Raw genomic sequence first — 143,912 nt, 5'->3', positions numbered from 1 at the left:
TGTTTCAGGGCAAACCTTTTGTGGTTCATGAGTAAAGAGATAAATGTTATATTTTTGCTACCTTTAATTATGTCACATCAACATTAACATTAGGGTTATCTGAAAATACACCAAAGGATGCATGTATTTTGTACACTAGTAATCAAAGCGTTTCTGTTATATAGTGTTAATGTCTCTTAAATTAGTGTATATCACAGACAGACAAAATCCAATCTTTTACATTGTGTTTGTCTGTATTTGCAAAAATTGCAGATGGGGATATTGTCCGGATTGAGTTTGTCCATCACGCGTTTGTCGCGTTTACTTGTAATTTTAGTGTTTCTGTTACAGTATTCTAAAGCTAAAACAAAAACAAAAGTTTATCATTTTCTAAACAGTGCTCTACGTTTTTTATTTCACATAATTAATATTATTTCTACCTTTTCTTAGCCAAAAAAAGAATAATTTGGTGGGATTTATTTTTCAAGAAATTATATTGAGATTTATCACATATATTTCCTATGAATTATGCAAAGTAGTTTTTTTTTGTTCAACAACCTTATATGTGTCGTTTTCCTTTATATAAAGGCCATCAATGGCTTAATTTTTATATAAAAATGTGCATGAAAGTAAAAACATATTCCTTCACATTATTTTATAAGTGTTCGTGGGAAAGTAAAGATTATTGACGTAGCGGGCTTTATTTATTTCTCCGACCCAATTGCACATTGTTACATCATAAAATATGTAGTCACATGCGCTATTAATTTTCATATGTGTATATTTTTGTCACAGTGTAATTTACTTAATTTTGTCACATTGTAATGTACATATATTTTGTCACATTGTAATATACATTTGTTTTGTCACATTGAAATGTACCTTTATTTTGTCACATTGTAATGTACATTTATTTTTTCACATTGTTATGTCTATTAGATTGTTACCTTGTGACTACGAGCATGATCTTTATTAAATGTTTAGCAACTGACCTTGGTCATGTGGTTTCAATGGTATCATTTATCTAAAAAAAAAATGTTCTGGAAAAGCTTTGCTTTTGTCTTCAACTTTGCCTATTTTACTAGATAACCTACAAAATTAAATAGATGTTACAACGTTAAGATTTCTTTTAAGCTGCTCTGGATTTTTTTAATGAGTAGTTCTTGTTGAAAATAATTTGACTTCAGGCAAGTACATGTTATTAATTTTCTCTTTTCTCTATTTATATGAGAGTTAATGCTTAGCCATATTTGTTAGTTAAGGCTGTCGTCCCTTTATACTCATATGGGGATATATTTACACACTTATTATTAACGCTCGTTTCATTTCAACAAAAAGATTGAGACCAAGTGCCAATTAAGTAGAATGCTTATATTGTCATTCTGTATATACATGGGTTATCATAGTGTTATAAATTGTGTTTAGATTTTTGGGGTTAGTGTTTCAGTCCTTTACCTTGCAGAAAAAACAAACAAAGTTCCATAAAAAAAAATAGTATATCTACAAAAACTGCGCTTGCAAAGGAAATATCATATACATTTGCAGGTCCATCCATCTAAAAGCCTCTCCCTGTATTTGATATAATTCTAGATTCAAATTTCTGTTTTTGTTATCATTATGCTATTGAAAATAATATTTCTTTGCTTAATTTAGATTTTGTTGAATGTTTCTTATAATCATTCTGGATGCTGAAAATGTACCCGCGCGACGACGCTAATCAAAGAATCAGTTTGGCATGACCTTAGAAACAATGTACTATAGTATATGTTTTAACCATTTTTTGACAGATTACTTCCGGCCCATGATTATGTTACAAGGCATATGTATAAATAAATGTTAGGTCATCAATCAGAAAGTGTTCTATATCGTATGGAGCCCTTGAAATGACGTCAACATACATTTAATTTAGGTAGAAACCTTTATCGTTATAACGCAGCAAAAACGAATATTATTATATATATTCTTATTCTGTAACAACATAAAATTATGTAGTTATCCCAAATTAACAAAATTTTATTCCGAAATAACAAATTTGTTTTCTGTTTAATCGAAATATTATCTTACGAAAGACTTCCATTTTTTTTAGAACGATTTAAAAAACAATCGGTATTTTTTTACATCAGGAACTCCGTAATATGGCAGTGGTGATCTAATGAGCATACTATTGTCACCGTAACTGTTTTATGTATACGAAGTATTGTAATGTTAAAGATCAGTATCCTACGCGGTTGTTTTGCTTGACGAGAAAAATGGAGCTGGATTTCAGCTATTTATTTTTATACAAAATTATTTCAATTGTATCTCATTGCCGTATTGGTATGTTTAAATATTTTTATAAAGATGTTTTTGAATTTGAATTTTATCTATAATCAATATCATTATTTCCTTATCTCAATTTGCTTCATGTTGTTTTTATGTTTGTAGTACACTTTGTTTATTTCATATGTTGTAGTACTATGTTTAACTTAGTTAATAAAATCCTTCAAATGTTTTTCAGCTACAATGACTCTTTGGTATTTGTTATTATCATTTTTCCAAATAATTGAACCAACGATTTTAACAGCTTTTAAAACTGACCGACCATTGGATGAGCATAGTTTTACATACATGCAAATTGTCATTATTAATCAAGACTTTAATCATATGATGAAACAGCAACATTTCTGATAGCTAATTCCTGCCTTTAACCGCGTCTGGCCGGATTAATATAACACTGTGTTTTGAAGCAGACAGATTAGATTGAACTATCATCTGATTTGGTGTATTCATGTCCAGCTTATGACATGTCTTATATTAGTCTTAAATAAAACTTTGTTATGTTTTCTTACAAAAAAATATATGAGTTTTATTCTAATATTTAAAGATAGGAAGTATTTACTAGTTCGAGTATACCGAATTGTTATATACCTGTGTCATGTTATCTATATATAGTTATTTTATACATATTCATATACTTCTATCTGCATTTTACTGCATTATTTTACTGGCGTGTTACTGAGACTAATGAACACATTAAATTAGAAAACAATTCCTTATTTGTAAGGTACATTTCACCTATACTTAAGCGTGTTTCACCGTTTTAGTAAAATATACTGTGTTTAAAATACACTATTTTATAATCAATTTTATTAGTGTTCATTCACCAGAAACTGCCAATATATTCATTATTGTTTTCATCTAAATTCATTTGTACTGCATAATAATAAAAAGACTGAAATATCATCTGATTTTGTGTCTTCCTATTCAGGTTGCAATTCCTATCCATAGCGTAAATGGTCGTAAACCATTACAAATGTATATACCTAACTAGCCAATATAAGCAGAAATAAAAAATGCAAGTACACTACCTAAAGGTTAACTTTAAAAGCAGGTGGAGAAAACCAACATCACTGAACACTTATAACATATGCTGGGGTACCACATACTCGAACCCGATCAAGCCATAATCCAGTTGCGTCTGAGCTATAGTGAAGTAACTAAGTTTCCATCTCCAACCATCTACCATCAAGGATCACCACCATGGCAGGAGTTGATTTTACAGAAACTCAGCGGGACCTGAAGGAGCTGCGCAAACTGCAATAGCATTTCAATTAAGGTTCCATGCTAAAACTTGAATAAAACTAATTCATTTTTTTTGGCAATCCAAACAACAATCTTCGGCTAAATTGGCTTTCGTTTTTGGCATATATCCGGCCATTGACTGGTATACCACAAGGAACATATAAAACTAAATTCTGACTCTTTTACAACTGTAAAACACAGAACCGGTTCAAACCTAAGCAAATATATGTTAAATGAGACAAAGTTAAAAACAAACTGTTAGGGAGTTTGTTTATGAAGAACATTCGAAAGCTCACACCGCTAACATATCTCAAGACAATAATTTAAGTGCAGTCACAATTGCACATATAAGGTTTTCACTACTTCCGCATAATAGTTTTCGCATAAATATTGACTTTCGGCGTAACTCGAAATCACTTGAGGAATTAAAAGACACTGCAGAGTTGTCAGAAAATGCAATTGCAATTTATCAGATTGAATTCTCAGAGCAAAGCCTTGCAGAATTAATTCCAAATGCAATTAATAATGTTAATATAGCTGAAATGAAATAACAAGGTTACATTTTGGAAGAAAATATAAAGCGGAAATATGTTTATTCAAAAATATCAGAGTAATATTCATTACAAAAGCAGCCAATTAATGCATCAACTTACCTCATAACATAACAGAACACCTAATTTCAAACAAGGGTCAAGAAATTGAAAGTCAGTATTTTTTACAGGGATCAATACAATAATAACAATAACAATCAGAATGTTGAGCCTGTTGAAAGAACAAATCCCCACATCTTCTGTGAATGCTTTGCAACCCCCAAAGTTTGTTATTTTTGCGGAATTTCGTACAGATGGTTAAAGGGGGAACCGCATGGAAAGACAAAATGTCAACAAACTTCAAAATTCTACTTTAGATTACTCTTTTACAGCAAACAAAATAATCTTAATTATCAGCATAGCAAACACAATGAAAAAACCTTCAAAATTCCATCAATAGCAAATTCATCAGTAAATACTTCTTTACAAATATATTGTAGTTAAATTAAATGTTGAACAAATTAAGACACTAGTAGATTCAGTGAGTATTGTATGCCGCATTTAGAAATCCCTCTCTCACAAAAACAGTACTCATACCATACATCGTTCAATCGTATCATTTGGTAAAAACATAAAATATAGATACTGTGAAAATGACAGTAACAGGGGTTTGAACATGATTTTCACATTTTTGATGCTATTCATTTTAATTTGATCATATGAATAGATTTCGTGAAGGAACATTTGTGAACACTTTTGCAAAGTCTCAATTATAGCCCAACACCATTCATCGAATCCAAGTGATCGAATCATTGGGTTTCTCTAAGCTTGTAAAATAAGTCTAGTACGGCGAGCTCAATCTAATAATAAAAAATCAATGATTGAATGTCTAGTTCAAGTAAGACTATAAAAAAATTGCTGATAATGACATAGCACTTGTTGATATACTTTACTTTTTAGCAGAAAAGGAAATTGAATGAGCTTAACATATAATCAAAGCAAACAAACTTAAGGTAAAACAATATGTACAGTTTTAAATCCTTTTCCATGATAAAACTCATGTCGGGGATGGTATCTTCATTGGTAAATGCTTCAAAATTGATGGAACTTCAATTAGTGCTCAATTTCAAGAAAATGATAGCGATGACAATGATGGTTTTAAGAACGATGACAATGTTGACAATGAAGATAATGATGTAGGTGTAGATTAAGCTTCATTTAGTGATAGACATTGATTGTTAAAAAAAAACATAAAGCTTAAACATTCATAGTCCAAAACAGAGCTTTTTTCCCATAAGATACTTCAAAGAAAGGTTTTACTAATTTGTATACTCACAATATAGAAACAGGGGACACACAACATCAAAGGCAATGATCTACATGATATGCCCTAAAGGAAACATCAATCTCAAGCGACTTCCTCATAAACTTGCGTAAGGTTCTTAGAACCATCAACTTCAAGTATTCATTAATTTATTTTGATGATATGTTGGTGCATTCCGTTATTGTAAAAGAACACTTATAGCATTTACAGGTCTTTGACCGATTGCAAGAAGCGAATTGAAAGTTACAACTTTAAATATGTAAACTACCTACACTAAGGGTCGATTACCTGGTTATTTCTTCTCTAGTATGGGCAATGAAGTTATTTTAAGAATAACGCAGTCTGTAAAATAATTCCTAGTTCAAATAAATCAAATTCAAGTTAAACGATTCATGGAACTATGTAATTACTACCGCAATTTTATTTTTAAATTTGCAGAAAATGCTCAGCCTTTAAATGAATTGACCTTGAACTTGAAAAACATTTCATTGTGTCAAAATAATTTTATTGATAAGAGGACAAGCTAGTATCCACTCCAATCTCAGTGTTGCCAACTCTTGACAAATCATTTATTGTTTCAGCATATGCATGAAGTTATCCTATAAGTTTCGTTCTAGTTCAGGTAGGAAGCAAAATAGTTATTTCCTATGGAGGAAGAATATTAAAAATGAATGAGCAAAAATAGCTGATTTATCAAAAGGAATGTTTGGCATTAAAACAAATAACCAATTCCGTCCATACTCAGTATCATCGAAATTCACAGTAAACACCAATAATTTGGGTGTAAAACATTACCAAAAACTTAAGGATGTCAGTTGTAGGAAAAAACGTTGGCAATGTCTCTACATTTTTTTTAAATTGTTCATAAATCAGGCACATTACATTATACATTATTTATCTACAATGTACATAATGACCATAGTAAATGTGAATATATTTTCAATAATTGCAAGACGAATCGTGTTTAGCAAACTTGATTGATAGGTGCAAAGGACATTGTAGATGATAACGAAGGCTTCAAATCTTTGGTTATCTAAAAATTGTTTAAAGAACATATTGATTTGTCAAAAGATCAGTGGAATGTCCTGATTCAAAACCGATTCTAGCCAGTTTGAAAAATGACGAATTATCTGAAAATCGTGTTGGAAGTACAAAGATATTATTATGTCTGAACATTTCGCTACTAGATAATTTTCTGTACCACATCTATCACCCAAGCTAAAAGAGACATACGTAAAAAAACTCCATGGGCACAGGTAGCATAGGTCAAATTCATTATAAACATTACGCACATTTGGAAAACATATCTTGCAATCAGCGCTTAATATCATTGGCCAAAGTTGTACAAGATGTGGGATAGTATGTGACCCCTTGCTTAGAATGTCTTAGAGCCGAACCACACTACCATAACGGTCAATAATAGTGCCTCTTCACAGCACCGAGAAAATCATACTGGTAGTTGTAGACCAATTTTTAAATATGTGTGACAGTTTCCCTCTCATCTCAGGATGATTTTGAAGATGCGAAAGTATTGGAGATTATCTAGAGATAATGAGCTTCTAGTATATTTGGTCATTTCGATTTCTAAGGGATGCTACTCCATAAATCGCTTCTGGGTAGTAGTGTTTTTTTACCATGAGAATACCATGAGAAGAGCGAAACGTGCATGGAAAAATAATGAATTGGGCCTCAGTTAAAAAGTCCGAATTGATTTTAAGTATTGAAGGTGCACAGGAAAGTTAACGTTATGAACGGAATAATTTTAACATAACCACAGACGTTACAGTTAAGAAAACCTACAAATACATTGTCTTTAAGAAAAACTGGAAAAAGCAGCTGAAGTCGAACAGATTCCTTGATGATAGTCGTGTACATAATCTGGCGGCAAATTTCATTTCTATTTGGTAAAGTCCCTAATTAACTTATGTTAATATATATATGCTTAATATATTGCAAAAGATATAAAAACGTTAACATTGCCAATTTAGAGAACGATTTATATTAATTTTGAGCATCAGCCTGATGCCAAGTTGGCAGTTTAAAAAGGCCTGTGCAAAACCTGTTAATGGATCTACAATGAATTGTATGGCATAGAAATTTCAGTTCAATGGTTTTGTCATTTCTATGAGAATACATAAAAGTGACTCTCTTATTCAAAATCAATACATACACATGTATAACAAACATAGATTTTAACTGATAAACCTTTAACTACTTGCTAAATAATGCATGTGCAGAAAATATTTATTACTGATAATAATATTGTAGCCGTGTATTTAATAGCAGAAAGCGCAACAATATTAAACGATTGGTGAATGCTAAAAGATTTACTGTGGTCTATTATAGTTTCATAAGGTCGAAATACCGTGTTTTATGCTCATTTCTTTCAAATTTAACTCAGTATCCTCCATAAGAACCATTGTTTTTGACATTTATTCCTCCTTTTTGGAAGATTAAAACAATATCATTAATTGTGTTAAATCTTATTTGGGAGTAAGAGTGCATCTTTAAGTGTTAATTTTGTTAATAATTGTTAAAAGTTACAGGAGTATAATAATCGAATAATGCTTGTATATTTGGGTCTGGGAAATTATTTAAGTGACAGGCCAAGTCTTTGTGCAGACTAGACTATACTGAGTTTGTTAATGATTGGAAGAGGAATTTCAGGAATGTGAATGCTTTTACTTGTAGTTAACTATAAATATTCTTGATATATTTCTTTTTAGTAAATCTAATTTTTGAGCAGTATACTCACTTCTATGCCAGAGCCTACACTATCCTCTCTTTCTCGACTGCCGACTTTGAATAAGTAATCAAGCAATGAAAAGGAGATATAGAAACCAAACATGGAATTGGAGTTCAAGCAGTGAATTCGAGGGCATATACTTATTTTAAGAGAGACAATTATTAAACGGAGATGTTATTCTTAATCGGATACACATCACCATAGAACGCTTGGTATAAGGCCACTAGTAATTATCTATACATTAATACGTGTAGTCTTTCATACCTGTGTAATTGTTTTTTAGAACTAAGTCAATTATAACAAAGAAGAAATTATCGGAGTAAGGTACCATAATAATTTGTATTTGTTTTTCGCAAAAATGTAACAACATTAGGAATGATTATTTAAATTTGATGTACACAAGCAGTTAATAAGCCAAATATGTTTGCAAGGGAGCTAACATATTGACAATAATCTAGTTACACATACAACTACACGAACAGCAATTTTACATGTAAGCGTACATAAGCAAAGCAGATAAAACGGACATTACATATTTATTCAAAGTTTTCTTAAACGCTGCACAACCCTGTAAACACGTGTAGTGTTTTAGGGCTAAGCCAATTATACGAAAGAAGTTTTATCGGAGTATTAAAGGTACAATTATAATTTGCATTTGTTTTTCGCAAACTCCTAACAACATTAGGAATTTAAATGCATTCATTGTGCATTTATGTACACATGCAGATAATTTACAAAAAAAAAATATGTGCAAGGGAGGTACCATAATATGAACTCAGGCGCTGCCTCAACGGGCTTGAAGTGTTATTGCCGGAATCGTAGTTCTTTTTATGAAACACGTGTTCTACAATACATCGCGGCCGGCATATTTGGCCTCTCTGGCCATCAAGAACAACTAGCTGTTTTATATAGACAAGTCGAAAAACTTTTCAGTACATTTTCTTTAAAGTTAAGCACAGAGCCTTAATTTATAAATATTCATATGGCAAGGACGAAGAGGCTTTTTTGAATGTGCTTTTCAGCTGTATAATTATTTGGATATCGGGTCTACACTCCAGTTACCAGAAAACCATTTTTTTGAAGAAGTAAAAGATACAGACCATTATTTGTCCATGATTTAATGAATACTAGTATGATAATACAGGCATATCTCTATTGTTCGCCTTGCCACATACTTTGCATGATCTTGTTACACAAACAACACAAACAACATTCAACATGATAGCAAAGAAAAGCACAGCAGACGCAAAAACGGACAGTATACATTCAACCAGACTATCCAAGGGACCGCTGCATCAAGAATATTAGAAGCGATTTCGTACCTCGGATAGACTTTCAACAGTTGTATTGCACTTTTGAAATATTGCCTATGTTTAAAATTGCTCCTGACTCCTTTGTGAAACGGCTCCGTTGAGAAATGAGTTCAAGGACTGGTAATATTCCTGACAACAGGGGCATAATCTCATATTGTTAACGACCACAAGATGATGTACTATGCATACTCTTTCAATCTTTAATCATTTTAGTTTCCGAAAAGAAAGAAAACAATACATGAAAAAGAAAGGTAATATGAAAGTATAAACACTGGAGATCATCAATTTGTCTCAAAAGTACATTGTCGACTCCTCCTTGCACAAACCCTTTTTCCTACACTTACAAACACACATTGTTCAAAGTCAAGGGCGTCTTTTAACAGACGTCTCATCATTTCAATAGTTGGCATTATCGGCTGGGGAAGATGCCTTTTTAATATATTATCAAAAACATAATAAAAATTATCATTATAATTAGTATATAAAATATAACCATCCCTGACCGATACTGCCACACATGACTACTTCTACATTTCAGATCACTTCATATATTTTGCAAACCCATGAGCATGAACAGGTGACTCACTTTGTAGAATATCATGGCCCATATTTACTATCATCTTGGGTATGATATCGAATATTCATTTCAGAAATGCAAAACAAAAATTATTTTGTTGTAAAAATGTTTATTTTGGAGCCAGGATGGCAATAAAAAGCTGTATCGATTATGAATAATCTGTTCTTCAACTATAATTTCAGTTATGATATATATAATTTGAACCATTGAATTATTCATTTTTTCTGAGTTTGAGCCAAGGGCCAATAATAAATAAATCCTTGAATATGATCTTAAAACCTAAGCCCTGACTTTCCAGTGAACTAAGTATTAGCAAAGTAATGATGATGATAGGTTTTGTATATTTTTCACACACGTATCGTTTGTTTTACCTTTGCTTTGCTTCAAACTCAGACTCAAGATCCAAGTGAATATGAGCCCAGACGGCATTGGTTTATGCAAACTTTGTTAGACCAGTACTTTTTTAACATAAGGCACTATTACTATATATCGTCACCTTAGTGCAATAACTCAATAACTGCATATAGACATAGAAGCAAATATTGAGTTCTTGCACTAAGGTGACGATATAGTTTTTTAGTATATAATGTTTTTAAGTATAATTTTTATATTAAGTATATAAAGTTTCGGTATTACCAAGAGGAAATTCAAACATAAACGGGGTTGTAGAGAATCACACACATGGAAAAGTGTCAGCCCATGAAATATGGATAACTAATGAGAAAAAACATTGATCAGGTGGGGCCAATCATACCCTGAGAAGCATACTGTTGACAAACTCCACGGATCTCAGATAACGTTTGATAACAAATACCCTCGTCGGATAACCACAACGACACATTAATCGTATTATTATTACGATATTATTATTGTTAATCGTAATATTAATTATTTATCATCCATCGAAGAATGGAGTACAACGGAATGGGTCAGTGTTGTGTATCCGACGATGGAACTCTACAAATGATTTTTGAAAACGAAAACACTGAAAGTTTAACATTGCTTGTCACAATTAAAGTACATGTCCCGGGATGGAATTTATTGGGCATATACAGTCATTGCCTGACTTTAGTATTTTTTCCTATTTTAAGTGCCTCACTGTCATATGATATCAAAACTTAATGTTTACTGAATATAAAAAGGTTTTCATTGACTTTATTGGAATTTACTATTCTTTTAAGTGTCTCACTGTCATATGATATCAAAACTTAATGTTTACTGAACATAAAAAGGTTGTCATTGACTTTATTGGAAATTACTACTTTTATATCAAATCACTTCTACATATCTTTTAATTTCACCATGATTTTCTTTTATAAATAAGCTTAATTAAGTTAAGGAATTTCTTAAGATGCTTAATGAATACCAGTTCTGAGCTTAAATAAAACATAAGCAAACTGATTGTCTTAAAAGCAAATCTTCAAAAGGACGTCACTCATTAAAGAGCAATTATTTTTCGGACAAATATAGACCTCTTTCGCGGAAAGGCAAACGATGATTCCTCTGACAACAAAGGCGTCTATAACAGTTCTATGTGCCACCACTTGAAAAGCTTCCTGTCTTTATCTGCCTTTGTGTTGATTGATAACCAGGTTTAGAAGAATAAATCACACTAACTAAATTTAAATAGGATTAATAAGTCATAAAGTGCACTTTCAAATTTTGAACACAGGATTTTCTCTTCTATGAAGGCGTGTCTTGCTATTAAAATGTGCAAAGTACCTTTACACCTTGCGCAAATTATTGTTTGTAAGATCTTACTTTTCTTATGTTTAGGTCTATTACTTATTTACAAGAACAGTTCAGCTTAAGCTCACAACTTTAACACCAAAAACAAACCAAAACAAATACTTTCTATCTGTAATTACTATTTGTCATATATCTCGCGATTATTTGCATTACCAGATTGGCTTCTGACCAAGGCGCCCCGGGTTTGGATTTCGGTTTATTTATGTTTGAGTTTATGCTGTACTAGTCTGGTTACGCCTGGAAAAGCCGGTTCCCAAGACACACAAAAACACTCGAACTACTTGAAAAATAAATATAGCTTAAACTTACAATGTCGACGACCTCAAAGGATCGTATTTTTTAACATCACGACCATACTGACTGAATTTAAGTTCATTATTATCTGTCTGGTGGGTTTTGGGTTTTAGTAATCAGCCAGTGTATATTTTTATGTTTTTCAAACTGAGAAATATAGATAAATATATACATATATAGAATTAAGCGGCAATATCCCACTATGTCATATATCTCACAGCTAATGTGAAAGAAGGGGCAAGTATAGAATCTGGGATAAAAAAATAAGTGTTTTTTTTCTGCATGGTAGAAAGGAAAAATATATATATTGAATTTGAACCTGACGTTAAACACGCTCTTAATTTGGTTTGTCCTGTCCTTTTACACCAAGTAGACAATGACATACGCACGACCAAACTAAACCTACATAGGTACATGATGATAAATAACTGTATTAGTTTTTATTTTATCAGTGGCTGGTTGTCAATGTCGGAGCGTGTCTGTACATTGCGGGGACGGCGCCCACCAGTGGATGGTTTGCGCTCCGCCGAACATCACCGAGACAGAGCGGATCCTTACCGCACAACTTAATGTCAGGTGAGCTGGCAGTGCTAGTTGTCAACGCTTTTTAAGATACGTAAAGATATATAACGATATAATGTAGGGGAACGGCGCCCACCAGTGAATGTTAAGCGCTGCGCCGAACAACGCCAAAACAAAGCGGACTCTGATCTCACAACTCGATGTCAGGTATACACGATGGCAACACTTAATAAAATAATACACATAATTTCGATTAAATGTGCGAAGACCGCATCCCCCAGAATGTTAATAGATCCGTCTAAATTTTAGTAAATATCACCAAGACAGATTGGGTCCTGGCTGCACAGCCTGATGTAAGGTTAGCACAGTGTCAGCGCTATTTAGGATATATAAAGGTATACTTTGGTTTTATGCACAGAGAGTGCGTCAAACAGTGAATGTTCTGTGCTCCATCAAACAATCACCAAGACAGATCGGATATTGACCGCATTACTTGATGTCAAATGAGCATGGTGGTGGTAACGCTATCTACCATACATATAGCTAAACTTTAATGAAATTGCGGGGACAGCAGTGAACATTTTCTGCTGCCCCTTTTATCCCCAAGACAGAGCAGAAACTGTCTACACAACTTGACGTCAGGTAATAACTGGTGGAAAAGCAGTTAAACATATGCAAGCATTTCGTTGAAATTGTGTTAGTCCAACCTTAGATGTGTTGTACTCCGCCGAATCTTCTCAAGACAGAACGGATACTAACGGCACAATTTTAACTCAGGTGAGCAAAGTGACAATGAACGCTATTTAAGATCAAAGCTTTACCTTGATAGGAAGTGTAGGGACGGCGTCAATCCCTGGGTGTTCTTACTGTACGGATCATCACCAAGACAGAGCACGTGTTAAACGCACAACTTTGTATCCAGTGCCCACTGCGGAAATGCTTTTTAGAAAAACATAAAGCTGCATTTTGATAATTTGTGCCTAGACAGCATCCAACAGTCGATCTTCTGTACTCCGCCGAATCCGTGCCAACATCACAACGAGAGATTTGACCTCCAATGCATTACTTGAAAACAGATCGGCACAGTGAACACGCTTTCTTGAGGTACATAAAGCTTCACTTTCATTGCATGTGTATCGGACGGCATCCATCAATGGAAGTTCTGTGCACCACAGGACATTATTGAAACACAGCTGATATTGTCTGGCACTTGATATCAGGTGATCACGGTGCTACTTACGGTACATAAAGTTAAACTTTCATAATGCGACGGGACGGCGTCTAGCAAGTGATGTTCTGTGCTCCTTTAACATCACTAAGACAGTGCAGTTTCTGACCGCACAATTTGATGCCAGGTGAGCATTGTGGCAACGCCTTTCAAACCACGACCCAACATCAGCAAGTCAGATTGAGTCCACACTTATACGGCTTAACGCTAGTTGCGCACGGTGGGAACGAATCGTTAAGCTTTTGCCATTGAAAGGCTTCCACCGCTACTCTATGTTCTGTACTCTATAAAACTTAAATACTTCTGAAGCATTAACACTCAAAATTTGCTTAAGATCACCGTTTAAACAATATACGTTAAATCAGTTAAAAGGGAAAATTGCTATAAAATTATTCTAAATACTTTATTTAAAAAAATGACTATCAATTTTAATCAACATAATTTGTTTGTTATTTCATATATCAACTGACGTCAAAATGATCCCCGGGTAAAATCATTATTGAGCAGCACTTCAGCTTACTAGAATAGAGATATACAATACAGTTTTATAACTGTGATTAAGTATGGCGTTATTCTACCAAACTATGAACCAATAAGTACAGTACCTCCCTTAAAATGAAAGTCTAAATGATAGTATGTTATAAAGAGATGACGGAAACCCTGAGCAAATTTTGAGTAGTATAAAATTATACGCGTGTTCTAAAGCATAATGTGTTTAATATTTGGCTTCGGTACTTTGTCATTTGGTCCATTTGTTTCATGACGACAGGATGATGATCTCAGAGACTCCCTTGTAATGATTCGATGCGTAATATAAACCCAACCTATTTGACGTTCGCAGACCCTGTAGTGTTTTACGATGTCATATATCTTTGTTACAGAACTACTTCTTTAGAGATACATTTTCCGTTTCAGTATTATATCTTTTACAATGAGAACGATACTCCTCCTCCCACTTCAGCTTCTAAATTCATCTCTTACGTCACAAGGGTTGATTAATTTGGCTCGACCCATAATTCAACCAATGGCTGAGGGTAAACGTTAATATTTCAATAGTAATAAGTATATGATGAGCCCTCATCTACTAACACATAAACACATAGAAATAAACCATATATTTACTGTTCCATACGATACCATCTGTTTTTCTACAAGGCGCTGTTTAAAATGCGTCAGTTTATTTTCGTTAAAGAATAAAAGGACTAATGCATTTGTTGGCATTTTGAAAAAAACTCGTTACTTTAAAATCTCAATGTCAAGACTCACTACATTCGTGGACATATGAGTGCATCCGGAAAAAGAAGCTTAGTCTTCTTTAATCATTCCAAAGTAAATCATTACTGTTATGACTAAGACGGTATTGTAAACAACCTGATTTTTATATGGATACGTATATATGCAGTTCAACTTTATGTATACAGCAAAACATTACATGATTTTTGTTTGGTGATAATTTCCTGTAGCGTTTTTATGTCAGAATATGGCACAAACTCCAAAGACACCTAACAATCTAGTATACCTTAAATTGTAGTACTTATGGATTTGAAGATGAACCTAAAGCTGATTTAATATAAACTTAGAAAAGTGTACACTGTAATACTACAAACAATAACAAGTTAAATAAATCTGTCTGGATCATTAGAAGGTCTCCCAAACGTTAAGGTGGAACGCGACTATAAATTTTTTTTCGAGTTACTGTCTGAAAATTGGTATACGAATAGAAGAGCATATGCTTCTTACTCAATTATGCATTTTATGGAAAATATTAGTTACTGGTTGCAAGATTTTAATTGCGTGTTTAATAACAGAATGCACAAAAACATTAAATTATTGGTGAATGCTAAAATATTTACTGTGGTCTACTCTAATCTCATAATGTAAAAATACCATGTTTTATGCTCATTTCTTTCAAATCAACTCGGTATTTCTCATAAGAACCTTTGTTTTCAACAAGATTTCTGCCTGTAGAATGTAAGCTTTTTTATTTATACATATATATAGCTATATCCTACCTATATAAATATTTTGACAACAATATGCTATAATTTTAAACTGTACTATTATTGTATATAATATTATTTATGTTTTATGTCTATCAATGTTTGGATATATTAAAAATATGTCCAGCCATGGGGAAAATTAAGATATTGAGTTGAGTTGAGATGGGAGAGTAAGTGTGCATCTTTAAATAGTTAATATAAACTTATTTTGTTAAAGGTTGTTATAGCTTACATACAAACACACTCACATAACGTACAATAAAGTCACGTACGCAAGCACGCGTATAAAACGCAACCCACACGCACGCACGCGTGTACAATACGCACGGCAGTAACATTGAGTGCGGGATAAGGTAGCTATGTTGGCTTCTGTATCATGGGCATTGAATGCATCGCCGAAAGTTGGCTCATGAATTTGCTTGTACGCACGAGAAGCTTTGATTGCGTGGTAAAGTCAGGAAAACAAAATAACTCGTTATGGATTAAAACAAACAATGCATTTATTGACAATATTAATCATTTTACTGCACTAAAAACATCAACTTTAAGATCATCATTTGAGCCATTTGGAACATATATTTTATCATATTGTGTGTGTGCGTGTGTGTGTGTGTGTGCGCGCGCGTGTTCGTGTGTATGGGCGTGCGTGCATGTACGAGTATGTGGGCGTATACGTGCGTTCATGTGAGTGCATTTGTGTGAACTATAACATTGCTTAATAAGATGAGATAATAGAAACAATTCAATGTGATCATTTACAATCAGTGCAAACACAAGTATTAAACACAAATACGATTTACCACAACTAATACTATTGTTTTAATATGCCTTTAAGAATAAATACACATCGAAAACAATGGTTCTTATGAAGAATACCGAGTTTAATTTGAAATAAATATGAGACCATAGTAAATCTTTTAGCATTCACCAAAAAAAATGAATCATTTTTGTGCTTTCTACTATTAAATAAACAGTTACAATCTTGTAATCAGTGAATAATATTTTGTATGAGTTTATTATTTAGTAAGAAGTAAGGGTTTATCAGTCAAAATAAATGTTTGTTATACATGTGGAATATTGATTTGAATAAGAGTTTCACTTTAAAATTTTAGTGTGTTTTAAATTAACGCCGATTGACCCCGTTATATAATGACCACATGAGTAATTTTATTTCTGTTCAAAGAATGACCGATCATTTTTTAACGTCAAGAATTGACCATCCCCCACCCCTCCCCAAACCGTTGCGTAACAAATGATCCTCGTTGAAAATGTTCAAGAGTTATATTCACTACCAAACTTAGTCAAAAATATGGTTACCAATATTAGTGGAATTTATTAATTGTATATGTTTTTATTAAACGATAACCGATTGACTACATCAAACTAAGATTCAAAACACTGAACTCTATAGTCGCGTATTTTATAGATCTGTATACTATTACATTTTTCTCCGATAATGACATACAGAAGAAAACTTGGATGATTTTAAGGGGGGTGGGGCTGCACCCCCTCTACTGCCGGGATCCGTTTGTGGTTAATACAATGCAGATTTCTGTCGATTATCATTTTTTGGTTTGTTAGTTATATTTTGTGTATGAAATGAGTGTCACACACTGGATTTACTATGCTTTTGCTTAGTTTAGAGCCTTATAACTGCAGATCTCTACTGATACTTATTAAAGAAATTGGTAACTAATAAAGTAGTAGAACCGTTTATTGTTGTGTTATTACTGTAGATGTATATATAAAAAACAAAGCACTAATCAGCATAGTCACAGCTCATAGCATAGTGACTGGAACGATTATTGATGTGTATTATCAAAATATTATAATTCGGCAAATGAGATTGCTTAATAATTAAGAAAGCCTCTCATTAAAATAGCCGCCAGATTTAAGTCATTGATTTATAAAGCTGGTTATTCAGCGCCCGTCTTGTGTGGAATTAGATATTTTGTACAACAACAATAACAAATATCCCTAACATAAAACTGATCAGACTCTAAGATTTCTAATCTTTTCATTTAATAAACAAAAACAATTCGATTAACGGCATGCTAAACGTTTAAATACACTACGTATTGAAAAAGAAACAGGTATAGGGGTTAGACTATTTGATATTGCGCAAAAACGAAGTCGGTGAAGTAACCTTTTCTTGTTATCAGGCGATTTGTTATAAAACATTGAATACATGTATTTAAAAAAAATCAAAAATTAAACGAGCAATTTTTTCAAGAATTAAAGAAAGGCGCACTTTTTTCAGCGAAACACGACGCCGTTTTTCCCGCGAAAAATGACGTTATAGACGAATTTAGAAACAATAACGTTCAACAAGAGAAAGAAAAATATATGAGCGTGAACGTTTTCACAAGACGTACATGACGTTGAAATTTTATAGCTGTAAACGAAGAATTGATGAAACTATCGGTTATTGTAGCTGGAACGCAAAAATATGAGAGACGTCTCAAAATTGACGTCAGTGGCATATTTTGAAAACTCGTAGATTCAAAACTGTTCCGAATATTGAAAATGTAAAAACAGTCCCTAACCGGGCATATGGTCTTCTATTCGTATACCAATTATCAGACAGTAACTCGAAAAAAAAATCATAGTCGCGTTCCACCTTAATGACCTCAAACACAGTTCTACTACATTCGGGGAAATTAAATAGATCTGTCTGGATCATTAGAAGGTCTCCTAAACGTTAACAACCTCAAACACAGTTCTACTACATTCGGGGAAATTCAATAGATCTGTCTGGATCATTAGAAGGTCTCCCAAACGTTAACAACCTCAAACACAGTTCTACTACATTCAAGGAAATCACAGTTACATCTAACACATTATTGAAAGAATGGATGTTCTAAAATGTTAGAAAATGGTTCAATTGTATTGCAGGTGTGTATAGAACATACGAGCATAGACAGGACACAGCTTTTCAACAGTCGTCCACCGACCCGACAGTATGGACACACATCCTAAATACAAGTTCTACAGCGGCTGATAATGGAACTAGCTCACTCCAAACCCTTCGCCATACTTCCAGGAAACGTTCGATCGATTCAAAACTTAAATGTGAGTTTTTCTAAACGCTATCTACCAACCTGTTGATTTGAATCTTACTCGTATTCCGCACAGGGTAAAAAGTTATTATTTATATAATATAATGGGGACTGGCCAAGCTTAGTGAAATAATATTAAAGTCTGGTTATAACTATCTTGCATTGAACATTTATAACTCCTTTGCATGGACGTGTTAAAGGCTCGGACACGTTCAAATAATTTAATGTATTGCCTAAGAAATAAATTTATTTATGATACTTTCAGGCGACATAAATGGTTACGTAGTAAATTATTAGTACCGAGTTTACAATTTTGATAGTATTATTTAACCATCTCATCTTGCGGAGAACACAACGCAATAATTTCAGATAACTTATGCCAACCTGAATTACGCAGTATTTTCATAAGCTTTTTATTTTCAAGTTAATTCCCAATTGAAGGTCTTCAGTGTTCATTTTTTGATCGATTTTATTTAATTAATTGTTAACCTTTTATGGATATACGCATTTGGGCAGTCTCGTCCAACTACGAACATGTTTTTTCAGTTCTTTGTGTGTTTACGTAACATAAGTTTTGGATGTAAACAAAGAAACTGGATGAACTTATTTTGAACGATCCCTTCGTAAATGGACTTTATCATTTCCTCCTCGAGGATTCTAGTACGGTGGAAGATGCTTTTGTAGTGGACGATTCACAGTCTGCAGTGTTATCTGCAACTTTGAAAGGAAATTATCTCTATATTATCATGATGATTGGAGAAAACGGCGTGGTCAGCGCGAATGGAATAGTGGATCCCCAATGGTGTTGTGCATGTTTGCCTTGGTATCGCTATGGGCAACCCGCTTCCATCTACAAGGATTTTCTATTCCACAGCTACTTCCTCCATGAGACACAAGGAACATTAGTGTTGTGAGATTCAACGAGGTTCAGGTTTATTCCATCGAGCCCTGAAAACTAAATGTGGACCTCAGGACTGTTTTCATTACTGGCTTTAGAAAGTGCTACAACTGCCGGACCCCCCCCCCCCCAACGTTATCTGCCTGGACGGTGTACTTTTCAACGCCAGAGGACTCAATTTTTATTCCACGGCACTATTTTGGAGCTGTTATTCGGTGTTAGAGACTACATTAACTGTTTCCATTGCTCAACCCCTCCCTGCCGAATTTCTCCATACACAGAGAGACTTTTACAATTTATTTGAATTTGTTTAAGCATGGCAATACTGTTTTTGTTTTTTGTTGTTGTTAATTTACAATTTACATTTAATTTTTCAGTGCACAGTACGCACATTCATTTATAACCGATTTCCGTCAACCTTAAAAGTTTCTGATCATTCATTACATTCAATGCTTTCATAATCATAAATTACTTCCTGCCATACATATTTCTCATTCGGTGCAGGGGCCAATCTGATTTTGGTACGATCAGGATAGGGTTCGAATGTCACATTCCTTGATTAAAAACTTATCAGGAGATATTCTATGAAAATTGTTCTGACTAAATGGCGTCATTTTGCCAAAAATTCTGGCAACGTAAGTTATTGAGACAATATCGTAAGTGAACTCTTCATAAAGCAAGAAATATTGATATTGTAATTATAAAAAAAATATATATATCATGAAGATTTCACTACAACCACTCATATTTTTGTTTATATGTCATGTTATTTATTTTTATTTATTTTTTGTACGCTTCAAATGCAACTATGTTTAGAATGAGTTAGCTTGTTTGTACAATACTTACATGTATATCAATAATGACAATTATGCTTTACTTAATTCATGCTTGACATGATTTTTCATAATTATGTCACTTTCTCTATCATATTTTGGCAAACTTGTGTCGTTTGATCAGGGTCTTCTCAATGTACATTCTGATTGGTTGACTTTCATTATATCGGATGGGACAATGGCCAAATACTCTCTTATTGACTGATTTACAAGTGCAAATATTGTCGGCAAGTCAATGTCACTTGATGTGACATATAGATGAAGTTAGGGAATTTTAGACGACCACTTTGCCAAAGTCAGCTCTTCGCGATAGCCCTGGTATATATATATATATAGTTTGGCTATTAGGGCCTATTGTTATATCACTCTATTGTAGAGTATGGCTATTAGGGCCTATTGTTATATAACTCTATTGTAGAGTATGGCTATTAGGGCCTATTGTTATATAACTCTATTGTAGAGTATGGCTATTAGGGCCTATTGTTATATCACTCTATTGTAGAGTATGGCTATTAGGGCCTATTGTCATATAACTCTATTGTAGAGTTTGGCTATTGGGGCCTATTGTTATATCACTCTATTGTAGAGTTCGGCTATTGGGGCCTATTGTTCTATAACTCTATTGTAGAGTTTGGCTATTAGGGCCTATTGTTATATCGCTCTATTGTAGAGTATGGCTATTAGGGCCTATTGTTATATAACTCTATTGTAGAGTATGGCTATTGGGGCCTATTGTTATATAACTCTATTGTGGAGTATGGCTATTAGGGCCTTTTTTATATTACTCTTTTGTGGAGTATGGCTATTGGGGCCTATTGTTATATAACTCTATTGTAGAGTTCGGCTATTGGGGCCTATTGTTATATAACTCTATTGTAGAGTTCGGCTATTGGGGCCTATTGTTATATAACTCTATTGTAGAGTTCGGCTATTGGGGCCTATTGTTGTATAACTCTATTGTGGAGTATGGCTATTGGGGCCTATTATTATATAACTCTGTGTAGAGTTCGGCTATTGCGGCCTATTGTTCTATAACTCTATTGTAGAGTTCGGCTATTGTGGCCTAATGTTATAAAACTCTATTGTGGAGTATGGCTATTGGGGCCTATTATTATATAACTCTGTGTAGAGTTCGGCTATTGGGGCCTATTGTTCTATAACTCTATTGTAGAGTTCGGCTAATGGGGCCTATTGTTATATAACTCTATTGTAGAGTTGGGCTATTGGGGCCTACTGTTATATAACTCTATTGTAGAGTTCGGATATTGGGGCCTATTGTTGTTTAACTCTTTTGTGGAGTACAGCTATTCGGGGTCTTTTGTTATTTTACTCTATTGTGGAGTACGGCTATTGTAGCCTTTTGTTTTATAACTCTATTGTAAAGTGACTATTGGGGTCGATTGTTGTTTTACTCTATTGGGGAGTTTTGCAATTGGGACATATTGTTATTATAAATTACTCTATTGTTGAGTGACCTTTTGGAGCATATTGTTATATTACTCTATTGTAGACTGTGGCTATTGGAGCCTTTGTTATATTTCTTTTTTGTGGAATGTGTGTATTTGCCGATAGTTGTTTAACTTTTGTGGAGTAGAGCTATTTGGGCCTTTTTGATGTATTACTCTATAGTGGGGTACAGCTATTGACACCTAATTTTAGATTACCTCGATTGTGGAGGGCGGCTTTTTGGGCCGATTAGTATTTTACTGTTTTGTTGAGTTAAGCTATTGGGGTATTACTCTATTGCTAAGTACGGCTATCAGGACCTATTGTGATATTGCTCTATTGTGGTGTTTGGCTATTAAGATCGATTGTTGCTTTTCACTCTACTGTCGAGTCCGGCTACTGGAACGTGTTGTTGCATTACTCTATTACAGAGTACGGCTATTGGACCCTATCACGGTATTACTCTATTAATGAGTATGGAATTTCGAGCCCATTTTGTTTTAGTCTATTGTGTATTTCAGTCTTTTGGAGGCTGATTGTGGTACAACTCTAAGTTGTAGAGTTCGGCCCTGGAGCCTATTGTTGTTTGACTCTGTGTTTGAATACGGCTTATATTAACTGATGATCAATTTACCATTGATCCATATTTCGATTTCTTCAGTTTGGCTCATGTTTGGTGTGGTGGCTGGAGGGATAGTTATTATCTGCCTTATAGGACTAATCACCTACAATGTTATCAATTGGTAAGGCCACACTTTATAAAAAAAAATATGAATGATGTTTTAATATAAAATATCCAATGTAAACTACAGGGACAAGCTCAGTAGTCAAACATCCAAGTATAAACCCTTTTTAGAGGCACAAGGTAAAGGACCAAAGGCAATGAACGAGAGACACAAGACGAGCATACACCACAAACAGACCGCATACACAGTGACTTGAAGGGAATGTGCTGAATTTTGACCTTTAAAAAAATTAGTGAAATTTTACCTAAAATAACCCAAAATATATATTTTTTTCTTCAGATTCATCAAAGGGGTCACTCATACAAACTATCTAGCATAAATAACTATGAATTACGGCACTTTTACAAAGTCAGAAAATCTCGATTTGTCTAAATAGACTAAAGTGAAACAACTCCAATTTCATCGAAATGTGACAGCTAAGAACAACATGCCTACAAAGGCACCCAAACGAAAAGTTGCAACAAAAACATGCAGCCAACATGCAGATAAAACTTCAATCTTTTAATTGCAACCAATATTCTCACCTGAACATGCATCTAGTTGGAGAAATTTGATAAAGTTTCTGAAAATATCGCAAAAATATCTCAACACAGACGTGCGTTCTGTTTTGCAAATAAACCAGTCTATTTTTTTTTAAATATTGTATTTAATAATACAATCAACCTTACTAATACTTCATCAATTACCTTTCATTAATAAACGAACAAAACAGCCTTTACTCGCGAGATAATGGGTAAATTAAAAGAAAAAAAAACACATGCAGGTTTGGTTACATTACACTATTACTTCTTCCCCGAATTCGGCTACCACGTCTGCTTTATGAATAAATCAGTTGAACCAAAAAACGTCCGCCCCGTCGTATTTAAACATACTTTAGCTGTCATTTCCTTTTAAAATGATATTTTCTTGAAGTTTTATCCACAAATAAAGTCGGGGGATACAGGTATTACGGCAACCCCGTTTGCCATATTCACCACCCCGATCAAAAGGTACACGCAATATAACAATTGCAATTTTTCTTCAATTTAAAACGTTCAACATTTTTCATTTTAACACCTGGGTTTTAATTCATAAGATATAACAATTTAAACGAGCTGTAGTCATATAAACTGATAAACAGTTGCGGAATTGCCAAGAAAGATTGCGTGTAAAGAGAAAAGTTTGATCCAAATGTTTGTTAGCGATGTTTTTACTACCGTCACCGTGTTTGTTCGATATAACTACGGTACTCCTTTGATATGTACCCAATTGTTCACTAGTTGTGTACAGTTTAGCACGATTTACTACGGGTTTATACGATTAAATACACCAGTCGGTATGTTATGGTACTATACATTGCGGAAATTGGTACGGTATTTTAAGCCTTAAAAATAATTGAATGCGAGGTATGAACATGTTTTACCATTTGCACAAAAGGTGGTTGAAATGATAAATACCTCTCGATAAGGGTTAACTGTGTGGATCCTTGTTTGGTTTATACCACACGATATTGCTGAACTCAAACGCGTGTTTGCCAGCAATCATTCGAAGAAAGGTCGCAGTGAATGTCGCAGCAAGTCGTGCGTTACCCCCTTACCTCACCCTTTTTTCGCCCGTGATTTGACAGTTGTTTTGGGAGAAAACAGGCGATTACATGCGAAATAAGCAACAATAATCAGGGCAGATGTACGACTTTCCACGAGTCGGTTACGAAATCTGTGCGAAAACCGTTAACGGGGAGAATTTTAACAATTTTAAGATATCGTAAGCACTTCCAGAAATTGCGAGATAAGTCCGACTTAAAGCGACGTATTTCCACATCTTTACGACATTCCCATAACATAGGCTAATGTTCTACCTACTGTTTTAACTAGTCTTGACAGGATAGCACGTGGGATATATGTTTCTCATCGGAGGTAATTTTAAACAGTTAAAAATTCTCGAACATTATGCGAACAGCGACGACACTCAGTTCAGTTCCATATGAGATACTACTGTTTTTTGGTGTTTTGAAATTTTAAAACAATATGATCGTTGCTTAAACCCAGTCGCTATCCATCAGGTGGATTACAAATTAAGTACGACATCAATAGCCTGGCGATCGACTTTACACATCAAAGCAACCGACTGCCTCCATCAGCGATATCTCATTACACATCAGGTGGAACTAATTCCGGAAAATTATTGCAAAGCAAAGCATCCAAACACGTTAACTTAACAATTAAGTTGTAGCTTTAAATTCACTTGCAAGAACGGCGCGATGACAAACGAAGTTATTCGAAGTGGTGAAACTGGCTGTTGGAGTATCACGAAGTTACCGTTTCTTCGTTGTAAATGGTTCTGTTTAACAGTGTGACGGGTGTGTTTCGCAACGTTCTTGTTAAAATGTTAGTAAAACGACATATCAACGACCTCAGAACGACACGACACACATTGTTTACTCATCGAAATTTGTAACAATTTTCTCTAGCTTTTACTTTCTAATTCTAATGGCACATAACTCTTATGGCGGTCTTTTATGAGTGGTTTTATTATTTCATCAAAATAAGCGTATGTTTTCTTGCTTAAACATTTTCTTTTTACTTTTATATAACGACGTAGTTCAAATATTAAATATTGGCGCTTAGTTTAGTGATATTTTAGTCATGATTTCATTTTAAGTGTTTTTTTTGTTGCTGTTTTGTTTATATGTTCTGTATTTATACATATATGGAGTTTTACTTGCAAAATTATGTCTTGTAAAATATATCTTTATCATGTTTTATAAGACATTGTTAAGCTCAATACAGAGGATACAAATATTACTGTAATGTGTGAACTGAAATGCCAAAGGCCATTTTTTATGTCATGGACGAAAAGATTAATTGTACGGCATTTCTTATGGAATGAATTTAAATCACTTCTTGACATTAGAGAAAAAAGTATTTTGTAAAGAAAAATGCAACAAGTAATAAGGAAGATAATATACCAGCTTTTCAGTTTGTTCTGTTCAGAACTGACATTTTCCCATGTTGAAACAAATTAAGCAAACAAAGCGTTAGTTTATTAATTTGATCAGTTGAACGTGTGAAATATATTGTACGGTTATTAGTAATGCGTTTTAATCCGAGAAGATGTATTCGAATCGAGTGGACTTTTGCATATTCGAATTTCAAAATCAAACTGAAATCAAAATTTTCAAAAATCGAATAGTCGAGTACAACATTCTTGGGGTAAAACGCTTTACTAATAAACCTTTTATTTTATACATTACTGGTTACATCACTTAAAATATTTTCATAACAAATGTCATTTTAATGACGCCCTATTTTGTTTATGACGTCATTTTAATATCGCGCAACGATACGTTTATGAGGTGATGTTAGCAGATTCGAATACGACCGCATTGCACTGACATGGAATACAGATTACCGAATTTGCGATATGTATTTGGTGTGGATATATGGTTGGTATATAAGAAAGTGAGGTATTTCATTTTGGTCAAGTTTGGACTTATTGGTGCAATATTGAATATTAATAAACATCTGATAACCTGTGTGAGAATAAAAGGATAGTGGGCGGTTGATTGGAATGCAAATCGTGGATTTTTAACGCGAGAAGGAGAGAGGCACAAGTATTATCACTTTCGTCAATATTCAAGGCGGGACAAGTTAAAACAGTTGCATGCTAACCGGTTCTTCGCCAGGGTTTAAATGAGTGTGTCCATGTTTTTCATCACCGAGTAATACTCACCTATGCAACGCCGAAAGAAATATAGATATGTGTAATAAAATAATGGATAATACAGAGACAGGGCCAGAAGACGCAAAAATAAAATATACTAATTAATGTTTAAAGGTGCTCGGATCAACGTCATTCGGGCAAAAAACAAAAGACACTAACAGTTTAGACAGCAATCATTATAAGAATATCAATATATCGTCAATTTTGAATGTCGGGTGAATAAAAACGTAAGAACTTACTCGGGGCTTAAAACGGTTTGCGACAACCCAAACAAGATGAAAAAAATATAATAGCTGTATACGGGCATGCCACCAAAGTGTGCGCCAAACCGGCAGAGTAAAACGTGTTATGTTAACATTTATGATTTACTTTGTATAACATAACCAGTATTTATGAAGTACATGGTCAAATTCGGATGCTTGTAAAAAAAATAACGCATGCAGGAAACATCATGTTTTCTATAAACCAGTTTTTAACATGAATGCTTCTATATATAATCATTATCATATGGTATAAATGCAATGCAAACTTCAGGGACAATCTATATTCTTATCACGTTGTTCTTTAATTATGATCACGTGGTATTGACTTCATACACACGTACTAGACATTGGTAGGTTTTGCTTCTGAAACAATTCCCTTTACAGCCGGAACTGGAGCGAATTAAGTTTTATTTGATTTAGATCTGAGGAACCTGTCTGTTGTTTAATGTACCTGTATGCCTTAAAAAAGAGTCAACTGTCGAGATATCGTCATTAAACTATTCAACGTCTAGTTATTATAAGAAACATTTTACAATTAATCTGAGATACAAAATTAAGCTCATTTGGCTTCGAAAAAAAAGGTACATAGAACCCAAAAACGTGCCAATTTTCCATCAGGGAACTGATAGTTCTAGATACTGTGAAATCATTAATGTTCGTGGGGCATTAATGTTCGTGGTTTTCGTGGGTTGGGTGATCCACGAATTCAAGATCCCACGAAATATAAACCCTTTATTCACTTTTTCAATTGCCTTGTTACGTACATACTCTAGTATATTATTTACAGAGGTCGCAGTATACAGTGTTAAAACCTGTCTCACTGTATAACTTACGATCATTATTCTGTTAATATATTATAACTGCCTTTAACAAATAATGAACCAAATCAATTAAATGTGTTTTATGCAGCAAATGACAGTTATAAGCACGTGTTTAAACGTGTGCTGTTAATGAAAATCTCCAAGTTTACAAGATGTGCGTGATGAGTGTCTGTACTCGAATTTTTTATTTAATGAAATAATTAATCGATTACTAGTACATTGAAGGTTACTAAGCACCGAACGTGACAATATACGCACCTTTTCGGTGTTTTCACAGTTTGCAAAATTCTTAATTGGCATTAAATGGCTTCCCCTATCTGTACTTATGATCAGGGTACATCTTCTTTTATTACCTTTATTCCCAATTAAATCGATAAGTGACATGGGTATATGCACTAATTGGCATGTCGTACCACATTAGCGAGTGTCATAAACCGAGTGACGTAGAAAACGGAAATCACGGGCCAGCGCGTGGATATTATGCAGACGATCGCATCTTCGATTTTTTTTTTCAAAAATGAAAATCCACGAATTTAAGTACCCACGAAATTGTTTTTTTTCGGCAAACCACGAAATTTCATGCCCACGAACATTAATGATTTCACAGTATATTGATTAACATGAAGCACACACGTATAAACCATTGTTATTTTCCTCCATGTATATCTACAGTAAACTTTAGTGATTTTAAGTGAAGTTATTAAATTCATACTAACACGGTGGAGAACCCACGTGACTTATTTGGTAAAGTGCACGGCAACAAATGTCAACAAGTCTCGATTCAGGTAAGGTTTTTAAAGATAACTTTCTTAATATTTGGAGAATTTTTGTAAAATAAAGACCATTAACCCCGCATTTTAGAGCTCTATCCACGGTAATAAAGAAATTTCTCTAATATCCTAAAGTCTTCCTGAAAATCTTGACCAACTGATTTCTCAGAGTTGAAATCTAAGGCAAAGTACACGGCTTTTGACAAATCTATCGGTTTACCTCATGTAAGCCGTAAATAATTCATACAAAAATCATATTTTAAGAATGTTTTATGTATTTTATAGTTTTGAGCGTGTATTGTTTAACTTCTAGTTATTTCAAAGGTAAAAATGAACTAAAACCAAAATGATAAAGTACACGGACATTTTAGAATGATAAAGTACACGGTCATTTTAGTTTATGTTTGAAAGTAGAGTGCGGTTTACAAACTTATCGTTATATAAGCATTTTCTATTCGTGAAGTCAGAATGTATAGTGTTTAGGTTTATTTAAGCTGTATCAATACATTTTGCATTATAACGCACACCTAAATAATTAAATATTTAGCAATCATATTTAATGAGAAGTTGAAAGATAGTCTATGGAATAAAGTTCGATTACTTTTAAATATGCCGATCAATACAGAATCATACATACATTTCTTCAAAAATCAGATAGTTTTACTTATAAATTATAATCTGGACTGACGGCGAATAAAACATCTCTGTAGTTAGCGGCCCGTTTGTGGTGATTATAAATTTCATGAATGTTCCTATTTTGATGTGATATAAAACAATAAAATAGGCACATCGCAATTAGTTTATATATATTTCCACATTTAAAGCATATTGTTCATACCTTTCAGGTAACGCTGAATCTTTTATTTGGTTCAGACTGAACAAATATTATCTGATCTACATCAGTAAAACTGCGGTCGTTCGAACAATACAGACAGGAACTCATTGTAAAGATGGAGGCTCGGAGTTAGATGGGAAACAGCAAGGAGGAATGAGAGCACACTATAATATCAACTTACAGGCTAGGACTAAGACTTGAACATCTAGATTAGAGCTGAGCATGGAACATTAGAATGTTCTAGACTAAAGGCTTAAATGTGAATACAAAAAAAATGTGTTTCAAAGCTTGCTGAATTATATAAGATACATGCAGTTAAGAGTTTATAGGACATCAATGGGAAAATGACAACAATGCATCTCTAAACCTTGTGAAAATGTTTTATGCTCAATCCGTTTTCATACTTATTTTACACTGCAATTTTTTCAGTACTGCAAGACAAACGAACATTTTGAAAGAACACCATTTGGTAACAGTAGGTTTTGCTCTTTATCTTAATAAAATGTTAAACTCATCAAAACGTTATTTTAACTTGGCAACATACTTGAATGCACTTCTAACTAGACCATTGTGATCTTTCAATTTGTCCTCATTAGGTGTGTTTCGCCTTAACGTCCTGCTGAGTCCAGATTTGAACTTGAATGCTGAGCGACACTGTAGACATTTGTGACGTGTCATACCCCTGTGTCTAGTAGAAATCTGGTCAATGAGATTGGTCGTGTCACCCAATTTGAACCCACACACACCACAGGTTAGCTTTAATTGGCCGCTTTCGCGTCTTTCGTGTATCTTCAAGTCTTGCAAGGGCAGTTTTGCCACAATATTTGCAAACGTGCAACTTTGTCTCGCCGTGATTGCTGCACCTATAAAAAAAGACATGTACTGTCACAAGTTAGCGAGAAATGCTGGCAATGTCAGTACTTGAATATGATTTATAAAAACCACTATATTACTGCCACGCAATGAGTGTTTGATCGTGTAATCGGCACCATAAAACTGAACGACTCTGTCCACTGAAACATGGTAGACCACATTATTATGTGAAAAACGCAACCCCTAAAAAACGTTGAAAACACAGTCAGACGACGGCAAATCTTAACCTCTACACGAGGGAAGTCATAATAAAAGTATTACTGTTAGTATATTCATATTCTTATTTCTCGGCGAAAATAAAAGCTAAAAACTAACCTATGTCTGTGTAAACACTTTCCCGCAAAAATGATGGCAATCGACCAGAATGCCTTCTATCGTGGTCTACTAGATGTTGTTTTTTTATTTTGAAATGCCATTCCGCATTCTTTGCATAAAGTCGGAGTCTTCATATTCTGAAATGAAACTGTTTACCATGTATAATGAATACAAACACGTTTTACATATACGATACGAAAAAGAAGTGGAACATCCTTCACAAAAACTTCAAGCCCTTTATATGTTAATTGCGAATATATTGTTAAAATACGGGACTGAATTTTAGTGTGATAACACACGTTTCCATGATTCATGAAAATGAACCCATCATTTAGACGACTCCGTCGGTCTAACTGTTAAAACACGTTCATTCTTCCATTGTCACTCCATTACAATGCGTCGCTTCAAACATGGAGCTATGTTCAATAATGAATTTGAAGAATAGAAATAATAAATATATTTATAATAACTCGTTTTAGCACCAGTCAGTGAAATAATGAGTGTATACACTGAAGGTTGTAAACGACCATGTACTTTATCAAACCTAAAATGTCCGTGTACTTTATCAATTTGGTTTTAGTTCATTGTCGCCTTTGAAATAACTATAAGAAGTTCAACAATACAAGCTGAAAACTTTAAAATACATAAAATTTGCTTAATATAAGATTTGTGTATGAATTATTTACGGCTTACATGAGGTAAACCGATAGATTTGTCAAAAGCCGTGTACTTTGCCTTAGATTTCAACTCTGAGAAATCAGTTGGTCAAGATTTTCAGGAAAACTTTAGGATATTAGAGAAATTTCTTTATTACCGTGGATAGAGCTCTTAAATGCGGGGTTTATGGTCTTTATTTCACAAAAAATCTCCAAATATTAAGAAAGTTATCTTTAAAAACCTTACCTGAATCGAGACTTGTTGACATTTGTTGCCGTGCACTTTACCAAATAAGTCACGTGGGTTCTCCACCGTGACTAAGGATACTGCAATTTGTGTTCGTTTAAACTAATCTTATTACAAAGGAATGTTGTTCCCCTGATGCAGGGCTCCTATAAACACAAACAATAAAACCTGCATTTGCAAACCGTGAAGATTTCCGTGCGTGTAGGTTGTGAAATGCCTCCATTTTAAGTACATTTTCAATGCTATTGTAAATATTCCATCTGCATTATCTAGTGGATTCAGGGCGGCGTGGGGGCGCACACGCCCCACCCCGTAAAATCGTCCAAGTTTACCTTTTATTTTCAATAAAGGAGAAGAAAAGTAATAAAATACGCCCAAAATGTACCATTTCGGACTAGAAATTGTTAAAACTTTCTTGGAGGAGGACACCAAAACCCCCCTTCTAACACTTTAAACCAAATAAATTTCGTTACTGAGGGAGGGGCGCAAGTCAAAAGGATACGCCCCTAAGTAACGCACCTCTAACGTCGAATCCTAGGTCCGCCCCTGCCATTGTACTGAATAGCCATGAACATTTTGGTATTTAGAAAGTATCACATTATGTGAAACTATCCACTTTCATTCAGTCACAATATCTGCGTGTTTGTTTCTATTTTCATGAAATTATGCAATCTAAAATGTTTCTGAACTGTAATGATATTGAAATGTAGAGAAATATTTCCTTACCTTTAAGCTAGATAATTAACAAATTTACTGTTGTCGGTAAGCACAAACCTCAGAGCTCTGTGTATCCAGTATACATTGGAAAAGCTTCTGCAAAATTCCTAAATTGATATGGCAAATTTATGTCGAAGGGAAGTTACTCTGTTAAAGCTTACATGAAGTAAGCAATATAAACATTTCAGATAACTGTCTTTTAATAATTTTATTATCTTATGTTTGCGCGTTAAAGTATTTAAATAGTTTGGCATGCGTTTCAGCTAATTGTCATGTTTTTTAACATTGCAATTACTAATTTTTACTTATGCGATCGAAAATGCGATCGAAGTTAAGCGAAACGATCACACGTTCGATCAACACTTTCCATCATTTAATGTGTATCCTTAAAAACATGCAATCCACTTCCACATTATTCCCAGCTGAAGAAGAAAACAAAAGCGTCTATGAAATCATTAAAAACGTAATAAAGAATTCAACAACAGTTTTCGACTTATCCTATTATTCATACTAACAATACAGATTCAGGCAGTGATATTTCATATTACACTTACGATGTGTGCACACCGGTCCGTTGGTTTCAAGCAGTGCACATGTCCTTGGCAATTATTTGCAATAACGGGTAATTAAAGGGTTAAAACCTTATAGTTTAGTAATGGATTTGGACGATCTAAAGGAATGGTTCAAAATAAGGTGAAAAAGCATCCACTTCAACATAATAATCAGCTGAAGAAAGATATAAAAGCGTCTATGAAACCATTAAAAACGTATTGAAGTTAAGAATTCAACAATACACGCTTGTCAATACTTTCCATTCTTGTTGAATTCAAATATGCACCACTGCTTCTTAACAAATGTTTTAGAGAGAATCACTACCGTTTTTTTGCTAGTGCGTATCGCATCCACTATGTTGTCCCATATCGATATGCCAGGTAGAAAGTCCCGTTCATGGACACACAGCTTCATCCCTCTGTCCTCCAGCCTTGGTATAATTTCGTCTCGAATAAAATGTAAATCATGGTCTGAATAAGATATAAATGCATCGTATCGGTAATTTTCAGTTTCATAGTCGTTTACGAGTCGGCGGTAACCAAAATAATTTTGCTTTGTCATGTCGAACCAATACCGTATTTTCCATCTCTTTTTGTACAAAATGCCTCCAAACATAATTGCACAGGCTGACAAAACGCCAAACGCGGACAATACAATCGCAACGATATATGATTTACATTGTGAAAGCAAGTGGGGAACTTCGCGCAGAAATGCATTTGAATCTACCGAGCTTCCATTTAACCTAAAGAAAACCATCTCATCGAAACCTTGTAACATTTCTTTATGATCAAGCAACCAGTACAAAAACTTCTGATTGCTACAACTGTATTCGATTGAATTGTTTCGCAAATGCAGAGTAAAATTCATCTTGTTTCGCTTTGAATTGTCTTTAAGAAGTTGTCTTATTTTATGATTCAGTTTAGAAACTGCGTTATTTCGAAGGTTCAAATGAAGCAGATTTGTCAAAGACTTCACATGGACGTCAAACATTACAATGTTGTTACTGCTTAAATCAATTTCTTGTACATTTCTGAGATGACTAAAAATATGCTTTTGTAAGCGTGTTATGTGGTTGGTCGAAAGATTTAGTGTTTTCAAATTTGTTAGATATTCAAACGTGTCTCTTCCTTCCTGATGTGCAAACATTCCTCCTAAATAATTCTGATCAAGCTGAAGGTTTTCAAATTTGTTTGTCGACAAAAAGTCTGAACTGATAAATGAACAATAGGAACGGAAGAGTGACAGAAACTTTAGATTTGGAAATGGCCCAATCCTGCTGTTCAAAGAATTGAAAGCGTTTCTTGGAAAATCCAATACTTCAAGTGAGTTATTTGATGGAAAAATATGCATTTGTGTATTGTCAACGCTGTATGCCATGTTGCAGCCAGATAAATAAATGTTTTGAGTGATTTTGGAAAATGTGGAACAATATCTGTAACGGTTGCATGTGTTGAGAAGTACGAACAATCGGGAATATCTTTCGCAATTGACTTCAAACTGTCTTCCGTCATGAATTGACATTCCAAATCCCTGCTTCGATCGTTGTCGTTTTTAGGTTTTGGTTCCGCAAGGTATGAAATAGGTGTATGCATCTTGTTCTGGTTATTTGCATGGATATGTATCATGTTTTCCATGCAACCCAACTGAAGCAGGTATACTCCAAAAGAAAATTTGTTTTCTTGTGCATAAATTGTTTCAAGGTGCTCAGGAAGTAACAAATTCGTGTTCTGTTCTATCATTTGAATCCTGTTGTCATCAAAGGCGATTGCTTTCAGAGAAGTATTCCGTAGGTAGCATATATCTCTGTTCAAGAGTATTGTTCCAAGGCCAAATAAAGTATAAACCCGTGAGTAATTTAAAAATTGGATATTTGTAAACTGGAGCGAATATGAAACATTCATCAGGGAGCTAAATCCAAGACGTCTGTTCAAAGAAAGGTCCAGAATTTCAAGACTCTTCATGTGTTTGAAGGCATCTTTGTAAATATTTTCAATTCTGCACGAGGATATATCTAGAACACGCACGTTTACAAGCGAGTGAAACGTGGTCGGGAAAATTTCCTTTATGGAGCAGAACCCCAGAGGTCCTTTTGATGATAGAGTTAAATTTCTGACACCACTGTTTTCATAGTCTATGCCGAAATCGGTTTCAACGCCATCCATCTGCAACATCGCAAGATTACGTAAATTTGAAAAGTTTGGGTAGGCAAAGCCTTTTTTAAGCTTGCTATCCTCTCGAAAATTGCCGTAAAATTTGAGGATTCTCAGAGATGATGGAAGCACGCTTGGGTCAAACGCCGTTTTGTTGTAAATGTCGAGCACGTTTTCGCTCAAATCAAGGGTCAATATATTCCGAAAATCTTTAAAGACACCACTACGCAGAGACGAGATCTGGTTGTAATTCATATTCAAACTACTGATGTTTCGACAGTGGTTCAAATCTTCGGCATTAAAGTTACCAATGTTATTTCGTGCAATAATAAGATCCGAAACAGTTGGGTATGTAAGCGCAATGCTTTCACAAACCTGGCGAAGGGTTTACTCTTCTTCCTTTACAATCCATTTCAACCATTTATGACGGCATGCACGAACATTTTAGGCCGGGTCCACATTTAAAGAAGCTCATAGAGATATTTGCCTGTACAATAAGCAATGCAAAAACTAAAAGACTATTATTCAGTGCCATGTTGTTCAAAATGAAATGCCTGCATATGAGATGTGTGTTATCGTTCCAACTAAATCGTTATCATAAAGGCTCTCTGAGTTTCATTGGTAGAACCTTCAATTGAAAAAGGAAATAAAATGAAAAATGAATAACAACTGTGCCACTTTCTGTTCGAAATGCAATGTACCGGAAAATAATAACTCAACATGTACAATGTGTTTCAGATTAACCTGAGTTTAATAAACACGGATCTTGTATAACAATAATGACAACGAAAATATGTTATCTTCATTCAATGGCATGATGCGAACCCGGATATTTTTGTGAGTAGTAGGAGGTGGTTTACATTTGCTGTTTATATCTGCTGTCATTGACTCTCCCATGGTTTAATCTGTCATCGAATAGTAGGCTTGTAAACATGCTTTAATGCAAACTATTTTATAAGATGGCAATTGTAACACCAAACATTAGGCCCCAGTTTCTCAAAAATACTCGAAAAATTACGCCATCTTATTCAATTAATTAATCCACGAACAGCCTGGCATGGTTCGAAATCTTAATGTTTAGATTCTTGAAATAACGCGTTACCCCATAAATTATGTTGAGATAAATATTTGGTTATTATTTCACAGAATTTTATTTAAAGAGCATGAAATGTACTTTGGTGATAACTCAAAATTTATTACCGATTGGTTTACGTTTTAAAACTGATTTTCATTAGTAAGAAGCATCATTTTCTCTTCTTAATTTTTAAAAAACCTAAAACGAAATCAGAACTAAAGATCTGCAGAGATAAATTCCATTCGTTTATACACTGGATTAAGGCATACACATAAGAAAGTACTTAAGAATTTTCGAAACAAACCGGGGCCAGAGTTTAACTTCGATTACCTTATCTAACATTTCAAGTATATCGTCATCTAAAGGCTCGAAACCATATGAAATGATAATGCAGAAGTCCACGTAGTCTAGAATGCAAATAAAGTGTGCGTGCGCGTGCGCGTGGTAGTGTGACTGGTAGTTTGTGTGTGTGTGTGCGTGCGTGCGTGCGTACATGCGTGCGTGCGTGCGTGCATATTAATCAACATCTGAAGGCTTGACCATTCATATGTGCCCTTTTAAGATAAAGAATCTAAAATCCAATATTTGCAAGTTTACGAAACAAAATAAATAAACTGTCAGAGTATTTAATTTGTACCAAGTCAGTTTGTTCGACAATATGATATGTTGATCATATTGTCGAACAAACTGACTTGGTACAAATTAAATACTCTGACAGTTTATTTCAATTCTTATATTATACTGTTCAACACCCAAATCCTAGCGCTCTCATTTACACATTGATTCAAATAAAAAAAATAACCTTTTTCGTTTTTCATAGCTTTTTATTACAGTTTCGTTTAAATTAATGTTTCATATAGATACAAAACGAAAATCAGTAAAACATAACAATTTAAAAACAACAAAACAAAACAACTACAAAACGTTGTTATGCACAAGGTTATGATGGTCCTATGCCTAGAAATACCAAGACATAACACATCTAGACTAAAGGGACTTGTTCGCATATTAATATATGGTCGGACATAAAAAAAAAACGTTAATGTCAAAGGTAAACAAATGCTATTTTTATGATTAAAAAACATCAAACGTTCACATTAGAACTCTATCGTTAAAAAACATTATGACAAATAATGCTCTATTTTGCCGAAAAGCGTTGGATAAGCTAAATTTGAATGAGCAGAAAATAATGTGAAATGGGTATCGGCTTATTGCTGTTAGTTGTGTGTTCATTAAAGCTGCCCTCTAACAGATATACCATTGCAACTTTTTTATTACTTGTCTTGGAAAGAGCATTTTTTTGCGTAAATATCTGCAAACCAGTGATATAAGATTGTTGACAAAAAATCAGATCGTAGATTTTCATATTTCCGTTCGAAAATTAATGTTTTATGGCTTAAACCTTTCCTAACGGTTTAAGAAAAACGCATAAAACATCAATTTTTATACTCAAATATTAAAATCTGCGATCTGATTTATTGCCAGCAATCTTATATAACTGGTTTTCATGTATTTTTGCAAAAAATGGGCTCGTTCCAAGACAAAAAAATAAAAAAAAAGTTGTCAAAACGTTCAACCTGTGAAAGTGCAGCTTTAAAGTAAATACAATATTTGATTTAAACAAAGTTTAAAAGGAATTGTTACTGACATAAAATATGTAAACGAGTCGCTTTATACAGTCGATATATCTAGGTACAATATATTTTAATAAATCTAATAAATACTACGAGTATTGTCACTATTCACTTTAAGTACAACATCAATATCAGTAAGAACATGCACATTTGTAGTGGGCAACTTGCACAGCTACCTTAGTGCAAATCGGTGACACTAATTGATTTATAACATTACTTTGTGTTCGAATATCGGTATTCATTAAGCATCTCAAGTTATTTTCTGACTTAAGTCACTGTCCTACATTAAGGGCCAAATTCAGAACAGCCACTCTCACTCCAACCACATTACCGTAAGGGTCACTCAAGTGGAGTGGTACAAGGGGAGTGACACTTAAGTGATATGTTCGTATTCACACGCCTCACTTATATCGGAACTGTTATGTGATTACAGAGGGTTAACTCATTGAGTGTGGGTGAGAGTGGTTGTTCTGAATTCGGCCCTAAATATGTCAGTGGTCATATCATATACGAACTTAATATTTGTTTGAACTACTTTATTTCCATTGACATTATTGAAAAAAATACAAATTATACAAATATTCTATGAAAAAAAGACATGGACTTAAATTAGGAACTAACTTTAGTTATATTATAAATACCAGTTCCATTGACCATTCCCAAGCAGAAACAACAGTATTTGTTGATCCGACTTTTTTCATGTTTTGTTTATTTTGACGTTCGCGCCATGTTTATAAAAACATGTTGTTTGAGAGGTAAATCAAGTTGTGTTAACTATCATTGTCGTGAATCATCAGGGCCAAAACCAACCTCGCGGCAAGTTTGCCGGGCCAGTATTCAGTATTGATCTTATCCTTATAATTAGTCATTCCTCAGTGATTCCATTCAGCTTATTGGTCAGCTAAATATACAGGCCAATCAAAACACTTAAGTTTCTAATCTTGATTGTAAGTTCAATCCAAGTTGCTTATTGAATAGAGCCCCTGGTGCCATGTTGTTTGACAGGAAATCAAGTTGTGTAAACTACTATTGTCGTGAATCAAATTTATAAACAACGGGGACAAAATCACCCTCGCGGCAGGTTTGCCGGGCCAGTATTTAATATTTATCTTATCCCTATCCTTAGACATGCCAGTGATTCCGTTCAGTCCATTGGTCAGCTTAATATACAGACCAATCAAAGCACTTAGTTTCTAATCTTAAATTTAAGTTAAATCTAAGTTGCTTATTGAATACGGCCCCTGGACTATGCTAAAACATTTTAATGGGTAAAGTGGCGATCAGGATTGTATGGAACATTCATAGTGCGTAATCCGACAGAACATACTATGCGTTTAGTACAGTTCTACGAAGCATGTGTAATACTCATTTAATTACAATATTCCTAATTTCTCTATCGTTAATATTGTCCATACGGGTCATTTTGGCGATTTTCATACTCCTCGTCGCGTGAATAACGTCGACGTTGTGGACGTGACGTGATGTCCGGCAGTTGTTCGAACACAATCTTCTCCCTTGGATTAGGGTCAAACTAGAAGGAAAAAAACGTGTTTGAAACACAATTTTAATATCATGTAACAATGTAACTATATAGTATAGAAAAAACGGGGTTATAGTTCTGTTACAGTATTATTTTGTTCGTGAGGTAGATAGGTAATATTTCAATTGGGTGGATGTTTGCATTTTAGGATTTCACGTGGCGCTATTCGAATAAAACCTCCCAAATCAAAAAAAGGACTAAAAACTTTTTAAATATATGACTCACTTGTTAAATCATTTAAAAGACACGTTTAAACGTAAAATGGAATACTTTAATAATACACTATGTATCCAATGGCACCATTTGGTATCGCGTAGATATTACCTCAGCAGAATTGAATACGACCGTGTGTGTTCTTAGATATGTTTTACTTTTTATAATGAGATAAAAACATTTTATCATGTTTCTTGTAGACACATTCGTTCAGAAAATATACTTCGGATATATTCCTTTCGCAATTTACAAAAGTAGAGTCGCTAAATAAATACGCACATCTTCAAATGGTTGAGACTCCATGGATTGCCTCTGTCTGCTGTGACGCTTCCCACCATGGTGGCCACGGGACTCGTGGTGCCCGGTGTCACGATGCTCGTCTCCATAGCGACGCGATTCTCTGCAAGCAAAGCATCAGACCTCATTTTGGACCTGCTTTACTTAAAGTGACACTCTTATTCAAACTCAATAAATACAAATGTATAATAACAAACATAAATTTTGAGTGATAAATCTTTAACTTCTTACTAAAAAATGCATTTATGGAAAATATTGATTACTGATAACAAGATTGTAACCGAGTATTTGATAGCACAAAACCCAAAAATATTAAATGATTGGTCAATGTTAAAATATTTACAGTGATCTACTATCGTCTCATAAGGTAAAAATACCGTGTTTTCTGCGCCTTTCTTTCAAATTAAACTCGGAATCCTTCATAAGAATCATTGTTTTCGACATTTATTCATGTTTTCTGATATATCTAAACAATTGTATTAATTGTGGTAAATCTTATTTGGGAGCAATAATGCATCTTTAAAGTTTTGTTCAAGTGGCAGTGCATTTGACTACGACTGCATAATGTCAATCCCTGGATTTAAGATCTATGTCCTTGAAAAGAAAATATTTCAAAAAGTGGCAATGTTAACGGAATCTCGAACGATCATGTAGTAAAGCGTCCAATTCATAAATGCTATGTTTAAATTGTCAATATAAACAAAGTAAAGCGGAAATTAACATTACTATGTCGCTACATGTCATCTGTAAAAATATGAAAATACATTACATGTTATAAACGGTTCATGGTTGAAAGTGTCTGGCAGATATAGATTATGCCAGATGGATTTATTTTTTAAGTTTCAAATTAGAAAAAGGTTTGTAAAGTTTAAAACGATCACAAAGTTGGACGGCAATCGCCCCTAAATAAAATGTATGGTAAGTGAACTATATAAAAAGTATGGAGGGTGGAGGGGTGGTTCGCGGTTGATAAAATAAATTTGTAAAACTTCTCTGAAAAGTTTTCGCTGCTGCGCATCCAAAACAAGGCTATTTTATGACAGAGGTTATGTTGTATTTTACAATGTGCGGTTACACTAAACTAATTAAACTAATTTAAGTTGCGATATCTCCAACCTCCAAGGCAAACATACAATGATGAAAATTATAATAATAGTATGTCTCGCAAATATAAACCACTTTATAAATGGCTTATAAAGTATGATTTTCTTACCGAAAATCGCAGTGTATTTTGCAAGAAGCGAAACATAAATTGCACGGTCTTAAAACTTTTTACACTTGTAATTATATGTCTTATGTTTACGGGAAGTACCAATAGATAATTGACCCTATCTCAAATAATACGTGTACCCGGTATCCTTATGTTTAGCGATCTATAATTGGCATATACCAATAGCTCATCATTATAAGTTGTTTTCGGTAAAGCATACACCCAAAACTGTCGGTACCTTTGACCCGAGTAATCCTCTCGTTCTCGCAGACCTTCTATATCGCCACTTTGGCGCCTCCGTCGCTCCCGACGCTCCGTTCGCGGTTCCGAGTGTTCAAGACTGTGACGTCGTGGAGCTTCATGCGTTCTCGCGTGATGTGGCTCAATCTCGGATTTCACTTCGGGTTGGTTATCTGTGACGTCACGTTCTGACGTCAGCGGTTGGCGATCATCACGTTTCTTGTTTTGACGACCAAATCCGTCGGTGTCATCTACTTGTTTCTCCGTCCGTCCTCTTTTATGGTTGATGGAGTCCTCGGTGCGTGTATCGGCATTGCGAGGATCGATTGCCTTCACCTTTTCCACCTTGGCGTTATACTCGTAGCCATAATCAGCACGAGGATTAAAGTCCTCCACCGGCTGTTCTGCAGGCTGAGTGCCTGGGAATTATAAATAACGCATATGAGACATAATAACTCTTTCAAATAACGTATATATCATATAGCTAATCATAAATATCTGTATATATGGCAAAATCCTACTTTAATGTGTCTGGCAACGACAGTGATGTTAATACTTTATTCAATGAAAGGTGCATTTTCTATTCCATTAATAAGGTATATAACAGCTTACCTTCATCGCTTTTCAAATCGGATCCAAGGGTTGACCCATAGCTTTTTACTGGCTCTGCTGAAATTAAAACCATTTTCAAATAAGACCAACTCAATTTATGATAACATTGGTTATAATAGAATAAAATATTTCACTGCACCAACATATATTTATAAATCGAGATCTTCGGAAGAACACAAAATATTCCAATCGTATGTTAATAGTTTAATTAGGGCAGTTCGTCAAACCAATAGCAGTTTCATCGCTGTAAGTGCATCTTTACAATTGCTAAAGAAGTATTTTCATATTTTTCAAACGAATGATATAAAAAAGCTCCTTCCAATTTACCATCTAGCTGTTTAAGTTTGTTGCTGGAGAGGTCACGTGCCATACCGGAAGGCACGCCATGCGGGTTAAAGGTCATCGCCTGGTCCTCGAGAGTCTTGTGAGGAATGTGACTCTCCATGGAGACGCCTTGACGACGGAGATACACGCCGACCCCGATGAAAGCAATCAGGACGAATATAAACGTGATTCCATAGGCGCGGAAAGTTATTTCACTGCCTGCAAGTCGAAGAACTTCATTGGGCAGACATAATAAAAATTGGTAAACATTAACATGCAAAACATTTAGAGTTTGGATAGAAAAAAAATGCTCGATTTGTTATACCCCAATCATACTGTCACGACATTTCACACGAAATGAACGGCAATATAAACCTCACAAAAATCACCCTGGGTGACAATAATTATTATTGTCGGCGCAAAGTTTGTTTAAAACGTATGTATGAATGTTCTACGTAACGGCATCTTTCAACTGTTTAGGGCCATATATACGAGACTTTTACGACAGTCTTCGACATGTATGCAAACGATAATACTACCGAAACCAGCTAGTGGAAATTTAAGGTTTTTGTACAATATGAAAAAGAATAAACGAGTTTTGTTGAGTTATGTACGATTATGTTATGCTGTATGATATGCTAATACAATCTTTAAAAATACCAAAGAAAGACTCATTTAAAAAGTATGCGGTTTAATATAAGTTATCACGGTTCAATCTGCATTTGGAAATCAATGCCTAGAAACGATGCCACTACTTTAGACGGAAGTATATAATAATCCTTCCTAAACGTGTACTGTAGTCGAACAACTCTCGCACAGTCGTACATAAACCGACAAAGAAAGGTCAAAGTGAAACCGCGAGAACTCCTAACACTATGCCGCCAAATGTTTTATATACCGCCGTATGTTAAACCGCATTGTTGTGTTTTTTTTCGCAATGACTTGACAGTGGCTTTTCTAGAACATACGATAAAGGGCGAAAATAAACGAGTAAGTGGCGTGATTCGTAAAATAAGACACCTGTCAACTGTCAGGACATTTGCAAAATAGCCAAGAGTGGTCGCGAATTCATTCAAACGTTTGGTTCAAATGTTTGTTACTGTGTCGGATAATTAAGACGCGATTTTTCACATGTTTTTTCGATATAAGAAGGACACTGATTCAATCTCTCTACGACTTTCAGGAACATTTACAACGGTTTTATACGAGAAAGCGTGCTTTTATACGAGTAAAGGGTCGCTACGATATAGCACTATACATTGTTACATTCGTAACGATTGAATGCGAGTTTTGCACGTTTGTTCAGCATTTGCACAAAAGATGGTAAGCATTATTCAAACCTATGTGTATTTAGTAGGGATGAAAACGGATGGCAAAATTGATATTCGAATATTCGGTAATTCTTTCGATCGAATATTCGAATATCAAAATGAACGTTTAAGAATTGTAGTAAACTATTATTCACTAACGTAATAGCAGGGGCCCTGTGACACTTCTTTGTCATATCCGGTACACGCGACGGACACTTATTGTTCCACAAATTAGCCTCTGAATTTCCCCCATTTTCAGAATATATCCCAAGAAAAAGCGATATATTTTAGACAAAAAGCGAATTGTATCAATTCTATTAAGCATCAGTCACTCTATGTATACAATGAATATCTTACAACTATGCAGATCCTTGTATTTGGGAATTCCATATGATACTACTCGTAGAAAGCGCGTGTATCGAAGTGCATTTGCGGTAAATACTCTTGATAATTGTAATTATTAATTTGCAATTTCTCGGCATACTTAGTCGCAGTAAGTTGTACGTTACCCCACCGCCTCTTATTTTGTCGCCCATGATTCGGCAATGTTTTATGGATGGTGTGAACAGACGATAACATACGAAAACCGGCTCAAAATTCAGAGAATGTCCAATATAATGTATCAGTTGGTTACGAGATTTTTGCAAGAACAGTAAACGGGGAGACTTGAAAACAGTTTTTTTTTATCGTACGCCTTTTCCGAAATGGAGAGATAAGTCCGACTTAATGTGACGTATCGCGACATCCCTACGTCCTAAGCGATGTTTGAAATACACCCCGTTACTCGTGTAGACAGTCTTGACACGGCGGCAAGGATACCAGTCTCTGGACGGCGTCAGTTTTATGCAGCTCAAAATCCTCGCAGAACTTTTCGACAATATTGAAGCAACGAAGATATTACTTCACATAATTTTATTACTGTTTAATGTACGTCATATGAAGTTATCGTTTCATTGTTTAAAGCAGTGAAGACCGTGGCGTCAACTCCGTCGTTCACCAATTTCTCGAAACTTCTTAAGCTTAACAGCCTTAAGTTGCGTATTTCAGAAAGCCAAAATACATATTTTCAGCGATTTTTTATCAATGAAAAATGGTTTAATCGTGACAATCGTAACGATAATTCCTATCTAAAGTATTAAAATAAGAAGTTTGGAGAAATTGGGGCATGCTGGTGATTTTGGAATCAAGTGCAAAATCAATAGCCTGTCAATCGACTTTACACATCGAATAAACAGACTGCCTGCTTCAGCGATATCACGGTGGAGAACCCACGTGACTTATTTGGTAAAGTGCACGGCAACAAATGTCAACAAGTCTCGATTCAGGTAAGGTTTTTAAAGATAACTTTCTTAATATTTGGAGAATTTTTGTGAAATAAAGACCATAAACCCCGCATTTAAGAGCTTTATCCAGGGTAATAAAGAACTTTCTCTAATATCCTAAAGTTTTCCTAAAAATCTTGACCAACTGATTTCTCAGAGTTGAAATCTAAGGCAAAGTACACGGCTTTTGACAAAGCTATCGCTTTACTTCATGTTAGCCGTAAATAATTCATACACAAATCTTATATTAAGCAAATTTTATGTATTTTATAGTATTCAGCGTGTATTGTTGAACTTCTTCTAGTTATTTCAAAGGTAAAAATGAACTAAAACCAAATTGATAACGTACACGGACATTTTAGGATGATAAAGTACACGGTCATTTTAGTTTATGTTTGAAAGTAGAGTGCGATTTACAAACTAATAGTTATATAAGCATTTTCTATTCGTGAAGTCAGAATGTATAGTGTTTAGTTTTTATTTAAGTTGTATCGATAAATTTTGCATTATAACGCACACCTAAATAACTAAATATTTAGCAATCATACTTAATGAGGAGTTGAAAGATAGTCTATGGGATAATTTAAGAGAAAGTCTGCAATTATAAGTTCGATTACTTTTAAATATGCAGATCAATACAGAATCATACATACATTACTTCAAAAATCTGATAGTTTTACTCATAAATTATAATCTGGACTGACGGCGAATAAAACATCTCTGTAGTTAGCAGCCCGTTTGTGGTGATTATAAATTTCATGAATTTCCTATTTTGATGTGATATAAAACAATAGAATAGGCACATCACAATTAGTTTATATATATTTCCACATTTAAAGCATATTGTTCATACCTTTCAGGTAACGCTGATTTTTTTATTTGGTTCAGTCTCAACACATATTATCTGATCCACATCAGTAAAACTGCGGTCGTTCGAACAATACAGACAGGAACTCATTGTAAAGATGGAGGCTTGGAGTTAGATGGGAAACAGCAAGGAGGAATGGGAGCTGATATTACCAACTTATAGGCTAGGACTAAGACTTGAACATCTAGATAAGAGCTGCATGGAACATTAGAATGTTCTAGACTAAAGGATGAAATGTGAATACAAAATAATTGTGTTTCAAAGCTTGCTGAATTATATAAGATACATGCAGTTAAGAGTTTATAGGACATCAATGGGAAAATGACAACAACGCATCTCTAAACCTTGTGAAAATGTTTTATGCTTAATCCGTTTTCATACTTATTTTACACAGCATTTTTTCAGTACTGTAAGACAAACGAACAATTTGAAAGAGCAACATTTGGTAACAGTACGTTTTGCTCTTTATCTTAATAAAATGTTAAACTCATCAAAACGTTATTCTAACTCGGCAACATACTTGAATGCACTTTTAACTAGACCATTGTGATCTTTCAATGTGTCCTGATTAGGTGTGTTTCGCCTTAACGTGCCTGCTAAGTCCAGATTTGAACTTGAATGCTGAGCGACACTGTAGACATTTGTGACGTGTCATTCCCCTATGTCTAGTAGATATCTGGTCACTGAGATTGGTCGAGTCACCCAATTTGAACCCACACACATCTCAGGTTAGCTTCAATTGGCCGCTTTCGCGTCTTTCGTGTATCTTCAAGTCTTGCAAGAGCAGTTTTGCCACAATATTTGCAAACGTGCAACTTTGTCTCGCCGTGATTGCTGCACCTATAAAAAAGACATGCACTGTCACAAGTTAGGGAGAAATGCTGGCAATGTCAGTAATTGAATATAATTTATAAAAAACACTATATTACTGCCACGCAATGAGTGTTTGATCGTGTAATCAGCATCATAAAACTATACGACCCTGTCCACTGAAACACGGACCACATTATTATTTGAAAAACGCAACTCCTAAAAACCGTTGAAAACACAGTCAGACGACGGCAAATCTTAACCTCTACACGAGGGGAGTCATAATAAAAGAATAACTTTAGTATATTCTTATTTCTCTGCGAAATAATAAAGCTAAATACTAACCTGTGTCTGTGTAAACGATGGCAATTGACCAGAATGCCTTCTATCGTGGTCTACTAGGTGTTGTTGTTTTTATTTTGAAATGCCATTCCGCATTCTTTGCATAAAGTCGGAGTCTGCATATTCTGAAATGAAACAAATGTCACAAAATCATAAGTCTATCAAATCAGCTAGCAATCGAAGACATTGAAAGTACAAGAACACTTCTCTTTCTCAAAATTGACAAAATGAAGAGTTATTAAGCAGTTCTGTGTTACTGTTTACCGTGTATAATGAATACAAACACGTTTTACATATACGATACGAAAAAGAAGTGGAACACCCTTTACAAAAACTTCAAGCCCTTTATATGTCAATTGCGAATATATTGTTAAAATACGGGACTGATTTTTAGTGTGATAACACTTGTTTCCATGATTCATGAAAATGAGCCCATCATTTAGGCGACTCCGTCGGTCTAACTGTTAAAACGCGTTCATTCTTCCATTGCCACTCCATTACAATGCGTCTTTTCAAACATGGAGCAATGATCAATAATGAATTTGAAGAATAGAAATTATAAATAAATCTATAACAACTCGTTTTAGCACTAGTCAGTGAAATAATGAGTATATACACTGAATGTTGTAAACGACCGTGTACTTTATCAAACCTAAAATGTCCGTGTACGTTATCAATTTGGTTTTAGTTCATTTTCGCCTTTGAAATAACTACAAGAAGTTCAACAATACACGCTGAAAACTTTAAAATACATGAAAATTGCTTAAAATAACATTTGTGTATGAATTATTTACGGCTAACATGATGTAAAGCGATAGATTTGTCAAAATCCGTGTACTTTGCCTTAGATTTCAACTCTGAGAAATCAGTTGGTCAAGATTTTCAGGAAAACTTTAGAATATTAGAGAAAGTTCTTTATTACCGTTGATAGAACTCTTAAATGCGGGGTTTATGGTCTTTATTTTACGAAAAATCTCCAAATATTAAGAAAGTTATCTTTAAAAACCTTACCTGAATCGAGACTTGTTAACATTTGTTGCCGTGCACTTTACCAAATAAGTCACGTGGGTTCTCCACCGTGGATATGGCGTATAATTTTACGTATCACGTGAAACTAACGTCGAAAATAAGGGCAAATCGCAAAGCATCAATACACGCACAGTTTGCATTAGTATAACTTAAATTGTGGCTTGAAATTACGATTGCATGAACGGCGCGTTGACAAACGAAACCCTTCTAAGTGGTGAAACTGACTATTCGATGCCGCTGTTGTGGCTTTCGAATTTACCGCCTCTTCGGAGTTTTTGACATTACGACCGTGTTTTGTAAAACTGATTGACGCGCCCGTATCACTAGGTTTAAATAAAAACGATAATGTCATGATAAATCAACGACCTCCCTATGACAAGTTATAAAGTCATCGTAATTCGTAGAAAAAAAGGAACTGTCAGGGGAATTTTACGTTTAACTAAATACATACTAGGTAGCGCTAAACACAATTTCCTTTAACTTTCCAAAGTATGATTTTATAGACACGCGCACTTATGTTTTTTATGAATTCATCCAAACTGATATATTCTTAGTAAACGTATCATTTTTTCCCTTTAAAATAACAACCATATTTAACTATTTAACACTGGCGTTACTAGTGATATTTTAGTCATGAAAACATTTTTAAGTTTGTTTTGGTGTAGTTTGTTTTGGTGTGTTTTTTTTTTGGTGTAGTTTGTTTTGGTGTAGTTTGTTTTGGTGTGGTTTGTTTTGGTGTGGTTTGTTTTGGTGTAGTTTGTTTTGGTGTGGTTTGTTTTGGTGTAGTTTGTTTTGGTGTGGTTTGTTTTGGTGTGGTTTGTTTTGGTGTAGTTTGTTTTGGTGTAGTTTATTTTTGTGTAGTTTGTTTTGGTGTGGTTTGTTTTGGTGTGGTTTGTTTCGGTGTAGTTTGTTTTGGTGTAGTTTGTTTCGGTGTGTTTTGTTTTGGTGTAGTTTGTTTTGGTGTGCTTTGTTTTGGTGTAGTTTGTTTTGGTGTGGTTTGTTTTGGTGTAGTTTGTTTTGGTGTAGTTTATTTTTGTGTAGTTTGTTTTGGTGTGGTTTGTTTTGGTGTGGTTTGTTTTGGTGTAGTTTGTTTTGGTGTAGTTTGTTTCGGTGTAGTTTGTTTCGGTGTAGTTTGTTTTGGTGTAGTTTGTTTCGGTGTTGTTTGTTTTGGTGTGGTTTGTTTTGGTGTGGTTGGTTTTGGTGTAGTTTGTTTTGGTGTAGTTTGTTTTGGTGTGGTTTGTTTCGGTGTAGTTTGTTTTGGTGTAGTTTGTTTTGGTGTAGTTTGTTTTGGTGTAGTTTGTTTTGGTGTAGTTTGTTTCGGTGTTGTTTGTTTTGGTGTGGTTTGTTTTTGTGCGGTTGGTTTTGGTGTAGTTTTTTCGGTGTGGTTTGTTTTTGTGTGGTTTATTTCGGTGTAGTTTGTTTTGGTGTAGTTTGTTTCGGTGTAGTTTGTTTCGGTTTAGTTTGTTTTGGTGTAGTTTGTTTCGGTATGGTTTGTTTTGGTGTGGTTTGTTTTGGTGTAGTTTGTTTTGGTGTAGTTTGTTTTAGTGTGGTTTGTTTTGGTGTGGTTTGTTTTGGTGTAGTTTGTTTTGGTGTGGTTTGTTTTGGTGTGGTTTGTTTCGGTGTAGTTTGTTTTGGTGTAGTTTGTTTTGGTGTGGTTTGTTTTGGTGTAGTTTGTTTTGGTGTAGTTTGTTTTGGTGTGGTTTGTTTCGGTGTAGTTTGTTTTGGTGTAGTTTGTTTTGGTGTGGTTTGTTTTGGTGTAGTTTGTTTTGGTGTAGTTTGTTTTGGTGTAGTTTGTTTCGGTGTAGTTTGTTTTGGTGTGGTTTGTTTTGGTGTGGTTTGTTTTGGTGTGGTTTGTTTTGGTGTGGTTTGTTTTGGTGTAGTTTGTTTTGGTGTGGTTTGTTTTGGTGTAGTTTGTTTTGGTGTGGTTTGTTTTGGTGTGGTTTGTTTTGGTGTAGTTTGTTTTGGTGTAGTTTGTTTTGGTGTAGTTTGTTTCGGTGTAGTTTGTTTTTGTGTAGTTTGTTTTGGTGTGGTTTGTTTTGGTGTGGTTTGTTTTGGTGTAGTTTGTTTTGGTGTAGTTTGTTTTAGTGTGGTTTGTTTTGGTGTGGTTTGTTTTGGTGTAGTTTGTTTTGGTGTGGTTTGTTTTTGTGTGGTTTGTTTTGGTGTAGTTTGTTTTGGTGTAGTTTGTTACGGTGTGGTTTGTTTTGGTGTGGTTTGTTTTGGTGTGGTTTGTTTTGGTGTGGTTTGTTTCGGTGTAGTTTGTTTTGGTGTAGTTTGTTTCGGTGTAGATTGTTTTGGTGTGGTTTGTTTCGGTGTGGTTTGTTTTGGTGTGGTTTGTTTCGGTGTAGTTTGTTTTGGTGTGGTTTGTTTTGGTGAGGTTTGTTTTGGTGTAGTTTTTTTTGGTGTGGTTTGCTTTGGTGTGGTTTGTTTTGGTGTAGTTTGTTTTGGTGTAGTTTGTTTTGGTGTGGTTTGTTTTGGTGTAGTTTGTTTTGGTGTGGTTTGCTTTGGTGTGGTTTGTTTTGGTGTAGTTTGTTTTGGTGTAGTTTGTTTTGTTGTGGTTTGTTTTGGTGTGGTTTGTTTTGGTGTAGTTTGTTTAGGTGTAGTTTGTTTTAGTGTGGTTTGTTTTGGTGTGGTTTGTTTCGGTGTAGTTTGTTTTGGTGTAGTTTGTTTTGGTGTAGTTTGTTTCGGTGTAGATTGATTTGGTGTGGTTTGTTTTGGTGTGGTTTGTTTTGGTGTGGTTTGTTTCGGTGTAGTTTGTTTTGGTGTAGTTTGTTTCGGTGTAGTTTGTTTTGGTGTGGTTTGTTTCGGTGTGGTTTGTTTTGGTGTGGTTTGTTTCGGTGTAGTTTGTTTTGGTGTAGTTTGTTTTGGTGTAGTTTGTTTTGGTGTGGTTTGTTTTGGTGTGGGTTTTTTTGGTGTAGTTTGTTTTGGTGTGGTTTGTTTTGGTGTGGTTTGTTTTGGTGTAGTTTGTTTTGGTGTAGTTTGTTTTGGTGTAGTTTGTTTTGGTGTGGTTTGTTTTGGTGTGGTTTGTTTTGGTGTAGTTTGTTTTGGTGTTTGTTTTGGTGTGGTTTGTTGCGGTGTTGTTAGTTTTGGTGTAGTTTGTTTCGGTGTAGTTTGTTTTGGTGTAGTTTGTTTTGGTGTGGTTTTTTTGGTGTAGTTTGTTTTGGTGTGGTTTGTTTTGGTGTGGTTTGTTTTGGTGTGGTTTGTTTTGGTGTAGTTTGTTTTGGTGTAGTTTGTTTTGGTGTAGTTTGTTTAGGTGTGGTTTGTTTAGCTATGTTTTTATCCGTGTTGTATGGATTTTTACTTGGAAAATGCTGCCAAGGAAAAGATCTGTATTAAGTTTCTTATCAAATTGTTCAGCTAAATAGAGTGAATATCAATACTGTCATGCCTAAGCATAAATGCCAAAGGCCACTGACGAAATGGTAATCTGTTTCGCAATTTTTTGTAGAATTATTCGCGTTCACATCTTGACATTGAGGAGATTGAATTTAAATGTTGTAAATTATGAAAGAAATGCAATAAAATTAAAGTTTAGAAATAATCAGGAAAAATGAAGTTCCAGCTTGTCAATTCAATTTGGGTTCACCAGAACTGATATTTCCCCATGTTGAAACATATAATGCAAACAAAGTGTTAGTTGAAGAGTTTGAACTGTGTATGAGCTATAGAACGAGTGATTTCATTTTTGTCCAGAGTCTGATCAACTTTAACATTTTGATAACCATGTGACAAAATATGTGGGAATAGAAGTAAATTTGGCGTTTAATTGGAATGATGATCTTTTCTTTGAAGCACGGGGGGAACTGATATATTTGCATTTGAATTATATGTCTATTACATTTTGGTAATAATTCGTGATACGTTTACATCTTTAGAGCGATCAAAGGTGAAAACAGCTGATGTCAATGTATGATATATCTCTTTCTTCAAGTTTTTTGGTTGGAAAGTAAACAGATGAAAGCCATCTGGTATTAACATATCGTCATTAGTGAATGTTTCGTAAACCGCAAAGGTAAGATCAATGAAAAATATGTCAGAGCTCATTCGGGGGGTTGGGGGGGGGTCAAACTGTTTGCGATAAAGCGATGAAAAAAGAATAAATACCATAGCCGTATACGAGCATACCGCCAAAGACTGCTCCGCATCCCCTCCCAAGCCCGTGGTGAAGGCCCTGTAGGATTCCTTGGGTCGAGGAACGTAACGTCAATGGAATGGCCTGCATCACGTAGAAGCAAGTCGTTGCCCACACTGCGGCATGTGTCAAACCTGCAGAGTAAAACGTTTTGTATAACCTTTATGATACACTAAGTATAACATAGAACGTGTATCTGTGGTACCTTGTTTATTATGCAGTGTGGTATTGTTGTGTTGGTATTAGGTTATTCATGTATTTTGTATGTGTCTATTGTAGACATATAAATAACATATTAAATTTCGGATAAATGTACTTGTATCAAATAATCAAATATCTATTTTTGTTTAGTATTTTTTTCGATATTAAGTCTTGAAAATATTATTAAAACTAAATGAACAAGCCATGTCCTGTTTAAGCCCTTATTGTTCGTGAACTCGCGTTGTTTTTTTTTAATTGTGATCACGTGGTTATTGCTTAATATACACTTAATATACACGTACTAGAAATTGTTTTTGCTTCTGGAGTTTTCCCTGTATAGTAAAAACTCTTTGCCTCGAACTCATCGAGACCGCCGATAAAACTACTAGAGAACAGGGATTCGTTCATTAATAAAAATATAATTGCAACATTTGAATGTTTGGCAATAGTATAGCTGCAAAATTGTTCGATATATGTTTTAAAAACCATATGCTTCCATTTCAGATTCATTTTATTTAGATTTAATGAGCCTGACTTTTCATTGGTTTCGACTGTCGAAACAGAACCTCTTAAGTAAATTAATCGACATTTCGGGTTAATAGGAAACTTTTTAGAAGTAATCTGTGATATAAAACTGAACTCTATAGCCTTAAACAAAGTTCTTACATAGAACTCAGAATCTTGCAAATTTCAATTTCCTATCATGGAACTGATTATTCTAGTTATACTGATAAGCATAAATCACAAACGTATACAGCTTTGTTGTTTTCCTATGTTTTCCTCAGTGGAGAAATTCAGTTCTTACTGAGGATACGGCAAATATTTCCAGTAAAAGTGTCATAAATGTTTTCGTTATTCTTATTAAAACATTCGCTGTTGTTTGTCTTAAGTTTCTTGAACCAAATATGTAGCGCGACTCAGAGAATATCATTTCAACAGATTCCAAAAATAAAACGGCAGGAACACAATACTAATTAATGAAAATATAGTTGCAACATTTAAATGTTTGGCGTTAGCATAACTGCACACATATTCGATATATCTTTTTCAGAAACCATATGCGTTCAACCATGTCAATAAAAAACGTATATCTAAGTTGTCAATAATTGTTATGTCAACGTAGCTAACCTTGCACGAGCTCAAATGGCAGCACCATCCAGGGACCGATGAGACACGAAATGTAGATGAAGTGTACAATGTTTCCTACCAAACCCATGTACAGGACCTTGATGTGACCTGAAAGTAGAAATTGCAATCATAGTAGTAAACAATAGAACGTAACCTACGTGTCGAAAATGCATAAAAATTGTTTATCTTTATTTGCTATCTTCATCAGCAAATGGCCTGAACTACGCTCCAAGTAAGAAACACACAAAGAACCGGTCAGTTGGCTGCAATACTCTCCTTTTCGATTTGTAATGGAAACAGCAAAATTATCTGCCCACTTTTAAAGAAACTGTTTACTTTCTCACGATATTCAGCAAACAAGGAAGTTGCAAGTCAATATTGCAAATCTGAAAAAAGTTTTGAGTTTCCTTAGGGATGACAAACGCAGCACCTATATTAAATGATTCGATCCATTCAACCTAATATAATGTAATGAAAAGCAAAATGTTTGTTCGGCAATATTGACGTACATTTAACCTGTAAGTGTCACATTTTTCTTCCTTACAACTCTTAATTTCTCTATAGAAAACCCTCGGAAATTAGGCTACCGAAAAGTAATATTTCCTGGATATTCAACTTCTTGGCTGTTTCCGTATTGACTAATGAAAGCATCCAATCAAACGTCCGAAGTTCTTTGTTTTTTTTAGTATTAGACTTCTGTAATCAATTTGCCAGAGTATTCAATTTACCTATACATTAACCATAGCCTGGTACCGTGATTATGTGTATACATAACTTATAAAACTTCGATAAATAATCTCAGAAACTTTCGTTTTATTATTGTCAAGTTTTTATTTTTGTTTCAACATTGCAAACATGAACCAATTTCGTTCGTCTTACAAGATAGAAGACAACTCTATCTGACTGAAGGACAAACTATACATAGTTGTTCTTTGATCTATAGTCAAAGACAGAGCTCAAGGCGAGAAAAGTTATCTGACGTGTTGTGAATAATTAAACACTGTCGTAGTTTACCGATCAACGAGTATCATGATTGCAACAGAGATAGGGCATTTTATCGAAGTTTTATTAAATTCTAAATAAATTCGAATACAAAACACCTCATTTGGAGCTCTGATTGATTTATTAACAAACGAATCCAACGCTGACAAACTTCTGGTAGTAAACAACATTTACATTTCGAGTCGCTTCGTATCGAAATACTTTACATAACATATAACATAAAGATGTCCATTCTTTTATATATAAAGTCAACCGGCCAGTTTATCACTTTTTAACGAAAAACATAGTTTTATGACGTTGGGGGCCTATATTTTCGCCGGTCCGAACCTGTCCAAAAATTAATTATGGACCGCTGGCGTTATAAAACTGATCAGTGCGGTTCTGTGTTTGTCACATTTATAAATATAGCCAGACGACAGCTTTGTTTAATAAAACACATCAAACGCGTTTTAAAAATATTGAATGGTAGTATAAAATGTATAGTAAAATATAAGAAAAGTAACACACCACTTCGGGTCAATTGAGAAATTTGACATTATAAGGGCCGGCAAGTCAGTTTCCAAATGCGAATTGACCTCCGTCGGCCCATTTACACCTTCAGGGCGTGACTTGCCGGATCTTATAATGTCATATGACTCTCAGTGGTGTGTAATATTCCTTAATCATGTTATTAAAACATATGGTATGACTGATGTTTATAGATATAAATACCCAACAAAAATGGTATAACATTTTGCAGAAATAACATTGGTTGTAGATTAGACATATTTTATATACCTTCAAAGTTGAAAGATGATGTGTTTGACACTGGAATTTTACCATGCTCTCTAGTGTTCAGTGCATAGCATTCAAATTGAGAATCTTTTGTTTGGACCGGCTGTGTGAACAATCCAGGCTCTGGTTAATTCCGTTACAGAGATCCTTGGGGCTCCCAATCAGCAGGTCATAGGACACGCACTGCACATTGTGTTTTGCTGATGGTCCATCTTGGGGTTATCAATATATTTCCAATTCAACAGTATTTTTTTTTTCATTTAATAATAAGCTGTGTATTAATGTGAACCATCATCATTTCCAGTCAAAAACTGTAAACAGCTAAAAAAATAATAATTTCTAATTGCAGTTACTTTCGAAACATTTTAGAAGACAGCACCCTGTCATAGCTTTTGTGTAAGTGTGCATTGATTGATTGTTTGATTGATTGATTGATTAATTGATTGATTGATTGATTGATTGATTGATTGATTACAAGAATGATTGTTTTGACACTTTTCTTAAGGTGTTCCTGGACCTTATGTTGAATTTTGGGAGAAGAGGACAAGAAAACCTTGCTGGATTTTCACAAAAGGACTTCTCTGTGACCACAGATGAGGATGGAATGAAATATGTCGCACGAACATTAAAATGACGCTCAAAAGTCATCTGTTGGCCAGATGTATGAAGTCAAAGGTACGCTTCCCCTTTGAAAAGTTATATTTAAACATTCTTAAATGTACTACTGAACATTATGAAAAGTATATGACATATTGTGCAGATATTAAGAGAACTTGTGTTGAATTTTGGTGTAAGATCATAATTTATTTCACTGATTGATCAAGAAAAAACATTTTTTACACAAATCAATGAGTGAAAATAAAATGGACTATGATCACAAGCAAAATACCCAAAGATCTCTTACCATGATTCTACAAATAATCTGGGTGTGGGGGGGGGGGCTTATGATTTTTTTTATTAAATTATCTAAGGCAATATTGTTGGCAACACAGTGTTTATGGTACTCAGTTTTTAAATGTCAAATTGTTTGTACTATCATATTCATTGATGAAAAGATATTTTAATTACAGTTAAGACCGTGACTGGTGTACAGGGAAGTCTTTTTTAAGTACATAAGGCGTCTTAACCCGTTTTGTCCAGCATTCTTCTAGTTTCCAGAGCTGTTTCAGAAGATCTACTACAACACTGTCAGACCAGGACACATCAAGTATGCTTTTTTTATAAAAAACATGGATTGTTTTACATTTTTTGTATTATTTTCATGATAAGTTGTGTAATGTTATGACTTTAAAATTATATATTTTTTCATATTGACTCCCTTACAATGTGTTCATTAAATAGAAAACTAACGGTGGCAATATCATTATGCAGGATATTAATTTCTTTTCAAAATATTATAATTCGCAAATATTGTTATAAATATTATTTCAGACTGGTAAACCTCCTGGCAACAATCAGGGAATAGGCAAGGCTGTCGCAGAAGTATACAAATCACTGCTGTTGGGCTACAACCACAGTTCTGGATGAGGCCCGCATTCCTACAAGACATATCACGACTGTTACAGTGACACATCCTTGAAGACGTACACAGGAAAAACTAGTAGTTCAAACATAAAACTTATGTTTGAAAGAAATCAGTGCAAATATCCTTAGCAGTTGTGCAACAAATGTGGAAACTACCAGTGGCATACATATAGACAATTTGAACTCTGACCATCTTGAACCCTTATCAAGTTCACAATGATCCATGTCTTTGCTAGAGGACATTGATTTCTTCAATTTGATTTCTCAATAAAAACTGAGGGCTGCAACTAAAGAAATCTCATAATCTTCTCACTTCTATAATTGCTCACAAGAAAGTATTTTAAGGAACAGTTTAAACCTGTTAAGGGTCATGAATTGCATTGATGTTCTTGTTATTCTCTGAAAGAATTCAAATGTCGGAACAGTTACATCTTGGTTTTTTTTTTGTTATATTGTAAACAGATTTCTCTGTGATAAGGCAGATGTGGATCATTTGTCTGATACTTTCGTTCTGTGATATGGTAACTGTTAATCAATAAAACCAATTGAAAAACAAGTTAATATAACCTTGGTCAGTGGATTCCACCACCCATATCTCACTTGGCCAAAACTATAGATGTACCAAGCACCCCAGTCTCACTTGGCCGAAACTCTAGATGTACAAGCACCCCATCCCCACTTGGCCGAAACTCTAGATGTACAAAGCACCCCATCCTCACTTCGCCGAAACTCTAGATGTATCAAGCACCCCAACCTCACTTGGCCAAAACTCTAGATATAACCAAGCACCCCAGTCCCACTTGGCCAATATTCTAGATGTACCCAGCACCCAAGTCTCACTTAGCCAAAACTCTAGATGTACACAGCACCCCAGTCCCACTTTGCCAAAAACTCTAGATATACCAAGCACCCTAGCCTCACTTGGCCAAGCTAGTTGAACGCAGCATCCAAGTCTGACTTGGCCAAAACTTTAGATGCACCTAGCACCCCAGTCTCACTTGGCCAAAACTCTAGATTACCCCAGCACCCCAGTCTCACTTGGCCAAAATTCTAGATGTACCAAGTACCCAAGCCCCACTTTGCCAAAACTCTAGATGTACCAAGCACCCAAGTCTCACTTGACCAAAACTCTAGATGTAACCAGCACCCCCTACTCACTTGGTAAAAACTCTAGATATACCCAGTCGTGTCCATTGGCACTGGTAAAACCCTGTTTCATTTTCTGTGGGCCGTCTAGCTGAAATATTTAAGCCATTTCCGGTGGTTATCTGACATTTTTTACGTGCGTTATGCCTAACCATTATTAGGGTTTCTATTATTTTTCTGGCCACGGCAAACTTTCAAAATCAAGCTTATTTCAGGAACACCGTGGAAAACATTTCACTTCACCTTTACACGGTCCGTTAGGTCTGTGACTTTAAAAAAAAAATACTTCCGGTAGGCCACACTAGGCGTGGGACCGTCACTCTATCCTAGGAGTAAGATTTGTTATTGGCTGTATCTCGATACTGGAAATTGGTATTTAAATTCTTATTCCAAATTCCTGCTCAGCGTACCATTAAACAAAAGAAAAAAACACCCCTGAGTTTGTAAAACATTTTGTTACAGACTGAAACGTTCCAAAGTTAAAACGTCCTATGGTCAAACCGTCCCAATCCACAATTAAAAACTTCTACAAAGTACAGGCAAAACGTCCTCACTTATATATTATTATGTTGTCAGCGTCATGTATACTAATCTTTCAGCAACATGTATACTATGCTGTCAGATTCATGTGTGATATGTTGTCAGTGTCATGTGTTATATGGTGTAAGCCTTATGTGTTATATGTTGTCCGCGTCATGTGTAATAGGTTGTCAGCGTCATGTGTTATAGGTTGTCAGCGTCATGTGTAATATATTGTCCGCGTCATGTGTTATAAGCTGTAAGCTTCATGTGTTATATATAGCGTCATGTGTAATATATTGTCCGCGTCATGTGTTATATGTTGTAAGCTTCATTTGATTAATGTTGTCCACGTCATGTTTTAAAGGTTGTCAGCGTCATGTGTTATATTTTGTCCGCGTCATGTGTTATATGTTGTAAACATAATGTGGTATATGTTGTCTGCGTCATGTGTTATATGTTGTAAACATAATGTGGTATATGTTGTCTGCGTCATGTGTTATGTGTTGTAAACATAATGTGGTATATGTTGTCTGCGTCATGTGTTATGTGTTGTAAACATAATGTGGTATATGTTGTCTGCGTCATGTGTTATATGTTGTCCGCGTCATGTGTTATATGTTGTAAGCCTCATGTGTTATATGTTGTAAGCTTCATGTGTTGTATATTGTCCGCGTCATGTCTTTAAGTTTGTAAGCGTCATGTGTTATATTTTGTCCGCGTCATGTGTTATTTGTTGTAAACCTCATGTGTTATATGTTGTCTGCGTCATGTGTTATATGTTGTAAGTCTCATGTGTTATATATTGTCCGCGTCATATGTTATATGGTTTTAGCCTCATGTGTTATATGTTGTCCGCGTCACGTGTATATGTTGTAAACCTCATGAATGATATATTGTCCGCGTCATGTGTTATATGCTGTAAGCTTCATGTGTTATATATTGTAAACCTCATATGTTATATGTTGTCCGCTTCATGTGTTATATATTGTAAACCTCATGAATTATATGTTGTCCGCTTCATGTGTTATATATTGTAAACCTCATGTGTTATATGTTGTCCGCTTTATGTGTTATATGCTGTAAGCCTCATGTATTATATGCTGTAAGCCTCATGTGTTATATATTGTCTGCGTTATGTGTTATATGCTATAAGGGTCATGTGTTATATGCTGTAAGCCTCATGTATTATATGTTGTCAGCGGCATTTTTTATATGCTATCAGCGTCTTGTGTTATATATTGTCCGCGCGATGTGTTATATGTTATATATTGTCCGCGTCATGTGTTATATGCTGTAAGCCTCATATGTTATATATTGCCTGCGTCATGTGTTTTATGCTGTAAGCTTTATGTATTATATTCTTTTGTAATTGGTGCATCATTTTCTCGGCGATTGATGACCATTGGCTATTTTATGTTTTCATAGCAACCATGGATTTCGTACCCAGATATATTTTGACTGCATTAATAATCTATGTTTAAAACGGCCAAATGTATTAAAAATACAAAAACGATTCATTAGTTTTATCTTATTTTTTGTCCCTTAAATATTTTGTGTATTTAGATTATAAGGTAGTTGTAATATTGATAAGTTCATTTAGCACGTTATTTGAATAATGTTCTTTCGTAACGACGTCAAATTTAGTATTCAAAATGCGCAATACATGGTCTCACTTGTAAACGCATATCTTACGAATTTAAGTGATATCATCATGAAATTTGCAGATTTATTTCCTGATATACCACTTCATTCAAATACCTTATATAATTATAATAACAAATATATGTCCGAAGGCCCAAAAACACGCGATGCGGCTCAAATGTTGTAAGCCTCATGTGTTATATGTTGTCATTGCCATGTGTTATATGCTGTCAGTGCCATGTGTTATATATTGTCATTGCCATGTGTTATATGTTGTCATTGCCATGTGTTATATGTTGTCAGCGTCATGTGTTATATTTTGTCAGCATCACGTGTTATATGATGTAAGCCTCATTTGTAATATGTTGTCAGCGTTATATGTTACATTCTGTAAGCCTCACGTGTTATATGTTGTCAGAGTCATGTATTATATGTTGTCAGCGTCATGTGTTACATTTTGTAAACGTCATGTTTATATTCTCTAAGCCTCATGTGTTATATGTTGTCAGCATCATGTGGTATAAGCTGTTAGTGTCATGTGTTAATTATTGCCAGTGTCATGTGTTATACGTTGTCAGCGTTATGTGTTATACATTGTCAGCGTTATGTGTTATTTGTTGTCAGCCTCATGTGTTATATGTTGTAAGCGTCATGTGTTATATTTTGTCAGCGTCATGTGTTATATATTGTCCACGTCATGTGTTATATGTAATCAACGTCATGTGTTATACGTTGTCAGCCGCATGTGCTATATGTTGAAAGCCTCATGTGGTAGAAGTTGTCAGCGTCATGTGTTATGTATGGTCAGCCTCATGTGTTATATGTTGTCAGCGTCATGTGTTATATATTGTCCACGTCATGTGTTATGTGTAATCAACGTCATGTGTTATATGTTGTAAGACTCTCATGTTATATGTTGCCCGTGTCATGTGTTATATGTTTTCCGCGTCATGTGTTATATATTGTCTCCGTTATGTGTTATGTGTTTTCCGCGTCATGTGTTATGTGTAAGACATCGTCCGCGTCATGTGTTATATGTTGTCAGCATCATGTGTTATATATCGTCCGCGTCATGTGTTATGATTTATATATTTTCCACGTTATGTCTTATTGGTAGGGTGACTTTCAGCACTTTTGAAAACAGGGACCCGGACCCCCCTTTGCTACATTTCATGTTATATACCAAAATAAAAGGGAAATTTATCAGACTGCCGGCATAAATTGGCATAAATGGCGGCGAGCCGAGAAAATCAAAGATGGCCGACAAAGATGGCCGCCAAAATCTGAAAATCAGCTATGCTCTTTTTTGCCTTGTTAATAGAACTTTTATCTTAGTTTTACATATTTTTCCATCTCATTTGCAAGAATATAGATGCTTTATGTCTTTTCAGGATGTAACTTGGTAAAAATATTAAAGATTTACAATTTTTTCATTATAAATAGTGAAAATTTTGCCAGAAGTTTGCATATGAGGGTACTATTTTAATTTGTATCTTTTTATTTATTGCACCCATTACCTATTTCTTAGATTAAAAGATAACTATAAACAGTTATACATACTTTACAAATTTGTTTCCATCTATCACCAAGTCATAAATTGTCAAAAGCTGTTTTTGGGTGGGTGGGGTAAATTGAAGTGGTTTAAAATTCGGACCAGGTCAGGATTTAGTTCAGAATATACTAGAGAGAACAGACTGTTAAGTTGCAAAACTGCAATCTATAATTATGTTTGATCAAAGCATATTAATTTAAGGATTTTATAAATTAAAAGCCATTTATACAGGTAGGATCATGTCAAGGGATACAATTTACATCAGCATCGTGGAAGTGTTTTCGGCGGAAAAATTTAAAAACATGTAAACAAAGGCCTTTTTTCAACATTTGATACTAAAGTGAGTATAATTATAATGAATATTAAAAATTTATTCCTTCTTAAACATAGTAAGTGTGTTTTGTCATGTATAAAATGTTAAAATATTTAAGAGATGGATGGATTGTTTATTTATGTGATCAGAAAGTTGAATTGAGAGTGTCCTAGACTATTTGGTTTGATAATTTGCAATAATGTTATGAGTGAAAATGGTTCAAAAACATGTGATTACACGTATGTTCACTATAAGACAGCCGAATAAGTATAAATATTACAATATATGCTTGAAATGCAAATAAATCTATTTTATATATGAAAAACGGTACAACTGTAAATTATATCCCTTCAAATATAGTTGATGTAGCTGAATTAGGCTAACCAGAAAGCCAGTCTACAAAGATCATTCGCTTGCAGGAAAGTATGTACCACAGGAGCAGGAGCAACCTGGTCCACATGTGTGATGACCAAGCTTTCAAGCCACCACCATGGACTGTAATTCAGACAAATGTCCAGGAGGACACATTAGTTCAAACATCAGACATTGTTTTTAACCCAATCATATTAGCTCCCCCTTCTGATCTTAACACTGTGTATACCACATTAGTCCGTACAAAAGAACAGATGGTTGCTTTGGGACAACATATTTGTCCAATTGTGTTTGATATGGCTTATTGACAAAGGCCCTTGAAATTGTCTGGGCCTACCCGAGTGAGTTTGAGGGCGTTATACCTGTGGAAGGTGGCATGGTTCCCAAGTACTTTCTGTTAGGAGAACGTGTATACTCTGTAATGCATGCTTGTATAAGGAACCATTGTAGTAATCTTAACTTTGACCTCTATAATAACCATTTGCTTAATAGCACTAGATGCCAGTGTGGTTACCCAGTTGAAGATGCAAAGCATTATTTCTTTAGATGTAATCTATATACTCAGGAACGTATATCCATGTTTCGTGGAACACGTGCATTTCAACCACTTAGCTCTTTAAACGGTTTACGGATTAGCCCCTTCTTTAAATATAACTGAACCAGGTTGTTTTATTGAACAGTTTACCACATATCACCTGTGTAGCAGTGAGTCAGAATGCTTCTTCTTTTCATCTTTCTTCCTGTCTTTTACTAACATTTCTTCCACTTATCCATTTCCTTACCTTTTTCTTATCTTATTTATATTTCTCGCCAAATACTTATCAAGTTTATGTGCTCATGGGGAAGACGATACTAATGTTGTTAGAACTTGTGTCCAACCCATTTGCTTTTTGTATATTCTATATTATTGTTGTAAATACCGATTATGTTGAAAGAAAAAAGGCAATAAAATATGTTTAAATCGAAGGTGGCATGAATTTCATGATGAGTATTTTTGGTGGGATAGGGCACATTTATGGTGATGCGGGGTTAAAACAGTTGATGGTAGAGTCTGATGTTTCTGCAAAGTTGACAGCTGATCATATATTGCCTGGCAAAGACTTTGACCGAGCTTTGCGGGCTATTCTCATGATTGATGAAGTGTTGAACAACAGATTTCTCTTTCAGCTAAGAGCATGGGCTGAACAAAACAAAAAATTGTTTCCTCACAATCTTTTTCAGATGGTTGAAACAAAGATCTGACTCTGATAGCAATGAATTTGATAGCATTTCAGGATTGATCGTTTCTGAGATGATTCCTCTTACTGAGTTATTCAGATCTGAGGAAAGATCAATGTCACCATTATCAAATTTTGGGATGACTATCTCACTAAGGTATCATTGCCTATCAAAGTGTATCCATCTCCCTCGAGACATGATATTTGGAGTGCTCACCAGGATGCCAAACGAATGCTTTTGCCTTTTTTGTTTGCCTCAAATAGATCTATCTATTTCAGGTTCATGACATACATGGTGTTGAAGATGAATCGAATTCCTGATCACCTGACAGAGAATTTCGATAAAGGTCAGTTTGTTGCTAAACTGACAAAAGGCACGTTCAATGCCGTCTGGACAGATTATGTGCTTGAAGTCACAGAAAATAAGGCACTCAAATCCTCTCGTGGTATTATAGGGTTAACAAACAATGACAGTGCATTAACACGGTGGTTTTTATCGAGACCGTTAACCGCAAAGTATGCCATAGCATGCCATAGCATTTGCAAACCGCAGACAGACCACATCAACAAAACATCACACAGACACTCCATTCCATACAAATGCATACAATAGTGCAGTTAGTCAGATGTTGTCCCTTTTTGAGAATGAATCATTTATAGATCCGTTTTCTCTTTCGTCTCCCCTGAAAAGCTAGTAAACATTGTTACAGGAGTAGCAGCCCTGCTTGAGGTGGAGGAGAGCCTTTTTAATTGTCATGATACAGGCAAACGATTGTTGCAAACCCTTGTTAGTGAGAGGTTCATAGTTGAAGAAGACCAGTCAACAAAAAAGTCATTCTTTGATCCAATGGCACGGGTTAAAATAAAAACCATGGCTCTGTCTAAGTCTGTTGTTCGAACGACCACAAAATCTGTTCAGATGAATGGTGAGGAGATGTATTCGGCTTTTAGCCATTAATACAATCGGAAAGGTGTCTTTGCAACGGTTTTTATCATTTGAAAATGCCCCAGTACCTCTTAGTTTGTTCACTGATGAAGGTTCCATAACAATGACAAAGAAATCCGACTTCCTAGACAAAATTGAAGGTCTTGTTAAAGATGAGGTTATTTACAGTATCCCAGCTGCTTCTGATTGTATTGTCTTTGATGGGATGGCTATTGTCCAAATGCTTCAACCTTCATCAAATAGACAAATCACTTACTCGGAAATGGCTTCAGAGTTTTGGAGACGTGTATTAGCCAGCAGTTATGGTATCAAACACATCCATGTGGTTTTCGATAGGTATATGACTAACAGTTTGAAGGCCCAAACGCGCCAAAAACGGGGTGAAACTCTTTCCCATGCGCCAGTTACAATTCAACCAAATATGCAGATCAGGGACTGGAAACCAGCACTAAGAGTAAAGGTGAGTTGACTAAACTTTATACAGAACACCTTGCATTGCATGCCCATGATATTCTTGTCAATGGTGAGACATTGTTTGTTGCTGGTGGTATGGTTACAAAGGCTTTAAAAGTCACGGGTCTGTCAGTAGCATTTGTTGGTGGCCTAACATCCGACCAGGAGGAAGCAGATGTTCGACTGATATTTCATGTTGCACATGCATCTGATTTAGGTGCAAATACAATTGTTGTTGCTAGGCCGGACACCGACGTGTTTGTTCTCCTTGTACATCATTTTGATCAGTTGAGAGTTGAAAATATATTTTTCAAAACGGGTCGTAAAGTGGCGTATTCTGATCGAACAAGGTATATTCCAGTTCATTCCGCAGTTGAATTTCTTCAGCCAGAAGTTACACAAATATTGTTACCGGTATTTTGTATCACAGGCTGTGATACATGTTCTTCATTATTTGGTACTGGTAAAAAGAGAGCTTTCCAAGTCATGACCAAATCGGCAGAGCAAGTCAGTGATTTTGCAGACCTTGGGGCTCAGTCCACACTTTTACCTCAGACAAAGGCAGCAGCTGTTGTTTTTGTTGGCTTGTTGTATGGTCAAAACAATTGTAAATCACTGAATGTTTTAAGAACAAATCTTGTTCTTGCAAAAACAAAAGTAAAACCAAGGAAACTTCCTCCAACCAATGACAGTTTCATGCTCCTCTTGCTTCGATGTATGTACCAATTGTTGATCTGGAGAGGTGCATTATCCCCAACACCATTGGCTAATCCAGTGGACTATGGTTATACTTTTGATCCACATTCAGGATTTTTTATTCCTCAGATGATGACACAGACTGCAGCTGCCCCTGAATTGCTAAGTGATTTGGTTTGTAGTTGCTGTAATTCATGCAAAGATGATTGTGTTTGTTGTTCAAATGAGCAACCTTGTACCGAAGCATATGATTGTAAGGGATGCTTGACAAACACAAGTTCATGTCAGAACTTGTTTACTGAACTTGCAGATGTTGAGTTAGAAGATTGCTAAATTAGCTTTATGATTTTATTAGTTCCCAGAAGTGTTATTAAGATGCACTTGTATATACTCATATGCAAAATGGTAAAAATTATTTGTATGTGCCTACTGTTATTTTGTCAAAGATATCAAATATTAGCAACCATCTTGGAAGTCATTATGTTATCCATTATTGATTTAATGAAGTTAATTCATTTTGAAAAATGATATACTTGTTTAAATATCACTATTTTGTTATTTGTTCATTAATAAACTTTCATCTACTTATACACTTTTTAATACTATTATAAATATAATCATGAAAATTGTCCATGTTGCCGGGAATCCAACCTAAAGGTCAGTCATCTTGGATAATTTTAGCTCGCCACTGTTTATGCAAATTTATGCTTTTACCCTGATAATCATGCTTTGATACAACATAATTGCTGGTGTCAGTTGCATGCAACCAAGCAGTTTTTTTCCTCACAATGGAACTTTAAGAAAATTCTCAAGTTTTGGTCCGGTTTTCAGAACCGCTTCGATTTACCTCACCCACCTGAAGCAGCTTTTGGTTGGATAAAAATTGGTTTAAACTCATATAAAAACATATTTATTTATGTATAAGTATTTAAAGTTATCTTATAATACAAGAAAAGGTTACTGGATGCAATTATTCAAAAGATATATGTTAGAATTCCACACTCCCTTGCAAAATTTGGGCATTTTTTTATATATTTTTTTGTATAAAAGTTATATTTTCCCCTTTTCCCCCCTATGTCATCACTAAAAAGCATAAACTGTGATCATTCTTACAGTTTAGGTGAAATATAATGTTAAAACGAGATGAAAAGGTCGATTGACAAGGCAAAAAAATGCAAATTTGATTTTGGCGCCAATCTTTGTCGGCCATCTTTGATTTTCTCGGCTCGCCGCCATTTATGCCAATTTATGCCGGCAGTGTGATAAACGTCAGACCTTCCCGGTCATTTTGGTATATAACATGAAATGTAGCAAAGGGGGGTCCGGGTTACCCCTTTTAATAGTGGCCTTTTGAGCTGAAAGTCACCCCACCATATATGCCTCATGTGCTATGTGTTGTCAGTGTCATGTGTTATATGTTGTCAGCGGCATGTGTTATATGTTGCCAGCGGCATGTGTATATGTTGTATATGTTGTCAGTGTCATGTGTTATATGTTGTCAGCGGCATGTGTTATACGTTGTCAGCGTCATGTGTTATATGTTGTCAGCGTCATGTGGTATATGAAGTCATCTGCATGTGTTATACGTTGTCAGCGTCATGTGTTATATGTTGTCAGCGTCATGTGTTGTATGTTGTCAGCGGCATGTGATATATGTTGTCAGCGTCATGTGTTATATGTTGTCAGCGTCATGTGTTATATGTTGTCAACGGCATGTGTTATCGGTTGTCACCGTCATGTCCTATATGTTGTCAACGGCATGTGTTATATGTTGTCAATGTCATGTGTTATATGTTGTCAGCGTCATATGTTATATGTTGTCAACGGCATGTGGTATATGTTGTCAGCGTCATGTCCTATATGTTGTCAACGGCATGTGTTATATGTTGTCAATGTCATGTGTTATATGTTGTCAGCGTCATGTGCTATATGTTGTCAACGTCATGTGTTATATGTTGTCAGCGTCATGTGGTATATGTAGTCATCTGCATGTGTTATATGTTGTCAATGTCATGTGTTATATGTTTTCACCGCCATGTGTTATATTATTATATTGTCCACGTCATGTGGTAAATGTTGTCATCGTCATGAGGTATATTATTGTAATTTATTATTTGCCTATCAAATTCCTTTTCCATATCCAACAGTGAAAATAAAGCACGCCGCATTGCAAAATCCGTATCACCATACTGTTGTTTTCTGATTCCGTATCATGCGAGTACCGTGTGTAATCTCGGAATTACTTTCCCGTTGCTGAAATAGCGTAACCAAAACAAAATTGGTAAAGCTTGTCAACTTTTATATAAAATACATAAAATAACTTAACTTTACTCACCCTCCAGAAGCATGTAATATTCAGGAACATGATTATCATGTTCTTCAAAAAACCATGAGGATAAGCACGAAGCAGAGAACACTTCCAATCTATCATGACAGCTACTTCTTTAAACTTTTTGTTTGCTATTTCAAAGTTCATAAATTGTTGCATTATCCATGCTTATTATCATAAAAATATGAACAGCTCGCCAATACAAAGAAGAAGGCGAATTCGCGTCGTCGATAGAAATAGCGATTGACTCACGAACTTCCCTCAATTCTGAATAGTAAGATCGTCAAAATATCCCACGAATATTTACTTTGTTAAAAATGGCCGCGTTACGTCTACAGGAAATGACGATTAGTTTATTCTTGTAAAATAAGTACCGTTTTTTGTTTTTTTTATGCTGTGACATTTAAAATCGTATTAGTAATTAGTTAATTTTGCTTAAACATAACATATATTGTCCTGATTTCGCTCAATAAAGTTAGTTCTGTAACTTCTTACTTCGTTTCGCTTTAGTAGCCTCGCTTGACTTCATTACACAAAACTACGTAACACATTCGAATTCATACCCGCATTTGACAGATTGCGGTGCATCACGTCTCGTTCGGTGAGTCATAATGTATCCGTCTCGACCTGCGGTCTCTACGGATACGTGTTTACATACCGAACTAGACTTACTAGTTCTGTGCGTTACGTAGTATAGCGCAGAACTTTTGTCTTAACATTTTGGCGCGCAAATATTAGTGCGCGGTTTAATCGGGTGTAAAAGTCAGGTGACCAATGGCTATTGGTCGGCGGTTTAGGCGGGATAATGGTCGTGGCGATTAGTTCTATGCTCGACAGCGATCTGAACGGTCAACTTTTGCTTGAAACATGGCGACGTCCGAAATGTCAGATGTTATGGACAAAAGGATTGAACAAAAAATCATGGAAGTGATGAGGACAAACAACCAGGAGTTACTCGGAAGCATCAGCGGGATGATATCTAAGATAAGTGATAAACCCTCGTCTTTACTTGACATTCCTAAATTTAAAAGGAAAAGTAACGAGGAGCAGTACAAGATTAATTCTAGGGTATTAGAGAAAATTGAAACGGCAGGGTCGCACGTACAGGCGCAAAATTTAACCGCCGCACACGAGGCTATTGTTCAAGCTACTGAATTGCTGAAACACCGCCAGAAACTGGTGCTTTTGGCCGACACGTCCGAGTTGGGTTGGCGTGTTGTTTCGGAGTACGAGGCCAATCCCATTGCAGACGACAGCGATGACGAGAAGCGCATATACAAGGCCGAAGCTCGAGCCAGTAGGAAGGCCAAGTCGGACAAGAAGCGGCCGCGTAAGAACTGGCCGTATCGCCGACCGGAACAGCAGCCGGGATTACAACAGGCGTTGCACATCGCACAGACGAGCAGGCAGCGTCCCGGATTGTGTTTCATGTGTGGGAAATCTGGCCATTGGAAAATGGAGTGCCCGCAGAACACAAGCCAGCAGAATAACAAGATAAGTAGTTTTATGAATTGCTTGGTTACTGACGTAAAAGATTCAGGTACGAATCATCCGGAACCTACTCAAGCGGAAGTGGAGAGGCAAGTAAGTCCTTCTATAGACATCAACCCTTTAAAAGAAGATAGGGTGGAACCTAGCATAAATGACGTAACTCCAGTCGGTAGTTTAAAGAAACACCTAAGTAAGTGGTCGGAAACGTCCGACAATCAATACATTTTAGATGTGGTTGCCAATGGTTATAAGTTACCATTTAAGGTGATTCCAGAGAGAATCGAGATGAGAAATAATAAGTCTGCAAGGGCTAATCCCAGTTTTGTAGAGGGAGAAATTGCTTCCCTGGTTAGAAAGGGTGTCGTTTCAGAGGTTAAGGAGAAACCTCATATAGTGAATCCTCTTACAGTAGCGTATAATAGAAATGGTAAGCCTAGACTCGTCTTAGACTGTAGACACATTAATAAATGTTTGCATCTGTTTCGAATGAAATACGAGGACATTAAAGTTGCAGAAACATTATTTGAAAAAGGCACATACATATTCACATTTGATTTAAAAAGCGCCTATCACCATATCGATATTTTCCCAGATCATTGTATATATCTCGGATTTTGTTGGGAGGATAAATGGTATGTATATAAATCTTTGCCATTCGGTATTTCCACCGCTGGGTTTATTTTTAGTAAAACTTTAAGGGTGTTGGTCAAATATTGGAGATCTCTAGGTCACAAGATTATTATGTTCCTTGATGACGGCATAGGCGGCCACATTCACCGAACAAAAGCATTGTTAGCAAGTTCATTCATTCACCAGTCAGTAAGGGAATTTGTTTTTTTGTTGGCAGAAGACAAATGCAGTTGGTACCCGAAACGCATCGGTAACTGGTTAGGTCACACGCTAGACTATGAATCAAATAGAATTTTCATTTCTTGTGAACGGATAGATAGGCTAGAAATAGCGATAGACTCTATAAAGTTTCAGCTCGCATGCGATAAGCTGGATCTGGTCAGAGTGCGTTTTTTAGCAGGTATCGTTGGCCAAATTGTTTCATTACAAAGTGTGCTTGGTAAGATCGTTTGTAGAATGACCAGATATTTGTATCGTTGTATTGATAGTAGAGCTAGTTGGAATGCTCCAGTCAAGGTAAACGAAAACGCCATAAATGAATTGACGTTTTGGCGGGAAAATGTAAGACGATTAAACATAGAAGGCAAGTCTTTGGTATATGACAAAACCACTGAGTTTAGTCTTTGGTCAGACGCAAGCAGTTTGGGCTACGGCGGATTCGTGATTAGTGAAGTAGTTTCTGGTAAGGGTTCACGGGTAGATTTCTATCATGATGGTAATCGTACCTCAGGTTTACTAGTTGATGTGGTAGTGACGTCATCAGATGACGAAACGGATTGCAGCTCACGCACAGACTGGGTTTGCGATGGTTTGCTCTCGGAAAAGAGGTATTTTCAGAATAATTGCTTAGTTTATTCGAACATAGCCCCAGGAAATGGGCAGGTGCGCTCAGAAAGCGCGAGACCGGTTGAGTCTCAGAGGTATGCTCCCGGAAGTGGGCAGGTGCGCTCAGATAGCGCGAGATCGGTTGAGTCTCAGAGATATGCTCCCGGAAGTGGGCAGGTGCGCTCAGATAGCGCGAGGCCGGTCGAGTCTCAGAGGTATGCTCCCGGAAGTGAGTATGTTCGCTATGTTAGCGAGAGACGGTTTCCGTCTCAAAGACATGTTCCCATATTCGAGGCTCCCGAATGTGAGTCTAAATGTTTAGATTTATCGCAAATGAATACACACATTAAAGTTCCTGACGTAGCAGAAAATTCAAAAGTACACGGAACTTGGTCTGATGCAGAGAAGGTAAAAAGTTCTACCTGGCGGGAATTGGAAGCTGTACGCCGAATTATGCTTAGTAATCTGCACAATTTTGTGGGTAAAAATGTTCTGGTTTACACAGATAACAAAAATGTAAAGTACATTCTGATTTCAGGAAGCAATAAAGACGATTTACACGAATTATGTCTTGATATTCATCGTATATGCGATGTTAACCACATCATTTTGTTTGTAGAATGGATTCCGAGGAAGGATAACGCAGAAGCTGATCATTTAAGCAGATGCTTAGATTCAGATGATTGGTCAATAAGTGATAATGATTTTAAAATTTTAGACACAAAATGGGGACCATTTACAGTTGATAGATTTGCGTCACATTATAACAATAAATGTGATCGTTTCAATTCAAGGTGGTGGGTACCAGGTACGGAAGCCATAGATTGCTTTACGCAAAGCTGGGTAGGAGAGATGAATTGGATTGTTCCACCGCCGAATCGTATCGTTGAATGTTTAAACAAGATGGTTGCTGAAAAATGCAGAGGAACAATGGTTGTTCCTAGGTGGATATCGGCTCCATTTTGGCCGTTACTCACTATTGGGAAACATGGTTTTAAAAGTTTTGTAAAAGATGTTTATGAATTTCCCCTTACAGGCGCAGTCTTACAGGGAAAAGGGAAAAACGGGATATTTATGCACGATCCTTTGAGTTTCAGATTATTGGCGCTAAATTGTGATATGCTTGACGTTTAGAAGAAACGTCATGATTACGGTTTTACAGGTACAGACTGACGTACGCGTATCTAAATCATAAGCGAATACGGAACACGTACATGTTGTATCATGATATATACGTATTGCAGGTATTGGCTTGAGACAAACGCTAAAACGAAAGTTCGAGGAAGCCGGGGCGATTATTGACAATTCTGAACATGTGGTCGACAGAATGGCAAGCCACCTTTTAGCTGCTAGGGCGGACAACACCGTTTTGAAATATCACCACCAAGCAAAGGGATTTATAGACTTTTGTATAGAGAAAGGATTCGAATATAGACCAGCGCATTCCATTCATATTGCAATGTATTTATCATCATTGATAGACAATAACAAATCTGCCAGTGTTATTTCGGCAGTGTTTTATGCCATCAAGTGGTACCACTCTGTAAATGATTTTACAGATCCAACCGAGAATAGTGTAGTAAAATCAATGCTTGAATGTGCAAAGCGTTTAAACTCAAAACCCATTAAGAAAAAAGACGTTGTAAATTCTGAGCATTTGATAAAGCTTTGTGACATGTTTATTGGATCAACGGATGTGATAGTTCTACAGGATCTCGCAATGATTCTTCTCTCTTATGCTGGATTTTTACGTTTTGATGAGTTTAGTACACTGACTTGTAATGACGTTAAATTTGAAAGTGAACACTTAGTTATTAACATAAAGAAGAGCAAAACAGACATTTATCGTGGGGGAAAAGAGGTTTTAATTGCAAAGGGTTCGACATCGGCTTGTCCAGTTTTTATGTTGGAGCGTTACATGAAATGCGCCGGGCTAGTAATCGGTTCAGATATGTTTTTATTCAGGCCAGCATGCAGATCAGGCAAAAAATGTTTTTTGTTAAAAAAGAACAAAAATATCAGTTATACCCGCGCTAGAGAATGCATAGTTTCAAAGTTACAATTAGTCGCTCCAACATTAAACTTGGGGACTCATTCTTTAAGAGCAAGTGGAGCTACTGTAGCAGCAAATGCTGACGGAGTTTCAGACCGGTGTTTAAAGAGACACGGTCGATGGAAGACAGATACGGCCAAAGACGGCTATGTTGATGATTGTCTAGAGAAAAAATTGTTCATCACAAAACAACTTAAATTATGAATGTTTCACGATTTGAATTTGATTGCCGACTTCACTAACATTTGTAAATTCTATCGCATGTCCTGCCCCGGCAAAGGTGTTTGTTATTTGTAAAAGAAGTGTTCAGACTTACTAGTTCTGTGCGTTACGTAGTATAGCGCAGAACTTTTGTCTTAACATTTTGGCGCGCAAATATTAGTGCGCGGTTTAATCGGGTGTAAAAGTCAGGTGACCAATGGCTATTGGTCGGCGGTTTAGGCGGGATAATGGTCGTGGCGATTAGTTCTATGCTCGACAGCGATCTGAACGGTCAACTTTTCAGGCAATCAGGTTCAAATTTTATGTTGTTTTACAATATTAGATATGATTTTGTAAGAGAAATGTACAGATATATGGCAATGTTGTCTTAAAGCATGACACAATAATACTCGCATATTGTATGTGGTATGTTAAGTATATTATTTCGCAAGTCTTAAGATATAGTGGGAACAGTTTTCCAGAGCATTTTACACTCTATTGTTGGGGCGAAGTTTATCTCTGGTTTTTAATCTGACCCATGATATCTTTTCATATAGTTTGTTGTTTAACAGAACGCTGTAATTGTACGCAAATATTTCGTAGAAAACGATTTGATCAGATGTATATTATTGTAACGATGTTGTACGTACTATACCAGTGAACTGCTCACGCTGTTTCAAGCAATAAATCGCATGTCCTGCCCCGGCAAAGGTGTTTGTTATTTGTAAAAGAAGTGTTCAGACGTAATACAGGTCACCAGAAAAGCGTCCTATCATAATATCCCAATGTGCCCTATGTCAGCCGCATGTGTTATATGTTGTCAGCGTCATATGTTACATTATTTACATCACAATTTACTATATTGTCCACGTCATGTGGGATATATTGTCACCGTTATGTAAAGTAAAAGTAAAGTGTTTGTTTATTATAGTGTCACCCCTCTTAGTTAAGGGCCAGCCAGTTGGGCTTTGAGTTATGTGTTATATGTTTTTAGCGGCATGTGGCATATGTTGTCAGAGTCATGTGTTATGTGTTATATATTGTCTATGTCTTGTGTTATTTGTTGTCAATGTCGTGTTATATGTTTTTAGCGGCATGTGACATATGTTGTCAGCGTCGTGTGTTGTGTGTTATTTAGTGTCCATGTCATATGTTATTTCTTCTTGTTGTAATGGGCTATTTGTTGTCCGTGTCAAGTGTATTATATTGGCAGCGTCATGTATTATTATGTTGTCCGTGTCATGTGTTATATGTTGTCAGCGTCATGTTGTTTATATTGTCAGCGGCATTTGTTATATTATTATATTGTGACATCCGCGTCATGTGGTATATGTTATTAGCGTTATGTTATGTTTGTGGATACGTGCATGTGAAAGTATTGAACATTATATTGAGTAACTGAACTTATTACTAGACTTGCCGCTTATAATTGGCAGTCTTGCATGTGAAAATATTGAACATTATATTGAGGTACTGAACTATTAACTAGACTTGCCGCTTACAATTGGCAGTCTTGCATGTGAAAATATTGAACATTATATTGAGTGACTGAACTTATTACTAGACCTTCCGCTTATAATTGACAGTCTTGCATGTGTAAATATTAAACATTTACGGGAAAAGTTGCTTTTACATTATCTAAGTATGTGTTTGTATAAGAATAATAAAGTAATCTTAGATAGTGGGAATACATATATCAGTCATACATCTTGTCGTTGTCACAACACTGTTTAATGCCGTTCTACTTTGTCAGAAAATGACTGTAAATTGTTTAATTATTTAACCATTGTTGTGTATCGTCGTGTTACTGGCGTGAGTAAACACTAAATGTATTTGAAAGGTATAAAAAAACAATGTGTACGTTATTTAAGCTGACACGGTATAGTCAAGCGCCGAAAGACTCAAACATAACCCCTCAGCACCGCGTTGTCAGGAACGTGTGCAGATTGAAGAATGGAATAACACCAGTTCACCTCCGACGATAGACATCCCCGATCTCCTCCAGACACACAGATGTCTTGAGGTCCCCGTCCATACACTGGTCTAATAATGATCATGTCTTTTCGCAGACAACGGGCGTTGGCTGGCCCTATCCCTTGAGATCCTCTGACCAGTTCGGCTCAGACGGCTAAGCCACCCTGTAAATAATGAACATATATTCCGATATAAAAGTGTGCTAACTTTGTTTTCGATCTTTTTGTCTACTTTAAAATCATATTTAAAATAGTATTAACTTGATTAATAATAAGAAGAGACAATGTGTAAATTCAATAAAAAAAATGCATTACAAACCTTCAAGATCGTTGTTGGTACGGACGACCTGTCTGAAAACGGGCTCCCGTCCTCGCCTTCTCTGCCAGCTTAACAAATGCGCAGCGGATGTGACTTGGCCCCCCCACTCAGGATGTGCCGCCACACCGCCTGTGACCAACGGAAGGCGCACCCCTTCATCACTTTACCGGGTACAACCTCCCGAACGACTAACCAGACGGCTGAAAATATGCGTATTGAAGCATTTATCTAGTCCAATTGATTTGTGTATTAAACACACGAAACTGAAATATATACTAAACAAAACAGAATAAACACTATTCAGACTTATGAAATACACATCGTCTTCACATACATATTTTTTCTTATCATGATATATTAAATCCAGTCATACGGAGCGTCGACATAATAATTTAATACAACCAACCATCCTCGTCACACACGAATTCAGCAGAGATTTTTTTAGAAGCACCACCAGGGCCTTGCGCTTGATAAAAGTGAATATCATTTACAAATAAATCGTATTATGTGGAATAAATTAAAGAAACAGACTTGTTATGGTCAAAGGGAAGAAACACCAACAGTATACATATTTATACGACAAAGTAACTCCCCTTCTCACTCGGCATCAGCTGCTTGCTGAATGATTGTGACGCAGATAGTTTTATAAAACTATTCGAAACTGCCACTGGTAGAAGCAAGCCATAACAATGGTTTGCCATTCTTTGTACGGACAAACGTGGGTCACCAAACTTCTCAAATGATGTAACAGCGTATCTAGGGCTCAAATGTCACGGAGATATAAACCAAAATAAATACACAATTACTTTAATTTTGGACTTTGGTTCATGCTTGTCGAGCTGTCCCGTCAGCCAGTCGGGCAATCGAAACCTTTGGTTGACATCTTGGTCTTAAAATTGATTAGCAAGTACCCTGTGGTGCCTAAAATGACCAATTACATAGCTGTACTTTAACAATAACACATTTAATAGTTCGTTTATTCAATACTATAAATACGAGCAATTGACCTTTTGTTACACAGTATTTTAAAGATGTACATTGGAACTCAATAGGTACGTGGTACGCAGAAATGGTTGGTAGTATTCCGTACGCAGATCATCACAAACTTGAGCAGAATTTGTTAACAAGGAATTGCCGCATCAAATAGTGGAGTATTCGTTACACAGTGAGTGAAGGGGTTAAATTACACCCTATATTGTGCTAGGACTACAGTGTCTTTATGAGGGTGAAGCCTTCCTCCCTACCCTGCGTATCGAGTACTCCTTTGTTTCTTTGTAGTTCCTGCCTACCAAATAATACTGTAGTATTTTGAGAGTGTGTTGCGAATAATGCTAGTTTATGCGTACCGCGTACAGTTCTCTTGTGTAACGAGTATTTCAATTTAAAAGTTTATGAATACCGCCTACCGAAGGGGATATATATATATATATATATATATATATAAATATATATATCTGCTGTAAGGACAAGGCAGACTTGTCCCTTAATTAGTCAAAAGGCAGACATATACAAACAGTTTTGTTTTTCAGTTTGTTTCAGGGTTCAGTTTGATTTATACGTATGTATAAGGAAAACATCCAAATAATGGACGTTCGAAAGCTTTTTTTAGACATATTGAATGATAAAGAATTAGTAAAAGAACCAATAGTCTACATAGTCGTTTATATTAGTGTGAGTCAAAGTCCGTCTCACGCTCCAAGACTTTGGATCAAGCAATAATGTACTCAATAGGCGCGAGCACTCCTTGACAAACTTCAATTCAGCATAGACAAATTATCAGCATAGGAACATTATGGAACACAAATATCTAGCGGTGGCAATTACGTGAACATTTTAAGTTACACGTTGTCGTTAACATCCACCTGATTGGTTTCATTGTATTTTCTTGAATGTATCCGAACTGATTTCGATTATGATGTAATGATGCAAGCTCATTTACCTTTACCATTTTGCATGTCCTTACTGATTTTCTTTCATCTTTTAAGTAACCTACATGATTCAACCATTTATTGTTTCAGTGGTTCTACTACGACTATAATTTTAATCCTGAAAATAAGCTGAAGATCATGTAGTAAAAGTATGAGTCTTTGAGCCACTAGGGTTTTTGTTGGTTCAGGACAAAGGCCCGGCTATGAGTCCAGGGAGTGGCGGGGGCCCCCGGAGTTTCATGCGCTTTGCGGATTTATATAGTTGAGTGTCTTCTCTCAGAATAAAAAAATACTCTAAATAGAAATAAAACATACATGAAAATGATATGTGACTTATGTGTAAATGTTGTACTTTTTTTAAACAACTTAAACGTTGTTCTTTCTTTTTCTGATAAAATTTTGATACCGTTTTGCTGCTGGTACATATTATTCCAATAATCCAATTATCCAATGCTTCCCATTGCCGTTGTTGACAATGTCCAATCTCATCATCGTTATAAAATATAAATACACCTGACACAGTTGATTGCCCATGGTGCTGTCATAGTATGACGTATTAGAGAAACGTATACCTAGCGTATGGAATAAATCACGTCGTACGTCCAATCCGTAATAAACCTATCACTTACTCATAAATAACTCATAATAGCGTATCACAGCGTATGGCCAGCGTATGTCCAGCGTTCTTGACCTATGCCCAACGTATGATTAACTTACGGGAAACGTATGCGCAGCGTATTCGGCGTGTTGCCGGCGATCTCGTGACATTCTGCAAAAATACGGCGCCGATATCTACATCGAAATTCTCGTACACCAGAGCGGTGACGCTTTGCTAACAACGTTGATTTATCATTGTCAAACATCTATGAACGAGAATGTATATTGATGACAGATGAAGAAGTAAAGGTGAGCTACTCACAGGCCCCATTGCATACAGGGTTAAACGTCAACAATACGCTAGTTTTACAGAAGAAACACGTTCAGTAGGTTACTTCATCGTCAGATATAGGTCTAAATGCTTCACTATGCTTTGTATATACGTGCGATATAGGTTAGAAGTAAGTTAGGTTATCAATTGGTTAGCTGTACGATACACCTTGATGCCAACGTATTCCGACGTAAGATAACCTACCTCAAACGTACTTAGCGTATGGCTAACGTAAGGACGTCGGCACACGCCCAGTTTGTGCCAGCAATAAAAACAATGTTTCGGCCTCAGCGTATTACAACTATGTCAGCTTTTACCAGCGTGCTTTTCGCGTTTAAAGCCATCGTATACCAAACATACCCGTAATGTTTATAAACGTACACCAAAGTGTTGGTAAAACTCACATTCGTCGAGATACGTTACTTCTATACGTTAAAGTGTGACAGCGTCATAACGTAATCGATAACAATCCGTTAATAACTATTGTGTCTTCTTTCATACAAATATTAATCCAAATGCAAGTCGAGCTAATTGTGTCCCACCGACTTTGTAAACGGTTACTATTTATACAAAAAGTATTGTCGCTGACATATCACCTTTTGAAGTTACTTCCTTTCCAATTTCTACTATAAACTTTCCCTCGACCTAGCTTATCAAGTTGTCTCCATTTATTCCCATTTCAAATCTTAAATACATATCACGTCGTCGTTATTTCTATCCCGACCGTCGGTGTCACTTGGTCGCCAATCAAACTTCGATTTTGATCCTTTGTTTTAATAATTGTAGTTTTTGCAATATTATTTTCGTGATTGCACGTGACATATGGTCATAAAAATTATATAAGTCACGTTAAATAGCACATGGATTGTAAAATCATATGTCCACTCTTTATAAAAAAAAATCTTAAGGGCCATCATAATCTTGCGCATGTTAGTTACACGATGTATTTGGCACATTGAGAGAAAACAGTAATTCGACTTTGTTGGAACAATTCTTGTGAGTCTAAACTATACAACGGTGGGAAAAACATAAGCTGCTCGTGCAACTCGTGTACTCCCGCCAGAATTGTATTACTTCTACGCGAATAGTCATAGCGATGTCGGATTGCTTGCACATCTTAAGCGGTTTCGCAAATCTATAACAAGATCAAACTTGACTCAAGTCAACTATCCTTGATAATGACACGGACAAATGCACTGTAATACGTCCGTGGAGAAACGTACGTTATACAGTTATTTTGTGAATTATCTAGTATGCCTGAGTTGATGGCACTGGTGACAAAGTCAGCTGATTCTGAGACAAAAGTTTATCAAATAGAACACCCATTGTCTACGAGAAGGTAGCAATTTAATCAATGCTCCTATATCATATTTATTTATAACATATGCTACAGGAATAGTGAAAGGATTACTTCTCTAAAAATACCAAAGTTCAGACAAAGTGATTGTTTTAAAGTCATAACCACCAAATGGTGGGGTTATCAATAAAAAGCTTATACTTGTGTATCATATTCATTTTAATTACTTAGAACATCACTTATAAATATCTCAGTTCTATGAAAACACAATACATATCAACATTTTTTACATTTTTAATAGCTTATGAAATGGTGATATTATTACACACATGGCATATGACTATCTTTATATTTCTTACAAAAAAGTATGCATGAAAGTTTGCCAACGAACAAGACATTGAACAGCATACATCTTGACTGATCTCAATAAAATGCCTGTCAGACATACATTGAAATTAAGTTTTCCTGTATCTATGTAAATAACATTGTTTTTTTAAACATTATTTATGAATTCTTTTTCTTAAAAATGTTGTTTTATTTTTCTCAACATTTTGTTTGAAATAACCTTAAGTTAGTAATTTAGGTGAAAATATACATCAGACAAAGAAAGTTTAGTGAGATCTTTGATGATTATACAGTTTCCTGCTTATGTATTATATATTATGTACATTGTAAAAACAAACACAATTCTTTAATGAAACAGGACCCAGTTTTCATTATATAACAATCAACTTGTTGACATATAAAATAGTGTAAAACATAGAAGTTTCATGTAGTTGAACATGATTTTTCAAAGGAAGCTATAGCTATCTCATGTATAAAAATACCACACTCACACTGCTTGGACACAGGATAAGATAAACAGTGTGATTTTTCTATCCGAGATGAAGTCATTAAAAATAGACAATCACACAGGAAACATGTCATAACTGATTAGTCCAAGTGAATCCCCCAACAGAGAATGAGGAGTAGCACAACCAAACTTTACCATTACATGTATAGAATAAAGACAACCCACAGTACAAACGTTGCAGAGTAAGATTTTTTAAATTTGTGTTGAGAGTTTTGTAGAATTGTGTGCACAAAACGTTATATTTGAATAATAAAGTCAAATAGACAAGTTCAATCCAGCCCCAACAAGTTTGGTTAGGGTAACCCTTGTATAAGGTTTATTTTGGTTATAATGTATTTGATTAAAATATGTCACATAACCTAAAATATTCAGTAAAACATTTATCCATACATTTCCACCAAACATAGAAACAAAAGCTCTTTTTCATAGAAACTTTTAGTGGTGAGCTGAAATGCTGTCCATCCAATGTCAGATGTACTTCTTCAGATGTATCTCCAAATCATTCTTGCCTGAAATGAGAGTGTCAAAATACTTAGTTTACATATTTAAGACCTATATCCATATAATAACATGAATAACAACACGTTCTGTGACTTAATAGTGATACAAGATCAAGTTTTAAAACCTACAAGTATTAGGTATTTAAGATTTAGGCAGACTGCCATTTTATTACTAATTCAGATATAACAATACCACTTCTTGAAGTCTTTATCTATATCAATGATGCAAATAATCATCTTATAATCTTACCTGTACAGATTCCATCTCTGTCAAATCTGGCATCTGGGGCACAGCCTAACCTCAACAAGGGTGTGGTTTCTTCAGACTAGAAAAACAAAAAGAATATATGTCTTACTTATCAATATACAAAACAAGTATTAGGTAGACACATATATTTCTAACATTATACATTTTAAATTTGGGCAGACTGCCATTTTATGACTAATTCAGATATAACAATACCATTACTGGAAGTCTATATATTTATAACAATGATGCAAAAAATCAACTTATAATTATACATGTACCTGTACAGACTCCATTTCTGTCAAATCTGGCATCTGGTGCACAGCCTAACCTCAACAAGGGTGGTTTCTATAGAATAGAAAGCAAAAATATAAATGTTTAAATTATATATATATATCTTCATAAAAAGTATTGGGTAGACACATATATTTCCAACATTATTCATTGAAGATTTAGGCAGACTGCCATTTTATAATTGATTCAGACAGAACAAGACCACTACTGGAATTGTATTTTTATAACAATGATGCAATAATCAACTGATAATTTTACCTGTACAGACGCCATCTCTGTCAAATCTGGCATCTGAGGCACAGCACAACCTCTCCAAGGGTGGGTTCTTCAGACTAGAAAACAAAAATAATATATGTTTTTACTTATCAATATACAAAACCAGTATTAGGTAGACAATATTATTTAATAAACAGTTAATGACATGGCAAGTTTCATATTATCATTTTCATTAGACATTCCTACATTTCATGTCAGCTTTTGAGATACACTCTGCGTATAATGGACCAGTCAATTGTAACCCCCGACCCTCAGGTCTAGGGAATAGCGGGGACTTTGCATTTTGGTCGGGCCAATCCCAGGAATTTTGGGTAAATTCCCCGCCCTGCATGACCAAACTGCTGGTAAAATCCCCACCAAATGCCCCCACACAGTGGGGACATTCTAGGTAAGGCCCGTTCCCCTCTATTTTTGTCGCGAAAACAAAACCACCCCATTCCCTCGACACTGTGGGGCCACCTTGAGATCAAAACACAGTCCATATCCCCCCAGATATCCGGTATACCATTGACTGGTGCATAATAGTATTAGGAATTATGAGGGTTTTAATACAAAATTTGCCCTGTATTTATCAATATAGGGTACTATTGGTGCAAAGGCCAATAAACATACCACAGTTTTTGTCTATTGTTGGAATAATAGAATGTCTTGATCTCTGCATGTTTGATCTCACGCCTCTGTACTTTCTCTTCAGTCAACCTCTTCACCACATACTCCAGCAGAAAACTCCCTTTGATATGCTCTTCCATGGCAAACACGCCAAACCCTGCAAATATTAACAACTTGTCAGTTTAACAGCAATCTGCTTAGACTTTCAGGGATAAGAAGAATCATGTTTTAAACGTATATTATCTAAGAATAATATGTAAGGTTGGGTATAAAAGACTGGCCGGACCGGAAATTTCCATAGAAATCATTCGGATGCCTTCAGAATTTCAATCTGCTTGTGGTGTTTTGTGCTGTTCTTTCATGTTTCTTGTTTGTGATTTTATGTTATATGTCTTTGGCGTTTACTCAGTGCCTTTAAACGGGGTTTATGTTTTAACTTTTTGCTACTGAGCTTGTTTCTGTAGCTTTTTGCACAAATACTGGTATAAAAGATTGGCCGGATCAGACCATTTCCGTACAAAATCATGATAATAACAACACACAGCAATTAAAGACCTGATATTAGGCCTAAAGAAAGGTCTTTTTTTTCTGGTCAACCAACCGACCATACTTTTTTGTCAGGAGTCCTGGGAAAACCGAATTGGAGACAGAATATATTTTTTCTAAACAGGGCTTTCAATTGACCGGAGCTCCGGTGAGAAGTCGTTTATGACCATAAGTTAGCAAGTTCGTTCCAATTTTGAACTAAAAGAATTTCAATACAAGAGTTGGTAGTCCAGAATCTGAAGATAAGAATAGCTGAATGTTTGTTTATTCAATTAAAGTATATTTACAACACATGGTAATAAACATAATAAACGTCAGAAGTGACAAGTGATTAACGATCAACTGTGTCCATTAGCAGCAGTCAAACTCAATGCCATGAATAACTTGTATTTGTAAATTAACAGATCCCTTCGGCAGGTTTAGCTTGCTACATTGTACAAACAATAATGCTATAATATCAAAAATTGAAATGATATTTAGTCTAATTCAATTCTAGTTTTTAAAAATAAACATTTTTTGTAGCATGATGAAAGTGGAAGAAGAACTATTTGACGTAAATCGTGGTTTATCTACAGTTAATTTTTTAATTTAAATATAAAATTACCAACCAAGTACACCAATGTACAATGAATTCACTTCTGCCTACAGCAGAAAGTTGCACTATGAACGCACTTTTGCCTACAGCGGAACTTTACAATACAAAACTGACGATACTTGTTTTGCGGGAAAACCAATTGTTATTTATAAACATGCAAATTGGTCATTACGCATGAGCAGTCAAACTCATTTGACCAAGCCCTACATGAGAATTTGCAGATTTTATGACGTTTTTTGTATTTTGAAACACTGATTTTCTTAGCGCCACCTTGCCAATGACAATGACCGTCTGCTTCAAACGAAACAATGTTCTAAAAAGTGTGCATTGATTTTACACTGTAAGTATCAATTGTTTACTAATGCTTGACAACATTTTTCATCATTTCTTTGCTTTTTCTATCGCATCTTTTTATCATTTGACCAGTGTCTTCTCTATGTATATTCTGATTCGCAGTGAAGACAGTCGTGTGCCTTAGCATGATCTGTGACAGATTAGGCGACATTGACAAATGAAATACTTTTAGGGCGTAACTTTGTGATAAACAATAATCTGAATGGCCAGAAGGGCGCGAGGGGGCAGGGAAAATATGACAAGGCATGTAAAAAGGTGCAACGGGTAGGGGTCAAAAAAGGGCAGTGTGGGCCGCCCTTCCATTATGCTTTAGCTAAAACAATAAACACATATCACAAAAAGTAGAAAATGACAATTGCAAGCTACCGTTTCCTGCCGGATACTGTTCTACAACAAGTGTATAAAGCTACAGGTACAGATGAAAAATATTAATATTTATAAATGTTTTTTCTTTTAAATTAATTAGTAGCTTTCATCGTTAAACAGTTAGTCTCTTTTTTTTAAAGAATCACAAGATATCGACATTTTCAGAGCTTAAAGTAGGACTTTGCATGGTGACAAACTCACCCGCAGTTGAAAATACACACTCACTTGCATGCAAAGAAGAAGTTATTCCTAAAAATACTTTCTTTGATACTTGATCGCAGTGCTGTTCAGCCATTTTGAAAACACTACCTAAATCATGTTATTATGACGCGTTTAATTGGTTGAAAGTCGACACTGAATCAATCAGAATTGAGGTAACAAAAGCATATTGGTTATGTCAAAATACGAACTGAACCGAATGGGACGTTGTCGATTTTTACTACCATCCGTCAAGATAAGCATGCTACTCCCCGTACCGCCGAGAACCGTTACACCCCTAATGATAATATCATAAATTTTAAACTTTTTATCTGTGAAACATTTCGTATAATTTTGGGAGATGTCACGTCAATACGTCAATATAAGCATGCAACCTAAATAATGACAGATATTCGTTTGATGCAGAAAATAAAAGTTAAGCAAACGAGATTCAAACCATGTCACCGGACACGTTTCATAAATTAATATACGTTTGTGTTATATTTTGTATAATTGTGGCTGCTGTCACGACCACAGTTTACGGAAGACTTGGGTTTGTAGAAAAAGGCTAATAAAACTAAGTATCCTTGAAAAATATGTGAAAAATAATGCAAATAGAAAATAAATCAGGACACAAATACAATACCTGTTTGAATGCTGAACAATCGATCGAGAAAATAATTTGCTGCTTTGTCTCGTTCTTGGTTGGCGCTAGAAATGCATCAACGATGTTTAAAATTAAACATAAAACAACCTCCTTCAGGTTGTGTTGATCAAAAACAGAAGAATATTTAGATAATAAATAATCAATAGCGGCCTCATAAAAGCGATAACAGACACGCCTGACAGCAGTTGACAGATGACAGCGGTGGCACACTTTGAAGTGTTAATTGTTAATCATAGTCTCGGATGTTAGAATTTATACTTTTTTATTCTTTGTTAAATTATTTGGATAATTAAAATAAAAATATAACAACACTTAATTTTGTTAAGTCTAATGCAGAATAATACTAAAAACATTTTTATTCAAGCCATTAAACGTTTCACCATTTTCTATGTTTTCCTGTATTTATGCTAAACATTTTATTTTCGCCACTTATCTAACTTGTTCCCAAAAATTCTTATTTCCACCATAAAACTCATTTTCGACAAGTCTTATTTTCTTGATACCAATATCATCGAGTGTTCAGTTGAATTACGTATGTAGTGTAAATACAGTCGAAACTCGTTGGCTCGAACTCCCAGGGACCAGCGAAAATACTTCGATCGTCGAAAAGTTTGAGCCAGACGGAATTGATACATTCAGTATATAGAAATTGGTCTTTTAATTCCAGATCGAGCCAAACAGGAATTCGAGCCAAGCGAGTTCGAGCAAACTAGGTTCGACTGTATATAAAAAGTATTGAATATAGACATTGAATTAATGTCACTACTTGTATAACTTGGGTACAATGAGTTCATTTTTATTGAATTGCCAAATTTAAACAAAAATATGTTAATAATTCACGTAACTAGTAATGGAAAGTTTAAAATATATGCTATCTCACTTTTATAAACTAACCATGTTTATCTTTTTTTCACCTATCCTTATATGGGCGGGCGCAAAAACTGGTAAGCTTATTTTCACCAGCGATGTTATTTTCGCGAAAATAACCTTATATTCACCGACGCTACACTTTCAACTTTTGGACACAATGTAAGTTGTTTAAAGTGAGTGTTTAAATCTATGTCTTGTCCCCCCACTCCAAAAAGATATGTATTCATCAATTTTAAACTTAACTCTCTTTTAAAATAAAAAAAATATATAAAAATATATATAATAATATTTTGCAATAGTTTATGCCTATTGTCGCTCAAAATACTCTTATTTTTTGCCAAAAAAGTCTTATCTTCGACACAGTCTTTAAGAACAGCTGAATGACTATCATCTTAATATCACCTATATTCGAAAATGATAAATTTCATTTTTACTACGAAGGCAATCAATTCATTAAAAACTAATGATGTTTTCGGGAAAAATCAAACTTATTTTCATTTATAAGTCAGACATCTAATATTCGCGAAAATAACCAATATTCGAATTTTATTCATACTGAGCTATATTTCTGTTCTGTTCTGTACGGAGGGCATTTAGTTGACGTATTAGTATATTTAAATAGTAAACTTTCCCCTTTCAACACCTATCGACTCGCGTTATTGGTCCCGACCCAGGGTTGATTTTAACATTTCACTGATCCCGAGATCCCGGCTGTGATGGTCCCGGGATGTAGCATTTTATTGTCTCGACCCGAGATCAATAGTTATTGTACCGGTTTTTCCGAAAATAACTCCCGGGCCCCGGTAATTATAACTGGCCCCTCTATAACCTTTAATCTCTAATCGATTCATTTTAGTAGTGAAAGTGAGCATACCAGGAAGTGAAAAAAGTATTGAACTTTGTCAAAATATTCTCATTTAAAGTTTGTAGTGGTATTGTACATCTTGATCATAAGGCTTCAGAAAAAATGAATAATTAATCGTGAAACTGTCGCAATTGTATGTAATGTCATGAGTGCTGAGTGCATGCTCTGACAATCACCCTAGTATGTCGAAAATTCAATGCAAGAAGAGTGCTTTAACTTTTCAACAATTTGATGTTAAAACTTCGGATGATATCACCATTTTAAAAATAATAAACAAATTTGACCCGAAGAATATTACTGTAAGATATTGGTTAAATTGTTGAAAGCTGGTAAAGAGGCTATTGTTCAACACTTGACCTGTCTCGTTAATTAATACATCAACAAGTACTGCATTGTATATTCTCTCAAAAACATATTTTAACAGGCACAAGTTACTCTAATATGTAAGAAAAAAGAACTTCTGTATACATGTAACTATACAGACCAGTCAGCATCTTGCCTATTCGTTTCAAAATATATGAGAACGTATTAATTGAGCAAATCAACATTGAAAAAACAAAACTAAATTGAGCAAATGTCTGCATATTTTAGTAATATTTTTGATAACTTTTTATTTGCTTTTAGAAGGAACCATGGTTGCGAAACTACACTGATATAATGGAATCTTGCTTTAGATAATACTAAATAAATTGTTGCCATCCTCATGGACTTGTCTGAAGCATTTGACTGCCCACCTCATAAAATTTTACTTCAAAAACTGTCTGCATATATGGAATTTCTGACAACTCAACCAAATTGTTAGGGTCTTAAATTATTTGACTGAAATAAATTAACAAATTAATACAGGAAATATAGTCAGGCCCCTGGAAGACAATCAAAATGGTGTTCCTCAAGGATCTATTTTATGGCCTTTTATTTTTAATGTTTTTACCAATGATTGTTTCTATTATGTAGAAGGAGGCACCCCATTTAATTTTGCAGTTGATAACACCATCTCCCTACCACTCTCCTCAGTTTAACAAACTGTTTAAGGTGCTACAAGATGAAAGCAAGATTCTTGTTGACTGGCTCCAAGTTAACTGCTTGCATGCCAATCCTGACAAATTTCAGGCTATTGCTGTTGACAAGAAAACTACTAGCAGTTATCCTGTTTTCAATTCTGGAAGCACACACATTTCTTGTTATGAAGTTTTTAAACTGTAAGAAGTGTACATTGACTGCAAGACGAAGTTTGATAACCACATTATTAATATTTACAAAGTAAGAAGGCTACACAGCAAGTCAAAATTCTTACAAGAATAGGTCAACACATTAGCAATATATTAAATGTATATATATAGAGAGAAATTTACTATCTTTTATACTTTTGTAATGTCAAATTTTAAATTTTGTTCACTAGGCTGGCACTTTTGTACTGAGAAATACACTAAGAAAATGAAAAGTTTCAGGAGTGAGTTCATAGATTTGAATATGATGATTATTCATCCTTTTAACTGAATTACTTGTTTAAGCAAATATGCCTACTTGCGTAGAATGCGGACTCTGACTCGAAAGATCAGAGGTGTAATCGAAAATTGCTCCATCGGTTTTATCTGACCTTGTCAAAAAGAACACATATTAACTTAAGATATTCTAAGAAGAAACAGATTACGGTAAAAAATATTCAAGAATGCAGCACAAAGTGCTGTAGAGCTCACTGCCAGACCATTTCAGGACCTGATCTAACATCAACCAATTAAGAAACATCATCTCAAATTAGAGTGGCTGGGACTGCAAGTGCATTGTTTGTTAGCATGGTTAATTGTGTTCACACAGCATCGGTAGAGTTTACAATAATGTTTGTGCTTGCTATGTTTTTATGCTAAGTTGTCCGTTAAAAGAAATTATCATCATGATTGTATTATCGCTTATCCTCTTGAAACTAGTAGCTTATTCTTGCATGATTCCCATGCTTTTGCTTTATGCTTTTCATTCTGTTGTTGTTGTTATTGTTGTTTATGTTTTGCTGAAACTTGCAATCAGTGAATCATTTTCTGGTTTGCCTTTATAGTGTTTCTGTGCTTCGCTTCTGTAATACAAATGTAGTTGGTATTATATGTATTTTGCACATGTATATAATATTAATCAATTTGTTCTATGTCATACTATATGTAATGTTAACTGAATATTACGGATAGCTGCAAACATTGTGTAATACAACGTAATGAAATACCATTTTACCTCTTAATTGAGTACTTGGCCTTATTGGTCCGAACCATTTTTTGTAATATTTGCAATAATTCACCTAGTGTGATTTAATTGACACATAATCATGGCACCTATCGTTCATGCTACTCTTATATATTTTATTCAAGAATTTTATAGCATCGCTGTGCTACTACGCTTTTTTAAACTGTTCTTATTATCATCAATCTATTTTATGAAAATGTCCAGATATTTTTATTGTATAATGTTCTTTTTATTTTAAGCATCACTACATTTGCCACTGCAATCTTTAAACAATTGTTTAACCTTATATTGTATATTACAACATAGTCGGTTAAGAGCTTTCCACAGTGCAACAGTGAATGGGGAAGGCTAAAAATTAAAATGTATCAAAAGTTCATGTTTTATTTTATGTTATAGTTTTGAGGAAAAGTCATTTTCAGTAGTTAAATCTACATTCACTGTGATATGTTTTTAGGTAGTAAGGAGTTCAACAAATTTTATAAAATACGATTTTATCGGATTTTGGATAAAAAAGCATGCACATTATTTCCGTAAAGTCTGTCAACATTTATAATTTTCTTTTTGTGTCAAAATACCACATATATATCTTGTGGGTTCTTCTTGATGATATCATTTCAAATAAGAAAGCTATTGCATAAAATAATGAAAAAAGTCGATTAAATTCATTTTCTGGTTAAAATAATGCAAATATCTTCCTTAAAATAGCTGCAATCACCACAAAGTCTCGAGACATTGTTGAATGTGTAGTACTGACACTTCCGACACAAAAAAACTTATTCATTTTGTGTTATTAGGACATTTCCGTAAAAATATAAATGTTTTTATTGGAAATCTGATAAAATCTTCTTTTGTAAATTTTCCTCAACTCCTACTTACAGTTCACATGTTGCAACGGGTACATGAATTACGCTTGCTAAATATTGAAACTCAAAATAAATTAAAAAAATGAAAAATTTAAACATTTTCAGTTTTGGTCTTTCTAACGATATTGACACAGTTGAAGGCCCTTAAAAAGCTAACACTAGCTTTTGTTGAATTTGTTGCTATCTTGCCGACTCAAAATACTTAATCTTATATTTTCTTATCTCGTCCCAGAGGTGATGCGGAACGCGAAACCAGGACAATTAATTTTGGATTGTTACTTTAATTATCAATTATATTACTGTCATACTTATTAAATGCATGAACATAATAATACATAACAACTTGTTTTCGCCCAAGCTGTTCCAACACTCTGAAAATCCCCAAATTTCTTAAACCCCACTTTCTGAAAACTCCAAAACAGTGGCCAGTGTCTATAGAAATTGATTGAGGAATTCTCCATTATAGATCTTCTGCAATCGGAGAATCGTTTACGAAATCAAAATTTAAGTTTGAAATGTTTTATAAAATTTCAAAAAAGTTTAATTTCCGTAACGTTTGTGGAAAATCCCCCAATTGGAGTCTGCAAACTACAATTGGTGCACCAAATATCGATTGTCGGACAACGAAAAAGTTGACTATATATAACAGCAAACTTACCGTGTGCCATTTTTGAAGTTTAGTGTCTCATATTTTAATAAGTTTACAAATAATCCGTTTTATCCGATGTTGTTCATGTATACGCACTATAAATGGTAGAAATGGCAACAGTTAAACATACTTTCTATACACATCACGGATCTTCCGTCTTTGATTACTTAAAGAGCTATAGATGTAACGTTTCATTGAAATATAATGCTAAGATTGGTGATATGAAGCGATCATGCATTGTTACAATTTTCTTTGTATTGAAACAATATTTCGCCAAGTTCTAAGAGACATTCCCTAGTATTAAATATAAATGGAACAATTCACGGCGTGTTCAATTCCGTTCAGGAGTGATCAGAAAAATTACCTATTTTAAATAATATTGTTGTGAATATACACTGTTGAAAAACATGTTCAATAAATGATGTTTTACAAAAAACAACAACATAGTTACCGAATTAACCCAGGCAGCAACCCCATATCGGACAGATATCGGACCAATATATTTCATATATCGGATAGGTATCGTAAACGATATCTATCCGATATCGTTTTGCCCATCGGATACAAGTATGACCGATATCTTGTCGGCAACCCAGAAATAAAATTAACGTTTAAAGGTTGTTTTCGTGCAGGTTCTTTAGTCCAAGTGTTTAGTCAGAACTTCGTATGCAGTATATATATATATACATTCGCCACAACGATAGCTGAACTATTTAATCTTAAGTTTGTGTGTTCAAGGCATGGCAACTCATTCAGACAATCGCGGTAAATCCCATGTGGATACTAATGGGGTTGAAGAAGATTGCCAGTCATCTGTTTACAACCAAAGCATTGATACATGTGGTGCTATAAGTACTTCAAGTAATGGAGCAGATCCTGATGATTTTGAAAAAGGTCCTCAAGATTATTTTGAGGAAGATAATGACGATGCTGTTGGTGCAGAGAAAACGCCTCTTCGTAACAGAAAGAGTTTAAAGGAACACGCCGACGAACAGGCTACAGTAAGTATTATGATTACCATTGTTTAAGCAAACAATGATGTGTTGCATGGTAACATTGTGTTTTTCAGAAATATTGTGGGGTAACATTACGTTTTCTGCCAAAATCCCTGAAAACATAACCTCTCTATATCATCGGGGTACATTGTGTTTTCAGATTGCAACTTGTTTGCATGGTAACACTTCGTTTTCGACCGTATTGAGGGGTAACATTGTGTTTTTAGGATTATTGCATTTTCATGAGAACTGTAATGTTTTAAAGTGAATTGTTATTGCAAATATTGGGAAGCATTCTTTCCTCTCAATATGACACAACGACTGGTTGCTACTTAAACTTAGAAATCGAGCTAATTAGAGCTTCATTTCAGCACATAGCTGTCTATTCCATTTACACGACGCCCAACAATCCTGATTTGTAGTATAATAACTGTTCAACCAAGAGATCTTTATTAGCAAAATGACATCCTGTAGACACACACACGTGGGTTCAAGATATGATTTTGTTAAATAATCAGTAGGTAATTACTGAGGGCAGTCGTAGTACAAATTAAGTGACATATCAATGAACATTTGGCTGTCATTTTAAACCATTTCATTAACCAATAATAGGATTAAATTTCGTCAATAAATAATAGCACATATTGGATTACTTTGACCAAACAACCTCCGACAATTCGTGTCATGCAAATGAGCTTCCATAAACTAGTTTAAACACTTATACAATGAAACCTTTAACGTTTCAGGTACATGATGAGACAAAATGGATTCGAGAGCACATCAAGCGGAGAGAATGTTCACAGTTTATTGCGGACCCCCAAAAGGAGCAATCACCGGAGTGCGTATACTTTTTATAAGCTTGTCTGTCTGTTCGTGGCCATTGCTGAAAAACCATTATAATGAAGCCAGGTACAGTACGCTTTTCCAGAAACAGGACCGGCGTATATCAAGGGCCATTACTCTGTCTTCAATGTTAGAGAATGCCCCTTGTTTGATTCAGAAAAAAATAATTACAACACATGAGCGCTGGTGTTTGCTTTACAGCCTCTTGTTTAAATACAATGAAATACATGCAAATGCATATGTTTAATAGGAAATGAAAATGGGATAAGGCCACACTAATTTAATAGTGTGTTCCATTGACTTTTCAAAAAAACAAAACAATTTCTTTATAAAAATGTAAAAGCCAACTTGCGGCCTTTTTCGCCGTATCACCTAAAATAAAGAAGAAAGTTTTTTTTTAAATATTGCCATTAAACCACTTTGAACACAATCTAGATCTTAATCTCCAATGGAAAAAAATTGGAACAATGTTACAAGACTTACTATTTACTCAATGGTTTTATGCAAGCATAGAAATGGATAACCCAAATTTCTACGATATTCAAAGCAGGTTTTAAGAAAAAAAAGCATCATAAAGAAGTTTAATTCCGGATCCCTTTATATAATAAGGTATACGGGACTGGAATCAGAAACTGAAACTAGTTCCTTATTAGCTATTCGTAATGTATTATTGCAAATAGGCATACACTCACTTCCCTGTAACGTATTTTTTATTCAAATTGAGCAACTCTGTAAAATGAAACAATGCACAAAATTAGAAAACTTCGAATAAGGAATGGAGAACTAATGCCTTATTCCTTATTCTACCTGAACAACCAAAGCGCTTATTACCTTTATTTTTCCAACCGTTAAAGACAGAAGTATTTTCCAATACCTACGCCAATTTATAATTATGACATGTACTCAGAAAAGGAAAAAGAAAACTACGAAAAATTGAACATTGAACTTGATCCATACTTCTTATTTTAGTGCGAATAAGCAACTTGTTCCTTATTCCTTATTCAACATCAAATAAAAACAGAAATGTTTAAGTTTTAAAATTGTCAAACAATATAAAAAATAACCACAGGCATTCTGCTTCACTATGTACATGAAACTTAATTCCATAATATATGAAAATATTATATGAAAATAAAATATTAATTTTATCTTCGATCAAACAGATACTTACAAGCAATGGCCAGTGGCTTGCATTCTCATTGAAGGTTCCAATCAAGACATTTTTTGGCATGATGTTAACCACTTTAAATACATTATATATACTATTTAAGTAATATTTGCATAGGCATATTGTTACAATGTTTGCAAAATACGCAGGAGCAGCACGCAAACATGTTTATCCATTTCTGAAAGTGATGGTTGCTGGCAAACACAAGTTGTTCAAAAATAGAAACATTACAATAATCTTACAAGAAAAACAGACAAGCAATTTTGTCCAATGGCTCTCAACAAGGACCTTAACCTTTGACCTATATACATAGTCTTTGTATGAGACATGTCGTCTTATCAAGTTTAACTCTTGTTCCAAGTTATTTGAAATCCTTCTATACAATTTATGGCATAAACAATCAATACGCGGGCACATACACCAAACAACCAAAGTTGGGAATATGTCAAGCTCACTGGAAGCAGGTGCGACAACAAATCAGACTAAAAACAGTTTGTGTTGAAAAATGTACGTCCGCCTGATGCAATTGAATATTTGCATGTTTACAAATGCCAAACATAAGACTACATAACTAACATATTACAAGTATTTTAAAGCGATTTTAGATTTGCTTTTCTTAAGTTGCCATGTAAAGCAGGTTCGTCTTTCCTAATATTTGTCATTGTAATACATTTTATGTGCGTGACATCTTTCCTGCCATAGGTTGCAACATAGACAAAACCTAATTGGTTTTCTTTAAATGTATTTCTGTATGTTGATATACACCATTTTTAAAAAAAAAATGTCACAAAAGGCTCTTTTGGCGACCAGCTTTTTATCTTCTCTGCTGTCATTTGTACGCTTATTAAAACCTAAACAGATATAGGGCAATATATATAAATTATATATATCGAATTACATATAAATAAAACTTAGCTCTTACTCTCCGCAAAGTCACAGAAAAATGGTATTTCTTAAGCAGATTTTAACGCAAAGTGATATTTTCTTGATCATAAGCAATGCCATCATACATATATTTCTATGTTGCAAAACCCATGTGCAAAATCTGATTTACATAAAATAATTCCAGTACTTTGAAACAAATATTTTATTTTAAAATGGGTAAATTCCAACAGGCATATTGTGAACCAAAACTAACATTAACTCTGTCAACTCTTTCCATGAGTTATCTTTGATTTTAGACGCATTAAACTCCGGTATACTGACCGACCAAAAGTCATTCATTCATCTTTATGAGCAAACTATTGATACTACGACCTGTAAGAGATATGTAAAAAAACTTAATATACAAATACTTGAGTTATTATAACAATTTTGTTCTGTAATTGAATATATTGCGGATCACTTAAAGAATTAATATTTGCATTCGTATTTTTACTAAAGCCATATTTGTCTTTGAAATTAAGTTTTCATTTCAGTGGAAGATTTCAGCATTTCACCTAAGTTTGATGATCAAACAAATTTACCGGAAGCTTCAAGTTAGATGGATACAATTGACTCGAAAGAAAAATCGGTTTCATACAAATAACAACATGCAAAAAACAATACCATTGTGTAATTTCGTAGAAATTGTTTTCGATTAAATTGCAGCTTTCCAAAAAGCTAATCACCTCATACCTTGTTCGCGGTGGACAGAAAACAACAACTTCTTTTACAAATATTATGAAAAAATGGTGCGGTAAATCCGCGGAACGCAACAAAAAATTAATGTGGCCTTACACTATATCTTAAGGCTCACGAATGAAGTTAAGTGCGCCCACGAAAAACATGAAATGCGGGAATACTTGGTTTGCACGATAATAGGTTAATACTATATAAATAAGCAATACTTTTGCAATTGTGCTGTTCTAGAATTCGCCTGTTTTAGTCTTGAATTAGAAAGACTGTAGTTTGACAAAGTGTGTAGGCTGCAACGTTTTTCCATGTGCCAAATAACTGTTTCAGGGATACGAAGGGGCACTGCTACTGCGGTTATCCCTTCAGCAAACACAGTGAAGCGGCTAAGGGGAGGCACGTCGAGGCAGGTACAACATGGGACTACAGGAAACATTCTGTACCGAAAATGACCAACGCCTTCGGCGAAATAGAGTTTGGTGGAAATGTGGCGAGGGTAGGTGTTCTTCATTATAGCATATAGCTCGTGTATTTTTTGAAGAATTTAAGTCAGTCATTGTGACAGAATGGTGTCGTTTGGGGCATCAGCGCTGTCAACAACGTTGTGCATATTTTCTTACCTAGGTTTTAACTATAATACTGCAAAATATTCAAATGGTATCCGTGTTTCCAGACTGCACATGTACAGCATTGGTAATTTTTCAGTTATTTTTCAGTGAGAAAGCACTCGAAGACAAAAGTAACGCCTCATGTATATATTGTAATAAAACAAATATGTCGCAAAACAAGCTTGGAAATCAAAACCATATCCCCATAACTTGTCCTTGTCTAAACATACAGGTGGGTTTGTTTTGCATTTTTAACCGCTTCATTGGATATTCGTGCACGTGCACATTGGAGTTTGAGCCCGAGATAATCGAATCTTCCTCAAAGAATGCGCTGTTTTAAGCACTTACTATGTTTTATAAACGATTGACAGTCGAATACACTATCAATTTATCAAAAGTTGGTGAAATTGAAAACGTCAGGTTTAAATTTTGGATTTAGGATTTTAGGCCAACTTGATGCTGCTGTTTCTCAGTCTATTGTCGCAACTCGGTTTAATGTGAATAGATCGACTATTGTGCGTCTTATGAGACGATTAAGGGGTAGATTAGGGCGGTAAATGACCGACCTCGCTCTGGTGAACCTAGGGTAACCACTCCCAGTCAAGACGTATAAATACGTCAGCGTTATTTGCGCGAACGCTTTTTGACGGCACAAGCAACCGCTCTGGGGACCGTCGGAACTCGTGGTAGGCCGATACAACGAATGACTGTGTCTAGACATCTCAGAGACTGTCAAATTCGCTGCCATCGCCCTTATCGAGGACCAACTATTTCCGAACGTCATCGAAGAGCAAGGCGTCACTGGGGTCAGCATCATCTTCGAAGGCGTGGTACGATTTTGTGTTCAGTGATGAATCACGCTTTAACTTGTTCTACACATTGCCGAGCGCGAGTATTTCGTCGACGTGGGGAACGATTCAACAGGAACGTCATTCTGGAAACTGATCGATACAGACGGGGGAGTGTAATGGTGTGGGGTGCCATAAACCATAGTTTTCAGATGATATCGTGCTTGAGGGAAATGTGACCGCGAGACGATATATTGACGACGTATTAGGCCTGTTGTTATGCCATTGATGCGACGTCAACGTGATCGTCTCACCTTTCAGCACGACAACGCCCGTCAGCATACGGCAAGAATCACGATGGACTTTTTTACGTACAAATAACATTAATACTCTAGAATGGCTCTCAAAGTCACTGGATTTAAACCCTATTAAACATGTTTTGGATGTATTAGGACGTCGTTTACGATGACGTCACCCAGCCCCACAGACACGTCATGAGCTTGCTAACGCATTGAGAGAGGAATGGGCTCTTGTTCCACGGCAAGTGGTGCGACCTTTGTGTCGATCAGTGCCGTCCAGAGTTAGAAAATTTTATGCGAAAACTTGACCCCTCCTCCGTTCCGACGTCTATCAACCAACGTTGCTGTTAAACCAAATCGAATAAATATGTACGTACTAATTGGTATTTTTTGTTCCTTTGAATATTTATGCGGAATGCTACAGAAACAAGCTGGGCAAACGCCAAAGACATATAATATAAAAACAAGAAAGAACAGCATAACACACCACAAACAGCACAGTGCATACATACTATACTGATATATAAAACACTAGGTATGTTTATCAACGATTGCTAGGTACCGCCTTGGAACGGTCAGTAACATGTAAATTTACTGGGGGTTAAAACCAATATAAGTGCACAAACCTCACTCTTTTACCAACAATCCTAAATAAATAAAAACTCAAAAGGTAAATCTTATCAGTACTTAATCTTAAAGTACGCATTATCTTGGGGAAACTTAACAATAAAACAAATGATAATTAACTTATAGGTAAACCCCAAGTACTTCTATGATTAGAGATCCCAACTCTATCTGCAGACGAAGGAATACAATTCAGAGCACCTAATGCAAAAACTTTTCAAAGAAACGATATGAAATTGGAATTATTAAAATATACAACTTACCAAGTCTCAGTTTTCACTTTGTCCTAAGGTGAAGAGTTTCTATTGTCCTCGAGTTTATAAGTGTAAAAATAGGTACCAAAATTTCTGTGCATTTCCTGATTCAATGAAGAAATCAGTATGGACTATAACATTTTTTTGGCTTTTTTGAGATTTTTCTTTTTCAAAACTCAAATGTTATTCAAAAGCGAGCGGTTGCTATAATAATTTGGAATAAGCTTTTGGACATATTCGTATATGAAGTTTGCGGATTTAAATAGGGATATTTATCTTTTTGGGGGTTTAATAATGAACGTTCTCCCATTCACGCCCAGTTAAGGCTTCTTACAAGTCTACATTGGAAAGAAAATGGACATGTTATGCTATAATAAAAGTAGATTTTCATAATAACAAGGCAAGTGCCCAATAACATTAGTAATCTCTATAAGCCCCGTATTGTATTTTAGTCGTGGTTAGCATGACTACAATATATTTTATTATGCTAATTGGTCGCCATTTATAGTCATGATGTCATTCCTAGTAAAAACCTACACCAGAGAAGTAAACAAATGACACAACGTGTCTATATAACATATATATTTTTCCAGTTTAGGTGTATTTGAAAAAATATATGATACATACTAAAATTACCGGCGAGGCCAGAATTTGGGCCCAAATGTGTTGAGTTTCAAAGGCCATTAATCTTAGACTCGACAGGAGCCTTCTGAGCGAAGAATAGTTTAAGAAGTTTGAACTAATTTCCTTCCAAATAAACCCATTTTTTTTTATTTCCTTGCAGTATGTTAGGGTAGATGTGGACACAAACATGTCGGACATGCTGGAATTTATGATGAAGGTCTGGGGGCTCGATAAGCCCCAGCTCCTCGTATCCGTGACAGGGGGCGCTAAAAGCTTCAACATGGGCAAACGACTCAGGGACACATTTCGACACGGGCTCATGAAGACTACAGGTTTAAAGACTTTGAATAATGTTATTGTCTTCTAAATCAAAATAATAATTGACTAAATGTTGGTATTTCTGTTCTTTGATTTTGAATATTTAAGTTGTAATTACGCATTTGTTCATGAATGCAACCTGCTTAGGCCCTAAAAGGTATGCAGTTTAGAAATTTTAATTCTGCATCTAGGCACCTGTTATTGTCTAGCCCGGTTTGACAGGTTTACATGACTGCTGTTTTGTGCCTTGTTCGGCGGCCTGCAGCACATTTATTTAAAAGCTAAGTATTATGCAAAAGCAACCTTATTCGAAAACCTATGCATTTTAAAAATAAAATCAGGTTTAAGGGCATACAAGTGAAACACATTATAATTATAACTTTGTTTCAAGTGTTAGAAAATAAGACTTTCAAAAACTACCCAGAGGAAAACAAGTTTGAACTTCAAAAATAACTCCCCAAAAACACAAACCAATCAGTTTCGAAATGTCAGACTAGCCAGAATATGGGCTATTTCATTTGTCACTGCTAGGTGCCTGGGTCGTAACAGGTGGCACCAACGCAGGAGTAATGAAACATGTTGGAGAGGCTGTGAGAGATTCTGGAATTGCATCGATGAGCAAAAACCAGGTCATCGCCATTGCAATTGCGTCATGGGGTTGTGTAAAAAATAAAGAGGCTCTCATCAATAAAGAGGTATTATAATCGTTGTAAGTTTTGTCTTTAACACCTCAATAGAGTTGTATTTGTGTAAATGATACCAAATAAGCTTTTGAAGAAAGGGCTGTTATTAGCTGATGTTTATCATGCTCAATTCTTTTTTTTTTGAGTACACACAAGAAAATCTTTTTTCACTAACATAAATGTCATGGTGATAAAAAACAATCTCCCTCGTAAGAGATGCTCATTCAATTTCTTCTAATGTGCTTCATCATCTGTTGAGGTTATTATAGCAAAAGGTATGTTATATAGGTATATAATGATTTTTTTATAACATCTGGACTCTGTTTGATATACATGTCATTGTTGCTCAATCTGATATACAGATAATTTTATCATCTTTTCAAATATCGAATGTTTTAAGATTAAACTGGATTGTCTTACAGACATATTTAAGGCTTTCGACGATATTGATCTGTAATACTAAAAGGCCAAACTATCACGAGATCATGCACGAGGCTTCTTATAAATGCCAAAGGGTTAGCATAACAACCAGATTTTGTGAATATAAACAGTCCTTGCGCAAATGCATTTGATTATTTGCTTATTAGTTTTGTTCATTTTTTGTATAATAAATTTTACTTTTAAACAATCTTTCACTTCGTTGACAATATATTTACAGAGCAATGGACTATGGCCGGCTTATTATTGTATTGAAAAAAAGCAGCGCGGCGAAGAGAGTTTTCTAGACCCGAATCACTCCCATTTCATCCTCGTAGACAATGCCACACAACACAAGTTCGGTGTAGAGATTCCATTCAGGGCAAAACTGGAAAAGGAAATAGCCAAAATCAAACCTGAGACGGGAGAAAGTATGGCATTACGTATCTTTCAACTTTCAAATTTATTTCCAGCTATTTTAGGAAAAGGACCTTACTCAAAATCAAAAAAGAAACACGGCGTTTCGCATCCATTTATGAATTTCAATGCCTTAAATATTTATTAATACTTAAATATAAAACACCAATAATTTTGTAAAATTTAGAAAAATAAAGATTAAATTTGTAAAAGTATTAAAATACCAGTCAGCATGAACATTTCCCCTTTTCAGGATGGTAAAAAGCGAAAAAATGTCGTTGGAATTTTATTTTTTTCAGGCGATTTCATTTTGTTTTATTTTACATTTTGTTGAGCTTAGTTTACTGTTTTAACTAGCGGATTTTGTTTTCTGTGGGGCATCATTTCTATTGATTGATCGTTTTACCTTTTTTTCTTTTTTCTTTTTTGCAAGCTTAAATCAATTACATATTAGATTCTAATCTGATCAGGTTATTTCAATATAACTCTCATAGTAACGAATTCCTAAATAGTAAACATTCTCTTGTTTTTGACAGTTATCAACTGATTTACTGTCACACAACTGCAGCTTTGTGTTAAGTTGTATTTCTATACAGACGTCATTCCAAAAGACAGCCCACTTTAAAGTGAACGTTTACGTTGATAGTATCATACAATGGTAATAGTTGTTTATCTTACAACGGTAGGTAATATCAGGTCTATATTTGTTCATTTGACACGTATTTGACATTTGTGTTTACTTTTTTATTATGTCACGTGAACATTTTGGTGCTTTAATTTATATTGATCGCACAGCTCAGACTGGTAATTAATTGTCTCATGTCACATATTGGCTATTGATCGCACAGCTCAGACTGGTAATTAATTGTCTCATGTCACATATTGACTATTGATCGCACAGCTCAGACTGGTAATTAATTGTCTCATGTCACATATTGGCTATTGATCGCACAGCTCAGACTGGTTATTAATTGTCTCATGTCACATATTGGCTATTGATCGCACAGCTCAGACTAGTTATTAATTGTCTCATGTCACATATTGGCTATTGATCGCACAGCTCAGACTGGTAATTAATTGTCTCATGTCACATATTGGCAGCGAACGTATATTATTTTCATTATTATATTTGAATAGTTTGTTTAATTGTAATTTATTAATTTCCATTTTAAGTTGATTTCGAGATATACAGCTCTTCGGATTGACATTTTGATCGCAGTCTTTATTATTATATAGTATACATGGTTTACGTTGTGACAGTTTCAGATTGAATACATTTTATCATGTTGTTATTTTCAACTTTCAGGTTTGTCTGACAATTTATATGTATTTTTCTAACAAATATTTTATTGTTTTTTTTGGTAAAAGCAATAACATTTTCCCCTTTGCAGTATGACACAGAAGGTTTCTGTGGAAGATTTGTTTTGGGTGTGATGACCCATTTTAAGTTAAGTTGGAGAAAGTGGTAGTTACGCAGCCGAGGGCCACGCTGAGAGTTCAACTGCCTCTTGATTTTCTGCCGATGTCGACACCTTTTTCCGGACTTCATTTTAGTTACTGGATAACAGCCGTCTATGTTTGCAGTTGCAATGGCTTCATTACTCAAGATTCCCAGATATTCCGGAGTTCTGCCTAGTCCGAAATGAGAGGTTAAGTTTATGATATGTTAATACGAATTGCAGTTTGATCCGGACTGGAAACTTGCCGGAAACATTTTTCTATTTTCTGAGAAAAATCTATAATGTTTTCCCCTCGGTTCCTCACTAATTTTTTTTTAAGATTATTTGGGCTGCTTTCATATTCACATTATAATTGCAATCTTATGAAAGTGGTCTTCAATTTCGCCTTTAAACTGCAAAACACGTACGTTCCGTGTTATAACTCCAGCGCATTGATTCTTTTAGCATGTGATGTCAAAAAGATCTGACGATACCTATGCAACTTGAATGTATTGATTTCCTCAAGACTTCTCGATGAAGGCAAAGGCGACTATAAAGACATTCTTGTGTAACGGCTAATTTCACTTTATATGGAAAAATCCATCCCCATTGAAGAAAATTTCAGCACATGCCACATCTTAAGCCTTGAATATTTCATTGCTTTGTTTTTTAAAGAGCAGTTGCATAGCCACCAAGGCCGTAATTTTTATTTTTAATTTTTATTTGATACAATCTTTGTGTACTCTTGCATGAGAACGCAAGACAAGGACGCAACCGTATCATCCACCGCAAAACGGCAAATGTGAACGCTTCAATCGGATATTACTTATGATGCTAGATACCTTGACGGAATACCACAAACTTGAATAGCCGACGTACGAAGGTCCGTTAGTGCAAGCTGTTTATTCAACCAGACAAGATTCAACAGGGACTGTCTGTTGATGCATTTGTAGATATTGCAAAGATGATGAGTATACGAGGCCAGACAACTACGTGCAGCGACTCAAGGAAAGCATGATTTACGCATACAAGTTCACTGGCCAGAATGAAAAGAAGGGTCGAGAGACCTGCAAGTCGGAGACATGGTTCTCTTGCAGAAATTGATCGATATACCATGGTGTAGGGATTCCTGACCTAGACGTTCCCGTATGCGGTCACAAAAGGGTCCGATATGCACGCCGACCGGAACTTCCTGCTTCCGTTTGTATCTGTTCATGGAGAGACAATATACCGGAAATTGGGAATCGAAAACCACCAAGGACGCGCAGACCGGTGACGAGGGCAACAACCAAGGATATAGTGGCTCCGAGCTTGATTCGGACGCATCTGACGATGGTATCATCCACTATCTGATTCATCAACGAACGTTAGACACCTCACGAGCCTTTGTAATATGCTACCACGTCTCATTGGCCTACGATTTCCCCGGACGAGAGTCTTCAGGGTGATGGTCGACAGCACTACCATCAGTTCTGGAAGAGCACCGTCTATACATCAAGATCCGTCTTTGCAGCCTCCGCCACCGGAAGTAGTCGTAGTGTGTGAGAGTTTGCGACGGAAGCCATCGAATTGTTTTGGAAAGTGGATTGCAAGTACAAATACACACCATTGTACTATTTTTGACCTCTCAGGATATACTAAAACTTAATTTATTTATTTGGTAGTTGATCCTTGACATGGCTTAAATTAACAATGTATCGATGAAAATAACATTTTCTTCTAGATGCCGCATCAGTGCCACACATTTTGCTAGTTCTGGAGGGCGGTTCTGGCACACTTGAAACTGTTCACCAGGCGATATTGAACAACACACCCACAGTCGTTGTGAAGAGCTCAGGCCGTGCAGCGGATATCCTCGCCTACGCCTATCTCAACAGAAAAGAAGTGGGAAATGAAAAGGACCATGCTGGGAAAGAGCATACAACGTAATGTTTAAAGCACAAAACATTTCGTTTAAAGCATAAAACGTTATGTTTAATGCCCAGAGCTTATCGTTTTCAGGCGCACAAAATGTTTACAGGACAAAATGTTTAACAAAATGTCATTTAAAGGCGCAAAACGTTATGCAATGGCAGAGCATAAAGCATAATGTTTAAAGCACTTTGCATAATGTTAAGAGCACATAGCATAAATTAAAGTGAAAGCAAATAACATTATTTTTTACTTTTTTTTAATATGATTCATTAATCGATGTACATCTTACAGCTATTTAAGAGGCATTATGTAGCTTGCCCAATTGACCATATTTTATTTCATCTTATGTTCTTATGTAGTTCAACTGAAATGATGCAATATATAACCAATAGTGTGTATAACTACTATTTATAGAAACTATTCACCATATATTACTGTATTTTAAGAATCAGCTATTGATTTTATCACCGGACGACGTAGGTACTTCGACGAATCTGTGGAAATCACGGTTAAGGAGATGATAGAACAAGAACTCGGTAATACGGACACGATGAAGCACCTGAAAATCATAAAAGAGTGCCTCGATAAAAGCGACCTCATGTCCGTGTATGAAATGGAAGGGAAGGGCTGGGTGAAGGATATTGATGTTGCTGTTCTACAGGCTCTTTTCAGAGGTACAGTTAATTTCCTATTTGCATCACTTTACAATTACAATTTTACTATAATAGTCATTTACTATTATACCAGTAAACATCTAATCACATTTTCATAACACGACAATATTAAATCCATTTCAAATAACAGCATAAAATTGAATGGACAATTTCATTTAGAAATACTACATGTAAGCGAAATAAATCCATGCTTTTTTTTAGGAAAGCGTGCACACTTTTTGACACATTAAAGGCACATTCTCAATCCCACTAAATAAAACTAAGCTGTTCACTGTTAAACTATTTTAGCGAGCAGATGTGGTAGCATTTTTTCAACCACTGTTATGTATTTAATCAGTATAAACCAGTTATCAAATCCCATATTACCTACATCCAACACTGCTCTCTTTTTTTCTTTTTTTTAAATACTGGCACACCAATTTTCTTATCTTAGCTGAAGCTGTTCCTTTAACATTTTACTCATTTCTGATCGGTCAGAGTCGTGGCTAGTCAAGCGAAAGATAAATAGGTACATTGACTGGTTAACTATTCTAATCGGATATTCATATCTTATTCTACCGCATTGTTTCTTTTTTATTCGCAATATCACGGTATCAAACATATCACCGATCAGCTTATATTGAATGTTACAAAAGGCACAATTTTGCAAATACATGCACATGTAGAATACCCGTTTCATACTTATTTTCTCCGTACGCTTAAATATGAAATTTTACACTTACCCTAACAACTCTTTCAAAAGGGAACTCGTCACATTCTATCTTACATTATGTTATCCTACTTCTATTTACTTACTTACTTTTCAACCTATTCTTTCTTCTTTCTATTTCATGGTGGTACTGGTCAGACGGTGTTTGGATACCCCTTATTCTTAGCGCCGTTTGATCCCGGAATCACTTGTATCAAATGTCTATTGAAATAGGTACATTTCGAATGAGGGTAGGTTTGTTCTGCTACTATCAATCTCGTGCTAAATGAATCAAATGTCTCAAATGTCTCACTCACTTCGAACTAATTTGCTGGCTAGCAATGCTCCTACTCTGTTCTGGAGACGTTCATAAAAATCCTGGCCCCGCACATTCTCCATCCTCCTCCTTCTCTTCTGAAATCCAAGTTGACGTTACTGGATGCCTTAATATCGTCCACTATAATGTTCAAAGCTTCCGCATCAAAAAGGATATCTTGTTTGCTGATCTACGAAACTTTGACATATTAGCCTTCACGGAAACATGGCTCACTCCTAACTCAGCAACTCCCGATTTGATATTTCCAAACTTCCATGTACCTTATAGAAGAGATAGACTTTCTTATGCACATGGTGGTATTATTGTATACATAAAGTCAGATTTGTTTGCATTAGAAGGACATGACCTCGAGATAAACGACATTGAATGTATTTGGCTTGAACTGCGAATTAAAAATAGACGTCTTCTACTTGGTACATTCTATAGGCCTCCTAACTCCAATCCATATGTCCTTGAATGTATCACCAACTCAATTTCACTGGCGGTTGATACTGGTTTTACAGACATTCTTATCACAGGTGATTTTAACCTAGATATAAATAAACCCGTCAAAAGATTGACTCTATCTGTCAACAGTTCAACTTGATCCAAGTAATACGAGACCCTACTCACTTCACCGAGTCCTCTGAGTCTCTCATTGACCTATTTCTTGTCTCTTCAAAAGATATTGTCCTCGACTGTGGAGTAGGTGAACCATTCCTCGAACAGTTAGTTCGGTATCATTGTCCAGTTTTTTGCGTTCTTCGATTCGATAAAACTGTCGGTTCATCATTCAAACGTAAGGTTTGGAAATTCGATCAAGGTGATCATGTAAAACTAAGGAACCTTATCTCTAACTTTGACTGTATGTCTTGTGTGCACACAGATATCAACATATATACCGATAATTTCACTAATCACTTCATGGCTATGTGTGAGACCTGCATGCCTACAAAGACTGTTGTAATTCGCAATAAAGACCCCCCTTGGTTTCATAATGAAATCAGAAAATCTCTTCGACAAAGACGGCGCGCTTATAGAAAGGCAAAACGTGTAAATTCCAAACACCAATGGTGTATATACAATCAAATACGAAATCGTGTTACCAACCTTGTTCGATCTGCCAAGCAGTCACATTATGAAAAACTAGCTACACGACTAAAGGAAAAAAAAACATTCCCACCTCCGACTTTTGGAAAACCATAAAGAACTTCGCTATACCAGCAATTTCATCCAAAGAAATCCCCCCACTTAGCAATAACGGCATCATCTACGAATCAGATACAGACAAAGCGAACCTACTTAACACTTTCTTTCAATCTTAGACTTAATTAAATACACCAAACAGGCCACTTCCTTCCTCCATTGATACTGATAATCCAAAACTACAAGACTTTGTTATCTCACTTCAAGACGTAATTGATTCAATAATGGTTCTTTAAACAGGCAAAGCAACTGGACCAGACTTGATAAATAGCTTTGTGCTGAGGGAGGTAGCAATTGAAATTTCTTATCCACTTCGTGACCTTTTTAATACCTCACTTCGGCTTGGTAAAGTACCATGTAAGTGGAAGCGAGCTCATGTCTGTGCTATTTATAAGAAGTCTGACCCCCAAAGATGTTGGAAATTATCGTCCTATTTCCCTATTAAGTGTTGTCAGTAAGGTTCTTGAAAGAATTTTGCATAAGTATATGTTCAATTTCTTCCGTCAAAACGACTTTCTAACACCATTTCAATCTGGTTTTGTTCCTAAATACTCCACTGTCAACCAGCTTGTATCGATCTATCATTCTTTTTGCCTCGCTCTAGATGAAGGTAAAGAAGTAAGAGCAGTATTTTGTGATATTTCGAAAGCTTTTGATCGAGTATGGCATGACGGTCTAATCCATAAACTTCGTGAAAGTGGCATTACCGGTTCTTTATTGTTATGGCTTTGTGATTATCTCAGCGAACGTAAACAACGTGTTGTTCTCTCTGGTTCTATGTCTGATACGGTTACAATATCAGCTGTAGTCCCTCAAGGCTCCATTGTTGGGCCTCTGCTCTTTCTTATCTACATTAATGACATTGTCTGTGATATACAAGCACATATACGGCTATTCGCAGATGATTTCTGGCACTATTTCCCAATATTTGTAGCTATATTCCCCATTATCATATATATTCCGATTACTTCAAGCTTTTTTCCCCACTATATTTCAATCCCTTCGAGTAATATATGTGATTTTTTAGCTATAATTCCAACTGTTTTAGCCAACAAGTACAAAGTGATGGACCAGTTGAAGCTAGCCCTGGTCTGGAACAGAATAGATGTTGCAAAGAGCGAAATTTTTACAGATGACAAGAGATGGCCGGTAAGGTTGACAAATTGTCTTTAATTATGTTAAAGGATTTAAAGGCTATATTAATGTAGTAGTGCGCTTTTGGTTATTTTGACAAAATATATCAAAACACGTCACGCTATGGTGAGTTTTATCTATTACTTTTCACCTTGTTACACCCTCCGCCTCGGCCGTGACGTCGTCTAGACTAGAATAAATTTGATTACTCTAAGTGAGTGAAATGTCCTAATATATATAAAAAAATCATATAATACAATCACGACTGTAAATTCTATCACAGAAGCGAAACGGTTTATTGTTCCTGTAAGGTACCGTAAGCGAGCGACCACAACAGCAAACTAGGCGCCATGAACAGAACCAATCCTGTAAATAAACTTTTATTGAATAAATCTGATTAACACAGAGTAAATCATTAAAGAGTGATTACGGTGTCCCATGAAACAACTAAGTTTAAAAAGTATACATATAAAAATACCATTAAAAGGAAATTATATTTCCTTCTCCACTCCTTAAATAATTTAATTGAGTATGAAATAAATTATATAGGGATATACTATACCTACTTTACAAAAGTTTAAGCACAAGCCAACTACTTCAAGATTATGACACAAATAATTGCAAATTTCTCGCCAATAAGGCATTCTTGTGAAATATGTCATAGTATGTTGTGAAGGAATTATCTTCTATCCTGTACATTTCATTGGCATTTCAAAGAAATATTTATAAATGATTGAGTGGAAATAAATTTAAAAAAAACTTGATTTGAATGTTTCTTTTTTCTTTTTTTTACTTTACTTTCAATCATAAGAAAAGGAAAAACGAAAAGACGGTATATACAGGATGGTCCAACTCAAAAAATGAACATATAAATCATATAGCAATATTCTTCAGTTTTTTTTTCAAAATTATCTGATGAAGTTTTTTTTATTGCACCTAACAGAACTGAGTCCTCTTCACTCATTTGTTCCATACTGGAATTCACTTTTTGCAGAATTCACCATTTAATTGAAATTACGGTGTCCTTAATTAATTTTCAATTCACTATTGTTTCACTTAAAAGCCTTTTAACTCAATAAAATGTATTCGTCACTGTACATAATGTACATTCGTATTTTTGTGAATATATTGATGGTTAAGAAGTGTTGTGTGCTTTCCTATGTTTTGGCTATATTGATAGGAACCAATACAGCTGTGTAATTGTGAGTCTTCTGTGCTATAAAAATAGTCTTATTGATGATTTCAAGGAAGTTGGTGTTAATGTATATATTTTTTTAAACTTTCACATTAGCAAATCACTTATTGCTCAGAATTTCTCTTTAGGAAGGTGCGCGAAATTATTTCACTGACATAAATTTAATTTGCTACGAATTGTTATTTATATAGCTTTGTATTCATACATTACAGACGGGGATACTGGATGATGTAATGTTCTCAGCCATACTACTGAACCGGATCGACTTTATCAAACTTTTCCTCGAACACGGTGTGAGCCTCAAAAAGTTCCTTACAAAAGAAAGGCTTCTTATGCTGTACAACAAGGTAGGATAAATTCAGGCTCATTTAGGATGGTGGTGCCGACACCCATTTAAAAACTGAGCTAGCAAGTGCTTAAACGCAAAATCTAAAACATTTTTAATGAGTGTCGGACTACCGGACTCGCGCTTACCTCAAACAATGCTGAGGCTGAAATATACCTCAAATTACGCAGTTGAAAAAAGAAGAAAGAAAGTCAACCCTCCCTTTCCCATCCCGTGGCTGACAGACATCAGTTATAAAGACTATAACATACTAAAATAACAGTATATGCTAGTTAATACATTATAAGTATACCTTAGTTTTTAAATTTATAAAGCCAAAAGAAAATCATACCAGTACTGGGGAGGAGATCTTGAACAGGAGTCGATTTTAGAAAGCCGCGATATTTGCTTTGTTTTTAAAGACAATAATCAATCAGCGTTCGAAAGCGTTCAATTGCGTCACTGATTTCCGCTATATGTACCATGTGATACTCAATATCTTGAAAGGTCGTTTCGTAAAAAGTTTATGAGAAATCGTGAACTAAAAATGATAATTTTTAATGTGTATCTAAAGTAATAGTATGCTTTAATGTATATATTAATTGTTATGAAACTGACATTATTACAATTTAAAAATCTTATTGAACAGGCAGTCCTCTTAGTATGTATTGGCCAGGACGCATTGACACAGCAACCAATGAAAAGTAAAATGGGTTACATTTAGTAATGTTCCTACTATAGTAGAATATGTAGGATGAATGTAAACATATTTAATACCTATTTTATTCAACATAAATATCATATATGGCAACATTGTATTTCATTATATACATGATCTATTAAAGCAACTGTGCACAAGATGATCAATTTGCAAGAAAAAAAGAAAGAAAATTGTCGAAAACTGACATAAACTTGGTATTAATGTGTACAATGCATTGAAACTTACTAACTGAAGTACCACATAGTTTACAATTTATCCAAGTTTAGCAGTTATTTCGTGTGTTTTTTTTCATTAAAAAAGATTACTGAGTATGTCTACCTAGTATAATTCATTCCTTATGCGTGATAGGCTTGACGATGTTATCACGTGATATTACCAAGTTAGGTATATATTTTAAACATACCACTCGTTTGAAGTATGCCAGTGGATACAACACTGGACTACAATTTAGGCGACACGGGTTCAAACCCTATCTCCGACACATTTATTTTTTACGTTTTGTTACTTTTTTACAGTTATTATATCCCAGCGTAACACATTCCATTAAATAATTGTCCTGAGATTCGTTACAGAAAAATAAACGTTTTTTGGTTCCAATCTGGTGTACAGTCCCTTTAAAGCGAATTAAAACGAAAGCAGAGCTTATATGTTTTGGTTATTTTTCGGATAGTTTTACTTAAACTTATAAGATGGTAGAATGGTCACTTTAAAAGATAATATATGTATAAGTAAATGTTTAATATGTTTACAGTACCTATTGATGAAACTATTCCAATGCTGGGTATCATATTTAGACAGGGATATTGGTTGAGCAATGTTTGGAAAGATATAGAAGGTTGTCAAGGGAGATAAACAAGAGATTATAGAGGGAGAGCTGAAATTTTGGTACACAACAAAGGGAGAAGGGGTCAGTCTGGATAATCAAAAGCGTTTTAATTCCTTCGTGAGTTTCTGAACAGTAGTTAAGATTCTGCAGTTGTTCTTGTGGTCAAGGACTGCATTTCCATTGAGAATGAATTGAACGTGTGCTTCTGTAATTTCTCACTTGTCATAAATGAGTGCCTTTCTGATGTTTTAGTATAAAGGACATTGTATGGAAATATAAGCGTTATTTTTAAATTCTCCACAATTGCATATGCGAATTCACAATATTTTAGCGGGAAAGGTAATAGTTTAGAACACTGCATGTAGTATTTAGCCTAATATGGATGTCATGGAGACGTCACTTTCCGTAATTGATGTAGGAAGGCCAAATTGGGATTTGATTATAAAGAAACGGTTTAAAAACTGAAATTGAAGGTCTATTCCGCGCGTGTTCTGGAAGTTTATTCGTTCGCACAGTAGAAGGCAATGACAAACAATAAGATCTAGTACTAAACAATATCGTTCTGATAATAGAGGCGTCGCGGAGTGCGTGATTCCTAGAACTGGCAGCTGATAGTTTGAGGGATGAAAGATACTCTTTGGCCATACCGTTATACATTGTGTATAGAAGACATTATTTTTGATGAAAGCGTCCTTCATAAAGAGTGGATCAGCATAGCTCTATATGAAGGACAGAAATTGATTCTAACTGTATTGTTCCGCACACACTTCTTCCAGCTTCGTTTTGAATTTGTTGCAATTTATGTTTTTTCGTTATCAGTGTAATTATCCGAAACAGTATCAGCGTATTCATACCGGGACGTATGTATTGAAAGTAGATAGTCACTAAGCTCCTTCTTTCAAGTAGGAATTTAAGTTTTCTAATATTGCAGTTTTTTACGGATATACTATAAGTGTTCATGCCAGGTACAGTCAAACAATTTTCCATTGTACTGAGTAATGAAATAGGCCGTTAATTCACAGAAAGTGTCAGATCATCTTTCTTTAAAAACAGCACATACATTAGCATCTTTCCACTGCCTATGAAAAAACAGTAGAGAGCGCATAACATCTGAGGTAAGGAGTGCGCATATTCTTTCAATATGCGATAGCTTAATCCTTCATGAACCGTCGCTGCTTTATTAATTGTCTGTTATCTCACATGGTACCAAAGTGATTTTTTCAAGAATGTCAATATTAAGACAAGGGGAACGACATAAACTGTATCGTCTATAAGATATTAATTTCTAAAATGAGTGTTAAGAATTTCCGCTTAACCAGCATCATCTAGACAAAGCTCGCTAAAAACTGTATTGATACATGGCTTAGTCTTATGATTAATGATTACTGTTTTTACACAACAATAGGGTAAAGGAGGAGCCTGAAAAAGAAGTAGGGAAAAGTAGGAAAAGAAGGGCCTACTTGAAAGACAGTATATATGATTTTGTTGGACGTTCATTTGATATAGAAATAAACGATACCATTATCAATGGCGATTTTGATTATAACCCTAATTGTATTAGCTCTGCAAGGCATTTTCCGTCTCTTTGTTCACAATATGGGCTTACACATGTGACACACATTGTTCCGCGAGAGTTTGGTATTGTGTTGTGGGGGAAACCGGAGTACCCGGAGAAAACCCACTTGTCCGGCTTGGTGATCACTAACAAACTCACATGCGTCCAGGCCGAGAATTGAACCCGGGTAGCCTTGGTGAGAAGCGACCCGGGTTCGGAATATTACCATTGAAAGATATATTATTGCAGGGATCGGAATGGTTATGCCATACCTCAGTACAAGCTATAAGATTTAGTACGAATATTTGTATAGCTACCCTAATTCGAAGACTTTGTGCATTGTAATGTATGACTGAAACATACTTTTGCGACAAAAGTAGTTTAGTTAACCCACAAGACTCTGATCGATATTCCGAAAAGCATGAGTCAGGTCCCGGGTAAGGATGAATATCACCTGATATTAACAAAAGATCAGGGATCAACAATTCAAATCGAATTAGTCAGGTCTGTATTTTCTGCATGTGTTTGGTGCTGTTTTGGACATGATTTGTATTCAAAGAGAACAGTGCTAGTATATTGAACACGAGTGGGGAAATAAAAAATCGTACTGTATTTCCATGCCCCTCTAATTATAAGCATTATAAAACCAGCCGAAATGGGTCTACTACTCAGTTTTTTCACGTAACTGAATATTTTAGGGATAACTAACTGAAAAATCCCCGTTTTATCAAGACATTCGACATTTTTTTGTGATAATAAAATATACTCATTTACAAGTATATGACCAGGGATGTGACCATCGTGCAAGTACGAGAACACTTTAGTTAAAAGGTAATGGAGAAAGAACTGAATTGGATAAAGGAACATGTCATTTACAAAAACATGTATACACTGAACAAATGAATGTGCTTTGTTTCAAATTTTGAAAAGTTTTTGTTAATGACATGTGGTCCCTGCTGTTCATGTTCTTGATGCACTTATGTTTTGTATATTTGGCTTTTGGTGCTATGGTTTAAGCATAGTCCCATTATTAACATTATTTATCAAACATCAATGTATTTCTTTGTTTTAGATTCCGCCCAACTGTTTACTGCGAACCTTACTAGATAGATCAAAGAAAGATGAGGTAAATACTTTATTTATTTTTTTACTCTTTCTGTATGTTGTAACTGAGCTCTTCTATGCCTTTGAAGAAACAAAGCTATTAGCTTAGTGTCATTGTCGGCGGCATCTTGAAAAACTGATTTCAGTTATTGAGCGACAGAAGTGTCATGCAAAATATGAACATAATGCTTGTATCAATAAAAATCATCATCAAAAGTGTCAATAAGAGCTTTATTGTTAACGACTTTTTAAAACAAAATATCACAAAAATGTTTTATTTTTCCGAATCGTGTTATTGACACTAATGAGAATTGGATGGCATTAAGGCGTAGATTTACACAACTCTGTATAAATGAGCATTTGCCAATTTGTCCACAAAAGCAATATAAGTTAAATTATTCAACTTGCACATTTGTTAAAAAGATTGCCTACATAAGATCATGAAAGAGACCCTTCAAAATACCCTTTAACTGGAGTCTTCTTTCATTTCAGCGTAAGCCAGGCTTTTCACTGAGAGATGTAGGGACGCTGATTCGAGACCTTATGGGAGACACCTTTCATCCTAAGGCGCTTGAGGTCGATTATGACTTGGGAGACATGGATTCAAAAAAAGGTAAACAAGAGTGGCTATTGGTTAATACAAATAATAAGTAATGGAAAATGAGGATCATATATCGTTATACCTCACGTATTTGATTGTTTATATCATACATAGTACCTTAATCGGGCAACAATTAGCTTTATTATATATCACGCCTTTGTTCCCTTTGGAATATATTATAAACTTCATTGAGCAACATGTCTTTGCTGCTACTCGTACTATTACCCACTAGTGCACTGTCAACCACTCACCTAATTGCACGATGGGAAACTGTGCCGTTTCGGTGGTTTTTCTATATTTTGACAAGATATTTAACAAGAGTATGACAGAGAGAAAGCCAATAGTCATCTTTTGTACACTATGAAAATTCTGTGACTTTCTCTCCCTCCGAAAAAAACAAACAAGTTGAAAAGATCAATTTAGCCGTTATTTTGAGTTATGTATGGAAGGAATTTCGTACTTGAAAAACAAACACCACATATAGTAATTTTATATCAATTGCTTAATACAACCTTTGCTCATGCAAATCACTTGAATACAAAAATGCAGTATTAGGTACAATTACATTAAACTACATTAAGCTTCAAATGACTTTTATAATAGCCAGTTTCAGCAAAGTTGTATTGAATAAAAGTCTTATATGTTCAAATAAATTTTAATGATCTGCATCAATGCCGTGATACTCATAATTTTATGAATAAACAAGAATTCAAGTTTTCACCAAACGCCACGTTCATTTGTTGGAAAGGGGTTAGAAAATTCGTGGCAGTGACATTCTTGGCTTCTCATTTTTTATCAAATACCACCCAAATCCATGGCATTTATTGGAAGTTGTGTTTCATGTTGAAACTTATGATAATATTAAGCGGGAAAATGCGTAACAAAGTACATTGTAGAGGATAAGTATGTGCTAATTTATGATCACGAGTGAAATCAAATAAGATCTTACTCTAAAGTCATCAAATTTTTGTTTCTTTTGAGCTTATTTACGGAGATGTAATGATATTTTTGAATTATTTGTTTATAACACTTCAATATCTTTTCGCGCAAAAACATCATGACATTCCGAGCGTTTATTTTACATAGACGCATGAAAGTTTCGAGTCGGTCATTAATCAATCACATGCTTCCAGGTGTTTGATTCTCGTGACCTTTTTTAAAGATCCACTCATTGACTTTGAACTGTTTGATTATTTCAGTTTGCCATATATATTCATCCTGTGCGATTTAGCCAACACTGTTTTAATATCTATCAACAACTGTTTACATGCCAATACGTGAATAATACATACAACTCCAGACCATTATTCCTTTATTTGTGTCTTAGCATGCTGCAGTTTAAAGGTCTAGCTAAGTTTTTGCCTTCCACATTAATGTTTCTTTTCAACATTTCAACTGTTCCAAAATACCTTAAAAGCATATAGGATAAGATTTACATCTAGTCGTTTAAATAAGGAAACATGCAAAATTTAAATGTGAACAGAGGACAGAAATATATCTTAAACGGGGGCGTACCTAGGTATTGGCGTTAGATGGGACGCAACTTCGGGGCACAACTTGTGGCATGTTTCCCCTCACCATTAAGTGAGTGGTTTTGGTCACCATATAGTCGGAAACATTGCATTTTGGTGTGTAGCTATTTATTTTTGTACGATATTAACATAAAATATTTGGATATTTTAAGGACGTCGCGCGCCGGGTGAGCTACCCCTTCCCTAAAAGTGTGCTAATGTAAATATAGTGAATGTATTGAGTAGTTGAGTTATTGCTTTTAATCAGGGCTATATTTAAATTGATGAAACGTTGCTTGAAGTGCGCAAGTAAGTGGATGACATACCCGTTATTGTAAAAGCTCATGTTTAATTCTGCGCTTTAAACTGTTTTGAAAATCAATGGGAACACTCGTTTGAGTATTTTTTGTTGAAAAGACTTTTGACGTACCCTTGTTGTCTCTTTATTCCATTGACGACACTTCCAATTTAGAGGTATTTCTTTGTTAACCCATGTTTTGATAAAAATAGAATCCAGTAATTCCATATCTAAATGTACCTATGATGTCCTCGATTAGGCCTTCATAAAACATTGATTCAGAAATTTTGTCGGATATGATTAAGATATAATAATTGGCGGCTCCAGGAGGTGCACCAGATGCCTGACACAAGTGAACGAAAGTGATTTATGTCAATATGGTATTAAATAATCCAGAGTGCACAAGTTAAGACTATATGCATTCTGCTGTTTGTGGAGTTTTGTGCTATTGTTCCATGCTTCTAGTATGTGATTTTTTGTTTTTGTGTTGTATGTCTTTGGCGTTTACCCTGTGCCTTTAAACGGGGTTTATGGTTAAACTTTTGGCTACTGAGCTTGGTTCTGTAGTTTTTTTACATAAGTATTAATTGGCCAAAATGTTTTTAAGGTCCCCAAACCCAATAGAAGGTATTGAGTCTATTTATTTCGGATCCTGGATCCGCCATAGTCTAAATAGGGCTGATTTGCCAGAACATATTCATTTTAAAACTGTTTAGTAAAGAGAAATGAATGGACATCGTTCATTATTTTCCAGGAAACAGTAAACATGAAGAGGAAAAATCACTGGTCTCTGACCAATCATTTCCGCACCTGTTTATCTGGTCGATACTGATGATACATCAGGACATTGCGAAACTGTTCTGGGCTGGAAGTAAGGTGAGTATACCTGGTTAATAGACACAGGTGTGGGGACCTTATGTTACATGTCTGATGAGAAACAGAAAAAAATGGCTAGATCTCACGGTTTTGTGACATTAAATATACATTTAACTCCCGTTACAACAGTTTTAAGTGCTGAAAGCCAGGCAATAGATTAATTGTTACATTTTAACGTTTTTAATATAACCTGAATGGTGATCGAACTACTTAGATCAGGCTATTGAGGTATTTAATAAACCTATTCCAAATAGTATGGACCTAGATCTTAAATAAATATAAATATGGTTCAAAGTTATTTTGAATTCGATGACAGTTTCTGTAGTTGCAAAATGTAAAGGGCATTCAAGCACAATTGTCTTGACCAACAATTCCTGACCTTCTCATCAGACTCTAGCGGAATGCTTTGTAGTTTAAGTGTTTTAGCACACTATTTTATTGTTGTTTGATTCTCACAAATTAACGGTTGTTTATTTTAAAAAAAAATTGATAGTTGTTTGATGCACACCAATCAATAGGTTTTTGATGCACAGACATTGAACGTTGTTTAATACAGACACATTAAAGGATGTGTGATGCACATACATTGATGGTTTTTTGTATCAAGCACATAATTTGAATTTTTATTTTTATTTTTCAATGAAACCAGTTTAATCGAAAGTTGTTGCACACTTATTGAGAGTAAATGCTTCATGCTCAAAATTGAAAGTAGTTTTAATGCACACAAATTTAAGCGTTCCCATCTCTCTTACGTATTACAGGATGCCATAGCTACGGCTTTGGTAGGTAACTACCTGCTCAAGTCCATGTTAAGGAAGACAAAATGCACGGAGGTCGTCAATAAAATACAAGAATACATGAAGTAAGAGTATTGCTGACCTGTGAATACATATCAAAACGTGTTAAGCTTTTCTAATGTTTTAAAAAAATGCAGTATTGGTATGGCCTTGATGATTGTTATTTTAAATCGTTTTGTATTGTCACAATAAGACTATGCAAAAAAGATTTTCATGCCCCCCTTCGATGACTTGGGGATATAATGCTTTACACATAACGGTCGGTCGGTATGTCGGTCTGTCCGTCCGTCCGTCGGTAAACCAAAGCTTGTCCGAGTGATAACTCAACAATTCCTGGACCTATGGTCATCAAACCTGACATGGAGGTTGGGCCTGACCAGTTGATGACCCCTATTGATTTCAGTGTTTATCGTGTCAAAGGGCAAGGTCACAATAACCTTTAGCTCGAAAAGGTTGTCAAAGCTTATCCCAGTGATAGAACAACAATGCCTTGACCTACGGTAATCAAACTTGGCATGGAGGCTGGGCCTGAGCAGTAGATGACCAGAATTGATATTCGGGGTTATGTGGTCAAAGGTCTAGGTCACAGTGACCTTGAATGCGAAAAGGTTGTCGGAGTGATAATTCGACAATGCCTGCACCCATGGCCCACAAACTTGACTTGGAGGTTTGGCCTGACCAGTAGATGGACCCTCCTTTTGATTTTAGGGGTCATAGGGTCAAAGGTTAAGGTCATAGTGACCTTGAATGCAAAATCTTGTCCGTGTGATAACTCGACAATGCCTGCACCCATGACCCTCAAACTTGACATTTGGGTTTGGATTGACCAGTAGATGACCCATGTTGATTTCGAGGTCATATAGTCAAAGGTCAAGGTCATAGTGACCTTGAACGTGAAAAGCTTGTCCGAATGTTAATTAGACAATGGGTAGATTTTTTGGTCCTCAATATTTACATGGAGGGTTGGCGTGACCAGTAGATTATCCCTTTTGATTTTGGGGTCATCGGGTTTAGAAGTCACTGTGACCTTCAACACAAACTGCTTGTCTGATTGATAACCGAAGAATGCCTCGTCCTCTTCATTCGTACGAAATTGGTATGGCATCATTCTTACCTACTATCCATATACTGTCAATGGTCATAATCTTTAAACTGCCTCAAAAGCATTTAATGTCAATAACAAATCGGCTGTTATTTCGGTCTATGTATATTTAATTCAATTGTCCAAATATTCCTGACATCATGGCGGTCAGGGTGGGGGCATAATGTTTCACAAATATCTCTTGTTAATTTAGAGTCATAATATAAAGAAGCTAACTAATTCATATAATATGGACTTAGCGCCAGTTGTATAACATATATGTATCTAAGAAACTTGTTTAAGGCACTTTGTTTACGTCCATGTTGGTGAACGAAGGTTTTTTTTATTGGAACATGACTTAAAGCACAGATGAAATTAATGTTACCAATTTCTTGAAAACTTTTGAAGATATTTGAAAGAAACTTTGTACATGCAATGACAATTCACATACATGTGGAGTTATCACTATGGTTGAAAAACAATGGGAATAATTTATCGAACGGTGATAATTAAACAACCGTTTAAAATTGTTTGTAACGCAGCTTTTTGGAATATATATGTATGTGTATTAAATGGATACAATTAGAGAATTTAAATCGAATATTGTGAAAGGAATACTGTTAATGCGATAAAAAGATGCAATGAAAAATATGCATTAAAGAAAATGACTACTATTTTGTTAATTTTGATTTCAAGTAAACTAAGCGATTTCGAAACCATAGTTACCAATGTTTTCTTGCGTTGCTTTCAGTGAATGGTCAGATTTGGCTTCTGGAGTCTTGTCTGAATGTCACTCAACGGACGAACACAAGGCCAAAGACCTGTTGGTACGGGAGCTAAGTAACTGGGGCGATACATCGTGTATGTTAATAGCTGTGAAGGCAGAAAACAAGGACTTTATCTCGCAGACCGCATGTCAGTCTCTGCTAGACAGGATATGGAATGGAAGACTGGTTCAGGACAATTCGCTATGGAGGGTAGGTCAGAACTATGTATGTCTCGCTTTTTAAAATAACTACGTTAACCTTTTTTGTTTTCATTTTCAAATGTTTGAATAAGAGCTATAAATATAACATAAAGAATGAATTTCGCATGGAAGAAGTATAATTACTTCAAAATCAATTCACAGTGAAAACATTCAGGTTATGCTTTCCGTAGGATTTGTGGTTGCTAATATTGTATAAGGCATTGATACCAACATAATTTCCATGCGAAAAACTATGGATATGGAAAAATGGCATATGCAGAGATTGCTTTACATTGTCTATGCAAATTATATATGTATGTCAGATATATGCTTCTATTACCTCTTTCCAGAATATATGATATCTTATGCCAAATGATTTCACAAAACTTCATACCATAATTCAACATTATATTAACGTTAAATATTTGTTTGAAACATTCCCTGTCACTATGCATTTCATAATGTCTTATCCATTTTATTTTTAAGCTATAAATATAACTTGTTACATCACTCATATTGATACCACCTTCTGAAAAATATTTTTTGAAAACTGTACTCGTCTGTTCAGTTTTGGTTTTCCATTCCACACAAACTCAAGGAATTAATCGTTGAGCCCTTGAAGAAGAAAACTTGGTGGATTTGGTAAACTTACGAATAGGTGTGTAAATAATGGTAGTAACACTGACTCAAATAATATCAGTCTGCAAATTGGTATAAGCTTCCTCTTTTTCCAATGTAACACATTCCATTTTTTAACTTTTTTACATTTTTCATCAAAATTTATTTAACCTATTTGATCTGAATCTACATCAAAATGTAACCTAATTACTAGTAATTTGAATCCAGTATCAACCCATGATTGTTTGAATTTGTTTAAATGGATCCTAAACTATCTAATAAAAGAGATGATTCATCAGTAAACTGTGAAATCTCTATTCCTCACAGAGACAAAGTATTATATGGAATCTAACGTATTTTCAAAGTCAATTAGCAAAACTAGGCTAGGAATATTCTTAACACCCCTTATTTTCATGACATCATACAATAATCGCAATAATCATGTATTTTCACTTATATTAGGACCATTATTGAATCCTCTTTTATGTCTGCAAACTAAAGCAGCATCAAAAACATTTTTCAATCTATGGGCTCTACTTCCTGAAGTTATATTGTATATATCATTTGAAAGAGAAATAGGTCTACAATTCTTAAAAAAGCTGTTTAGGCTTACTGTCTTTTGGTAAACATACAATTGTTCCTAATATTTCTACAAAAAGAACTACACAAAAAACATAATTATTTGCTCTTGAAACAAAATTGTCTAATATCTTTCCAAAACATTTAATATAATTTCACTTTAAATCCATCATATCCAGGACATTATTTGTTTTTCATTTGTTTAATAATATTTGAAAATTTAAATGTTAAAAGACCCTCTATAGAGGTCGACTGTTGATTGTTTAGTACATTATAGGTTAAATGATTAAGTTCAAACTGTACTACAAAGTCATCTGATAATATTTCGCTATTAAGATTAGTATAAAAACTGTATGCTTCTTTTCAAAAGTTTATCTTGTTCCAAAATATAGGAACCGTCATCCTCTTCAATGAATGGTATATGTTTATCAGAAAACTTCTTTTTTCAAATTGCAAAAATACATGGTAGCCTTTTACCCATTTTCTATCTAATTTAGCCTAGTTCTAATTACTAATCCTTTTACTTTAATGTTTCTTAATTCGTTTAACTCAGTCTCTAAAACATGCAATCGGTCTTTGTTATTTTCTAACTGATGTTTTTGTATCTCATAAATAATCATGTAACAACTTATCTCCATGGCTATTTGTCTCCTTTGATAAGAATATGTTATGGTTCTACCTCTTATTTCCATTAACATAGTTTCATGAATAATTCATCAGTTATTAAAAATGTATTTCTGATACGTCCATTTCTAAAACAGCATTGCATTCATGTACTGAAACACAATATTGTAAAAAAATATCAACCATTTTTCTTTTTACACATTCTAAATAACCTTTTTGAGATAAAAGCGAGTCATAAAACATTCAAAGGCCCTTGTCATGCTCAGCTTTTGAAACACATGATTCTAAAACATCAATTGAATGATCAGATTTGTAACAGATGTCTGTATCACATTATCTAACATAATTCATCATACTATTTGTTATCAAGAAAAAATCATGTCTACCCTGTTGTCATGTGTTTAGTCTTCTCAACTTTTATGATTTCATCTACATGCAAATCTGTTTATGGATCGAACAAATATCTATCCGACAATTTGTTTAACAAAGTTTTTTCTGGTTTTAACGTAAACAGACTAACAATTATTTTTAGTCTTATTCTGGATAAAGCACTAGATTATAATCTCGACAAATCCTATACTATACAGTTCTTGTTTGGTGTATAAATTGGCTAACAGAAAGGATATATCATATTGTAGTAATTCAAGCAGAAGAAAATTTTAACTTTTATCTTTCAAAACATTAAGAATTTTCAAGCTTTTCCTGATGAAAATAGCAACTACTCTAGCATTCGATTTCCCATTACTGAAAACTTCTCCGTTCCATTCTGAATATATTGAATGTTTCGTGTTCGTCTGTAAAATATTCTTGGATATAAGCTAATCTAGGTCGGGAAACCGCAACCATAACTTAATTTTTATTTGGCCTCATGTATAAGTTAGTTTTTGAGCTGAAACATACTATAACAAATATATTACATTTTAATGTGTTGTTCTTCCTTTTTTCAGCTCCTGTTGTGTTTGTTTTTCCCGCCCTTGATTTTAGTTCTGCCCTTATTCACCAAAGCTGATACCTGTAGCACATTTGCAAGTATGTCAACGTGCACAACGGGTGACAACAAAAACAAAGATTGCAACCAAGATTCTCACAAGAAAATGAGACAGAAAACGTACATACCAATGGATCCAATGAGAGGCCAGCTACAAGTGTTAAGTGTTTTTATGTATACTTGTTTGTTTGTGTAATACTTAACGCAACTACAATCCGTGGTATTGCAATTAAAAATCAACGCGTTACGAGCAATATATATCTTCAATCATAAGGGTCATAGATGAAGTACCAGTTTCGTGCCGTGGTGTCAATGATAATGTTCAATAACTAGCATGCGTGAATATTCACTGAATAGCAGTGTTTTTTATTCTTATGGTGGGTATGGTACAGTAAGGCTATGCGTTTGACGTGTTACTGTTCAGATATGGGAGTGGATGTATATTGAAAACAAGTAAAACATAAAACAAACTTAATAAAGTTAAGCATAACATAGTATTAGACTGTATCTTGAATTAGATATACAAGATATTAGAATAAAACATAGTTTCAGGAATGGCGTGCCACATAACTTGTTGTCAATAAAAAAAGCAAATAACCCTATATGTTAATTAATATACAGCAGATGGCAATCCAACTTTTAAGGTGTTGTAATATGATAATTGTTATCTATTGGGATGTAGTTTTGATATAATTTGGTTTTATCTGAAATAAAATATTGTAGTCTTCCTCATTTCAGTTATGATGATAAAACAGATGAAAAGCTCAATGTCAAGATGACAGCTAATGATAAACTTGGCTACTTTTTCAAAGCTCCTATCATCATATTTATGTATAATGTGGTAGGTCACCATCTTTGTGTACAATGTGGTATATCCTACTATTACTTTTCAACGCACCCTTCATTATCGTTGTTGTACTGTGAATTTGGCATTGCCAAATATTACTTTTAAGCGCAAATAAAGTGTTTCCTACTATTACGTTTCAACGCTCTTTTCACCATATTTGTGTACAAGGTGTTTATCCTTACTAGTACATTTATGTCCTTTTCGACATCATAAGTTAGGTCCAACTGTAACGTCTTACCGCACCGTTTAACATGTTTGTGTACAAGGTTGAATTTTCTACTGTTACTTTTCAAAGCCCCTGTCACCATCTTTCTGCATAATGTGATATTTAGAACCACTTTTTCAAGACCCATTTTAACATCTTTTTGGACAGTCTGGTAATTCCTATTACTATACTTCACGGGAATTTGCCAATGTAAAAATACATATAAAGTGATCACTTCGTATTCCGTGCTAAAGGGAGACGTCGACCAGGTTAAATATGTCAACAACGTCCATTTGTATATTAGAAGCGATCGCATATTTGTTTTAGATTTCAACGGGAAGGTTTATCTTATTGACCAAGAACGTTCTGTGAGTGGCAAAGAAAACAGTTAAATACTTTTCTATTAAGAATTGTACACATTTTCGGAAGCTGGTTATGTTATAAATGGCAATACCCGCAAATGTAGCAAAGCAGATGGCTTGTTAAACTATATTTGTTGCATTATGTCCCTTGATTAGATGAGCAAAATCCGATTAGTGTTGGTGTCCGTTTGTGGCTCTTTTTAATAAGTATTATCACATCAAACACATTCATACAGTGCTTCAAAATTGGCACTCATATTGTATTCCACTTTTTCTTGCAGTGTTCTTACCTCGTGTTCCTCAGTCTTTACACGTACATCCTGATCTTCAACTTTGACCCGAAAGTCTCCGTGGAAGAGATTATACTTATCATCTGGGTGTTTGCGATTGCAACGGAAGAAGTCAGACAGGTATGGTGGTTAATGTAAATGAAACTTATATTTAATTGAACATCTCTTGTCAGCTGAAGTCAGACAGGGATACCAGCTTTTGTGGAATGTATTCTCTTTTAACAGCTCAGCTGTTTTAGCTTGATTTATTTATGAAGGCAAAAACAGTGGATATTGTCACAACATAGTCGTTGCTGGCATCGTCGTGCAAACACTAACTCTAGAGCTGATCAAGATATTCACATATAACTGTGCATGTCGTCAATGTATAGCAGGACGTATTATTTTGAGTTTAATCATCCATGCGTTATTCCCTTGCTCCGCAACCTTCTTGTTTAAATTGAGGGTTTAAGATCCCAATTGAGCAAGACTTCATCTATTTAACAAAGCATCAAATTGTTCTCTTTTTGAACAAATTTAATACATATACATGTCCTATAAACCAACTCAGTGACCCGTATTTTCATATTGTCTTGAACACACTTGATGTGCTTGCTTTTTGTGTGAAAGTGATCTACCTAGTATTGGCACAAAACAATTGACAATATAAATTTTAACTCTCAGAACTTAATAAATTGTCAATAATTGTTTTAGCAAAAGATGCTCAACAATGGTTCTAAATTCATGTGATGGACAATATTGTGAAATTTTACATAGGTCATAGGTCTAGGATGTAGTGACCTTGAGCGGAAAACCCCGTTTTCGAACAATAACTGAAGACTGCAGACTTGTAACCAAGGGACCGCAGACTTGTAGGCGGATTGGTCATGATTCATGACCAATACATGGATCCTATTGAATATGAGGTCAGCTTCAGCTGAAACTCTGTTTCTGATCAATCACTAAAGAACCTTCTTGTTCAGGGCGATTTATCATGTCCCTCTTGGACATGGATACGCATATTTCAATACGGTTAACATGATTAGACCATTTACCAAAACAATTCATTTAAAAGTTATCTAGTGTTAGTTTTTTGTGTCTTCTTTCTCTTTAACATGCAAGTTTAATCTTTTGTACATTTTTCTGTACTAGTCTTTCAAAAATAAATCCTGGGAGTAATGTCATTATGAAACAAACTTGTTAAAAGATGCTAAACATTTTTTTTAAAAGTATAATAGGCACGATTTGATATCCACACCATCTAGCAGTGAGTTATTATCTTCGTGTTCATACTTTGATAGTTATTAATTCTTTCTTCATTTTTGCAGTTTTTTTTTTGTTATTATAGACTTGTAGATTGTTTTTAACTCCGAGCTTTCAAAGTATTTTCAACTATTTTACATTTGATAATTTCAATACCATAGCGTATGTTGTTTAATCCCTTTAACTCTTACTTGTACACCTGTTTAATGACATTCTTTTAGTTAGACTCACACCTACGTTATACATATATATATATTGCTTTATTCCCATGGTCCAATGGTTTAATTTTTATAGTCCTATTGTTTTATAACCCAAGGTCCTGTCTTCAAGATGTTTAAGTTTGGGTATATTTGGCAAAGTGTTATTTTTAACCCAGTTTTGGGGTTTTGACTAACATCAGTTGATGAATAACTTTCTAGGTATTAATTCTCAGGACCTTATTGATTTACAGAGAAATGAACCCTTTCAAAATTAAACAATCAATACAAAATAACAATAGTTATCTCCCTCGTTTACTGTTCAGATGGCAACGAGCTCTTCAACCACATTGGCCATGAAATTGAAAATCTACATCACTGACACATGGAACGTTGTCGACACCTTGACCATAGTGTTGTTCATCATCGGAATAATCCTGCGATTCACTCCTTACGAGAGCACGTTCGAAGCTGCCAGAGTGATCCTTGCTATCAATTTTGTGACATTTTTCATGCGGTTGTTGCACATTGTGTCGGTTCACAAAGAACTAGGACCCAAACTTGTTATGATTGGCAAAATGGTAATTTAATGCAACGTCTTTTTAGCATTTTTGAGTTAATGACCATTTACAATTGTCTTTAAGTCATCTTATTCAAGCATTTGTTATAAGGTGTTTCGTGATACAGGACTTGATGTATGTCCTGGTCATAAAGATTTCGATTGCGTTTTTGCATAAAATGTTATATTATTAATACTGATTTCAATCCAAAAATTGTATTTATCCGGATCATGTCCTGGTCATCTTGATGGTGATCGTGTCCACTTATTCAATATTCATCCAGATCCAGGACTTAATGTACTTTCTGGTGATCCTGATGGTGTTCATGTGCTCGTACGCGATTGCCTCCCACTCCATTCTCTATCCCAACTCCCCGCTAACATGGAACACGGCCGTTCAGATCATTCATAATTCTTACTGGAACATCTACGGAGAGCTGTTCTTGGACGAAATTGAAGGTTTGTTTTTAGCTCCTTTGCTTTTAGTTTTAGCTTGTCTATTTTTTGTAGAAAAAGAGGTATCGTGATAGCCTGGACGTCGGTATCCATGTTGTCATGCTAGATCAACTCATTTAACCTTGTCTATAACTCGAAACCATTAAATATATTCAAATGGACCTTGGTAAACACGTTACCAGAGAAGAATATACATGTTTTTATGGCAAGGTCAGAACGTCTGGCTTTAAATAGTGTCCAGTTATGCCACATGTTATTGTTTGTTACCAGAAAAAATATATATTATCATAATCGTCGATGTGTTGTTGGCATTGGTGGCTGTGTTGTCAAACTACAAATGTTTGTGTTAGCCATTACTCCCAAACAAGTAATTGAGATATAAAAACATAAAATTTGGTGTATATGCTTACTATTACAATATGTACATTTGAAGTGAGTTGACTAACTAAAATACTTGGCAAAATCTGTATGTAAAACCATTATTTAAGGATTATGCGTTTGCTTGCGATGAAGTCGTTGTTAAATTGGTTTAAGTTTTACTTTAGGTTAACCTTTGAAACAGTTTTTGAATAACAGTGGTTGTGCTATTGTACTTACTTGTTAAGGTGATCCATCCAACATTAGAATAGAAAAAAGGCATTGGTACAGGTTCATTTTAAAGTTACAAACGGTTTATTTTGAATAGTTTTAAAAGTTTTACCGAAAGCCGATTATATCATTTAAGAAACCAATAAAAAGATCTGCTTTATCACAATCATCATATTTTTGTTGTATTATCTCCCTTGAAGACATTATACAATAATAGTAGCGCCATAATGGTGTTATTCAAAAATCATCAACTCCATGCAAGAAAATAATATAATGGTTAATCAATTTAAATTAAACATAAAAATAGCCTCCTTATACCTAACTCATATCTTCATTTGAATGATGGATAGCTTACCTGAATTTGTAAACATGTAAGCCGAATTCGATGAGTATTACTTACGTACGCCGTTAACGTATATAAACGTCATGCTAATTTTATTCCCCGCCTGAAGCTGACTGCTCGCACAATGCTGCATTATGGATGAACGGTACTCAGGCCAGGTGCCCAACGGACACAGGAAAGTGGGTAGTGCCGATCATGATGGGCATCTACATGTTGCTTGCTAACGTGTTACTGCTTAACCTTCTCATTGCAATGTTCAGGTACGCTGTTTTGGTTAATAAAAAATATAAGTTAAGTAAAGAACTTGTTTTGCTTCTTTTATAGCATGCTGATATGTTCCAAATATTTGGTTATTGAAAAAAAAAATAAGTGATATATTTCCGGTTAGTGTATTGTATTGTGAGGCCAAAGTAGGTTGAAGGTTGGTTATTGAAATGCAGACATTATAGTTTAGGTATTCATTACAAGAAGTGTCATTTAACTTAAATGTACCATGTGCTTCACAAGTATGTCCTATCATGGGTGCCAACATTCTATTTTTAGTCACAGGAAACCATGATGTCATATTTCCTAATTATGTCAGATTTATGTTAAGACATGTTTCTATATGTTGCGGTTCAATTGACTTAAAAATTGTCACTTGACGTAATCTAGAGCGCTTTAAAAAAACTATACATTGAGACATTTTGTTTCCGAAGCAAGAAACGACCAAAACCATGTATTCAAAATGTGATTTTTTTAAATTCATATAGAAAGTTTATCAATTTATAAATATTCAAGTTGAATATATGTGCATTTTATTAAACTTATTCAAAGAAAGAGAAGGTTCACCTTAAAAAAAGCCATTAAACAATGTAGTGTTTTCCTTATCCAAAACCAATAAATCTTATCACTGAAATAGTTGCCAGGGATTTTTAAGACGGGACCTTATAGCAATAGTCATTGGCAGTGTTTACAATCAAGAAAATATTGTCAAAATGTGTACTCCTAAATTACACTGAATACAATAGCTAGTAATAATTTGATAATCAGTCTATGTCTATCAGTCTACAGACTGTTTATATTGTCAATGTTTTGAATTATCAATTATGTTTTTAATACAAAATATTACTTTTAGTTGTATTGCTGGTGGTATTGTTTATGCACCTTTATAAATATCCTCCTAGGAAGTTTTGTTTCTCCTTTCTTTAGCAACACGTTCCAAAAAGTCCAGGACAACGCAGACAAACATTGGCACTTCCAGCGTTACTCTCTAATCCGAGAGTACTACACACGGCATGTACTCTTTCCGCCGTTTAGTCTTCTCATGCATATAGTTTTGCTCTTCCGATTTATATGTGAGTCATTCTGCTGTAAGGCTATGAAAAAGAAGAGTGGAAAAGCTGAAAATGATTTCTGTGAGTATTTTTAGTAAAACGTGAGTGTATGAATCGTTTAAATGTTTAAAGGCAAATAATCCTGTTGTTAAATTGCAAGAAAAAAGAAAATAGTCAAAAACTTACATTAAATTCATATCGTTGTGTACAACGCATTGAATATTACATACTGATGAATCAGATCGCTTACGACACGTGGTATCTTTTTTTTCTAATTCGAATTGACTTTACCACGTAAATCACTGTAAATTTAGAAATAGCGTCGATATATTTATCTGTACTAAACACGTTACTTTAACATGCTAAATATACACATTATAAACTTGGAAACCATAATGCCATTTATAATAGCCTCGATATATTTATATGTACTAAACACGTTACTTTAACATGCTAAAAATACACACATTATAAACTTGGAAACCATAATGCCATTTCTAAACGGGTAAACTCAGCTAACAAAATATTATTGTTTTATGTAAAATGATGTATTATCGGCCTCATTGAAGCTCATATTGACAATTTTACGCTAGTTATCAAGAAATACACTATATGCCGATTTTGGGACCATTTGGTGTCTAGTCCCTTTAAAAATTAATATAATTTTGGTAATTTTGGTTAATTGAGTATGCTTTCATAATATTTTAATCATAATTCACACAATCATGAATATCATTTTAATGTTTATGTTTTTAAAAATAGTTGTGATAAGGATTTCTAGACACTATGTTATTTTTTAAATGTTACTCTGTATGACTATTGGGTCTACAATTTTGATTGTAGAAGTACTATAAACAAGTTAATGTTTTCTCCCATTTCAGACAAATAGATCCAAATAATTGGCCATGATTAGCATTCTTATCTTGCCCACGGGCAAAGATAAAACAATTACCCGTGTTGAACTCCTTTCCATTGTCATCACTTAATTACCTCCCTTGTTGAAGACCGTCGTCTGTAGCATTATGGACTCTTTGTTTTGTGGCAATACTTTAAATCAAAGTTAATTATTTCTTGCTTAAAATGGCACCATAAAAATTATTCACGCTGCACTCAAGAAATAATGCTGCACTCTCCTCACAATCATTTAAAGAACAATTATTTAATTAAAGTTAAATTAAATCAAAATTAAATTATTACATATCTATACGCAAATTGTTTTGTTTTATGACGCACAAAATAGTTCCTACATTTTAACTTCATTTTGTTCAACTGGAATGGGAAAAAAAGCATCTACCATAGCCGATCGTGTAAGATGGATTCATCCGAACATTCGCGAAGGGGGTTATGCGGAAACTCGGTAAACCTTGTTTCCGCAAAACATCCTACGCTCGGGTTGGGATGACCTATCTTACACTCTCGGCCACAGCCGTAACAACTCGGTCATCTCCGTCAAGCTTCGAGATAGACCTCGAATATAGTAGTAAGGATATACGAAAGTGCGATGCGGCTACCGGCGATTAACACCGTTTTCAATCCGCAAAAAGAAGGCCCATTGTAACAACAAGGAAATTGATTGTGTTAAATTAAATGTGCTTGTTTAAGAGAAAATATTTATTGTAACCTCAAACAATGTTCGTTTTATGAATATTTAGATGTTTCCTAGCCACCCAGTAAGCTCAATTGGTAGTACCATACAACGGCCATGTGACTATGCACCAGTCAATTGTATCCACGCCCCCCCCCCCAGTCCGGGGAATAGCGGGGACTTTGACTTTCAGTACAGCCAACCCCGGCTAAAATACCCGCCATGCGCGGATGATAAAATGGTAAAATCCCTGCAAAATGCCCCCCACACCCCAGGGACTCTAGTTAAGGCCCATTCCTCTCTATATTTTAAGCGAAGACAAAACCACCGCATTCACCTAGCACTGCAGGACCACCTGAAAGGTAAAAACACGGCCCATTTCCTCGTTTAAACCCAGTATACCCCCGGACCTGGGGTTGGGGGGGGGGGGGGTACAATTGACTAGTGCACTAAGTTGACAAAACTTGTCTTCAAATAGTATTTGTTCACGGCAGGTCATGCTTCACTTTACCTCCTAGACTTTGGACAAACTCACTCATTAAAAGTTTCTTTATGCATTCTATTTGTCTTAATCAATAATTATAAGTCTCAATATCTTTGAGTAAATTGTCATTTTTATTAAAAACAACAACACCAAAACAGTAACTGATAAGATACTCAATTGATTTTTTTGAACAAATATTTAGCCTTGTTACTAAGCATTTCAGCAATGGATACCAGACCTTTTTCATTAATACTTAATCTATTTCGAATAATTAGCCTTTAGATCACTCTTCACACAATGACTACAATAATTACAATTTTGATCAACATGTCCCTTAATTTTATTTTTTATATTAGGCAAGCAATAACAGAGCCATATGTATGCAAATCAATGTAAAATTAATAGAGATGAAAACGAATATTCGAATATTCGAATATTCGATCAAACGTTTGGTATTCGAATGTCAAAATCGGTATTCGAATATTCGAAAACAAATGTTGAATAAATAGAATAAAAAAACTTTGACCTACAACACTGCTATTGTCTATAAAGTTCGTTTGTCATGTTTTTACAATGATTGGCCTCTTATGCCAGAGGTGTGAATGTGATGATAATACACTAAACACGCGTCATATGTCATTTAGGGACATATCGTCGGGTACTATCTAATTTAGTTTTTGCTCCCATTTTTACTTTCATTTCTGTGCCAAGCCCTTTTAAGTGCATTGAGTATTTTTGGAGACTTTACAATCTTTCTGGCATTTAATCCCCATATATATATGGCTTTAATTTGCCATACAAATTTAAGTGTTTATTAGAAAAGATACTGTAAGTCTCAGTCTTAACCATAAACACACAATGAGAGGACTAAAGCATTACCATGTGTCAGAGGTATAGATCTTTCTATGTATTTTATTTGTCTAAATATATTACCGGTCTCTTTAGCAATATCCTTGTGCCTCTTTGAGTACTTGGCTTGACGGTTTGGTTTTTAATACATTGTTTTGAATGTTTTATTTGCACACAACAATAATGACGATGATGACACTATCGATGGCACCATTTAAATAAGCCGAACCTACATTTTTTTGCTATTTCGAGGTTTTCATCTTTTTAGTAACATATTTTATTTTGCCGCCTTTTCTGAAACACCGGACTTAACAGCCAACAGAAATTGAGTTTACTAGTCAGTAGAACTTGCAGAAAAACCAGAACCTACATGTCATTGTATATGACATGTTATATTGTTTTTTGTATCTCCTGAAAAAGTACAAAAATGTAAGTTCGGCATTTTTAAATGGTGCCATCGCTATGCTATGCCAAAGCCTCAAAACATTTTCTTCAAACCAAAAAAGGACATTCAGAATAACTTTAATTACATCATTTGAGAAAATAAACTCATACAATCAACAAAATAAACATTCATCTGTAAAATCACAAGTCATGTTATGTGTTCGTTAAATTCAACTTAATAAAGAAAATAAATATTTGTTGCGGTAAGCAATGCTCATCACTTCAAATAAACATTTCAACAGACTGAAAAACCAATCAACACAAATTTTATGCCTAATCAGATTGCTATGCAAGTTGAAAGCTTACAGGAGCACTCTTAATTATGTTGCCAAAGTAGAAACAAGTACGGACATCCTTTTCCTGAGGTTATGAGAAAGTATCTTGGAGGGGCTTGAACCCACAACCTTGGATTTGAGGCTTATCCTCTAGACCACTTTCACCTTTTCACATTTTAAAGAGCCCAGTTTTCAGGGCATTTGCAAGGATGTGCCCTATTAAAAGCTTTTCTTAAGTCTTAAAAATTTAACTGAACAAAATAGTTCTCCTTTATTTGGTCTGCCAATGCCATCTGTTTCTGTTTTTGAAGTTATCCTCCCTCCTTAATATAGGAAAACCACTTTAGGCGTAGATAGATTCTTTACCATATAACCCTTTAAAATATGTGTTTGGGTGTATCTAATTATCACGGGCCAACAGATGACTTTTATCTGCAACTTCACATAAGAATTGAGTCATCAAATATTTGAGATGACAAGATGTTTCACTGAACGCTTTGTTTCCCTCTTGCACTCATTTTCCCAAGGTAGGCGTTGTAGTTGTCTTAGATGATTTCCATGCATTGCAGGTTAATCCTCATACAATGGCATTTTTGATTTTATTAGGATTCCAGTGCCTGAAATAGAAAACATAAAATGCAACAGAAAGTATAGGAATTATATTTTCAGATCAATTATTTTAAAAGCCTGTACAACAACAGAAAAGTATTTACAAAATAATAAGTGCAACACCAATTTAAAGCTGCATTCTCACAGTTTTACTGTTCTGCTACCTTTTTATTTTTGTCTTTTAACGAGCCAAATGGCAATTATTGTGCAAATGTATGGAAACCAGTGATATTAGAATGCTGACATAATATCAGATCACAGTTTTTCATATTCAAGATGGAAAGCTTGGTATAAATGCCTTCTACTTAGTCATATAAGGTCACACATAATAGAACAGATTTCAATTGTTTGGAAAACAATTTGTTGCTATTGCTTTAAGCCATATATTTGTGTACATTTTATGTTATTACTCTTTTGATATCAATTGAGGGCTTTTAAAGAATGACCAAAACGAACTGTCAATCTGTGAGAGAGCAGCTATTAGCTCTGGACTACTGGTAAATTTAAGAATATGAAATGAAATTGTTATCATGTTTAAATTCCACTACAATGTTGATATTTTAATAATAATACTATCAATCCTTGTTGATTAATTGTACAAACATGCAGGTACATTTGGGCTTTAACCAATAGCATACTTGATTGGTAGATTATTGTTCCAATTTCGAAAATAGCACAACCATTACCTCATCCGCCTTTTTTCATTAGAACAAGCCAGGAATTCAGAGTCGGCCGCACCACTGGGACCATACTGCTCTCTGAAAATGACATAAAAATTAAAATTTAAATGTCTGCATTTCATTGGCACAGTAAAAATGTAAGCATTTTTCAATGTTTCTGCATCACCACCACCGGTGGATATCATAGAATTTAACCATGAAGTTGAAGTACTGGGATCAATAATAGTAATCTTACTCCCAGCTTGAAAGAAATGTGTGCTGGTTTATGCGTTCAAACTCATTTTGCTAAACCACTTGAATGAAGATCTAATTTATTTTGAGAGCTATATTAATGAACAGGCATCAATTGTGCCATAAGGCATTACATTAAGCTGTTCCGATACCAACACTCACGGACATATAAACCATACATCCTTGGTTAAAAGAATGTAAATTTTAATTATAAAAAAAATCAAGTTAATGAAATGAAATGTATATCTAAGAATCTGTCAAATGAAGAAGACTTTAACCCACCCACTAAGAATTAATGACATTTCCATTTATTTTCTCATTAGGGTTCTTTTAATAAAATACAATAAGTATAAAAATAACACTTACACACAAATGAGTGGTAAAGTTACGCTCCTCATTCTGTCTTTGGTCTAACATATCTCTTGGTTGTTTGAACATCTTCTTGGTCGGCCATGATGGACTATTTTCTTACGACCCGTATTATATCCGAGGCCATTTCTTGATACTAGCCGAGGATTTTCGATTGTCTCGGCCATGGAAGATACTTATAACCTACAATAATAAAACATACAGATGTTGACAAATTTATATCCTTAGGTCGAAAGTTCAAGAATGAGCGTGAGTTAATACAATGGGAGGACGTCATTGCCGAAGCCTATCACCATGGACAGGAACTGAAAAACCTGCAGAGTCCTGAACACAGAGCGGATAGCACACACAACATGTGAGATCAAGGCATAGATAATTTGCAAGTTTCCAGAATTTGAAGTATGACTTTTTGGCACAATTTTTTATGCTATTTGCTGTACATTATCTGCAAGGTTTATCTTCATAACTTCTAACTAAGATGGCCACGATAAACACGCCTGTATTGTTATTGACGACTCTCATTAATGATAATATGCTTCCCTTTGTTTCAAGTTGTTTTCGTTTTACTTACTAGTACTTTTTTTCGGTTTTTATATAAAATAGAACTGTTCGATTTAGTGGTGACTATTATTCAAGGCATTTTTCCAGTATTGAGAAGATCCAGGAACAGCTTGAAGGGAAGAGTCCACCTAGACTGGAGAGTAGGCTGACTAGCATCGAAAAACAGGTAAGATGATTTAAGGACAGATTATATAAAATGAATTATCATAGGATAAATTAAGATTGGACGATGCCTCTGTCAGATACAAGCGTTGAAGTGAAGATTCCACTTTGACTGTAAAGTAGGCTGACCGGCATGGAGAAACAGATAATTTGATATTGATAAGATAATATTATTTCTAATAAGTTTGTATAGGATAAGATAAGATGGGGTCATGCCTCTGTTACCTGCATGCATTTTACTGAATATACACTGAGGCCTGAGACTTTACTGACTATGTTCGAGGAACAGGTAATCTAAGATAAGTTAAAGGATGGAAGGTTGAAAAGTTGTATCAAGATCACCTCAGCCTGATTCCACTTATGAGTATGGCAATGCATAATATTGTTTATATCTTACGATATGCTATAAAAACTACTTCCTGCATACTTCAATTAAGTATCGAACAATGATTTCATTTCTGAATGATTATAAATTCATGAAGTAATAAAACTTTGTTCTTCGCAGCTGGAAAGTACTCAGGACTCTCTGGAGTGGATAAAATCGGCTCTACAAAAGTCAATCAATGACAATAAACCCAAAGAGTCAGCCCCAGAGGTTTTGCTTACGAAGCAAATCAGGGTTGAAGGTAGGGGCTTATCTCAGTTAAGGGTTACACTGTGTAAACATATTGGATTAAGGGCTTATCTCACATAACACTGATGCATAATGATGTGTTTCACTGACCGTTCCAAGGCAGAAATCCTGTCAGTTATTGATACAGCTAGTTTGATGTGTTTGTGTGTGTGATGTGTGTTGTTATGAACGTCTGTGTCTCTTGTTCAATGTTCAGTTGTTTGGGCCTTTACAGTGAGCCTCTAACCAGGGTTCATAGCTGATGTTTGACTGCTGGGCGTTGTGTTGTAGTTTTAATTGTGTTATTACCACATATAAGGTAGAGCCTTGTGTCAACCTAATCTTGGAAAGGGGTAACCTCAGATAAAGGGGAAGCATTGTATCAAGCTTGGACAGGGGTAACTTCAGATAAAGGGGGAGCATTGTATCAACCTTATCTTGGACAGGGGTAACTTCAGATAAAGGGGGAACATTGTATCAAGCTTATCTTGGACAGGGGTAACTTCGGATAAAGGGGGAGCATTGTATCAAGCTTAAGCTTTAAGATTTTATCTCATACAAAGACCTGGAGCATTGCATCAAACTTAAACTTCGGTAGGGACTTTTTTCAGATAAAGGGGAGCATTGTGTCAAACCTAAATTTTGGTTAGGGCTTATCCAAGGAAATGCGTTGCATTGTATCAAACTCAAACTTTGGTTTATCAACTTGTCTTTGCAGATATGTGAAGGTAATATTCGCAGATTCTTCTCACTTAGGGTAAGTGTCATAACGTATTATAAGTGCCATACTGCCGAATTGATGCAAGTGTCCGTGTTTTATAAGTGTACATGCCATAAGGCGGTATTATTAATTAGGTAGGTGCCTTAATGAAGGAAAAGGGTAGGTTCTGTATTATGTAAATAGGATAAGTACCATAATGTGTTATTATTCTTTTGGCAAGTGTGATGAGGCGTCATTAGTATATGTGCTATAATTCAGTATTATGGTAAGTGCAATAGTGCGTTTTAAGGTTAAGTGCCATAATGGGGAATTATTATTTGCATAGGTTTCTTAATGCGGAATCAATGTAAATGCCAGTGTGATATTAGGACAAGTACAATAATATGGTGTTTTTATATGTGTAAGTGCCATAATGTGGTATAAGGGTAAGTGTCATAATTCAGTATTTCGGTAAAGGCAAGAATGTGTTATTAATGTTAGTGTCATAATGCCGTATTATGATAAGTGCTATAATGGTTTATTAGGGTAACTACCATAATGTGGTATTATCATTTGAATAAGTGCCATAATACGGAATTAATGTAAATAGAATTATGTTATTATGTCAAGTACAATAATGCGGTATTATTATTTGGGGAAATGCCCTAATGCAGTATAAGGGTAAGTGTTATTGTGCAGTATTAGGGTAAGTGCCATATTGTGCTATTGAAGTAAGTGTTATAAGTGCAATATTGTGTTGTTATGGTCATTGCCATAATGCTGCATTATAGTAAGTACGACAACGAGCTATTAAGATCAGTGCCATGATGCAGTATTATGGAAACTGCAATAATGTGTTATTAGGATTATACCATAATGCGTTATTATGGTTATTGCAATAATGTGCTTTAAAGGTTATTTACATTATGCAGTATCAGGTATCATCAACATTTTTAATAGTAGACACATCTGAAAAAAAGAATGATGAAACTCATTTGAAACTTAAACAAGTTCATAATGATAATAGACGTCTCTGAAGCAAGTCCCATGCATATCAAATCTATCAACTTAAACGCCTGGACCAACTGAAGGAAATAAATGCGCATTGGCATCGTAATGCGGTACTTCGTTAAATTTTATGAAGGTCTAAATATTGTACTTAAAATACTGTTTTCAGGCTGTCTGGGGAGAATGCATCACTGGCGTCCTAATAAATTGTCCCTCACAAGCTGACAATGGACGGTTCACACCTATTCGTTGTAAATCTCGCTGCCGGAAGTCTAGGTGCATACCATGCCGAGTGTTAATTTTTATTGTCACAATGTGGAACAGATATATATCTTATCAATGATTGACTCTTGCTCTGCACTACTAAATAGTTGATTACAAGGATATTGCAGAGCAAACAAGTATGTTATTCAAGCGTAGAGATATTTGCGGCCTTAAATTAATCCAAAAAGAATATGAACATTGTTGTAATCAGAAAATATAGTCATGTATTGTGTATGTTAATGTTTTAACTCTCTTGAATGAGTGTAGAGCACAGACAAACAAAACCACACCCAAGTGTCAAATTTATCTTTATATTGTGCTCGTCCGTCTATAAAATACTGGGGGTAGGGACTTTGCCATGAATGATTTTGACCATCACCCGTTTTGGAGGTCTACTTGTAACTGTAGTGTTTCTATTATATTATTGTAAGGCCAAAACAAATAATGTTAAGTTTCTCAGTGCCCGCTACATTCATTATCTAAACCATGTTCCATATTTTTATTTCACAAATTAATAGCGCTTTTGAACCAAAATAGGATGACTTGACGGGATTTATTTTTCACGAAATTATAGTGCGATCAGTCATATTTACTTCTTTTAAATGATGTAAAATATATGCTATTTTGTTAACTAAGTTTATGTGTCATTTTCCCATATTTTAATGCCAAATATTGCTTTTAATTCTATATTATTTTTTTACAGAAAACAAAGTCTGTGCCCTCTTCCAATGATCTTAATTTTTTTTTGGTTGTTTCACCTATACATCGGCGCCTCTTTCGTAGAGTCGGTTAACCCTGAAACGTTTATAGGCCGTAGCTCGCTGTACTATTTGTTTGTTTTTTTGAAACAGAAACAATCTTGTTGAGATTTTCTTTTGGGTTATTTAAAAGAAAACAATTTATTTCTTTGACAATAATGCATACTGTTCAATCTTAAGATATGTAATCACATTAAAGATATGTACTGTTAAAGTGACATTTTTCAAAATAATTTAACATTATTTTTGCTATTCAATAATACATTCATGTACTATATACTTTTATTTAAATGTGTTTACATTTATTTTGTCATATTATATTCCATACATTATTCTGATCGCATTGTAATGTACATTTTTGTCCCATTTTAATGTATGTTAGGCTATTACCTTGATTGTTATGTATGTTATGGTATTAACCTGTGCCTCAGAGTATGGTCTTCATAGTTATGTATGTTAGATTATAGCCCTGTGCCTAGAAGCCTGGTCTTCATTGCAATGTATGTAAGGCTATTATATTGTACCTCAAAGTCTGGCCTTCAGTGTAATGTTTGTTAGGCTATAACCTTGTACCTCAGAGTATGGTCTTCATTGTTATGTATGTAAAGCTATTACCTTGTACCACAAAGTTTGTTATTAATTGAAATGTATGTAAGCCAATTACTTTGTACCACAAAGCCAGGTATTAATTAAAATGTATGTTAGGCTATTACCTTGTACAACAAAGCCAGGTATTCATTGTAATGTATGTTAGGCTATTACCTTGTGCCTTAGAGCCAGGTCTTCATTGTTATGTATGTAAGGCTAATATATTGTACCTCAGAGTCTGGTTTTCATTGTAATGTAAGTCAGGTTATTACCTAGTAACTCAGAGCCTGGTCTTCATTGTAATGTGTGTTCGTCTATTACCTTGTACCTCTGAATATGGTCTCCATTGTTATGTATGTAAGACTATTACTTTGTTCCTCAAAGCATGCTACTCATTGTAATGTATGTAAGACTATTATCTTGTGCCTCAGAGCCTGATGTTCAATGTCTGTTAGGCTATTATCCTGGTATTCATTGTATGGTATCTCGTCTCTTAGATCCTGGTTTCTACTGTAATGTATGTTAGGTTATAAATCTGTGTCTCGGAACCAGGAATTTATTGTACTGTTTGCTAGGATATTATATTAGAGCATACTCGTCACTATAATGTATGTTATGCTATTACTTTGTGTCTGAGGGCATGGTCTTCATTAGTTGTTTGGCAACTGAGCTTTACTTTTATTTTTGTTTTTTAAAAAGCACAGTTTTTTTTTCTAAAAATGGGTCAAATTATTGTTTAAAAGTCTTAGGCTTTGGAAAACTACAAATTATGAATTTATGAAGTATTGCTTCCCTATATTTGATAGTTAAGGCTGTCCTCTCTTTATACGCATACGCATATGCATATGGAGGTTATTTACACAACTCTTGTTTGCGCTCGTTTAACTTCAATAAAAAGTTTTCATCCACGTACCAATTAAGTTAAATGCTTATAAAACTCATCCTTTATATGGACTGATAATTATTGTTTTAAAGTGTTTATTGAGATTGTCAGGTTAGTGTTTAAGTCCTCTACCCGGTAGAAAAGAAACACAAAGTGCCTTAGAAAAACAACAACAAATGTCTTCTTTACCAAACGAACGCTTTCATAGAAAACCATAATATACAGGTCCCTCCATCAAAAAGGCTTCTTCCTGTATATGATATATTTATGGATTTTAATTACTGTTATGTTCATCATTATGCTACAAGATGATAATTCTTTGCTTTATGTAGATTTTATTGAATGTTTCTTATAATCATTCTGTATGCTGAAAACGTCCCCGCTCCATGCCGCTAAATACAGAATCAATATGTCAAGGTCTAAGATTCAATGTGCAATAGTAACTGATTCACATATATTTGCACAGATTACTATCATGCTGATGTTACCACATACATGATTGTATGAATAAATGTTAAGTTTTATAAAATCAGAAACTCTGTCATATCGAAGAGAGCCCCTGAAATGACAAAAAAACATTTAATTTTGGTAGATTTTTTTATATATCTACCTATTACGTACTAATAGACAATTATAGGGTTATCAACAGTTAACAAAACAACATTTCGTAAAACAATTTATGGATTCAGATTGTTAGAATGATTTTTTTTCTTCTGAAAATAAATGTGTGACTGTTTACTTCAGGAGCTCCGTAATAAGACAGGGGTTATTTAATCAGAACACTATTGATATCATAACTGTATTATGCTTCTTTAGTATTACAATGGTAATGATCAGTCTCCTACGTGGTGATCTCCATTAGCGAGCAAAGAAGATCTCTGCCACCACATACGAAAAACAGCTACATACTTTTTTACAAAATTAATCTAATTTTATCTCATTTATGCCTATTGTTTTGTTTTTTTAAACAGGTGATTTTGATTTTCTTAGCTTATTCATAATCCATATCATTATTTTGTTATTTCAGTTTGATTCATGTTGTTTTGATGTTTGAAGTAATTCATGTTGCTTTTATATGTTGTTGTAGCATGTAAGCTGATAAAATCCTTCACGTGAGCTTTTGGTTACAAGTTCAGTCTGGTATGTATTTATTATGAACATTTTTCTTAATCCAAGACAGTTGTATAGAATGACTGTCCATTGGATTTGTATAATATTACATATAGGCAAATTGTCATTAATGAACCAGACAATAACTGTATAATAACTAGTTACACTTCGGATAGCTAATTTCTATGTTGCATTACCGCGTCTAACCGGTGTAGTATACAACTTGGGCGTTGTAGCTGACAGATCAGACTGAGTATTACCTATTTCCTTTCTTATATTGGTCTTTGGCAGATTGTTGTCATGATTTCTGACATAAATATATTAGTGCTTTTCTAACAATTGAAAATTGCAAGTATATAACTGTTCGAGTATACTGAATTGTCATGAATCTATGCCAATTTATTTTTATTCAGTTAATTCATTACGTCTAGATTCATGTACTACTTTTTGCATAATAATTTAACCATATTATTTTACTGGCATATAACTCGAGCTAATGAACACTATTAATTAGAATAATTTACCTATCTGTAAGGTACATCTCACCTATGCTTATATATAAAGTAGACTATAATATAATCAATTTTATCAGTGTTCATTAACCAGAAACTGCCAGTACATTCATTATTTTTTTCATCTTAAGTCTTTTATAATGCAAAATAAAGAGACTGAACTATTATCGGATTTGGTGTCTTTCTATCCAGGTTGCCAGTCCAATCCAAAGCGCAAATGGTCTTACGCATTAATATAACAAATCAGCCAAAGTAATCGGATATAAAATTATGCAAGATTCAGATTAAATTCTCGGAACTAAGCCTTGTAGAAATAGTTTCCAATGCAATTGGTAATGTAAATATGGCTGTATTGAAGAAAGAAGTTGACATTTTGGCAAATTGTCAATCAGAAATATGTTCAATTAACAAATTAAATTAAAGCATTAATCACCATAATAAAAGCAACCAATTTCTACATACTATACAACGCAACAGAACGCATGATTTCACAAAACTGTCAAGAAATAGAACAAAAACAGTAATTTTCCACGGATCATACAATGATAACTATAACCAATCAAAATATTGAGCCTATGAAAAACAAAACACCACTTCTTCTTGACTGCATTGCATAAACCAGTGAGCCATTTTATTTCGGAATTAAAGGTCATATTGAACCGGCTTGCTAGAAATTGAAGCTGCAAATGGAACACATAGATACTCGCCTACATATGGTAAAAGGGAGACAACATGGTAAGGCCAAATGTCAACCAACTTTAAAGTTTTACTTCAAAAGGCTCTTAAACAGCAAAATAATAATCTTCAATATGGCGTGAGACCACAGTTATTTTTACTATATGTTTCATATAGACACTAACCTGGCTTTTGACTTTATACACACCCCAATTGAAAAACAAGGACATGGCATCTCTAGAACAATTCAAGACACAAAATATAATCACAAGAAAACACCATGTTGACCATTGACCCGACTGTCAAAATTGAGTTCAAATACATAACCCTTCCGCCAGGGAGTCAATCGGCTACAAACGACTAATTTTCAGACTTCCACAAGCTATGATTTTTCCAATATTTACATTGAAAACTATCTTTCTGCAATAGAGTGTCAAATTCAGTCAAGTTCTCTGCAAAAAGAACATTTTTTGCTTCTTTTTCATTCAATCTTAATAAAATATTGATACTTGAACACAAGCACTCTTTCTTCTGTATTCACATCCGGATCTTGGTCAACGGGGGGCAGATAACTGTGGGCTTGAGCCATATCAGCACAAGCAACAAAGAGAAAAATGAATAATTCCTACAATTTTCCATCAATACCAAATGTATCAGTGAACAATTATTTACAAAAGTAATTATATTTTATTTCAAGGAAATGATTAACAAATCAAGTTACTAGTAGGTTTAGGGAATATTTATGCCGTATTAAGAACTCCCTCTTGCAAAAACAGTACTCACCCTTGCATCGTTCATTTAAAGCAAATATTCACATGCTTAAGCGGTAAAATGTGAAGGAAATGTGCAGATGCAAGTCACCGGACTTTGACCAAGATTTTCACTTGCTTGATGCTATTAATCATGTTTTGATCATAGGAATAGATGTTCTGCAGGAACATAAGTGAACACTTAATTGTGTAAGGTCTCAATGTCTTGTACGGATGGCTAAGTCTACAAATAAAGAACCAATGATTGAATGTCTAGTCAAAACTTGCTTATGGCGATGTAGAACTTGTAGAAATAGTTTACTATTTTGAATAAGCTAAAAATATAATCAAATGAATCAAAGGTAGAGGGATCTGTATAGTATAAAATCCTTTTCCATCTAAAAAAAACATGTCGGTTCCTTAATGGTTTTAATTGATGAAACTTCAGTTAGTGCTTATTTTCAAGAAAATGATAGCCACAATCATGATTTTGAGAATCATGACAATTTTGGCAATGATGATGATCTAGGGGTACATTCAGCTTCATTAATGCATAGACATATATGTTGAGACAAAAAATATCAAAATCAGTAGCGTACAAAGGCATTGTTGATCCCATTAGGGCAATCCCTACCTGCAGGTAAACATCCAAACCTCTGCCCGTCAACAATCCTGACATTATCAGCACCTACCACTGTGTAAAAAAGTAAATTGAAAATGTAAAAGTCGTTACACCTAAACAAAATAATTGCCTAAAGCAAAATACAAGAAGGCGTATGTGTTCGACAGATGTTATATAAATTTCAAACAATCGTAGATAGTAAAAAGCACAAGATATTTAATTTGATTATTTGTTAATTTTATTCAAGTTCGTGCAAAACTAACATTTTAACTAATTTCGCCAAATATAAACGATATTGAGGGTCTCTATTCAACATTGATTGACAGAGCTTATGAGCCTTTTCTTACTATCTCAAGCGAAATCTTAATATTAGAGGATATTTGTATTAATCTTCGAAATTAATATAAAAATTGAAAACATTTTTAATCGTTTTATCATATCTATCTTATAATCTGAATACACACATATTTACAACGGTCATATTTTTGATATGATATTCCAAACTCCGTCATGCTTTAAATACCTTATGTGTATTTTTAGAATAAAGATAACGGCTCTTGCAAGCGTAAAACAAAACCAGATTTTGAATTTGTCTCCCCTTTGTTGTCAAATTCAGATAAACATTGATATGCGAAGTCACCTAGCTTGAAAGTGTAAAATGAAGACAAGAGTTTAAACGAAAACTAATCAAGGTATCACACCTGTATGTGATACTGCAAATAATAAAAAAAACGCCGGAAATCGAATCACAACAGTTCATTGCCAATTGCGGTATTAGCATACGAAAAACGTTAACTGGCTGAATGAGTTTGTTTAACTACGTTAAATTGACGCCTTTTTTGGAGGTTTGTTTTGGCGGGGGAAAATCAACTTAAAGAAATGCGATTAAATGACACAGTTTAATGTTTTTACTTCATCATGCAGATATTCGCAAGTATTCGAATATTTACAATAATTCAACCAAATGCCATGGATTTTGGTGAC

General features: G+C 34.9%; 4 protein-coding genes across 7 annotated transcripts; 2 read left to right on the top strand and 2 right to left on the bottom strand.

Moving 5' to 3' along the window:
* Positions 1-38,706: 38,706 nt before the first annotated feature.
* LOC128235633 (uncharacterized) lies at positions 38,707-57,003 on the bottom strand. The gene is made up of 8 exons (XM_052950437.1): positions 56,913-57,003; positions 52,991-53,098; positions 51,634-51,795; positions 41,855-42,070; positions 41,528-41,581; positions 40,914-41,334; positions 39,448-39,568; positions 38,707-38,946 (listed from the first exon to the last, which is right to left on the bottom strand). The coding sequence occupies exons 1-8, from the start codon at positions 57,001-57,003 to the stop codon at positions 38,815-38,817; spliced, it is 1,305 nt and encodes a 434-aa protein (XP_052806397.1). The 3' UTR covers positions 38,707-38,814.
* Positions 57,004-68,209: 11,206 nt separating this feature from the next.
* LOC128235632 (uncharacterized) lies at positions 68,210-74,809 on the top strand. Its single transcript, XM_052950436.1, has 4 exons — positions 68,210-69,395; positions 70,329-70,727; positions 71,668-71,966; positions 74,747-74,809. Exons 1-4 carry the CDS (start codon positions 68,345-68,347, stop codon positions 74,807-74,809), a joined length of 1,812 nt encoding a protein of 603 aa, XP_052806396.1. The 5' UTR covers positions 68,210-68,344.
* Positions 74,810-80,787: 5,978 nt separating this feature from the next.
* Positions 80,788-84,066, bottom strand: LOC128236142 (uncharacterized). The gene is made up of 5 exons (XM_052951009.1): positions 83,964-84,066; positions 81,905-82,058; positions 81,275-81,348; positions 81,004-81,070; positions 80,788-80,801 (listed from the first exon to the last, which is right to left on the bottom strand). The coding sequence occupies exons 1-4, from the start codon at positions 84,055-84,057 to the stop codon at positions 81,024-81,026; spliced, it is 369 nt and encodes a 122-aa protein (XP_052806969.1). The 5' UTR covers positions 84,058-84,066; the 3' UTR covers positions 80,788-80,801; positions 81,004-81,023.
* Positions 84,067-86,333: 2,267 nt separating this feature from the next.
* Positions 86,334-141,019, top strand: LOC128233439 (transient receptor potential cation channel subfamily M member 2-like). 4 transcript variants are annotated; one of them, XR_008260686.1, is made up of 29 exons: positions 86,372-86,386; positions 90,736-91,104; positions 91,845-91,936; positions 95,054-95,219; positions 98,081-98,252; positions 98,770-98,933; positions 99,580-99,769; positions 102,918-103,119; positions 103,589-103,782; positions 107,041-107,141; positions 108,534-108,668; positions 112,821-112,874; positions 113,345-113,465; positions 116,017-116,138; positions 116,900-117,000; positions 118,768-118,993; positions 121,752-121,951; positions 122,531-122,633; positions 123,488-123,616; positions 125,262-125,516; positions 125,779-125,953; positions 126,991-127,141; positions 128,073-128,278; positions 133,952-134,078; positions 134,372-134,450; positions 134,952-135,072; positions 135,778-135,816; positions 136,937-137,043; positions 137,735-141,019. XR_008260686.1 is itself a non-coding variant. In XM_052947117.1 (28 exons), exons 2-27 carry the CDS (start codon positions 90,844-90,846, stop codon positions 135,783-135,785), a joined length of 3,855 nt encoding a protein of 1,284 aa, XP_052803077.1. In that variant the 5' UTR covers positions 86,334-86,386; positions 90,842-90,843; the 3' UTR covers positions 135,786-135,816; positions 136,937-141,019. The 4 variants fall into 4 exon arrangements, 3 of the variants coding, with proteins under 3 accessions (XP_052803077.1, XP_052803076.1, XP_052803078.1); XM_052947117.1 differs by having other exon boundaries at positions 86,334-86,386; positions 90,842-91,104; positions 136,937-141,019; XM_052947116.1 differs by having other exon boundaries at positions 136,937-141,019.
* The last annotated feature ends 2,893 nt before the right edge of the window (positions 141,020-143,912 follow it).

The sequence above is a fragment of the Mya arenaria genome, chromosome 5, assembly GCF_026914265.1.
Source record: "Mya arenaria isolate MELC-2E11 chromosome 5, ASM2691426v1".
Lineage (NCBI taxonomy): Eukaryota > Metazoa > Mollusca > Bivalvia > Myida > Myidae > Mya > Mya arenaria.
Note: the sequence above shows the minus strand (reverse complement) of the source record. Positions and strands in the feature narration are given on the sequence as shown.

Excerpts from the sequence above, each read along its gene's own strand:
- LOC128235633 (XM_052950437.1), bottom strand. The coding sequence starts at position 57,003 with ATGGGGTGCTTTGTACATCTAGAGTTTCGGCCAAGTGGGGATGGGGTG. Across the intron at positions 41,582-41,854 it reads CAAACTTAAACAGCTAGATG|AGCCAGTAAAAAGCTATGGG; the intron begins GTAAATTGGAAG and ends TAATTTCAGCAG. Across the intron at positions 38,947-39,447 it reads AGTCTCAACCATTTGAAGAT|TTTGACCCTAATCCAAGGGA; the intron begins GTGCGTATTTAT and ends TTTTCCTTCTAG.
- LOC128235632 (XM_052950436.1), top strand. The coding sequence starts at position 68,345 with ATGGCGACGTCCGAAATGTCAGATGTTATGGACAAAAGGATTGAACAA. Across the intron at positions 69,396-70,328 it reads AGTAGCGTATAATAGAAATG|GTTTACTAGTTGATGTGGTA; the intron begins GTAAGCCTAGAC and ends ATCGTACCTCAG. Across the intron at positions 70,728-71,667 it reads CATATTCGAGGCTCCCGAAT|GTATTGGCTTGAGACAAACG; the intron begins GTGAGTCTAAAT and ends TACGTATTGCAG.
- LOC128236142 (XM_052951009.1), bottom strand. The coding sequence starts at position 84,057 with ATGGCTGAACAGCACTGCGATCAAGTATCAAAGAAAGTATTTTTAGGA. Across the intron at positions 82,059-83,963 it reads GTGTGTATTTTCAACTGCGG|GGTTTGGCGTGTTTGCCATG; the intron begins GTGAGTTTGTCA and ends TAATATTTGCAG. Across the intron at positions 81,349-81,904 it reads AACAATAGACAAAAACTGTG|TCTGAAGAACCCACCCTTGG; the intron begins GTATGTTTATTG and ends TTTGTTTTCTAG.
- LOC128233439 (XM_052947117.1), top strand. The coding sequence starts at position 90,844 with ATGGCAACTCATTCAGACAATCGCGGTAAATCCCATGTGGATACTAAT. Across the intron at positions 95,220-98,080 it reads TTGGTGGAAATGTGGCGAGG|TATGTTAGGGTAGATGTGGA; the intron begins GTAGGTGTTCTT and ends ATTTCCTTGCAG. Across the intron at positions 107,142-108,533 it reads CAGATGACAAGAGATGGCCG|ACGGGGATACTGGATGATGT; the intron begins GTAAGGTTGACA and ends CATACATTACAG.